This window comes from Bos grunniens, chromosome 17 (assembly GCF_055505025.1).
Source record: "Bos grunniens cultivar Pamir isolate PY7600 chromosome 17, Bosgru_T2T1.0, whole genome shotgun sequence".
NCBI classification, from domain to species: Eukaryota; Metazoa; Chordata; class Mammalia; order Artiodactyla; family Bovidae; genus Bos; species Bos grunniens.
The window spans coordinates 52,545,017-52,688,365 of record NC_141181.1 but is presented as its reverse complement, the minus strand read 5'-3'; the positions used below and the strand labels follow the sequence as shown (position 1 = coordinate 52,688,365).

General features: G+C 44.7%; 4 protein-coding genes, 1 long non-coding RNA gene and 1 other non-coding gene across 19 annotated transcripts; 1 reads left to right on the top strand and 5 right to left on the bottom strand.

Annotated features, from left to right (window-relative positions):
• Positions 1–1,711: 1,711 nt before the first annotated feature.
• On the bottom strand, positions 1,712–12,267 carry CDK2AP1 (cyclin dependent kinase 2 associated protein 1). 2 transcript variants are annotated; one of them, XM_086347456.1, is made up of 4 exons: positions 11,936–12,267; positions 7,050–7,147; positions 5,259–5,385; positions 1,712–2,526 (listed from the first exon to the last, which is right to left on the bottom strand). In XM_086347456.1, exons 1-4 carry the CDS (start codon positions 11,988–11,990, stop codon positions 2,459–2,461), a joined length of 348 nt encoding a protein of 115 aa, XP_086203582.1. In that variant the 5' UTR covers positions 11,991–12,267; the 3' UTR covers positions 1,712–2,458. The 2 variants fall into 2 exon arrangements, with proteins under 2 accessions (XP_086203582.1, XP_086203584.1); XM_086347458.1 differs by lacking the exons at positions 7,050–7,147; positions 11,936–12,267 and adding an exon at positions 6,055–6,351.
• An 11,797-nt stretch (positions 12,268–24,064) lies between these two features.
• On the bottom strand, positions 24,065–81,176 carry SBNO1 (strawberry notch homolog 1). Of its 2 annotated transcripts, none has more exons than XM_086347355.1 (32): positions 81,025–81,176; positions 72,459–72,590; positions 71,794–71,898; positions 69,592–69,904; positions 66,089–66,189; positions 62,425–62,521; positions 60,886–61,046; positions 57,297–57,430; positions 57,019–57,109; positions 55,599–55,760; positions 54,466–54,601; positions 54,277–54,382; positions 53,989–54,142; positions 53,379–53,561; positions 52,465–52,562; positions 50,408–50,559; positions 47,565–47,762; positions 47,019–47,186; positions 46,745–46,920; positions 46,132–46,263; positions 44,367–44,502; positions 43,554–43,666; positions 43,393–43,464; positions 42,827–42,926; positions 40,772–40,846; positions 39,968–40,114; positions 39,789–39,883; positions 39,595–39,687; positions 33,680–33,817; positions 32,934–33,010; positions 31,710–31,903; positions 24,065–30,524 (listed from the first exon to the last, which is right to left on the bottom strand). In XM_086347355.1, the coding sequence occupies exons 2-32, from the start codon at positions 72,588–72,590 to the stop codon at positions 30,382–30,384; spliced, it is 4,182 nt and encodes a 1,393-aa protein (XP_086203481.1). In that variant the 5' UTR covers positions 81,025–81,176; the 3' UTR covers positions 24,065–30,381. The 2 variants fall into 2 exon arrangements, with proteins under 2 accessions (XP_086203481.1, XP_086203482.1); XM_086347356.1 differs by having other exon boundaries at positions 69,592–69,901.
• A 9,388-nt stretch (positions 81,177–90,564) lies between these two features.
• Positions 90,565–91,648, bottom strand: LOC147355354 (uncharacterized). The gene is made up of 2 exons (XR_015144441.1): positions 91,113–91,648; positions 90,565–90,684 (listed from the first exon to the last, which is right to left on the bottom strand). It is a non-coding gene; the product is annotated as an uncharacterized LOC147355354 (long non-coding RNA).
• A 59-nt stretch (positions 91,649–91,707) lies between these two features.
• KMT5A (lysine methyltransferase 5A) lies at positions 91,708–110,352 on the top strand. 5 transcript variants are annotated; one of them, XM_086347359.1, is made up of 8 exons: positions 91,708–91,842; positions 97,178–97,299; positions 98,393–98,549; positions 101,641–101,860; positions 102,241–102,328; positions 105,179–105,238; positions 107,479–107,669; positions 108,437–110,352. In XM_086347359.1, the coding sequence occupies exons 1-8, from the start codon at positions 91,833–91,835 to the stop codon at positions 108,645–108,647; spliced, it is 1,059 nt and encodes a 352-aa protein (XP_086203485.1). In that variant the 5' UTR covers positions 91,708–91,832; the 3' UTR covers positions 108,648–110,352. The 5 variants fall into 5 exon arrangements, with proteins under 5 accessions (XP_086203485.1, XP_086203484.1, XP_086203483.1 ...); XM_086347360.1 differs by lacking the exon at positions 91,708–91,842 and adding an exon at positions 96,797–96,930; XM_086347358.1 differs by lacking the exons at positions 91,708–91,842; positions 97,178–97,299 and adding an exon at positions 96,605–96,930 and having other exon boundaries at positions 98,474–98,549.
• Positions 110,353–114,713: 4,361 nt separating this feature from the next.
• RILPL2 (Rab interacting lysosomal protein like 2) lies at positions 114,714–141,120 on the bottom strand. Of its 8 annotated transcripts, XM_086347363.1 has the most exons (5): positions 140,725–141,120; positions 131,752–131,903; positions 124,636–124,743; positions 119,415–119,478; positions 114,714–115,238 (listed from the first exon to the last, which is right to left on the bottom strand). In XM_086347363.1, exons 1-4 carry the CDS (start codon positions 141,046–141,048, stop codon positions 119,424–119,426), a joined length of 639 nt encoding a protein of 212 aa, XP_086203489.1. In that variant the 5' UTR covers positions 141,049–141,120; the 3' UTR covers positions 114,714–115,238; positions 119,415–119,423. The 8 variants fall into 8 exon arrangements, with proteins under 8 accessions (XP_086203489.1, XP_086203491.1, XP_086203492.1 ...); XM_086347365.1 differs by lacking the exon at positions 119,415–119,478 and having other exon boundaries at positions 114,714–115,657; XM_086347366.1 differs by lacking the exon at positions 119,415–119,478.
• On the bottom strand, positions 124,862–124,973 carry LOC147355352 (U6 spliceosomal RNA). The gene has a single exon (XR_015144955.1). It is a non-coding gene; the product is annotated as a U6 spliceosomal RNA (small nuclear RNA).
• Positions 141,121–143,349: the final 2,229 nt, after the last annotated feature.

Genomic DNA, 143,349 nt, shown 5'->3' with positions numbered 1-143,349 from the left:
TCTGCTGTGGAAATATACACATCATTCCCTGTACGTGGATCTACGAGTAGTAAGTTTATGAAAGATGAGGTTTCAGAAACCTGGTTTGTGAATTTGCTTAATACCATCCCTCAAGCCAGATTTGACCTTACAGATTGTTGGTGGGGGAGGGGGAGGGTTAGGCGTGGGTATTAGCTTGGTTTATTAGAACCCATCTGGAGTTTAAGCAAAAACTAGGAAGGAAACGAAAACCATAAGGTGAGAAGGCCACGGTCAGACACAGGACCTGCCTCATTTCTTCACTGAAGACCAGACTGCATGGTGGTGGTGGTTTAGTCGCTAAGTCACGTCCAACTCTTGGGAATTCCATGGACTAGCCTGCCAGGCTCCTCTACCCATGGGATTCTCCAGGCAAGAATACTGGAGTGGGTTAGCATTTTCTTCTCCAGAGGATCTTCCCGACCCAGGAATCGAACCTGGATCTCCTGCATTGCAGGCAGATTGTTTACCAACTGAGCCATGAGGGAAGCCAGACTGCACGCATTCCAGTAAAATGACTTGTAAGGAAACCAGGTAAGGCTCTTCTCACCTGGCAGTGGCCTGATTTGGAAGCTTAGCTCCATGCAAGGCTCTGGACCTCTGCCCACAATGTGCAGGACCCTTCCGATCTCCAACCTCCTTTTAGAAGGTAGCCAAGAGAAGCATCTGGAATGGTACATGAGAGACCGTAACAGTGGATGGGAAACTCGGGGGAGCTTCAGACAAGAGGGACAGGCGCTTTAATTTCTGTCTCCCTTCTTGAATTTTTGTGAATTTCTTATGTCCATGAAGGAGATGCAGACAAGCCAGCTCCCTAATACCCACCTACTGGCCTTTAGAGCTATCATGGCTGGGGCCTGGCCTCGTACCTGGAAAACTGACCACATCCCTTCTCTTAGCCTTACCTCTCACCACAGTAAGCCCTCATTACATGGGGATCAGTGCCTAAGGAATATAGGAAGGATGACCTCAAAGTCCCTTTGGAAGGCACTCCTGGGGTTCCCATGAGTTCTCAGGACATCCCAGGCAACCCACTTTTCCCAGCACGAGGACAAATAGTTCTTACCATCTGGTGAGAACAGGGTAAGTAGCCAGATGGAGTTTAGTAGCTGCATTATATGGAAAAAAAAAAAAAATGCTCACAGGATAAGTTCCTAAACACGGAATGGCCTAAGGGAGGTGAGCTCAGGAAGGGCAGAATCAAGGGCTTCCCTGGTGAAGAATCCGCCTGCCGATGCTGGAGACAGGTTCTACCCCTAATCCCACATGCCACGGAGCAACTAAGCCCACGTGCCACAACTACTGAGCCTGTGCTCTAGCGCCCGGGAGCCGCAACTACTGAACCCCTGTGCCCTGGAGCCCGTGCTCCTGAAGTGAAGCCCCCGCAATGAGAAGCCTATGCACCGCAACTAGAGAAAAGTAACACGGCCTCTACTCTTGCTCTCCTTCCTGGCGTTCACTTACACCTGCTGTCGTGAAGATGCATCCACTGTGCAGCTTCGCCCGATCCTTGCCTTTGATTTACCCCACACATCCCATCCCTGGCCCGTTGTCCTACTGACACTGTCACACCAAACCTTCCTGGACCAGGTAGGAAAATGCCCTTTGACAAGTCTCTCCCACCTCTCACTGAGGAGCTGGTTTTTTTTTAAATATCACCAAGAATTCAAGGAACCCACATCTTAATACAAGCTGTTAATGAAAATAAGCTTTATTACATCAAGTAATAAATACAAAGACGCAAACAGTTCCATTTTCTTCCAGATGTTTGGGTCAACCCTCAGAAAAGGCAGAACTGAAATCTACATACAGTCTTAGGAAAAATTTCAGGGGTCCTTGTTAGGTTTGGTTTGGGAGGTTGCTCTTTCTTCTGTATTTATAACTTGTGCATTTTAGAATGGACTTCAAAAGCACTAATCATGCAAATATGCTTAAGCAAAAAAGAAGTTACATTAAGCAGAATCTATACCGTATGGCAACGAGGGGACTGGCTCCTAGGTTAAGTGTGCTGTCAAGTCCGTACTACTAAAAAACTTGAAGTTGTATCAGCTTGTGAAAAGGAACACAGAACAATCTGGGTTAACATAAATGTATTCAAAAGAAAACCAGACACTGGTATCTTAGAGTCAAAACTAGTTTGCTGTGAGATAGGTAACTTCTACGTGCATCTTTTGAATCAACGCTTTTAAAAAAAGAAAACAAAACCACAAACACCTGGGAAGTTCCTAACTATTTCAAATGTAACTCCTAATCAATTTCAAAATCTTTCCTCAATCTTAAAGAGACTGTAGATTCAGAGCCTAAGTGAACCATGGGAGGGGCGGGGGAGGAGAAACTGAACTGGTTAACCATTTTGAAAACAAGAGTTTCATCTGAACAAGGGAGGTGAACCATAACTTCTCCTCTGGGAAGAAGGGGAAAACCTTCCAGGCTCACAAGGCTAGGACCTGGCGTTTCGCTCCGTTTCAGCCAGGCACTCCCGCACCAATCCTCGGGCATGGATGATGCCTGGAAGAGAAGCAGAGACGGGCATCAGAGGGCAGCACCAACTCCAGGAGTGGAGAGCGGTCCTTCCACGACCAGCTGCAGAAATCTAAGATTGGAGAGAACGTGGGACCTGCATTCTACAACCCAAACCCCATCCTATCCCTCAAAGCCAACATTCCTCATCACATCTCCCTTAAAGTATTTCTTCCCATGCTCAAGATGACAAACCAGCAAGCTCTTTTCCTGACATTACTCGCTACACAAACCATGTTACCATCCAGATGCCAGGAATAAGTGTCTCCACCCAAGTTCTTTAAGTGAGGACCCGTGACAGAGATTGCAGGCCAAGTCGCTTCAGTTGTGTCCGACTCTTTGCAACCCTATGGACTGTAGTCCTCTAAGGCTCCTGTCCATGGGTTTCTCCAGGCAAGAATACTGGAGGGTTGCCATACCCTCCAGGGGATCGTCCAGGGGATTGTCCCAACCCAGGAATCGAACCCACATTATTTGTCTCCTGCATTGGCAGACAGGTTTTTGACCACTAGTGCCACCTAGGAAGCCCACCATGGAGCTTTCAAACCATTATTTTTCCTAAATTCTAAAAAGGACTTGGGAGTGTCAGGTAGCCTGCCCAGATCTGGGCACAAGACAAAGGCTCAATCAGTCCACCCTGGTCCACTGCTTCATCCTTTCTGCTAGGGACTGGTGCCATCTACGATGTGATTTTCCCCTCATCTTTTATCACTATGGTTTGGGAGTTATCGTTTGTTTCGGTTTTGTTTTTGTTTTGGCTTTACTAAACTTCATGAAACACTTACCTCATTTTAATCGACACCAAGAATCTATTCCTTCTAAGAGCTGACCCTGAGAGGGCCCTAGGAATGACACCCCAAGTCACTCAGGTATCCCCACCTCACAAATCTTATTTGCCAGAGCTTCTGAAGACTTTCAGCGAAGGGCGTACGTACAGCCAACTATCACAGCTACTCCACTCTGCCATTATACCATGACAGGGCCCAGACGTTACACAAGCGATGGGTGTGACCACGTTCCAACAAGTCTCTACTTACACCCTAAAGTTTGAATTTCGCAGAATTTTGACATGTCACAGAGTTTTTTTCCATCGTTAAAAACCACAAATGTTCACTCTCAGGTTTTGGCACCAAAAAACAAAACAAACAAAAAACACAAATAAGAACTTCCCTGGTGGTCCAGTGGTTAGGACGCCACGATTCCACTGCAGGGGAGGTGGGTTCCATCTCTGCTTGGGGAACCAAGATCCTGCATGCTGCGTGGTGCAGCCAAAAAATGGAATAATAAAAATGCAAATAGCATTCTTGGTGCCTGATTCCCCATGCCCTAGGACCCTCCTTCCTTGCTATGATGTAAACTTGGCAAGCTCCCTCAGCTACTGGTCAGGGCAACTGTGGGACTAGGTGCTCACCCAGGATGCGCCCTGCACCAGTCGCTAGGTGTATCCACGTGTTGACCTGAACCGCCAGCTTCGCTGGGTGGCTGCAGATAGCCCGTCAGACAAACTCTGGGGCTCAGCATTTCCACAGGCATGCCCAGTTAGGTAACCAGCACTCCAGTTTACCCGGACTCTGGGCCGAGTGACACCCCCCTGACCCCTGTGGTTGGACTGGGGTTAAGCTCATTCTCTCCCCCAAGGCCTCTTCCAGCCCCTACTGCCAGCCTCCCCTTCCCACACCAATGCCTGTTATTCTCTGATCTGGTTTTGCAATCAGTCTCTTTACAGAGGTAGTCACCACCTGTCCTCAGCCAGCCTTGCCCATCACTAGAGCCATGGCTTGACTACCGCCGTGCCCCCCTGCTGTCACGCCCCAGATTTACAGCCACAGAATGTTCCCCTCTTTCGTTTTTCTCCAAAGTTGCTTCTCTAACCTTAAAAGAAAGAAAAAACCCTCCTAAAATTAAATTCGCACATAAGCCACCATGCTCTGAACTGCCACCTTCTAAAATAGAAATCCTTTTCTCCTCTCCACTCCCTTTTCACTTCGTGAAGCAGCAACCAACCTATTTCACTGCCTTCTGAAGTCAGCTGGCCAGTCACATCTTCACGTGAGTCCCTTTCTCCTGGTGACACCAGCCTCCCGCCCTCCCTCCCTCTTCAGTCACGAAAGAACTTCAAAGCTCTCTCACCCTCCGCCCCACACCCCTCCTTGGGGCCCCGTTCCAAAGAGGACAGCACCGGGCAATGCGGGCCCCTGTGGCCCCAAGGTCTCCCCCAGAGGGGGGGCCCGATGTACTGGGCTGCCTGGGGCTCCCAGGACCAGAGTCGGCCAGCGGGAGTGAGGCAGGCATGAGGCAGAGCTGCAGGATCTGGGTACAAAGGCTTTTTTTTGGTCTCGAAGCCTATGGGATGTTGGTTCCCCAACAGAAATCAAACCTGCACCCCCCTTCAGTGAAAGCACAGCGTTCTGACCACTGGACCCCCACCCAGGGAAGCCCCAGTCAAAGGGTTTAACAGTCACAACGGCCCCTTCTCAGATGCCTCATCTGACAATTGGCCGCCAAACCTCTTCCCTTCAGATCCCCAGGACAGTCTAGCTCATGCTGCCTCAACAATCACTCTGAAACAAAATGAGCGCCCCTGTGCCATAGGAGATGCTTCTGTCTTGCCACCCTCCGTTTTCCCCAAAAGATCTTTCAAGACTGGTAGAGAGCCAGTGCCAGGGGTCAGCCAGCAGAAGGGCATCACCCACCAGGGGAGTCCAGGGTCCATGACTTACCTCGTTTTAGTCTCTCCATCGCACTCTTGCTGCCCGCGTAGGTGGGTCTGATCTCCTTCCCCAGCTCTTCGATGATGGCCAGCAGCTCGGCATATTTGCTCTGGGGCACCTGGCTGTTCCCAGTGCCCTGGATTCAGAAAGGAAAGCGTTCAGAAGGATTCCACCCAACCTGACACCAACGCCACAGTCAGGACCCCACTGCACCCCAGTGGCAAGGGGCCAGGGCAGGGGAGTGGCCCGAGCCCAGGGGCAGTGGGGCGGAGGGAGGGCGGCCCGGCCCAGAGTCCCAGGGCAGATGCCTCCGCTGCAGGCAGGCACGTCCCCTCTGGGCAACAACTACAGACCAGGGAGCCGGCTCTCTCTACTGTCCTCGTACACTCAAGGCCACCACCCAGCAGTCTCCAGACAGTCCTCTGATCATCTCAAATAAGAAAGAAAGAGTCGACAGAAAGGTGATCACTGAGAATTTCCTGGAAGGAGCCATGGCTAGGCAACTGAACCCAGGACGGCTGGGGATCCAGAGTGAGTGGCCGAGATGGACGACACACCTGGGGGTCAGCAGGACTAGAAAAACTGCCAAGGCCACCCAGACAGAAAACAGAATGTATTTAGAGTCTTCCCTCCTCCCCACACCAGCAGGGTCCACCACACAGAAACCCTTTCCTTCCAGACCCCCCTCCAACTGCCCCCAGCAAGCACACTGATCAGTGGGGCCGAGTTCCCACCAGCCTGCTCGGGCCTCCCCGCCCCCACCAGCTGCATCAGGCCAGCCACCTCCCCCGGGGGAGGCCCTCGCCTGCTCCCCCCGCCTCTGTCGCCTCTGCTTCCTGGCCTCCCAGTCCTTCCTCCTCTCCTTGTCCGGCTCCTCGGCATCCTCTGGGCGCCTCCCCTGGGCCCCTCGATCCTGCCTCCTCTGCTCTGGCCGCTGCCTCAAGGCCGGGGCGCTTCGGGGTCTGTTCAGGCCACGCCTGGCCCCGTCCTCCAGCCACCACCTCTTCAGGGGGGCCCTCGACCCCACCCGCTTCCCCTCCAGGGGCAGGAGGGCCTGGCGGGGCATGGCAGCGGGCCGCCACCTCATCCCCAAGGGCAGGGCCGAACTCCGTGGCGACCTCGGAACACGAGTTGCAGCCACGGGAGAGAATCTCTCGGCTGGTGGCCCAGGCTCCCCCCCGCCCCCCTCAAGGCAGCACTTCCTAAGGAGGGGAAGCTGCCTCCACTGATGGCCCCCCCAACCCGAAGGGGAAAGTCAGTCTCGGCTAGTTTTGGGGTGGAGGGGGGCAGGGTCACAGCCCTGTGACCGGTGGAACCAGGTGTAAAATTCAGGGGCCACCAGCTCTTGATGGAACCCACCTGGGCTCCACTAGGGTTCGGGCCCCGTCCTCCCTGCTGGGGCCATAATCTTGTGGCGAGTGAGTGGGAACAGGGTCCCCTCCCCTCCGTCCAAGCTCAGATCCAGAGTCCAGGCCGGACCTCACTTGCCCAGGCAGCAGGCACGAGGAGACCGGCCAGGGACACACACGGGGCAGCGGCCCAATGGGGACGGTGGCTCCCCGGGCCGCCAGCGCCCCTGGGCTCTCCCACCCCTTCCTGTCACTCAGCGTCCCCCATGAACCTCTCGCCACTTCTCCATTCCAAGGCCCTGAGCCCCGAACACGAGCCCAGCAGCGCCCTGGGTTGGGGAAGCTGGGGTAACCACGCCATTCCATCATTTCTACTCCTTCTACTGCCTCCCCTCCGTGCCCAGGCCGCCCCCTGGGTCCCCCACACCTCACATCACCCCCGCTGCCATACCTGGGTGTAGCCGAGAGATGGCGGCCCGTAGTCACTCAGCAGCTGGCGGTACTGTGAGGACGTTGCCATGCTGGTGGAGGGCGGGTGGACACTCCCAGCTGTGGGGGATGAGACAGAAGTCAGTAATCCAGTAGCCTTGGCTAACTAGCCATTGCCAAGGTAAGGACTCTGAGTCCCCCTGCCCAGGACTCGTGCCGTCAACAATGGTCTTTTGTCTCCGAGGACAGAGAACCCTCCTCCCATCCTCCAGTTTGGTGGTGGCTGACACTTGGCCTAAAGGACTGACAGTAAAAAGGAGCTAACAGACCGCTGCCCTTCACACCCCCGACCCCAGCAGACATTGCTAATCAATCACAGAGCTCCTTCCCATTCATGCCATCAAGGACTCGGAACAAAGAAGAAATCTGCTGCAATATCAGCCTAATCCTTTCAAGTCTCCTTTCCTGGGTCCTGCGCCTCAGAGGTTGACACCCTAGGGACCCATGGATGCCTCAAGAGCCCACCTACTACTAAGGCTGGTCCACACTCCGGCTAATACATCTCCTGTGTGCCCAGACTTCTGCTAGACTCTACAGTGAGGAAGACAGGGGAAGGTTTTAGAGTTCTGAGGCCCAACCCTGGCTGGGGACTGGTGTGTGTGTGTGCTCAGTCGTGTCTGAATCTTGGTGACCCCATGGACTGTAGCCCGCCAGACTCCTCTGTCCATAGGATTCTCCAGGCAAGAACACTGGAGTGGGTTGCCATGCTCTCCTCCAGGGGATCTTCCCGACCCAGGGACCAAACCCACATCTCCTGCATTGGTGGGGCTGAAGGTGGGGGGGGGGGTGGTTCTTTTCCCACTAGTGCCACCTGAGAAGCTCACTGGACACCAAGTCAGGAATCAGGAGCACATCACAGCCTGTGTATCCCTGGGCAAGTCCCTCAACCTCTCTGAGCTCCCGTCACTCCTCTCCAAAGAGGGAACCAGACTCTCGCCAGTCTGAATCTATGCTTGGATGGCTTATGCCCCCAGAGGGGAGGAGTAAGACCCGACTTATGGACTGTCACACTAGAAGATGCTGTCCCTCGGCGGAGGGACCACGTGGGGCCAGGGCCTGGCTCAGAATGAAGTCTCCTGGATGGGGGATGGGGAGGTCCGCAGCAAGGAATATTCCAGCTCCAGCTCAGGAGCTGGAAGCAAGCAGACCCATAATGGCGTCCAAGTGGCCATTAGCGGGTAAAGGATGTCCTGCGGAATTACAAACAGCGGTAACCATGGAGAATTTACCTAGCCCTCCTCAGCAGCGGCCCGCCTTCCTCCACGCCTGGCCTGGGAGCAGCTTCCCCTCTGCCTCCCGCCCCCAGAGCCAAACGGTCTCTCTCTCTCTCTCTTTCTCCCTCACGCACACAGCGGGCTCTGCAGACTTGGCCCTGGGGATGGACAGCTGGTGCCAGGCCGACCAAACCGACCAGCTGCTCATCTGGTGTGGGTAAGGGGAGGGGCAGGAAAGGAAGGAAGTTCAGGGGCTCAGGCTGCTAGAGCTAAAGGGGCCCTGGAACCCCTCACTGCAGAGAGTGAAACACGGACCAGAGAGGGTGGGCACTGCCCCAAGGCCACACAGCACAGAAGAGGCTAACACCTCACACCTGTCCCTCTGTCCAGGAGCTGGGGACAGTTCTGTACCCAACCTGACTGGCCCTGGATTTCTCCACTGGGGCCCAGATTCATGCCCAAGCATGGGATGCCCAGACAGGAAACACAGATTCTGCCACCTCTAAGTTGGGGACTGAGCACAGCACCCAGCTGCCATACCTCTAAAAAGGGCTGCTCACACACTTGTGCAAAGAGCTACACTCACGTCTCTAACACCATCCGAGGCAACCATGGGTGTGCAATGGCCAGAGCAAGGGAACGTAGCAGGTGCCCCCCCCCAGCTCCCCTCGCCACATCAGCCAAACCCCAATTTCCTGGCCTTCTGATGTGGGTGGTGAGTGTGGTCTGGGTAGCTCAGGCTTCACTGCCCCAGGCCAGGGTTCAAGTCCCAAGACTGCAAGTTCTTACACTTCTCTCTGTAAGGCTGGGATGCTAAAGGCAAGAGTGGGTGGGGGCGGGGGGAGGGGGGGGGGGTCCATGGCACTGCTCAGCTCTTCAAGGCATCTAGAAGATTCCAGCTCCTGGGCAGGAGATGAGTGCATTCTCTGCCCCACCTCCTGCCCTCCTCCTCCTATTACTACATTCTGTATGTCTTGTCTTCCTGACCCATCCTCTCTCCTGCAGGCAAGGGTCTGGACTGGGAAACAGGCCAGCTGCGCCATACTGGGCTGCAGAACCTAAGACATGGCCCTTCTCTCTCTGGCCTCAGTTTCTCCATCTGTTTGAGGTAATAGTTCCCAACAGAATGTCTAAAGGCTCTAGAACCTGCTCCTCCACAGTGCTGGGGTTAGGCCCTGAGAGAGGGAGAAGGAATGGGTTGCGGGCGTGGGAGCGGTGTGGAGGAGAAGTCAGGCAAGAGCCCAGAGCTTGACTTTGCTACCACCTGGGTGATGAGGTAGGCGACCCGACTCTGAGCCAGTCCTTTGCTCAGTGTTCAGAGGGGGGTGTCTGTGGCTCTGGGAAGAGTTGGCAGAGGGGCCCCAAGTTCCACTCATGCCCGCAGCTTCCTGCAGACACAGAGAGGGCCGGCAGTCCGGCTACCCAAGGCCAAGGAGAAAACCAGACAGGGCGTGAGCGCGGTCGTCTCGGAGCATCGCAGACAATGCGCGCAGTGTGCGGGGACCAGGGAGGGCCCTGAGCAGAGGGAGGGATTGGCAAAGGCCAGCAGCTCCTGGGGCCAGGCGCGGCTCCCCGCCCCCACGCCAGACAAAGAGCGGCCCGGGCCTGGGGAGCTGGCGGCCTTCCCGCCACTTGGGGCGCCTGGGGGGGCTCTCTGGCGGGGAGGCGGGGGCTTTGTCTAACTCCGCCACTGCCACCGCCGGCCAGGCCGCGGCTTGGCAACTCGCGAGCAGGAGGCAGGGCTGGAGGGCGTGAGGGATGATGACAAGGAAGCCGGAGGAGCGGCAGCGGAGAGTCCATCTTGGATGCAAATGGCACAGGGAGATGCGGGCTTTCTAAAGGGGTCCACGCGGAGGAGGGGCGGCCCCTCACCCGAACACCAGAGATCTGGAGACCTCAGCGCTCCTCCTGGAGTTCACCACAGGAGAAGGAAGACCATCTGGGCACAGGTGTTAGCCAGCCCAGAGTAGGGCTTCAGGGCGCCTAAGCGGGTGACTTGCTCCCTCTGGGACCCCAGTCCCCAAAGCGCCAGGTTCAGGGTCCCTGCCTCAACTGCACCAGGGCAGCCTGAGACTTCCCCCCGACTTGGGCCAGCAGCAAGACCCTCCACCCATCCCACCCCAGAGTCAGATGAGGGAGGCAGTGAGAAACACTGGCTACAAAGCCTGCTTCTTAAGGTGTGCAGACCCCAGAGATGAGAACATTTCAGCTGAAAATAGGGGCCGTTTTCTCTTGGGGCTCAGACAGAGCCCACACTTGACCAACTCAACTATCTAACCCCACAGCCATCCACACCCTGAATCTTAACCCTTTCCAATCCCCAAATCTCTAAGAAGTTAAACATACACACCCCTATATACACCTATGTATAGGTATATACATACATGCATATACACTTAGAGCTTTTCTGGGGCGCCCTTCAGATTTTGGAGTTACCGAGTCAACATTAGGAGACAAGGCCCAAAACTTTCGGCCAACTGCCAGCGTGGCACTTCTGACCAGCGAGGCCCATTTCCTCCCTGCCAAGCCCCTGCTGCCACCCCCACCTCCATGCACCTCGCTTTTTTGGAAGTTTCCCACCAAGAGTCTAAAGGAGAACCTCTGTGAGAGGGGACCGAGTCAGTCACCTACGAACCCCACAAAATTTTACCACCAACCACACACACCCCGCGTGCCCCCTCCCACACACACACCCCGCCCCCGCCCTGGTCTCTGGGGCAAGACCCCCGGGCTCAGCCTAAAGCTGCCGGACAACTTATGCAGGAGTTTCCTGGGACCGCCCAGCTTCAGCCCCAGCACAGGGAGAGCACGGCTCCTGGAGGAGGCCCCTCTAAACCCAGACTTGGGGGCTCCAAGCCGGGACCCCAGCTGCAATGCCTCCCCCGCCCTCTGCCTGCAGGCAACTCCGAAGCCCCCGGTCTTCCCCAACTTCTCTCACTCCGCGCACGCCTGAGGGGACCTCCCGTGCGCCCCGTTTTGGGCACCTGCTCCCCCACGCCAGGCCGGGCAGGCGTCCAGAGACCACCTCCCCTGCACCGCCGGTGACCCCAGTGGCCCCCCGCCCTCGGGAGCGGCTGCAACCTGGCGCTCTCGCAGCCCCGCAGCGCCGCCTGCGCGTGGCCCGGCCTTGCTCACGTGCACCCCTGCCGCCTGGACCCCCCCGCCCGGGCCTGCCCCTCAGGTCCCCAAGGGCGGACCCGCGCCCCGCTCCCGGCGCCCCGCTCCCGGCGCGACCGGGCCGCTCCCGATTCCCGCCGGCAGGGGCCCTCGCCGAGCCGCCCAAAAGCCGGAGGAAAAAGGAGCCGAGAAAGCCTCCCCCGCCCTCGCTCGCCGCGCTCCCCACGAGCCCTCGGCCGCCGGCGTGGGGGGGACCGCGGCGGCCGCCCGCGACCCGGGCCCCGGCCCCGGCCCGACCCCAGGCCCGGCGTGGCGCGGGGCGCACCCGCGAACTTTGGCAGCGCGCGCGCCGGAATCATGGCGGCGGCGGCCGCGCTGCCCCGGGCCGGGACCCGGTGCCCGCCGACCCCGGCCGCCGCGGGCCCCCGGGAGCCGGGGCCGGGGCCGGGCGCGCGAGCCCCCAACTTGGCTGCACTTGGGGCGCGGCGCGCGCGGCCCGCGGGGCGCACTCACTCACCGGCGTTGAGGGAGGCGGCGGGCATGTGCGTGGTCAAGTTCGGTTTGTAAGACATCCCCCCGAGCGGCGGGGTGCGCCGGGGCGCAGCGGGGCCCGGCCCGCGAGGGCGGCGGCGGCGGCGAGACCCGGCGACGGCGAGGCGGTCCCGGCGTCCGTGCGCCCGTCCGTGCGCCCGCCGAGCTCCCGCGCACTTTTTGTTGTTGACGGCTCGGGCCGCACCGGCAAATATGGCCGTCCCTCACCCTGACACCCGCTGCAGTATATCACCCATACATCGGGCGGGCGCGCGGGCGCAGGGGCGGCCGCAAACTTTGAGCGGAGCCAGCGGGGCCGGCCGGGGCCGGGAGGGGGCGGCCCGGCGCGCCGCGGCCGGGCGTCAGGGGGCGGTGCCGCCCGCGGCCGCGCCCCGCGCCTCCGGGCGCACTAGGCGCCCGCAACTTGGCAAAGTTTGGGGGGCTGGGGTCCTGGCAGCGCCCGAGGCCCACCTGGGTCCCTTTCTTCTGCTGCGCTGGCGGTGCCTGGAGATTTGTTGCTGTAGCGATTAATTTTTTCTTTTTTTCTCTAAAGCTAGGTAGGATTGCGGAATTACTTTTTCCCCCCCCCTTTGACTGTGGGGGCAGGGATGGAAAATTACCTGGAGAAAATGGTGGCGAGTGGTATTTTTAAGCACATAGATCATTCCAGACGCCGAGGTCTGGCTACTCCCCAGAATAAGAACAACCAATTCTTAACATCGATTTCAAATAAATTTCACGTCCCTGTCGGTATTAAGTGATTGTTAACCCCTTGGCGGCCTAGACTCCTTTGACACTGGACAAAAGTCGGAGGCCTCCTCCCGCGAAAAACACACTGTCGCATCCACCTAATTTTGCATCTTAACTCGTTCAAATATTTAAGAAGCGACTGCTGTGTGGCGAGCACTGTTCTAGGCGCTAAGAAGACAAGAATAAACTTGACCAAGTTTCTTCTCTCCTGGAGTTTACGTTGCAATTTTTGACCCTCTTCCCACCCCACCACAGCCCACTCCTCAAATCTGACTGAACTGCAATCATGAAATGTATTTTACATCAGATGATGAAGCTTTTCAAGGTATTATTTCTTGGAGTTCTCCTTAAATAGTAAATCTTGTCAAAAGACACAAGATGCCCGCCCTTTTCTGCCATTTTTAATCGCCCTGCTTTGCAAATATCTTTTATTAGCTACAGACTTTCAGATACATCTGGATCTAGTAAGGATTGTTATTGCCCCAGAGGGATATACCCATTCCCTCCCTCCTTCATTTACTTTAGGAGTGAAGGTACAAGCGACACCCCTCTTCCCAGGACCCCTTGTGATCAGCTTTAGGCTGGTTCCGTCAAGGATGTTCAGCAAAGTGTTAGTTCAGGGGTAAATTAATATCATCCTTTTCCTACCGTGCTCCCAGGGGACCAATACTCTATAGAGTAGCACTGTCCAATAGAAAAGTATTGCAAGCTACTATGTAGTTTAACAGTTTAAATGATCACATTTCAGAAAGTAAAAAGAACTGATGAAATTAATCTTTATTTTTTATTTAACATAATATATGATTTAAATATATAATGTATGAAATCAATATATAATAAATATAAAGCAATTCTTAAAGATACTTTACATTCTTTTTATGATACCATCTTCAAAACCCACAGGGGATTTTACCCTTACAGCTCATCCTGATTGGGACTTCAGGTCCCTGATTGGGGCCACATTCCAACAGCTTGGTAGCCACAATAGCCAATGGTTTACTTATTGGACCAATGCAGGGCAAGAAGCTATAAGCAGAGCATAGGCTGACAGACCCGGGTATTAATTCTGGCTCCATCATCTATTCACTGTGGGACTAAGCCTCCATGTCCTTGGGGCAAAAATCCAGGTCTCAGAGGTCTGCTTCAGTCCTTTCTACAGATGGTGTGGGCTCTTCTCTCCATATTGTATTTTTAGAATGATGTCCATCCTCACTGATCATAATTTTTAGGGGGGGGCAATGCTGCGGGGTATGGGGGATCTTAGTTACCCTGCCAGAGATCAAACTCGTGTCACATGCAGTGGAAGCAGAGTCTTAACCACTGGACCACCAAGGAAGTCCCACCACTGATCATCATGGAAAAGTATTTTTCCTTTTGTTTTTTAGATCTATTCATTTAGTGTAAAATTCACCCTTTAAAAATACACAGTTCAGTGGGATTTAGTATAAGCACAAAGTTGTGCAGTCATCAGCACTATCTAATTCTAGAACATTTCCGCCATCCCAAAAGGAAACCCAACAATAGTCACTCCCCATTCTTCACTACCCATAGCTTTAGGCAGCTGCTAATCTGCTTTCTGTGTCTATGGATGTACCTATTCTGGACATTTCATAGGAATGGATTCAGTTAAAATATGTGTATGGCCTCTTTCGCTTAGTATAATACTTTCAAGGTCCATCCGTTTTGTAAGACGGATCAGGACTACGTTCCTCTTTATGACTGAATAATATTCCATTGTATAGATAGGCCATATTTTATTTATCCATTCATTAGCTGATGGACATTTCATTCATTTTCACTTTTTGACTATTATGAATAAAGCTGCTATGAACATTTGTGTTCAAGTTTTTGTGAAAATGTTTTAGTTCTTTGGGGTACATAACCAGGAGTGGAATTGCTGAGCTACCTAGTAACTCTGTGTTTAACTTTTTGAGGAACTGCTACACTATTTTCCATAGTGACTATCATTTATATTCCTATAAGCAATCTGTAATATTTATAATTTCTCCATATCCTCACCAACACTTTTATCATCTGGCTTTTTTATTTTAGGCATCCTAGTTGGTATGAACTGGAATCTCATGGTTTTGATTTCCTTTTTTGTGTTTTTTCGGCTGTGCTGGGCCTTCTTTCTGGTGGACAGGCTCTTTGTTCCAGCACTCAGGTTTAGTTCCCTGGTGGCACGTGGGATCTTAGTTGCCCACCAGGGACTGAACCTGCATCTGCATCCCCTGTATTAGAAGGCAGAGTCTTAACCACCGGACCACCAGGGAAATCCCTGCATTTTTTCTTTTTGAATTTGGGTGAAGGGGCACTCGGGAGCTTTGATCTTTATTGTGGCGTGTGGTGAACCCGAGTCCCCTGAACTGGGAGCTCAGAGTCTTAGCCCCTGGTCCACCACAGAGGTCCCCCCCTTAACCTATTTTTTAATTTGAGTTTTTATGTTAAGTTGTATGAGATCTTTATTCTGGATACTTGTCCCTTCCCAGATTTATAGCTTGCAAATATTTTTTCCCATTCTGTGGTCTATCTCTTAATTTTGTTTCATTTCATTAATTATTTAGGCTGTGCTGGGTCTTCATTGTTGACCCTGGGCTTTCTCTAGTTGCAGAGAGCAGGGGCTACGCTCTTGTTGCGGTTCCCAGGCTCTAGAGCACAGGCTCAACAGTAGTGGTGTATGGGCTTACTTGCTCCAAGGCATGTGGGGTCGTCTAGACCCAGGGATTGAAACAGGGTCTCCTCCACTGGCAGGTGGATTCTTTTTTTAAAAAATGTTATGTATTTATTTATTTATTTATGGCTGTGCTGGGTCTTCATTGCTGGGCAGGCTTTCCTCTAGTTGCTGCAAGTGGGGCCACTCTAGTCACGGTGCAGGGGCTTCTCACTGCAGTGGCTCCTCTTGTTTCAGAGCATCGGCTCTAGGTGTGTGGGCTTCAGTAGTTGTTGCACATGGGCTTAGCTCTTGTGGCTCCCAGGCTGTAGATCACAGGCTCAGTAATTATGGCTCACAGGCTTAGTTACTTCAAGGCATGTAGGATCGTCCCAGACCAGAAATCGAACTCATGTCTCCTGCATTGGCAGGCAGATTCTTTACCATTGTGCCACCAGAGAAGCCCTCTTTTAATTTTCTTGATAGTTTTGTTACAAAAACTTAAAGTCTCTCAGTCGTGCCCGACTCTTTGCGACCCCATGGCTTATACATGGAATTCTCCAGGCCAGAATAACTGGCCTTTCCCTTCTCCAGGGGATCTTCCCGACCAAGGAATTGATCCAGGGTCTCCTGCTTTGCAGGTGGATTCTTTACCAACTGAGCTATGAGGGAAGCCCACAGTTTTGGTATAGAAAAGGTTTTAATTCTACCCGCACTCCCCTCCAGCACCATGTGGTTTGTGGGATTTCAGGTCCCAAAGCAGGGATTGAACCGAGGCCCTTGACAATGAGAGCAAGAAGTCCTAACCACTGGACACCCAGGGAATGCTCCAGAAGTTTCTGATTTTGATGAAGTCCAACCTATTTTTAAATGTCTATTTGCTTGTGGTTTGGGTATCATATTTTGTCAAAGGTCATGAAAAATTTCACCTAAGTTTTCTTCAAATAGTTTTTCTACTTTTTGTTCTTATGTTTAGGCCTTTGACGGAGAAGGCGATGGCACCCCACTCCAGTACTCTTGCCTGGAAAATCCCATGGACGGAGGAGCCTGGAAGGCTGCAGTCCATGGGGTCGCTGAGGGTCGGACACGACTGAGCGACTTCACTTTCACTTTTCACTTTCCTGCATTGGAGAAGGAAATGGCAACCCACTCCAGTGTTCTTGCCTGGAGAATCCCAGGGACAGGGGAGCCTGGTGGGCTGCCGTCTGTGGGGTCGCACAAAGTCGGACACTGAAGCAACTTAGCAGTAGCAGCAGCAGCAGTTAGGCCTTTGATCCATTTTTAGGTAATGTTTGTGTTATGGATTTATACACAAAATTCATTCTCTGCATGTGAATACCCAGTCAGTTGTCTCAGTACCATTTGTTGGGAAGTCTATTCTTTCCCCACTACACGGTCTTGACACCCTTGTTGAAAATTAGTTGACGATAAGTGTGAGTTTACTTCCAAACTCTCAGTTCTATTCCCCGGATCTATGGAAGCTATCCTTGTGTCCCTACTACACTGTAGCTTTGGAGTAGGCTTTGAATTCAGGAAGTCTGAGTGCTCCAACTTTTTCAAGATTATTTTGGCTATTCTGGGTCTTTTGCATGTCCCTATGAATTTTAGGATCAGCTTGTCTTTTTTTTTTTTTTTACAAAAAAATTTGGAATTTTGATACAGCTTGTATTAAGTTCATCAAGTTAGGGAGTATTGCAATTTTAATTTCAATGTTAACTCTTCCAATCCATGACTACAAGATGTCTTTCCAATCATTTAGTTCTTTTTCTTTAATTTCAACAATTTTTTAATAGTTTTTAGTCTACAAGCCTCGTACTTCTTTGGTTAAATGTATTCCTAAGTATTTCATTATTTTTGATACATTTGTGGGGTTTTCTTAATTTTAGGGTTATCTTTAGTGTGTAGAAACACAACTTATTTTTCTACATTGTCTTCTATCCTGACACTTTCCTGAATTCACTTTTTAGCTATAATAGTTGTGTCTGCATGTAGATTCTTTAGGATACTCTCTATATAAGATCATGTTATCTGCAAATACAGAGTTTTCATTCTTCCTTTCCAAATGCAATGCATTTTCTTTTACTTGCCACATAGCTCTGCCTAAAACCTTGAGGACAGAACTGGACAGAAGCAGTAAGAGCAGACATCCTTGCCTTGTTCCTGATCTTAGGGGTAAAGCTTTTAGGTTTTCACCATTAAGTATGATGTTCACTGTGGCCTTTTCATAGATGCCTTTTATCAAGTTGAGAATGTTCCCTTCTCTTCCTAGTTTGTTGAGTGTTTTTATCATAAAAGAGTTGGATTTTGTCAAATGCTTTTTTAGAATCAGACTTCCTTTTTTTAAATTGTATTTTTGGCTGTGCTGGGTCTTTGTTGCTGCGCACGGGCTTTCTCCAGTTGCAGTGAGCAGGAGCTGTTCTCTAGTTGCGGTGCATGGGCTTCTCACTGCGGTGCTTCTCTTGTTGCGGAGCAAGGGCTCTAGGGTGCACTGGCTTTGGTAGTTGCAAAGCAAGGGCTTCCCAGCCCCAAGGCATGTGGGATCTTCCTGGACCAGGGATCAGACTGGTATCCTCTGCACTGCAAGGTGGATTCTGAACCACCGGACCACCAGGGAAACCCAAATGCTGTTTAAGTGATGTTTTATTTTTTTTGTTAGCATATAATTGCTTTACAATACTGTGTGAATTTCTGCTATACAACAAAGTGAATCAGCTATATATATATATATATATATATATATATATATATACACACACACACACACACGTGCGTGCTAAGTCGCTTCAGTCATATCCAACTCTAAGCGACCCCACGGACTGTAGCCCAACAGGCTCCTCTCTCTGTGGGATTCTCCAGGCAAGAATACTGGAGTGGGTTGCCGTGCCCTCCTCCAGGGGATCTTCCCAACCCAGGGATCGAACCTGCATCTCTTTCATCTCCTGCCCTGGCAGGCAGGTCCTTTACCACTAGCACCACCTGGGAAGCCCCAAATATACATATATCCCCTCTCATTTGAGCCTCTCTCCCACCTCATCCCAAATGCTTTTCCTACATCCATTGAGATCATGGTGGGAGGGGAGGATCTCCTTTATTCAACAAATATTAATAGTTATGAAGTGTTTACTACATCTCAGGCACTATTGCAGCAGCAGCAGCAGACCATCCCCATGTTGTGATGAAGCTTATCATTACAGGCATGGCTGCCCTGTTTAGCTGTCCTCTCTCACCCCACTACACTGGAGCCATTTCCTTACCCCTTGTTTCCCATGAGTTCTTCAGACCAGACTAGATTACGACCCTGGTGCTTGTTCATTCCCACATCAGAGCCTTCATCACACCAACTTGCCCTTGTGTTTCACTTGGCGAACTCCTCAAAGCCCAGCTCAATTATCCCACCTCTGAAAAGACTTCCCTGCTATTGCCCACTATTGCATTTGGCTGGTCTCCTTGAGTTTGAGCCACATATAGGAAAGACCTGCATCCTTGAATGTCTAGTCAAGGCATATAGAACATTCCATAAAGGGCCTCAGTGTGTTCCTAGAAATGAGGCAAAGCAAGATCAATTCTCATTTGCAGGTGGTTAACTCCTGTTCACAACCTTCTTCCTGCTCACAACTCACTTTCCATAACGGATGTGTTAGCTTCCTGGGGCTGCCATTATCTAGTCACCACTAACTGGTGGCTTAAAACAACAGACTTACTTGCTCTCAGTTCTGGGGGCCAGAAGTCTGAAACCAAGGTGTGGGCAGGGACAGGCTCCCTCTAAAGGCCCGAGGGAGGATCCTTTCCCTCTTCCAGCTTCCAGAATGGCTACACGCATTCTTTGGCTTGTGGTCACATCACTCCAGCCCTGCCTTCAGATGGCCTTCTTCTCTATGTGTCTTCTCCCTAGCTCTTCTAAGAACATGTTACTGAAGACCCACTTTAATTAATGCAGGATGATCTTATGTCAAGAACTTCAATTACACCTACAGAGACATTTTATCCCCAAAAAAGTCACATTTACAGATGCCAGTGGGTAAGACTCTGCACTCCCAATGTAGGGGACCCAGGTTCAATCCCTGCTTAGGGAACCAGATCCCACATGCCACAACTAAGACCTAGCACAGCCAAAAAAAAATCTGTATGAAACTCTCAAATAAGTCCCTTTAGCTTTATTATTATTATTTTAGCAAAGAAAGGTTTATTGCAGGGCCAAGCGAAGAGAACAGGTGGATGCTCAAACACCCTGAACTCAAGATGCTGCTGCTGCTAAGTCACTTCAGTCGTGTCCGACTCTGTGCGACCCCATAGACGGCAGCCCACCAGGCTCCCCCGTCCCTGGGATTCTCCAGGCAAGAATACTGGAGTGGGTTGCCATTTCTTCTCCAATGCATGAAAGTGAAAAGTGAAAGTGAAGTTGCTCAGTCGTGTCCAACTCTTAGTGACCCCATGGACTGCAGCCTACCAGGCTCCTCCATCCATGGGGTTTTTCCAGGCAAGAGTACTGGAGTGGGGTGCCATTGCCTTCTCAAGATAGGTCCTTTTAAATGAGTGGTTTTAGAATGATCTAGAATGGACCCTTATTAGCTTAATGGGTATGTCACAGAGTGATTTGCCAGGGAACACAACAGATGGAGAAAACAGAGTCCAGTGGAAAAGCCTCAGGGGATAAGCTTTAGCTCTGGATCCACTGTAAGCCAACTCTTTAGGCCTCAAATAACTTGTTTAACCTATCTGGGCCTTAGTTCATCTATAAGATTAGGGAGGTTTGATGGGATGAAGCTCCAAGAATTCTCAAAACTCTTAACATCCTAAGAAAGCAGTCAGACAACATATGTACCATTTTTTTGCCTAAGGGAAAAGCATCAGAAAAGTCTTGAAATTGTTAGGAAACTTGATACCATTCTGGGGCCATCAGCTCCAAAGTGGAGTGAACCTGCCTCAGGTGGTAAGAAGGGGACTTGTAGGAGTTGAGGGTATATTTAACCTCCTACGTATGTGGGATTTACTGCATACATACTAGCACAGATGCACACACAGGACTTATAATTTAATAAATTAACAGTGGAAGTATACTCAGAAATGCTTACTAGAATACAGACAGGCTGTGGGTAAAGTATCATGATTAACTTCGCAGTGACTCCAGTGTGGTTTCTATCCTCTGGACAGTAAAACCATATCTGACATCAAGTTGGGTTTTGATCAGAAGTCTACACCCAAATTTACTAATTTTCAGTTACGTTTCTGCCATTATTTCTGTTTTATTGACCAGGAGTTGGCAAGCTTTCCCGAAAAGGGTCACATAGTCAATATTTTAAGCTTTGCAGGCCACATTCTCTCTCACTGTGCAAGTCTGCCATTATAGCATAGCCTTAGATGATACATCAGATGATGGGCATGTCTGGATTCCAATAAGACTTTGTAAACACCGATATTTGAATATCAGGTATTTTTCACATGGTACAAAATATTCTGGGACTTCCCTGGTAATCCAGTAGTTAAGAACCCACCTGCCAATGTGGGGAACATGGGTTTGATCCCTGGTTGGGAAGATTCCACATGCCAAGGGGCAATTAAGCCCACAAGCCTAGATAGAGCCCATGTTCCACAACAAGAGAAGCCACCACAGTGAAAAGCCTGCACACCACAATGAAAAGCAACCACCACTCGCCACAACTGAAGCCCACATGCAGCAACGAAGATCCGATGCAGCCATAAGTAAATATAAAACAAATAAAAAACCAAAAAAAATGTAGTTTTTCAAACATTTAAGAAAATAAAAACTATTCTTAGCTTCCAGGGTCATTCAAAAATAGGTGACAGTGCACTGGACAGACCCATGGACCGTGGTTTGCCAATCCCTGTGTCAGACCTCAGAAGTTTAAGTCTGGTCTGCAAACAGAAGAATCCTATTTGCATAGCAATACCTCTGAACAGGAAACACACATGTAAAAACATACACTGTGGAAATAGCTAAAGGGAAATCCAGTGTTAATGCAGACATTTAGAGGATTTTATAACTTATCTTGATCTAGAACTAGAGATGAAAAAGTACATTTTAGGGAACTCTTATGTCTCTAAACAGTGGGCATCTTCACACAACACTTGACTTTCTACCGAAGGTTCATGAATGTCTCTATTTTCTACAAGTAATAATTTATTCGTTTGCCTTTCTCCAGTAATTGCACATCCATCTTTGTGAGAATGAATCTTGCCTACCACCACAGATAAATAACAGAAGCTAGAGCATTTTTTGTGATACTCAAAAATTTACCCTCTCAAGTTGCCCAAGAAAGGATAGTGAAGAAACTGGCAAGAATGACTGCCGTGGAAAGGAGAACGAGGGCCAAGCGGGAGGAGCAGAGAGAATACTCAGCGTGCGTTCTCAGCCGCCTGTTGACTTGTCAGGTGCTGGTGTTAACGTATTCAAGTCAACAACCAATCACAAACATAAAAATTAAGTATTCCAGACTAATTTGGCGTTCACCTAGCTGTCTTACCTTTGCACGCTACTGGTGGTGATTGCTAATGGGATGGTAGCTTGGAACCGGCAGCGTGGCACTCGCCTCTCCTAACCCAAAGATGCACTTGACGCCCAGAGTGGGCAGCTTTCGGAGGACAGAGCCAACTTGCTGAGAGTTGGGCTCTAAAAATAAACATTTTGCACATTTCTTTTAGCCTCCTTTCTCTCCATAAAGGCCTTCACAGATGGCTTCTTTACATCATGCTCTCAAATGACTAGCTGATAAATATTCATACTTATGGAAATTGTATTGTACATACTCCAAACCCCCTAGCCAGTTAACATTTGTATTTTCCATTCTCTCAAGGGTGTTGCCCCCTCGTTCACGGGCCTTGTCCTCTATAACACACCAATGTGCGTGCAGACACAGATCAGACACCAGCCTTGGCCTCTGTGTGACCGACTCGCTTAGAGGCAGTTTTTCCCGTCAAGAGGCCATGTCTGGAGACATTCTGGGTTTTCACTATCGGCAGGGTGCAGGGTACGCAGTGTGTACAACTGGTGCTGCTCAACAACTGGTACAGCAAGGGTGCCGCTCACCACCACACAAGGCACAGGACAGCCCCCACCTCTCCCCACCCTCCACAAAGAACGGACGGGGCCCAAGGTGAATGGTGCGGAGGCCCCGGGGAGCACCATGTGAGGAGAACGCAGACCTGGATCACAGATGAGTCCCCGAAGGGAATAAAGTCAAAGCAAGCTGGAACATTAACAGGAAAACTCGGTGAGGACGGTGGAGGCTCTCCATGAAGTCAGGCTTCTTATTTCTTCTTATTCAGATTAATACTCCATGTATTAAGGTTATACATTTAGGAACAAGTTTGCTTTAAATCTTGAAGCTCAATTTATAAATATTTTTGTGAGATTTCAGTTAAAATGTAAAACACTCCCTGTCACTTGTTCTTCAATTAATGCTCGGTTATCTCATGTGTTCGGCAGGCTAAATTCCCCTAAACATGAACACCATTTACAAATTGGATTAAATTCCCTTAAGCATTTCAAGCTACAAATTGAACATGATGCTCTCAAGCATTTCAAAGCCCACAAAGAGGACTCGCAAACAAGCCAGATTCTAAATTTTTTTAAATGTTTTTTAAAAAATACCTTTGTCCACATCTAGAGAACAAGTTGGTCCAGACCACCCCTGCAGTTCCCCAACCTCTGTGCCCATCTCATCTGTGAAGTGAGTGCCAGCTCTCAGATGGCATGGAGGTGAAGAGAGGCAGGGAGGCTTACACACACACACACACACACACACGACACAGGGATCTACTTACCACTCTGGGTGTCCTGCAGTATCTTCTCTCCTGTTCACTCCCAAATTCTCTGGTTTCCCGAGCCCAGTGCAAGGATCTGACTGGATCTCTCGGCCAACCATTACTTCGCCATCCAAGAGCCCCAGAGCTCACCACCCTCCCTCTCTCTGTCCACCGCAGGCCCCACGAAGCAGTCTGGTGCCAGTGGACAGTGGCTCACCTCCTCCCCACTTTACCACAACCCCCGTACCCGGCATTCCTGATGTTTCCTTCCTAGCTCCCATGACCACCAGAACCTTAACCTAATCGCTTATTTGCTGTCTCTGACATGAGAATAACTACCCATGAAGAATCCCTACCAAAGAGAGCCATGCGACCCGATGCTAGACACACAGCAGTGGCTTATCAAATACTTAGTGAAGAAATATGAAATACAGGCACCAATTCCACAAGCCTTAGAAAAGCTTTTCATCTGAGAACCAGCAGAGGACTGAGGACTATGGGAAGCACCCACAGTGACTGGCACACGCTAAGCTGCCTGCAGTAGTTTCCGTTTTGCTTTTCATCAGCAGAGCTCCAATCTCAGACTCACGGATTGGATGGCTGTGCAGCAGCAGGAATGAATTTTCAATAGCAAGCCTCATAGTCCCAAGTCCTCCAACACTGCGGCACCTTGCAGAGGACACCTGTGATCTGAGTCCCCCGGCCCAGGCACCCAGTGCCAACTCACTGAAGCTCTACAGCGGTGCAGCCATTTTTTTGCTCTAACAAGCACTGGGCTGCTTTTTATCCTCATCGTAAGAAGTCTTCTAGAATTCTTTTTAAATATAAAGCCAATAAAAAGTCCAAGCCCCCAATGGAAAGAAGCGCTCTAGGTCAGCGTGGTGAGCCCTGACACAGCTGAAACAGGTACTCAAGAGCCCAGTCAAAGAAAACACACAGATAAAAGCAGCATATTAGCCAGTTTAATTTATTTAAGAATCTTACAAAAAAAGAAAAAAAAAAAAAGAGAGAGAGAAACAAAAATCAGAAAACACAACAACAACAAACTAAATACAGAATTTTGTTACGCTTCATGGTTGATCGTTTTTACTTGCAAGGGCATAAACCTCGCTAAATGCAGCCAATACATTTTTTTATTGCATGAGAGCCAATTTTTTAAGTTACAAATCAAAATGGTTAGAACAATTGTTTCTGGACACTTGGTTCTGTATCACCACAGAAGGCTGAAGAAGCAGTGCAGTATCATCAGAACAGTGCGTACCCTTCATACACTGACGGACATTCAAAACAGAGTAGCAATATAAAAAGAGAGATTGTAAAAAAGAACACAACAGAAACAACTGAAGGAGTTTTACATCCACCTTTGTTTCAAATTGTCTTTGGATTCCATCACATGTTGTCTCAAGGTGCACCATGTCAGATTAGTAAAGGAGGAAGATCTATGCCTAAGTACAAAAGTATCCTTTGCTCAGCGGGAGGTAGAACCTGGCAAAAGTTTTATTGCAGAGATACAGCGTACCTCTTCCCACCTCTCATGGTTGATGGTAGATACAAGTGGTTATTGAAAAATAATATCAGTAGTTTGCAAATTCAGTATAAACCATGAACAGGATGATTTTTTTTTTTTTCTGATGGCAGCAAGACTGCAATGTGCTACGTAGAAAATACAAGCTATCTGCCCCGCAAAGTGGAAGTCAGAAAGAAGGCTCAAGCTTCTTTACCCTCTTCAGTGCCACAAATACTGTCATAGCAAGAAAGGCCCTCAGGACAGGGGGATGGGTGGAAAAGCCAGGGAGTTCTCACTAAGGAGCCTGCGGACTGACCCTCAGCCCCAAGGAGGCCTGACCTGCAAGTACGGAAGACAGCCTACGTCCCAGGCGGCACCCCTTGCTCGACTCTGCACTACAAGAGTGTGGCCTCAGCCTGACCGCTGCTGCTGCAAACCGTGTGGTTCAACTGCTTCCTGGGAGTCAGAGAAGGAAAGCCTCTGACAGAGGAGCTCACCTCTGACAGGCCCTCTTTCAAGACACACTAGGTTCCTAAGACTCACCTAAATACAGACAACCTCTAAAAGTCTACCAAGCTCAGAGCAACGAATGAAACGTGTACATGAATGAAACGCCCCAGAAATGCTCATGGTGTCTTTGCTGAAAGTTACGGAGGAATATTTTCTTAAAAGTGCAAAACCTGCAGACAGAAACACAGTGTTTGCCTGTTACCACAGTGGTGGCAATGACTCCCACCACGTCTGTGAGCCACTCCTGGGTGGGCCCTCCAGGCAACACTAATCCAATCGTTAAGAGTGCCTCCAGCCCTCTCAGCTCCTAGGTTTACAGCCCATCTAGTCAAGATCAACTCAACAGCTCGCTGGTGGTGGGACAGCTCAAGGGATCCCACCAGCCTGTCCCCTCCACAGGTAACACACAGCATTGGCCCTTGAGCCAGAGGCTCACGGGAGCCTGCACGAGCAGTTGTGCTGCTCTACTCAGGAGGACAACTGTCCCTGGAAGTACGTTCTCTAACCTGCCAGTACGGACACCAGCACGTACCGGGCCTGTCTCTGCCCCTTAACTGGTGGGACAGAAGCAGATCACCCATGCTCACTGGAAAGTAAGTTTTTGATTATTATTTGAAGGCTGAAAGGACAGATCAACTTCTTTAACAAACAGAAAATTTGCAGCAGCAGCAGCCCATACATCGCTGTTCAGATCTACAAGATTTTCCTCTCGGCTGGAAAGCCACAAGGATGAAGGATGTGGTGCAGGCCTGAAAAACTGCAAGGGTAGAAACAAGTCAGGTTTACTGAAGAGTTGAGGTTAATCCCAAATGCACTGAAGAAGTTAGAGGAGCTTAAAGGAAGTCTTGGGAAGAAATTTTTTCAGGTGAAAACAGGCTCACTATAGCTTCCAAAGAGCAACATAAATGAGCATAACTAGTCATATAATGACAGTATCAGAAATTGCACTCAAGTACATTCCCCCAATACAATGCATTGCACACAGTAAAAAATTTGTAATAAAAATGCAAAACATAAATCAGGCATGTTGAAAAATATTAACACGAAACAGACACAGGAATTCTATAGTAAAGATGCAAAGCCGAATTCTAAAATACGTGACAAATTCAACTAAAGTTTTTCATGTTTCTAGAGCAAAAAAGAAAAAAAAAATATTATAAGAAGCCCCCTATGGGAAACCAAGAAAAGAATAAATAGAATTGGAGGAGGGAAAAGAGACAAACAAGTGGGTGGGGTCCCAATTTACAAGAAATATTTACATTCAGAATTCGAAAGAACTCAACATTTCTATATATACACATTATGTACATATATATAAGTACAGCGTAAGATTAGAAGGTGGGTTTTGGATTTCACCTCAAGTACTCAGAAAAAAATTACTAGCTAGCTAGAGCTGCAGGTATCTAAATGTGTTTCCTTCACTTATATGCCCTTAAAACGCACTGCCTCGTATTAGACAATTGGTATCCAACAAGGACTTTTTACAAATGGTTTTTGCTCGCAGCTGTAGCCACAACATGGACTGCCTACTGCATATTCCAGAGCAAGGCATGCACAGTGCACGCACCTGGGTGCGGTGTTAGCCAAGGAGACCTCAGATATAGGAAGGATAGTCAACCAATGCCACTACCACTGGGATGCCTGCATTCACCAAACGTCTGTTAGCTGGGTACCAGTTTCACAGGGACTCTATGTAACACCATTCGTAGAAACTGTCGAATGTCATTCAGGTACGTTTTTTTTAATAGAGTAATTGGGTAGGGACTTTCCTCTTAACATCTTTTCAAGAAAAGGACCCAAGGGAAAAATACTTTTCCTCTGTTCCTACTTTCATCAATTGAGATCCATCAACCATTTCTAATCTATCGCCTTTCTTCCCCCTCCTTGGAAAGTGGAGGGGAATGAGGGAAAGGGTCCCATTATACAACTCTAAGTGCTGTCCTGGTACCCTTGCTTGTCATCCCTGTTAGAAGTTGTTCTGATAGCATCACATGGAGATTAGCAAATGAATGTCCCGGGGGTACAGCCAGAAAATTATGCCTCTAAAATACTAGTATTTCCCTGGAGTTTGATAATCTAGAACTTTTACCTTTACAGATGAAGCAAGATAAAACTAAAAGGTTTTACTGTTGCAACTCAAAAAGGTTTCTGAAGTGCTAACTGGATTGGAATAAATATATATACATACACACACTCCTACAATGCTTTGGATGCAGGTTCTTGCTAACTTATATACAGATGTGAAGAAAAGATACTGAAGAGTTTTATCGGCAATTTAGCAGCAGAAAGGGAAAATTGCTTAAGATATTTACTTTTTCATCAAGTTGTGTTTAAAAATACCTTATTAATACTTTTAGGAATTTGTATCATTGATACATATCTGGATAATCCCACTAAACTGCAGCTAGAGACCTTGTGGTATGGAGGATGCTAGATCAGGGGAACACTAACCTCTCCCAATACCATCTGAGCAGCTCTGGACTGGGAAAGTGGTTTTCAGCACAATCGGTACTGTAAACTCTGAAAACACGAACATGATTCATAACCAGATCTTTGTGCTCAGAGCCATATTGCTAAAAAGGGAGAAAAGGCATTAGAGGCCAAATGGACTCACATACGGTTCAACAAGGTCCTTGGGTTCAGACATGGCATTCAGATCCTGAAATACAAGACCTGTTTTACAGAAGTTAGCTCTCGTTTGAGACTTGATTTTTTTTTTGACAGAGGAGGACGTTGAATGCTGGGTTTCCCCATGTTGACCAACCTAAAACTTGCTGACTTGGATAAGGGCACAGTGTAAAGGTCGTATGTTCACCTCCAGAGAGGAGCATGGGCAGAGGCTCCGAGGGCTCACGTGCACACCCCACCACCGTGAGCGTGGGCAGCCGGCACCTCAGCTCCCCATCCGTTTACACGGCTGCCTTTCCGAGGTCTACTCTCAGAGTTTTCACAGGACTTATTTCTGGACCTTTTTTAAAAATGCAAAACAAAGCTGTTCTACAAAGAACAGGACATACACATCCCCCTCTGTAATTAAGATAGCTATTCCAAGAGCAAACATTACATCGTGAATTGTGAGGGTCAACTAATTTCATGTTAAAGAATCCTCATACTGAAGCTGCTTGGAAAAAACCATAACCTGCTTTAAAAAAAAAAGATGCCCGCACACACAAAAAAAGCAAAGTTGGGCCAAGCCTATGAGAGTCTCTCTTCCACAACCCTGCCATTCTGTCTCACTGGAGGCAACAGGCTGGTTAGGCTTCCTCTCCACAGCTCTATCTCCCTTGGGGTGCTGATGGAAGCAGACTAGGCTCCTGATTTAAAAACAGAACTAAGTGGGAAGTTTTGGTGCAGGTGGACAACTCTGCTCTTGGCTGCCAGCTGGGTCTAGTGGCCCTAACAAGGGACACTGGTTGATATTCACATGGATCACTGCCTGAGATATAAGGATAGACTGAGGATAAAAGTTGCATCCACTGGGCAAAATATGCCAAAGAACCGAAATTATTGTCAATTTGTTCTTTTAGGCATCAAGAATAAATACATCCAAAGAAAGAAAACTTATGGTGAACGTGACCTAACTAAACTCAGGCTTGTAAAAACACGAGAGGATGACAGCGCTAGCTTACCCATCACTGAACACATATCTCACCAGATCCTGCAAGAAGAAGGCAAACGGTTCAACTTGCAAAACATTTGAAAGCACTATTATTTCACCCCTTCCTCAACACCACTCTGATTCTGTGGGGTGGGTTTGAAGCCAAAATCTAAGGCTACCTGGAATGTTGAGCAACACGCCGAGCTCTGCAGCGTTTCCATCACAGGCTACTTCTGCAGGTGGTGAGGGCCTAAACAAGAGTCCACTTCGGGTTAGTATAATAACTTTTTATTTGACATCTACAAGACTGTGGTATCTTGCAGCTTTTGACCAGGTTTATACAATCTCAGTTTCTTAATAGTGCAACCTGTGCAAGCAAAAAAAGTAAAGGGGAAAAAAAAAGGAAACAAAAAGACCAATTGTCCCCTCACTTGTTTTTATAAACATCTATTATAGGCAAAACAAAACTTACCCATATTATAGATAAGTGTCTATTCACATTTGTACATTACCATTTTTAACAGCTTGAGATAAACTCTACAATGTCTTACAACACGTTAAACAATATTCAAGTTACTGGGTAACAACAATAACAACAAGAAATAAACATACAGCAGAAGCCTCAAGTGTTTCCTCATTGTCTAGTTTACAACTCAAGTACAAAGTTTTCATTTTTAAGAGTGACAAAGCAAATTAAGATAATGAAGTTAAAAAAAAAAGATTGCTTGCAAGACAGAAGCCAATCCGTACTCCTTTCTACAACTATCTTTAAGTTAAGAAAGATGTAATTTTAAGAAAAAACAGGCTTGTAGCCTTTTTTGCAGCACACGTTAGGAATGCTATTAATACATTAAAATTAACTTTTAAGAGTTTTATCACCAAAAAAATGTGTGTACTCATTACCTTGACAAGAAACCTGGGGCAGGAAGAATGGGAGGAGGAGATTTTGCAGGGTTTGAAGCAATACCCAGGTATAAACACTATAAAAATGCAATAACCAATGCTGTACATCTACAAATGTTTCGCTCTGTTACTTGACTTCTGTGTTAATCTTGTTTACGCATGCTTTCAGAGACATGCACTGTCAGAACAAAAACTAGAAAAGAACCTGAATGCATGATATGCAACCTTTCATTTCATGCCTTAATAAACCTATTGTTTTAATAAGTTGGGAAAAGAAACCAATATATATTTTCTCTATTTATAGACTCAAAACACATGCATCTGGGGATAAGTCCCACAGCAATGGCATGGATGTACTGCATTAACCCTGAGCACTGTATAACATAAAAGTAAAGCCAGTTTGGGAAGTTCCAAGCATTTTTAAACCAATTATGGTTCGCAGCTTTTAACAAACTCACAAACAAACAAACAGACTGACACATACACACACATACCCCTCTGCTCACCCAAAGTAAAAGCATACGGTAAGTACCATGGGAAAAGCACAAGGAAAGACAGATGTACCAGTCGGCACTGCTGATTTTCAGTTTTGCTATCTATTCCAGGTTTGTCCTTATTCCCAAGAAAATTAACTAGAGAGAGCACAACTGAAAAAAAAATTATAATTCTTTGGAAACTGTCCCTGATTTTTATGCAAATGATATGCTTCAACAGCATTTCAGATACATCCATGTTGAAACCTGTCTGTTCTTATGTGCTGCTCAAGCTGGCAATGCTCTGGGGGTGACGCTGCTGCCAGAGCTGTTTCTGCTGGACTGCAAGCTGTTGAGACTGGTCTGAAGTTGAAAGGAGATTTATAAGAGGAGACACACAATTTGCAGGAATGATCAAACCTGCAAGGAGAAAACAATTTATAAAGGTTGCATCCAGGAGAATTCATACTGTAGTTTACAGCTTCACAGAAAATTCCAAATGATGTTATATTTTTTTTTTTGTTATAATACTAAGTTAATAAATAAACAAGATTCCATACACAAACTAAATGAATACTAAGTAACTGAACTGGCCCCTTCAGAAGCAGCCTGATCCCTCAGCAGTATTACCCACAAATGCCTGAGCACATTCACGTGTCTAGGGCAATACCACCTACCTGTTAAAGCAGGAGAAAGCCAGATACAGGATCTTCCTAGCCACTATCTTTGCAGTCTAGAAATGCAGGCAAGCACCACCTTCTTTGATATGTACTAATGTACCAAAGAGACTCCAGATAGTGGCTACAAATTCAAATGCACACTGAAACACTAACTTCTAAGTGGAAGAGTGTGGAAGTCAGCAAACTGGACAGTGTATACATCCTGTATAAGGGAACCTGAACTTCGCTCATGTGGGAACAGGGGCTCAATGCTCCAGGCTTCTCTGTAGTGTAATCTTTTTTTAAAAAAATAAAAGAAGATAGAAATCCATTCCCTTGACTTTTAAAAAGTAGCAACTAATTCAACTGAAATCTGCAACCAAAAATACCTGAGGATCAAAAAAATGCTCATGGACTGACTCTGGCCCGCAGGCAACCCATGATATAGAGAAAGGTTGTTGCACAAGAAACAGAGCACGTGACAAGGCAAGTACAGTAACTGGGTGGACTGCTGCGAAGTGAAGCCTGTCAAGGAGGGACTGTGGGGGCGGCCAGCCTGGTCTCCCTTGCTCCCTGCATAACTTCAGTCCAGCCTCTGTGCACAGTGGCTTTGAGTTCCATAGTTTCACGTGGCCCGAACACAAAGAGACAGACGTCAGAGAATCCCTCGTCTTCATACCAGAGAGCCCGCACAGAGGTCAAGAGGGAGGGAAGGAGGGAGCAGAGCGCTGCGGGCAGCGCAGAAGCACATCAGAACCTCAGCCACAACCAACTACAGACATCCAAAAGCTCAACTTCCGTTCATCCTTTTAAGAACATCACAGAAAGGAAACTTTACCCCACCACTGGAAAAGACAGATTCTAAGATGTTATGAAGCAAATTAAGAAAAACAAGGATCTGATTTTATTCTCACAGCTCGAATCAAAAGAAAAAAAAAAGACTCACCTACAATCCGCTGTCCATCCTCTGTTCTTAGGCGAACTATCTGCATTTTCACATTTGTGCCACTGACAGACGCAAGAACACCCTCAACTTTTGTCCAGACACTCAGTACTGAGCCACATAATACATAGTATGTGCGGCAACGAAGACCTATTTCACAAACTAATCCCAAGCTTGCTTTTTTGCAGTTGCCACGCCTAGGACAGATCAAAAAAACAAACAAAAACATATATATGTGTATGAATATGCACACATACCAGGCTCACACCTACTGAATTTCAAATGGAAACTGCCCTATCATTTACCTTAAGTGACAGTTTCAGAGTCTGCAATTCTTTTCACATATTGGATTATCCTGTCCAATTTAAGGTATCATTACTGATTTTAAAATTACAGTTATTTCTGGGGTCTGGCTCCCTATAAAAGGGCTGATATATTGGTTTTGATAGCCATTCTGCATGTGTCATTTTAATATGTTTGTTTACTGGACTAATGCCAGTTTATAAGATAATTCTGTCATTTCTACAGTATTAAAGGACAAATATATGGTTCTAGATCAGGTAAGTGAAAAAGGCCCCAGCAAAACAAAACAAAAACTTGCTTATATCACAGCAAAGCTATCTACTTACACGTGTCTAAATAAAAACCTGGCTAAAATTCATCTATATCCTGAGTCCCTTTTCATAAAGTGGGCCAAGATATTCCATTTTCAATGCCATGAAATGAACATAATGACTTGACAACACCTCTGGCTAGCCTAGCAGCACAGCAGGATCAGTTCCAGAGCTCAACAGTCAAGTTTTCTACTGCTGTTAGGTACTTGAGGCATCTTTGTGGTTTCCTAGATGTTACTTAGCCTTAAAAATAAAACTGACTTGAGACTCCAATAAAATTTTGGCAGGGAGGGGGGAATTTAAGAACAAAAGGAAGGAAGGAAACGAAGAGAGAAGTAGAAAGAAAAAGCTAAGTCTCAACCCCAAGCATGATAATTAAGTCCCTGCAGGCAGACGACAGTCAGTCGGAAGTAAGGAAGCATCCTTGAACAGCAAAGGGGAGAAGTAAACAGTGTGTGGTCAGAGACTTCCACTGTGTACCCCTGCCTGAAGAAACAACGAGCAACTGGTAACTGCCGATGTACTTACAGGGACAGACTGCCAAAGAGTAAAGAAGTATTTAAATTAAACCTTGACAAACAGAATAAATGGTGAGAAAAACAAAAATACTAACCAATAAGCATGAGTACAAGTATCTGCAGATGAATTATACTGATCTAACCAGTGGACCACGGCATCGTCTGAGACTACCTGTGAAAAGAAGATGAAAATTCCACTGAAACACACACACACTGGTTGCCTAATTTGATCTCTGAAGTCAATTTAAAATAATCTCTGCATAGAGAACCTGGCCCTTGCTACTGCTTGCATCTGAATGCTAAAGCTCTCCCATGAGGGCTTCCCTATGTAATGAATATTTCAAATAGCTAACAATTACAAACTGTTTTCAAGTGGAAAATGGCTAGGAATAACAGTAATATAAGGTAATGCTAACAACAAAATAATTACATAGTAAAGTTAGAAACAACAGGCATTCACTATTTTTCTCGAAATCACTGCAAAATGTAAACATAGCAGTTCACAATAAAAGCAAGAGTTGGTGGGAAGGTATTTTAGTCTTGTACATCTTCCTTTCACTTAAAAAATTCTAATTTTTGTAGTCAGCATTGTTAAAGCTTCCTTTTTTGACAACATAAGCTGCTTCAAATAATCATAATTTTCCTAATAGTTGATAACATTAAGACTGAAATATTAATTTAACAAGACTTTTTTAAAAGTTAAAACTTTTCCTGAAAGCCATATTCCAGCAACCAATAATAGGAAAACTGACAAAAAAATTTCACATATAAACATAAACATACTTTAAATACATTATGAGAAAGTATTCATATATAACATCATGTACAAATGGAAAAATACCTTCTTATATTTCTTTTTTAGATCAGCATAAATTTCTAATTTGAGTTGTTTCCCGGTATTTGGTCTATAAACTAAGAAAAGCTTCTTTTTAGGGTTTACTTCTTTAACTAAGATGGCAGTTTTCTTGTTGTTTCTTATCTATTAAAAAAAAAATGGTGAGAAAATATATAGTCAACATCGTACGTTTTAAGACAGGCTTGCTTTTTGTACCATCACATCAGTAAATCTTATCCTTTGAAAGATTATAATGCCAAAGTGAAAGAAAGTGAAAGTGAAGTCGCTCAGTTGTGTCCGACTCTTTGTGATCCCATTGACTGTAGCCTACCAGGCTCCTCCGTCGATGGGATTTTCCAGGTGAGAGTACTGGAGTGGGCTGTCGTTTCCTTCTCCAGGGGATCTTCCCAACCCAGGGATCAAACCCACATCTCCTGCATTGCAGACAGATGCCTTATCCTCTGAGCCACCAGATAAGCCTATAGTGCCAAATGTGTAGGTAAATACAGAACTGTGAAGAAAAGATAAGACTGCTGTGTAATCGAGTTAAACAAGGTGAAGGCCTTAACTCTGAGGCAGGCTGAAGGTCAAGATATTTTTTAGAAAATTGTGTCAAGTAAGACTTAAAGCACAATATCCAATGGAGAAAATTTTGCTTCTTTTAGTCCATGACACTGGACTCACAGCCTGGACAGGCTCAGAGATGTGACAGAGGAATCTAAGTAGTGGGTAGGAAGAGTCTTCATGGGAAATTCTAAGGTATGTTACTCTCCTTCAAGTTACAATGAAATATAATCTTCAAGAAAACAATTTTGATCATTCACAGTCCTCTGAATTCATCTAATCCACCAGTGCTACAATTTTAAGCCTACAGTTTGTGAGGGTGAAATACCACATGAAATATCACGAATTGATCTGTAGACAGTAATGCTGTAATAGGAGAAAGCCAAATGTTGAACAAATAATACACAATATGAGGCAGAAGTGGAAGAAAAGGATACATCAGACAAACAATGGAACTTGGTGTTTCTGTTTTATTTTTTTAATTTTTAAAAGTTCGACTTTATGAGAGAAATCCTAAGACAAAGGAGTTGTAAAAACCACCATTTCACTCAAGGAAATATAAGGTTTGGAAATTAGTATCTGTTCTAAATAATGGTTAACAATTTCAAAGCAAGAGTCTCTGGAGCCAAATTGAAGGAAACGGAAAAGTCTGAAAGGTATCTTCCCAGCTCCTCTACAAAAAAGCCCTCCTCTACAGGGCTTCCCTGGTGGCTCAGACTATAAAGACTCTACCTGCAATGCAGGAAACCCATGTTCGATCCCTGGGTAGGGAAGATCCTCTGAAAAAGGGAATGTCAGCCCACTCCGGTGTTCTTGCCTGGAGAATTTCATAGACAGAGGAGCCTGGCAGGTTATAGTCCACTGGGTCACAAAGAGTCGGACACAGTTGAGAAACTAATACTTTCTTTTCTACAAAATAAATTGTTTGCTAAGCTACTAACTTTTTATATTAAGATAATTCTTAAATGGATAAAACAACTCAGTATTTTACCTTTTGTGGATATTAAAGATCCTTTGTTTTTTACTTGTTCACATGATTTGAAACACTGTTTATATAATTACTGTGAAGTCTATGAAACACTAGTTGAGTGAAAAATACATTTAAAAATCTTTTACCAGCTGATGTGAAATACTCTAATTATACTTTAAGGCGATGTTTAAAGCATTTAACAATGTGATCTACCTTGACAGTGTTAATTATTATAGTTATAAAATAAGCATCACACTACAGAGGAAGTGATTTTGTGGACTTTTCTGGTGGTACAGTAGATAGGAATCTGCCTGCAAATGCAGGGGATGTGGGTTCTATCCTTGGTCCAGGAAGATCCCATATGCTGAGGAACAACTAGGTCCTTCCACCAAATCCACTGCCTCAATGCCTAGAGCCTCTGCTCCTCAACGAAGAGTATCCCCTGCTCGCTACAACCAGAGAAAGCCCACAAGCAGCAATGAAGACCCAGCACAGCCAAAAATAAATAAATAAACATTATTTTTAAAATTGTGTCAATGATTCTGACATGGCTTTCCTAATGTCAACACACATTAAACAAATTCTAAGTCATATGTGCTTAATGCTGAGGAGGTTCAAAGAAATAGGCTATGCCTTCCCGGAAGAACGCCTCCTCTTCAACTTTCTGGCTGCGCCCCAGTGTGCATGATCTTAGGTACCCTGACTAGGGATGGAATCCACGCCCCCTGCATTCAAAGTGTGGAATCTCAACCACTGACCACCAGGGAAATCTCAGATGTCTCTTTGGAGGTCCTCACTCCTCACATCCAGCTGTCTGAGCCCATGCAGACAGTAACAAAGGGCAACGTTACCACATCCTTTTTCACTCCAGGGAAACTGATAAGGATCAGCATTTTCAACAAAATCTACCAGTGCTTCAATTCTGGCAATAATTTCAAATGAAAGACAATAACCAATATCCTATATGGACCAATCAAAATCCTATCCAAGGCCTTAAGAGAAATTTGAATAAAATCCGGTGAACTGTATCAATATCTTCACTGTGATATTGTACTATAGTTGTATAAAATGCTACCACTGGGAAAACTCATGTACAAGAAATTCCTATGTATTACTCTGTATAACCTCACGAGGATCATAAGATTTACACACACACCCCTCCCTCCCCACCCCCCAGAACCAGATCCAGTTTGAGAGCTTTGCTACTGAGTTAGGGACCATAAACTAGGCTTATGGACAAAATCTGGCCTGATCTTATGCTTAACAACAGTTTAAGGAAGGGAGGGAGAAAGGATCTTAGAAAGGAAGGGGAAAAAATTCACAAAGAAGAGTCAGCAGAGATGATACACGCCCTGGCAAGATCTACGATACTGACTACCTGACCCCTCTCATAAAAAGTTCAGGATTCATGCTCTAGACAGCTTATTTACGGTTTTACCCTGCCTGCAGCATCATCATAATTGGTCTCATTTACACAGTTACTTCTTGAACCAGGTCTTCATTTACAGTTTGTCACTCCATAAATGTCTGCAAATAAGCAAAAAGTGCTATATACATACAATGGAGTTCAGTTCAGTTCAGTCGCTCAGTCGTGTCCGACTCTTTGCGACCCCATGAACCGCAGCACACCAGGCCTCCCTGTCCATCATCAACTTTCGGAGTCCACCCAAACCCATGTCCATTGAGTCAGTGATGCCATCCAACCATCTCATCCTCTGTCATCCCCTTCTCCTCCTGCCCTCAATCTTTCCCAGCATCAGGGTCTTTTCAAATGAGTCAGCTCTTCAAATCAGGTGGCCAAAGTAATGGAGTCTCAGCTTCAACATCAGTCCTTCCAATGAACACCCAGGACTGATCTCCTTTAGGCTGGACTGGCTGGATCTCCTTACAGTCCAAGGGACTCTCAAGAGTCTTCTCCAACACCACAGTTCAAAAGCATCAATTCTTCTGCACACAGCTTTCTTTAGAGTCTAACCCTACTTATTTAACTTATATGCAGAGTACATCATGAGAAATGCTGGGCTGGAGGAAGTCCAAGCTGGAATCAAGACTGCTAGGAGAAATATCAATAACCTTAGATATGCAGATGACACCACCCTTATGGCAGAAAGTGAAGAAGAACTAAAGAGCCCCTTGATGAAAGTGAAAGAGAAGAGTGAAAAAGTTGGCTTAAAGCTCAACATTCAGAAAACTAAGATCATGGCATCCGGTCCCATCACTTCATGGCAAGTAGATGGGGAAACAGTGGAAACAGTGGCTGACTTTGTTTTTCTGGACTCCACGATCACTGCAGATGGTGATCGCAGCCATGAAATTTAAAGATGCTTACTCCTGGAAAGAAAGTTATGACCAACCTAAATAGCATATTCAAAAGCAGAGACATTACTTTGCCAACAAAGGTCCGTCTAGTCAAGGCTATGGTTTTTCCAGTGGTCATGTGTGGATGTGAGAGTTGGACTATTAGGAAAGCTGAGCGCAGAAGAATGGATGCTTTTGAACTATGGTGCTAGAGAAGACTCACAAAAAGGAATAAAGAACTGACACAGGTCACAACATGGATGAACCTTGAAAACAATATGCTGAGTGAAAGAAGCCACACACAAATGTCATATGTTGCATGAGTCCATTTATATGAGGTACCAAGATATGCAAATTTATAGACAGAAAAGAGATGAGAGGTTATCAGAGGCTGGGGGAGTTGTGTAATGGTGATGGCTGGACAGTACTGTGAATATAATCAATGCCACTAAATCGTACACTTTAAAATGGATAAAACGGCAAGTTTGTTATGTATTTTACCCTAACTTTAAAAAATTCTGTAATATGCCAGAAATCATTAAATTATACACTTAAGTGAGTGGATTGTACAGTATGTGAATTATATCTCAATAAAGCTGTTAAAGAAAAAGAAATAAAGATTAAAAAGAATTCAAGAGAAAATAAATATAAAAGGCAAAGTAAAGATCTAAAGTGTGGTAAGAGGAGTCCTAGTAATGGAGAAATTCAAGAAAATACTAAAAATTTTACAAATACAAATAATTCAGAAACTTTCTAAAATAAAGATCTGAAACTACATATTAAAAGAGCATACCACCTGCCTGAGAATACTGACCAAGAATGACTAACAGAAGATAAACTCTAATAAAATTACCAAACTTTAAAGAATCCTTTATACATATAGGCACCAAAGAACAATTAAATACAAACAGGGAAAGGAAATTAGAACACTATCAAACTCTGACAGCAACTCTATCTCAGAAGAGTACATAGTAGCATCTTTTAAGATATTCAAGAAAAGAAAATGTGAAATAATAGACTTCATGTCTGGTAAAACTGTCATTATCTATAGAACTAAGATTAATTAAGGGTTAAAAGAAGAGTATACTATATCATTGTCAGATGCCAACATGCAGAAATAGTATAACTATTTTTAAAATAGAATGGGGGAAGGTATATGCAAACAAGTTATTTTTAAAAAGTATTTTCACGCCAGTCCAGGTTCGATGCACGATACTGGATGCTTGGGGCTGGTGCACTGGGACGACCCAGAGGGATGGTATGGGGAGGGAGGAGGGAGGAGGGTTCAGGATGGGGAACACGTGTATGCCTGTGGCAGATTCATTTCGATGTATGGCAGAACCAATACAATATTGTAAAGTTTAAAAATAAAATAAAATAAATAAAATAAAAAGTATTTTCAGGAATATTGGGGTAGAGTGCCCATAAGATTTTATCATCCTATGTGCCCTGAAGCACAAGGATTATTGGTGTGGAAGAAAGAAGACCAAAGTATCAGAGAAAAGGTGAAACTAAAATTCCACAGTTTTAATCAGGACAAATAAATATGCACTCGTTTGTGTGTGTACGTGTGTACGTCTGAATGTAAATTATGTACACCATATTCTCTCTCCCCTGAGCTTTGTCCACATGCAAGTACTAAACTAATGACAGTAGTTATTACATTAGCAACTGAAAACTGAATCCTGAAGACATAAAGCATTAGTATGACTAGAGAAGGTCACACTATATTACGGGGGGGGGGGGGGGGTTCAATTTACTAAGAATATGCAATTTTGGGGGGCCATGCTGAGTGGTAAGGAGAATCTGTTTCTTGACCAAGGACAGAACCCATGCCCCCTGCAGTGGAAACATGGAGTCTTAACCACTGGACTGCCAGGGAAGTCCTCAAATATGTAATAATTTAAAACTTGCATTTAATAATACTCCTCAAAAACTATTAAAAATGTATCACGCTTACAATGATAAATTATCATAATAGAAAAAGCTAAATACAGGTGGAAAATCAGTACAAAGCAAACATAATTACAATGATGGCAATGAAAACACATTATCTTAACAATTAAGATTTAAAGGAAACAAGTCTTACTTGCAATGACAAATAAAAGCCATCATCTGGTCCTGTCAGCTCAGCCCAAATCTTGGTAGCTTCCTCCCAGGACATTCCCCTCTCCACACTTATCTGTAAAAAAAAATAGTAATGAAATTTAAATTAAACTCACTTCTTAGGATGTCTATCAGAAAAGCACACTATACTTGAATGTGCACATTTTACAGACGTACTGTGTATAATTCTACATGGCCAGATGTTGAATATCCTGGAGTCAGAAACTTCTTAACATCACTTTTCCTCACTTTTTCATCCCCAGAACCAAGATCTTGAATAAGAAAAAGCAACATATAAGTATAAAGTAATTTTTCATCAGGAATACACATGACATTTTAAAAATTTCCCAACTTACCTAAGATTCCCATATCGTATCTTCCATTTTTTTTGGCATTTTGAACGACTGCAGTAAGTGTGTCTGCGAAATACTGAAATAGTGCATTCTGTTGATGCACTTCCATGCCCAAAATTCTGTTTAAGAATTTTCCTATGTTGTTATAATCTGCAATGACAAAATTTTATGAACGATTTAAGGCATTCAAATGGCAGTTTAACAAGTTTATTCATCTCAGCCTAGTTCAAGTCTCACTTTCGTCTCCAAAGTCTTCCCTCACAATTCTTGTACTGTTTCCAGAACAGGCCTATACTTTGACCGCTTCTATCTCTAGCTATTAGTACAGCTATACTGTGTGGTCAAAAGATGTTTGCCAAATTAGATTTTTGCATCTTCAACTTCACTTACTGAAAATATGAATACAATTTAGCACATAAGAATGCTTTCCAACATTAAGTCATAACTTGTAAAGTTATTAAGTGCCACAAGTCAGTGAAGCTCAACTTTTGCTGCACAAGTAGAATGCCCTAGAGCTCTGGAAAATTACCACTGCCTGAGCTCCTGGCCTGGCTTAAGTACTTTCAAAAAGCTCAACAGTTGCTCATACCTGCAACCTAGTTTGAGAACTGCTGATACAAGAGAGAGGAGAATAGAGGTCTAATTTTTTGAATAAACACAGTAGCAGGAATGCTTTGTGAACACTAAGTACTGAGAGACAGACCAACAGACTTGAAACTTCCCCTTCAAATTGACAAAAACAAACAACAAAATGGGCTGTAATGATACAGCAACAGTTATGTACATATATGAAACTCATATTATTACCTTTATCTAGAGTAAGAATTCCTGAACGATCTTCTACATTTATTAGACCAACTCCTATCAGTCCTTGTCGAACATCTAAAATAAAACAAATTTATAAAAAATGTTACAGCTCAAATGACTCAATGAGCTGTTACCTAACTAATTAAACCAGATCAAGTTTTAGCATACGTATCTTCCATAATTCCTATTAGCTGAATTAAAAGGAACGCACAGACCCTAAAGATCTTTAGGCACTTCAAAATCCTAGAACTCTAACTTCACATTATACATACTGTTTTCACTAAGATGTCTTATCTTTCCAACAACAATCTTTGGCAGTGGAGATTCTAGGCTACAAAGCTGCTCTGCTCACAGAATCAATTTTGAATTTTGAATACACAGCAGGATAGTGATTAAATAACTGTGTAAATAAGGAAATAATGTTTCCTTTCCAAACATTACCTATCAGTATTGACAAGGAGATGCAAAAGATAAGCAACAAGTGTAACGGTCAACATGTTCTGAATTATGTTACTAAGAGGATGATTTATAAAATTTAAAAAAAAAAAAAAAAAAGGTCTCCAGGCTCCAACCCAGACTTACTGAATACGGGTTTAAGAAAGAGAAAAGGGAAATAAGAAACATAATTATATCCTATTTACATGTTTATTTAGTTAGCTAGACTGCTACATGCTTAAAATGTTTAGATTCTGCAAGTGACATGACAACTCTGTAGCCAAAGAGCTCCAATGCAAAAAGTCCTCATTTTAGGAACCCATTCTATGAAGAAATTACATGAATAGAAGGAATTCTTCTGAATAGAAGAATAGCCGTTATGATTCCAGCACTTTGTGATGCAAAAAAAATTAAAACTACTTGAATATCAATAAAGGAATAACTGAAGAACTGTTACCTAAGCTAGATGGAGAATATTACACAACTGTTAAAAACGTGTTCATGCTATAGCTAATGACTTATGAGAGATGTATGTCTGTGATATACTGAGAAAAGTACGTTGCAAGTAGTATGTTTTTAAAAAGCTCTGTGTTTAGACAAACACGGACAAGGATTTGTTAGTCTGCTCCTGTTCAAACTGTCAACATTTGTAACCTTACCAGATGAGAGTGGAAGTGGGCAGGTAGTTAAAGAGAGTATTGGCTCCTCATTATTTACTTTCGGAATAGTTTTCATTACTGACAATGAATAAATAACATGCACTATTTCAGAACTAGAACTAAATCGGTGAGTCGTTTTGACAATCCCTCCAATGACCAGACAAAAAGAAAAGAAGGAAAGGGAGAGGGAGAAAAAGAACAGGGCTAAGGTTTTATAGGTTTTTGTTTTGTTAAATGCCATCAATGGTTATAAACAGCCCTGCCAGCTGTGTCAATATGGACTACTACCAACAGTAAATACCAGTTCAACTGGAAAGGACTTCCTAGTAAAAAACGCTAACTTAATAATGACAATGTTTCAAGTATCTTACATCTATTTATTCTCCAAAATACTTTCAGTTTCCTGAACTACTGAAATCTCTCAGCCTACTAATATTAATGGGGTAAAATCTACACATCTAAGAATTTCTGTAGCACTATTTAGGACTTCTTTAATATAAAAATTTCCAAATATACACAAATGTAAAGAGAGAATATTCTATGAACCCACATGTACCCATTATCCAGTTTTAACAACTATTAATATATGGCCAATTTTATCAATATTTACATTCCCCACTAACCTTCACAGATTTACCCAGATACTTAAAATTAAATGCAAAAAGTTATTTGACATAGTCATCTTCAATTAATCTAACAAAACTATTTTTCCTCTAGTAATCTAAAGTTATACAACATGCAATAAACTCAAGAGTAAAGTCACTTTACCTGAATGAAATTTAGTAAATCTACTGCTTATTGTAAGAGGTCAATTTAGGTGTCTGATAACCATCAATTTCTAAATTTCATACATTTTATGTATGAAAGCAACAGCACCTCTTAGAATGGGTTTTAGTACCTTCTAAAAGGTGAGGCTTGTCAGTACTCATTTTCCTTTTTTATTATTATTTTTAAGAGTTACCTTTAAAGAATTCTCCAGGATAGTCTGGAGGTGGTGATACCATAGGAGAATCTAGGTTTACAATGGATTTCATGACAATTTCTAAAGCATTTCTTCCATACTGCAATAAAAAAGCAAAGACATTTAACCAGTTTCAGCATTTGGATACTCTTCAATTACATGACCAAATGAATGCTATAAAAACTACTATTGTATCAAACAGTAAAAAATAGCAGGACTCAATTACCTTTATGTAAACTTTACATAGCCTAGTGCCTCATTCACACCTTTGCACACAGCAGGCATTCAATAAATAAACAACTTTCTTTACTACTGGGAACTCCTACTTGATTCATCCACAAGTATTTCTTATAATCCTCTTTTCCCACAGCAAGAGATCATTATACAGCACATTTGATCACCGAAGACCTAATTGCTTTCCATCTTGCAGGAAGCCATGATTTTACAGCAAAATCGTAAGAGGAGGCAACTTAAAAGTTTTAAACAGTAACCACTTGACCTTTCTGTTCCTCATAGACACCATACACTGCCACAATTTCTCAGGGATACTGACAGCTGAAATGTACCTTATTATCGAAGTTGAACCGGCTCAGATCTCTAGATTCTGTTGCTCTTCTGTCTCCATGTGTAAGTGCGCCCTATCCAAACATAAAATTTCCAATCAAAGCAGAGAAGACAAGTAACATACACCATTTTTTACACACATCTATGTAACTAAAAAACTTACCAAACTCTCAAGTCTTTTAGCAACAATAGATGCAAATCTTTGTTCTCCTGCCAATTCAGAAATCAGAAAGACATATTCAGGAGCGGTAACTTGATTTGATCTATGAGTTCGTCCTGTAACGACATTAAAAAAAAAAATCACTGATTGTGTTTGCTCAGTACTAGTGTTATGAGATCTATTCCTAGCACTTAAGAGTAAGCTGGTGTCCTGAAAAAGTAAAGAATGTAATCACCCCAATTCCCCAAAAAGGAAAAAATTGCAAACAATGACTTGAACAACATTTGTATTCAGAGTAACACTCCTCATTGCAAGAGAACAAAAACTCCCATAAAACTGGTAAGTGATAATCGCTTAAGTGCTACCCCAGTTTGGATGACCACAATGTTGCTGATGCACAGCTGCTCTGGATTCTCAAAGAAAAATTTTTTTTAATTTTTCTTTTCTTTTTTTTTTTAATTGCCAGGTCATGGGACATGAAGATGGAGGGGAAGGGAGGAGCAATGTGCCCTCACTCAAGCCACTGGGGGGTGAAAAGGACATCAAGTGGCAGCTGCTGACACAGGTAATATACATCCCCAGAGGTCTGCAAGAAGGATATTCCTAAGGAGCCCCATTCTTGAATATAAAGCCAGAAAGCCCTACTTCAGGTCTTTTACAGCTTTTATGACTAAGAAAATACATTCATGATGTACTCTATTCTTTAAGGTACATGCAATACCTAAGTATCTCCAAAACCGACACACGCGTCAAGTTTTACTATGTCCAATATTAAAGTATTTTCCCCAATGAAATGAAATTCAGTGCAGGATTTACCAAATTGCTGAATTGCTCTATCAGCACTCCATGGTAACTCCAGAGTCATATGAACTCTTCGCCTTTGATTTTTAGCCCTTCTATCCGCTTGTAATGAAATACCTGAGCTGGCAGCTTCTGAGATGATAGCAATATTCTGTATCAAGAGTAAGGAGAAAAAATAAAAGATCACTTTTGCACAAAGACAAGCAGGAAAACATCCACCACTACGTATTCTCCATAAATTATAGAACCCTTCATTTTAGCTGTGCATGGTTACAAGAACACTCAAAATCAAGACTACATTTCCAGTCTCCCTTACAGCTAAGTGTGGGCACACTCAACCCAGCAGGTCACATGGACAATGTCCAGGAAATGTCCCTAATTGAAGATATGTCTTCCTCTTTTTTCCTCTCTGCTGGCTGAAACACATTCAGTAATGACTGAATGTGAAATAGCTGTCATGGAATATGGAGGTTAACCTGGAAATCCAAGTCTGCATATAAAGTATCAAGACAGAAGAGACCTAGTCTTCAAGGGGTCATGTCAGTGCTGACCTAACAAAATTTCTACATGTGAAAAATGAACTTCCACTTTAAGTCATTGTGATAGTGGGTTTTCTGTCACTTAACAGCCAAACGTGATCCCAACTAATACATAATTCCTAATGGACATGGGCCTAAATTACTAGTGAAACAAATAAATAAAATAATTGATACCTCTACCTACAATCTTTAAAATACGTAACAAGAGCTTTGCTGCTGCTGCTGCTAAGTCGTGTCAGACGCTGTGCGACCCCAAAGACGGCAACCCAACAGGCTCCTCTGTCCCTGGGATTTCCCTAGGCAAGAACACTAGAGTGGGTTGCCATTTCCGTCTCCAGTGTATGAAAGCGAAAAGTGAAAATGAAGTCGCTCAGTCCTGTCAGACTCTTAGCGACCCCATGGACTGTAGCCTAACAGGCTCCTCCGTCCATGGGATTCTCCAGGCAAGAGTACTGGAGTGGGTTGCCATTGCCTTCTCCGGAACAAGAGCTTTAAATACACTTAAAAGATAACTTTGATAACGGTAATAACTATCATCTGTTTTCCACTTGCAGAAGAATTTTTTAAATACAGAGCAAAATGTGGATAAAGATATAAGATTTTATTCTACCCCTTTCAGATTAAAGAATGAGGCTGAAGTGTTACACCTACCTATTTTTTAGCAAACTCATCAGCAAACACTTAATGAGCAATTCCAACTAGATGGAGGAAGAACTCATCTGAGACTCTTACAATTCATGAAGTTTACTTAACAATAAGAGCATACAGAAAGGGCCTCTGAAGGCAACCACAACCTCTGCAGTCATTAAATAAGCAAGTGTACATTCATTCAGAGTAAATCATCCTAATAGAACACAGCAGAGCAGGATAAGAAACAGCAAAACTAAAGAATCCTAGTAATCTAGGCATGCTTAAATATATCTCTAGATTCAAGATTATACTGACACTCAAGTAAGCATTAGATATATGACCACTAATATGACCTGAAAGAACATATTAATATTCTGATTAAAGACTTTTAAAGGCCCCAAAAGAGCGGCATCTTATTCTGTGCATGACCCTTACTGCATTCAACTTACAAGAAAATAATGAAAACATGTAAAATGTTCAGTAATTACTATTAGTTTAAAAAAAAAGAACATTCAACATACATGATTTTTATTAAAAGAAAAAAACCTAAAGATTAACTGAAATGTACGGGCATAATTCTTTTCACCAAAACACATCCTAGAAAAACATACCTTATCTCCATCCATAAATCTTTGTTTTTCTGTAATATTTAGTATTTCCACAGGAACATCAAGTTCAGATCTTGACTCATAAGATATGCTTCCATCATCATTGCTTACGACCCTCCCCTTGCGGCCAGTCATCTGCAAAGTCAAACAATGTTGCTTACAATTAAGGTATCTGAGTATGGTGCAGGAAGTTTAGGACTCCCACTAGAGAAACATGGTGGAGGTGAAAGGGAGAAGGAAGCCAACGTGCACTGTGCATCCTCTCCCGCACCAGGAGCCGGGCGGGGGAGATGAAACACTGCGACATAAAGCCTGGTTCTGAAAAGTCCAAATTCAGTGGAGAAAACCGACATGTGGCAATGACAACAAAGGCTGTGTGTGACAGGGGCAATAACACAGATCTGAGTCTTGGGGCAGATACTCAAGACACTAGGGGAAGGAACTCACTTGCTCTAGGATGACAACTAGAGTAGAACAGGGTTCTCAGATCTCAGAGAGGATGTTAGATAATTTTATGAGGAAACAATATATTATTCATTCTAAAGGGTTTGTAAGTGGCAAAAAAAAAAAAAAAAATTACCTAGGACAGAATCAACGGTGTTCAAGTCATATTTACCTCAGCAACATTTTCAGGGCCACCAAGTTCATCAATAAGTTCATCCAGGGTATTAGGAGGGAGGTCTTCAGCTAATTTTTCTAGTTTATCAAGTAGGTCTTTCTTCATCTGTTGGGCCCTTTCCACGGCATCTTGACTTGTTATAAGGCTACTGTTGCTGTTGGTGTTACTGTTAGCTAGATAAAGTACATGTGTTAAAAATCAGTACACAGTTTAAATATTTGTTTTGTTTGAAAGTACATTTCACAGACAAAGCAAACATCCACGTGGTTACCTGGTGCACTGTTAGGAGCAGGTGAAATAACTGGTGTAGAAGAAAAACTAGGTCGTTTTGATCCAAGACCTGACGCTAATAAGGCACTTTGAATAGAATCTGGATCTATACTTTTCCTTTTTTTTTTATCTTTGTTTTTCTTATGATCTTTTCTGATTAACCAGGGATCTGAAAGTTAAGGAAAGACATAAATCATCTGTTAACGCAGGTACGGAATTTTCAAAGGAAACCACCATTGAGTTTTTTTGTACTGTTGACCGACAACTTGTAAACCACCACCAACTATAGCAGTCCAGTACATCCATACACCATGAGGTAAATGCCATGGTTTGAGGTTAAACATAATTGAACAAAATTGACGTCGTGACCTTTCATAAATGAGCTCAACTGCCAGAAGACAGACAAGCTTGGAGCTCCCACAAAGCAAAGATTAGAATCTGTCTGATAATTTTTACAGGAAAAGAAAAGGTTTTAGTACAATATCCCATTTCAAATACACAGAATTAAGGACCCTTTAGTTTATATTTAAAATATTAAAGAACTTACCATCTTCATCATCCTCACTAGACTCATCTCTGAATGGGTTGAAATCATCATCATCTCCAGAACTCATGTTTTTAGAGCTCTCATAGTCACTTTCTTCATTATCAGAGGCATCAGATTCACTTCCACTATCATCAGAACTGCTACCAGTAAGGCCACCTATTTTTCGTGCTTTTTTGGCTTCTCGAGTTATTTCTTCACCTGCCCACAAAACCCAAACAAGAGAGTCAAAATGCACTGTGGTAAAAGTTAGGAAATTATATTTAGTTCATAAGCACAGTTAACTAATTCAAAAGAAAACTACAGAAGAAAAGTATTTGCATAAGTATATAAGAACAAGGAAGAGGGGAAGGCACACCATTCTACTACTCTTGCCTAGAGAATGCCATGGACAGAAGCCTGGCAGGCTGCAGTCCACAGGGTTGCACAGAGTCAAACATGACTGAATCAACCAAGCAGCAGCAGCAGCATACAAAAACAATGAACAAGTATAGCCTTTTGGACTCCTGTAAAAAATCAGGTTATATATAATTATTTTTAGGAGAAATTATGTACATAAGTATTAACTCAAGACAGCCTTCAAACGCACAAGTTTTAAAATTCAGGACAACAAAGATGAAACAATCTCTGGCATTGTCAGAATGTGTGTATCAGGTTGAGAGACAAGGCCTAATAATTACAGGTTTTTAAACTACTTAAATACTTTATGGAATACTACCCCAAAAATCTACAAAACTGCATTTTTAAAAGTTAAACAAGGTGCTAATCTGAATTATCTTACTGGAAATTCATAGAAGATACCTAGAGTAAACTAATCAAAACTGAGAAGAACATTAAAAAGGTTCACATACCAACGAAATGGTGAGAAGATAATTTAGAAAAGGGAAACATGGCCATCCACTGACCACTCTAACAGGTCACTGACTCTAGGTCACAGCATTACTTTTTGTGTCACCAAAATAAAAAATAATGCCAGTTATAATACCCAACCTGCTTTCAGGCATATTAAAAATATAAGGGAAAAAGCATTTCTTGCAACAGATGAAAATTTAAAGTTAAAGTGTCAGGCACTGTATTTAGAACACACAGCATCATGTATGTTCTTATCAGCATTTTGGAGAGAGCCTGAGATGTTAACTTCTAAAAGGCAAAGAGCTTGCTAAGTCGCTTCAGTCATGTCCGACTCTGTGCAACCCCATAGACAGCAGCCCACCAGGCTCCCCCGTCCCTGGGATTCTCCAGGTAAGAACACTGGAGAGGGTTGCCATTTCCTTCTCCAATGCATGAAAAGTGAAAGTGAAGTTGCTCAGTCGTGTCCAACTCTTAGCAACCCCATGGACTGCAGCCTACCAGGCTCTTCCATCCATGGGATTTTCCAGGCAACAGTACTGGAGTGGGGTGCCACTGCCTTATCCAGGTAAAGAGTTTAGTAAGCACCTAAACACAAACCCAACTTTGCAATTTTTATAAAATGTCTAACAAACATAAGTAAGTGTATGCCTAATAATTCAATAATAAACTAACAAAAGTCTCTTTAAAGAAGACTATATAAACACACAGGCTTCCCAGGTGGCTCAGTGGGTAAAGAATCTGCCTGCAATGCAGGAGACGTGGGTTTGATTCCTGGGTCAGGAAGATGCCCTGGAGGAAGGCATGGCAACCCACTCCAGTATTCCTGCCGGGAGAATCCCCATGGAAAGGGGAGCCTGGCAGGTTACAGTCCATAGCGTTGCAAAGAATCGGACACGACTGAAGAGACTGAGCACGCATGCATGCACACACATACTCTCACACACCCACACACACAGCATCAACAACAGAAAGGTCCAGATTTTGGTTCCCCATTTATCAACCAGTAGTGGTGTGAACCTAAGGATATCGCCTGACCTCTTTCTGTGCCTTAATTTCCTGTCTATTAAAACTGAAAAAATAAAGCCTTTCATATGGATCCCTTGCAGTTAAACAAGACTATGTGTGGGCAGTGCTCAACACAGTGCCTAGCACCAAACTATTAAAGCCCCAATATAAAATGGGGATTACTTGTGCATTCAAAATGACATGGGCCATGGGAATTCCCTGGTGGTCCACTGGTTAGGACTCCGTGCTTTTTGACCCCAGATTCAATCCCTGGTCAGGGAACTCAGATCCCACAAGACTCGCAGTCAAATAAATAAAAGACACTTCCTTTAAAAACAAACCAAACACTACATGATCCAATTTAAGGAAGGCAGTTCAGTTCAGTCGCTCAGTCATGTCTGAGTCTTTGGGACCCCATGAACCACAGCATGCCAGGCCTCCCTGTCCATCACCATGACTCAAAGTCATGTCCATTGCATCGGTGATGTCATCCAACCATCTCATTCTCTGTTGTCCCCTTCTCCTCCAGCCTTCAATCTTTCCCAGCATCAGGGTCTTTTCAAATGAGTCAGCTCTTCGCATCAGGTGGTCAAAGTATTGGAGTTTCAGCTTCAGCATCAGTCCTTCCAATGAACACCTAGGACTGATCTCCTTTAGGATGGACTGGTTGGATCTCCTTGCAATCCAAGGGACTCTCAAGAGTCTTTTCCAACACCACAGTTCAAAAGCATCAATTCTTTAGCGCTCAGCTTTCTTTATAGTCCAACTCTCACATCCATACATGACCACTGGAAAAACCATAGCCTTGACTAGACGGAACTTTGCTGACAAAGTAATGTGTCTGCTTTTTAATATGCTGTCTAGGTTGGTCATAACTTTCCTTCCAAGGAGTAAGCGTCTTTTGAAGGCAGTACACACCCAAAATACAGCTTGCATCAAAATGCTCAAGTTTATATTACTTCTAGCACCATTTAAAGGAAAGTACTCACCTTTCCGCTTCTTTGTTTTATTTTCCTTACAAGGACTATCTCTTGGTGAACTGCTGTTACTTGGAGCTGTCAAATCAATTCCCAGCAAACTATAAAGCTTTTTTCTATCCGGAGCAGGGAAGTGTTTTTCAATGAGTGACTGTAACACTCCTCTGTTCGTACGAGAGATAAAAAAGTGACAGTCAGTGGCTCAGTATGCAAAATTATTATATATAAAATATTACTGAAAGTATTTGCTTAAAATAAGTACACTTTATTAGCAGCATCTCCAAATTGGATACCACAAGTTGGTTAGCTTCACATAATAATAAAGCCAGCTTAGGAACTCAGCACCAATGGTTTCTTTTTCAGAAATGCTGCAGAGGACTCCATGTGGAAAAACGGAACATAAGGGACTGAGTCAAAAGGTGACTCAGAACAGCTGGACTCTGAATATAAAGGACTTTTAACAATCCTTTAACCAATTTATTTCACATGTATTTCCATTTTCAGGTATGTGAAAGAGTTAAAATAATTAAATCTATGTCTTACTGAAAAACAAAAACAAAAAAATAGTTTATTCAATCTTATAAGATCCTGATAATCCAGGTCAGAAGAATTTCAGTATTCTAGGCAAGACTATCCAACTGAAATGTAATGCAAACCAAGCACAACTTTTACACTTTCTAGAAGCTGCATTAGGAGAAGGCAATGGCACCCCACTCCAGTACTCTTGCCTGGAAAATCCCATGGACAGAGGAGCCCGGTAGGCTGCAGTCCATGGGGTTGCTAAGAGTCCGGCACGACTGAGCGACTTCACTTTTCACTTTTATGCACTGGAGAAGGAAATGGCAACCCATTCCAGTATTCTTGCCTGGAGGATCCCAGGGACAGAGGAGCCTAGTGGGCTGCCGTCTATGGGGTCGCACAGAGTCGGACACGACTGAAGCGACTTAGCAAAGAAGCTGCATTAGGGCTTCCCTGATACCTCAGTTGGTAAAAAATCCGCCTGCAATGCAGGAGACCCCAGTTCGATTACTGGGTCAGGAAGATCCGCTGGAGAAGGGATAGGCTATCCACTCCAGTATTCGTGGGTTCCCTTCTTGGCTCAGCTGGCAAAGAATGTGCCTGCATGCCTGTACTGCAGGAGATCTGGGTTCGTTCCCTGGGTTGGGAAGATCCCCTGGAGAACAGAAAGGCTACCCACTCCAGTATTCCGGTCTAGAGAATTCCATGGACTGTACAGTCCATGGGGTCACAAAGAGTCGAACAGGACTGAGCGACTTTCACTTTCAGGAGCTACATTAAAAAGTTACAGAAAACAACCTGTCACTATAAAATGTCACAATGAAATGTTTTACATTCTATTTCCTTAAGTCTTTGAAACTTGGTGCATATTTCATACTTGACGGTCATCTCATACTGGAATAGCCATGTCAACTGCTGCACTAGCCATGTAGTACCTATCATCTCCGAGGCAGTACTAGGCAAGATACAGATTAGCAGGTGCATGCTCTGAATTTAAAGGAGTTTTAAATTATGTCTTAAAAGGAGCCACTTGCATGTATCCCCTAAGGCAAAAGATATCATGGTGGCAAAAGTTATTTTACTAGTTTTACTCCAAGAGTTGGAATTGTTTGGTTACACAAAGCAAAAAGTAACGTCTAAAGCCTTTCTTAAAATTCTTTTGACTTTTCAAGAATTATCTGCAATGCTGACATGAAAGCATAATAAACTGGGACAAACGAAACCATTATTATACAGCTTTGTGTATTTGTGCTTTCAAATACACAGAGCAAAGACAAAACTGAAACTTAAACCAAGCTGTCAGAATTCCAAGACGTACAAAACAGAAATCAAGCCCTTCCATTAGTCCAAACACTGGACATACAATGTTAAAATACTTAACATTTCAGTATTTCTATGTTACTGTTTTTCAATAGATATATTGCTATGGATACACAGGATTATGAAAACTCAGATCAGAAAAACTTAAATTTAAAAGGCAAAAATTGTGTCTCCAGGAAATGCTAACATTTAAACTAATCTTAGTAAAGACTCAAAACTATAAACATTACTTGGCAGTTGAAACAAAATCATTCAATTCTCCCCCGCCCTCTTCCAAGGCTTCTAATGTTCTAGCTTCTCCCGTAGACTGCAGACCAATTACAACACACTGGAGGAAAAAAAAGAATGTTATTAATTATAAATAAAAATATGTATGTGGTTTCTTACAACATATTTTACACATTTAGTTTTAAAAAAAGATTTCAAGGCTTCCCTGGTAGCTCAGTGGTAAAGAATCCACTTGACAATGTAGCAGACATGGGTTCTATCCCTGATCCGGGAGGATTCCACATGCCACAGAGCAACTAAGCCCTTGAGCCAGAACTACTGAAACCCACATGCCCTAGAGTCCATGCTCCATAACAAGAGAAGTCAGGGCAATGAGAAGCCCAAGTACTGCAATCAGAGAAAAGCCCATGCAGCAACAAATACACAGCATGGTCAAAAATAAATAAATTAAAAAAGATTTCAAACAAGAATTACCCATTTTGTACATGTGTACCAATGTCTTTATTTTGCATATTTGAAATGCGCTATATGTAAAACACTTAGCCAGGTGATAGTATTACAGCAGTGAACACTACTGAAGCCCCTGCTCCAGTTTTTTGTGCTTTAAGTAGATATATATTCGCCAAAAACGAAAAACCTTTGCAGTATTACATATCCATGATATCAGTGGTTACATCTATGGACAGCCAAGTTATAGTGATGTTTATTTGTTTATACCACCTTTTTGAGCTATCCAAATTCTTTATAAATACATATTGCTTTTATTGTCGTAAAAATGTATTTTTTAAAGTCTCACTGTTAATACTCTTACAACTATCCTTTAGAAACAAAGGCTTTTTTAAGTAGAAAACCTCAACACCCAAAAGACTAAAACACAAAACCAAAGACACATCTGTTAATGCATTCTCCAACTTACTTTTCCATTCTTGATTTCTTCTCGAGCTAGTTGCACAACTCTTTTAACTTTGGACGCTATGCACAAGTATTTGAAAAATCTCTGGTGAGCAGACCAGAACTGACCCCACATGGATTTCTTCATTCTCTGCTCAGCATCAATCAGATCTGCAGCTTGTTGAAACCGCTCTCGAGCAATGACCCACTGAAGGCACACAATCAACAGATATTTCAATCTTCAAGTGTGAATTACTTCAATATGACTAATTCAATCAAAAGAATGTGTAAGACACCATTTAACATTAATTCAATGAAGCATTTTCAGTAACTTGGGAACCTCTAAACAAATGTTTTTTAGGACACTCACACAGAGCTGTCTCAAAATTCCTATTAACTAATACAGTAATTTTAGGAAACAGTTATGTTGATTTTTAAAGCTACGCATGCTCTGCTATAAAGGGTTATTTAAGTTACTGTAACAGAGAAAACTGGGAAAATAAGGATCCAGTAATTTATCTTGTTATTTTACGGCAGAAATATACTGTGAGCTGACAGACATTACACTGGACAAAACTAACAAAAACATCATCGGGTACATTAAAAATACTAGGAGTTAAGGAAAAAAGGCTTACCAGTTTGACTGCTTTGTTATACATTTTAACATAGCTCTGAGAAAGAAGAACTTCCTCAATTTTGAAGGTCACTCCAGTAAAGCTCAGCTGTCGAGCAATGTACATTCCTCTAAGCTTCATATCCATAGCAACTATTTCCATGGCACCAACACCTCTGAATAAAATTAAAACACACAGTAACTATCATTAAATATAGTAGAGCTTTAACATACATGGAAGAGATTTTAGCAAAATACCTCTTTTAGATTGCTACTGAGAACAAATAATGTACACTGTAAATTCCATTACCTCCGTTCTACTGCCTGAATAAAGTCACTGAATTCTCTAAATGGAGTTCCCTCACCCCATATTCCAAGACGGTTCATATAGGCCATATTTCGTGGTTCAGAAGCACCTGAAAAACCCCCCAAAAAAACATATTACAGCTGAAAAACTAACATGTAAAAAGATACCTGTATCTTTTAAATAAATACTCACCAGTGGCACTAGCATAGACAACTCTAGCTTTTGGCAATTTGTTCTGAAGTTCTAAAACTGCTAAGCCTGTCTTGGTTGGCTTTGAAGAACCAACAGGACATAAGTTTTTTGCTTTATGACATTCATCAAAAACTATCTGTAAAGAATAAATTAAGGAACATGTCACTTTAGTACCAAGTGTCTCTAATCTCAGAAAGACTTAACTTTTATTTCCCTGAGGCCTGGGGAAACATGCAAGAGTCCTAAAGAGTAAACAAACAAACAAAAAACAGAAAAACAATTCTGGAGTAAAAATAAATCAGGATTATCATGGGGAGGGATGCTGTTGGTAACAAGCCCCTGCACATGAACTTTTTGTTTTTTTTACTAACACCCATACACCTATCATCTGGTTTCATCAAACCTTAACATTTTACTGTTATCTGCTGCAGCCTGTTTCCTTTTTTAAAGTTACAAACATAAACAAAGCCCTCTATGTGATTCTTCTCCTTGATTTCTGCCCCTGTGCTAGCCACAGAGGCATTCACTGAATTTGGCACTAATCTTAACTACATATTTAAATCTTTTTCTAGATACAAAAAAAAAGTTACTACTGTGGAAAATGAAGACTGCTTAAATCAAATGGGGGGTTGGAGAGGGCCTGTGGTTTTTCTTTTTGATTAACTGCTGTTATACTGTCCTTCAGGTGGCTGAAAGGAGTTTCGTAACTTCTTCAGACATCACTAGGTGCCAAAGCTCTCATAGGACAACTTTGATGCTGTATGAATTCTGCCATTTTGCTAGCACTGATACAGTTCTTGGGTCCACCACTCCATTAGAACCATTGGCTCCAATCATATTAATCTGTTAAAAATCTTACAAAGCTGGGTACTTCTGGGTATTTAGGTCCACATTCTATTTTAAGGCTGCATATTCAGCATGTCCCATACCTATTAACATTTTCCTAAAGCAGGAACTAAACAGTGGCCTCATATATGACAGCTACAAAACAGAATCAACTATCTGACTCCCTTGCAAGCTATGTAATCATTAAAGCTCTCATTCCAGCAATCTTTTTACTTAACTTCAGAATTCCCATATATTACATTAACTTTCATGTCATTAAAAAATATAAAATTTGTTGGAAAGGATACCACTCCATCGAAGTCATCACCGCACCAATGCAGAAGTTGTTTTAACCTCGTTTTATATTTACCACCAGACTGACTTTCACCAATAAGGGAAGAATAGGTAGCAAAAATAACACCCTTCTTCACACTCCCATTATGTTTGGAAGAAATTTTTCCATATTTAAACTGAAAAAGAAAAGGGAAGAACTTAATACACTTCTGTCTCTGAAATATTTATCCCACCCAAATTTATACAGCAGGGAAATGATGGTACCAATACACTTTTGTCTCTGAAGTATTTATCCCACCCAAATCTATACAGCAGGGAAATGATGGTACCATGATGGGCTTTAGGAAAGTCAAAGGACCTCTTAATCATACACAAAATTTCTCACACACAAGTACATACACACATACACACACATGTGTGTATGTATATAAAATTATAAGGATCCAGTTTTCAAAGTCTATCCTCAAAAAACATTACAAACCAAACTCTCCCCAAGAAAAAGGCACAATATTCATTCTACCAATATTTACTATGTATTTTCTATATGCAAAACACTGTAATTAAGATCTGAGGGATATATAAGAATTATGATCAATAGTCACTGCAGCCCTCCTCAATTATACTGACTCAGAAATTAAAAATATTGCTAGATGCCCATTACATGTTTTAGTTTTGAACTGTTGGTAATTATCTAAGACATAATACTTTTACCTACCAACCCATTCAGTAAATCTCATCCCCAAAAAAGTCACTGATGGGCAGAGCAACACTGAAGCAACTTAGGACTAGTCTGTACATTTACTCACTTAGAACTAGATGTACATTTACTCACTGTCAAAGGCCTGCAGAGAAGTGCCTACAGGAATTAGGTTTGTTAGCCTAGGCAAACTAGGCTCCAGGAATTGGTGCCTAGTAGGAGGCCAATAAAAACTTGCTAAATGAACATTAAACTGTGCTTCTGGAAAGTGAAACTTTTCTTCCAAATGACAGAACTGTTTTAACATTAACACAGGTACAGGTATACAAGTTCATTGAATATACAAATATCTAAACCAGTCTCCAAACCACAATTCATGATGCAACGGACATACTATACTACTTGTCCATACAGCTCTATTACACTGCACTCTTATACTCAGTGTATTAGTTTCATCCATAAATAGTAGTTTTATAAGCAGAAACAATAAATGAAAAAAAACCCTGAAGGTTGAGAGAATAAACTCCATAAAAAGAGAAAATGCCTATTTTACTTGCCACTACATAACCCTACCTGGCACATTATCTAAACCAAAAATCAACAGTTGTGGCTAGCACTCACTATACTTTTTGTGAAATAACTCATTTAATCCTCTTAACAACCCTACAAAGTGGAAACTATCATTCTTGTCTCACAGATATTTACTGAATGACCAACTGAATAGAAGACTTTCATACCTTATTCAATGAATGGACCAAAATGTTTTTTGCTCCAATATCCCTCAAATCTCTTTCAGCATCATACTTTAAATCATTTGAAACACTGAACCTATAAAAAAGAAAGGGAAAAGAAAAATACACAAATTAAATGCAAATCCTATCATTCTAGCAGTATTCAGGAATAAATAAAATCAGGCCTTGACACTTCTAAAAAAATACATCTACTCATTAAGACCCATCCCCATATGCTGGTCATTTGCAAATGAAAGTTCCCACAGACAGTCTTTAGCACTTACCACAAAGCCCTTTTTCTACTCAACAAATAATTTTCATAGATGATTCCTGCTATTGTCCTTCCTTTTCCTACACCAGCACCATCGCCTATTAAGAAGCCAGCACGATCTCCATTAGGTAGGAACGTTTCATGTTGCTGAAAATGAAAATGCTGATAATTAATCTATTCCTTTAGATATTTTGGTGATCGGTTTCTCATATTATTTTAGCAATATATTAACATTGTCTATTTTTATACAAATGACATACAGTTAGCTTAGTGTGGAAACTATATTTACTATACAGGAATACTTTGTTTCATTTTGCTGCATGCACTGTTAACTGCACTTCTGGGAAACAGCATTTTTTTTTTTTTTTAAACGAATTGACAGAAATGCTGTATCAAGCAATTTTATTGGTGCCATTTTTCCAAAAGCATTTGTTCACTTCATGTCTGTATCACATTTTGGTAATTCTCATAATACTTCAAACTTTATTATTATTATGTTTGTTACTATGATCTGTGATGAGTGATCTTTGATGTTACTATTGTAATTGTTTCAGGGTGCCATGAACTTTGTCCATACTTAATAAACATTGTGTGTACTGTGACTGCTTCACTCACTGACCATTTCCCCCATCTCTTTCTCTTTTGGCCTATTTCCTGAGACACAACAGTATTGAAATTAGACCAATTAATAACTCTACTTAATGGATTCTTTAAGCATTCAAGTAGAAGGAAGGGCTACCATGTCTCTCACTTTAAATCAACAGCTAGAAATGATTATTTTAAGGCCAGGCTGCAGGGCATGTGGAATCTTCGTTCTTTGATCAGGGATGGAACCCACACCCTGTGTATTGGAAGTACAGAGATTTAACCACTGGGCAGCCAGGGATCTTCCCTAGAAATGATTATAATATAAGGAAGGCGTGTTGAAAGCCACAATAGGCTGAACACTAGGACTCTTGCTCCAAACAGCCAAGTTGTGAAAAGAAAAAGGTCTTAAAGCAAACTAAAAGTGCTACTTCAGTGAACAAACAATAAGAAAGAAAACCAGCCTTATTACTGATATTAAACTTTTAGTGGTTGAGATAGAAAACCGAACCAGCCATAACATTCCCTTCAGCCAAAGCCTCATCCAGAGCAGGGTCTGGATTCTCTAATTCTATGAAGACAGCCAGGTGAGAGCTGCAGAAGAAGCTAATAGAGGCTGGATCATGAGGTTTAAGGAGTCTTCTCCATATTATAAGCACAAGGAGAAACAGCAAGTGCTGATGTAGAAGCTAAACCAAGTTATCCAGAAGATAATAGGGTAAAAGTGTCAACATTAAACAACAGATTTCCAATGCAGATGAAATAGCCTTCTATTTGAAGAAGATGCCATCTAGGGTATTCACAGCTTAAGAGAAGTCAATGCCTGGCTTCAAAGCTTCAGAGGACAGGCTGACTTATGAGGGGTTAATGTAGCTGGTGACCTAAAGCTGAAGCCAATGCTCATTTACCATTCTAAAAATCCTAGGGCCCTTAAGAATCATGCTCAATCTATGTTGCCTGTGGTCTACAAATGGAACAACAGAGCAGTACATCTGTTTACAACATGGTTTACTGAATATACGAAAGCCACTGTTGAGACCTACTATTGCTCAGAATAAAAGATTCCTTTCAAATACTGCTCACTGATGATGTACCCAAGAGCTCCGATGGAGACACACAATGATATCAATGTCACTTTCATGCCCACTTTATAACACAACAGCCATTCTATAATCCATGAACCCAAGAGTAATTTCAACTTTCAAGTCTTACTAGTTAAGAAACACATTTTGTAAGGCTGTAACTGCCAGAAATAGTGACTCTTCTAATGGATCTGGACAAAATCAATTGAAAACTTCCTGAAAAAGGAATCACCATTCTAGATGCCAGGAAGAACATTCGTGATTCATGGGAAGAGGTCAAACTATCAACATTAACAGGAGTTTGGAAGATGACCCCAATCCTCATGAATGACTTTGAGGAGTTCAAGACTTCAGTGGAGAAAGATTCTTGACATGGAATCTACTCCTGATGAAAACGCTGTGAAGATTGTTGAAATGACAACAAAGGATCTAGACTATCACGTAAACTTAGTTGATAAAGCAGTGGCACAGTTTGAGGACTGACTCCAATTCTGAAAGAAGTTCCAGTGTGGGTAAAATGTCATCAAACGGCACTGCGTGCTACAGAGAAATGATTAGTGAAAAGAAGAGGGAATCAATGAGGCAAATTTCATTGCAATCTCATTTTAAAAACCTGCCATAGCCACTCCAACCTTCAGCAGCGACCATTCTGATCAGTCAGCAGCCATTAACACCAACACTAAGACCTTGCACTACCAAAAAGATTACAATTTGCTGAAGGCCCAAGTGATGATTAGCATTTTTTAGCATTATTTCTAAATTAAGGTATATATATTTTTGGGGGGGGACATAATGCTATTGTTATCTTCTCCACTGCCTATTGGAGAAGGCAATGGCACCCCACTCCAGTACTCTTGCCTGGAAAATCCCATGGACAGAGGAGCCTGGTAGGCTTCAGTCCATGGGGTCGGGAAGAGTCAGACATGACTGAGCGACTTCACTTTTACTTTTCACTCTCATGCACTGGAACTTTTCACTTTCATGCACTGGAGAAGGAAATGGCAACCCACTCCAGTGTTCTTGCCTGGAGAATCCCAGGGACAGTGGGGCCTGGTGAGCTGCCGTCTATGGGGTCGCACAGAGTCGGACGCGACTGAAGCGACTTAGCAGCAGTGCTACTGTACACTTAGCAGACATCATAGTGTAAACACTAAGTTTTGCATGCACTGGGAGACAAAAAAGTTCATGTGGCTCATTTTATACAATGTTTGCTGTACTGTGGTGGTCGGGAACCAAATCTGCCCTATCTTCAAGGTCTGACTTTGTTTTTTTCCCTTGCTACCCTCGCGTGCAGCAGGTAACTAAAGCTAACAAACTGGTGAGCATTCTTCCATAATTTTTCATTGACTATACAATCAAATACAAACCTTTTTATAACACATAAATATAGTGGATGGTTGCATATTTATTTTACAAAAATGGAGTATATCAGAAATCCTCTCAAAGACAACTGGCATAAGATAAAAGCTAGTACAACACCCATATGGTAATACCAAAGTTTATTCAATCACTCCCCAAGGGTGTGAGCTTTCAAATCTAGTCTAGCTTTCAGTCTCTAGGGGAAAAAAGCTGCAACAAATAGCCTGATACATATGTTCTTATCTAATAGTTCCATGAAACAGACTCCCAGTTCCAGTAACCGAACTGTTAGGTCAAAGGATATACACATTTTTAATTTTAATACATGTTCCCAGTGAGCCCCAGAAAGGCTATGACAATTTATCATTTCCACTATAAATGCAGTCACCAAATCCATGCTATTCTTTTCATTTCATAAAACTATCTATTTCATAAATCCTATCCATTTCATAAAACTAAAAAAAATCACATTCACAAGATTTTCATTCAAGGAAAACTTTGAATTAAAACTAGTATATATTGTGAACTAAGATTAAAGATAAAAACTGTACCTAGTTAAAAAATATTATGGCTTACCTGGGCTGCATAAGTAATTGCTTCAAGCTGTAATGCTGATAACCAGCCATTATCAATGGTTTCTTCAGAAATAGATGTCTTGTACCAAACATCAGGAGGAGTAACACTGGATAAAGAACTAGTCTCAACTACGGCATCTGGGTGACGTAGGCCAATTTTTACTAAACAAAGGTTTAAAAATACTTCATTTTAATTATTCTGAGTAATAACACTTCCACTCTTATCATAAAATATTATAGCATTTCTCCTCTGACAGAGAAATGTAAGTAACCCTGGGATCCTATATAAAGTCACCGAATGATGTAAAGTACTGTTAAACTTAACTAACGTGATCTAATTACCAACTACCTATGGTTTAAACAGAGACTTGTGAGGGTTGGGGGAGGCTCAACAGGGAGGGGATTCATAGAGACATGGCTGATTCGGGCTTCCCTGGTGGCTCACACAGTAAAGCAACCACCTGCGATGCAGGAGACCTGGGTTCGATCCCTGAGTTGGGAAGACCCCCTGGAGGAGGGGATGGCAACCCACTCCAGTATTCTTGCCTGGAGAATCCCCATGAACAGAAGGGCCTGGTGGGCTACAGTCCATACGGTTGCAAAGAATCGGAGATGACTGAGTGATTAAGCATAGCATGGCTGATTCATGTTATACGGCAGAAACCAACACAACATTGTAAAGTAATTATCCTCCAGTTAAAATGAGAGTAAAATAAATAAATTTATAGAAAGAGACTTGCTGATTAAAAAGATCTAGGAAAATACAATCTCAATTCATACCACGAGGTTCTCCACAGTAGCAGAGCACACTCCTAGGTTACGTTCATTTGAAATGATCTACAAAGTAGGGAACTAGAATCTATATACAGTTGGTAAACAGATTTTTAGTTTAAGTGGTCTTATTAGTGACGTTTTATAGAAACCCAGAGTGTATGAGAAACAAATTCTAGCCATACATTTTCCCATTTTATTACCCTCAGAAAATGAAAACGTGAAAAAATTTATATATAAACTAAAAATTACTAATTTTCAACTTAATATACTGGCCACTTCAAAAAAAAACAAAACAAAAACTGAATCACGGTCCTTGTGGGGAAAAGAGGAAGAAATGGTGTTAATTTAAGCCACTGAATTCAAATAGCACATTTTATTTTAAGATTCCCATGCTTTTATAGCTTGTTTTAGATAAGCTGTATAAACTATAACGCTAAGATATATGTTTACATCTCTGTAATTTACTCTGATTTTATAATCACCGCTGATATGAGCAAAATTAACTTGAAAGGAAAAAGCTTTTTTACTCTTGGTTTTAAGACTTCATTCCAAAACAAAGTTCTAAATTTGTGTAGGAAAATTAAAACTGACAGTAGAATTTTCATGTAGCTATTTTAAAACATATTCATACACAGCTCATACTTATCAAATCCTGAGGTACCCAACATGGACAGATCCTAATAGGTAACAATGTGTGGGGAAAAGTTTTTAAGTTTAAAAGGAACCCAGAGGTTTTTCATTATTTTAACAAATCTCAAAGACATACATTTTATTGGCATATACTCTGCATAGGTTTCCGCATGACCCATTTCTTCTTCGTCTTCTTCTTCTGGTTCATCTTCCTCTTTCACAACAGGGACCTTCTGTAACACAGACAGAGCAAAATCAAGTAAGTCAACAGAATGGAGGCCCAACCAACACACAGAAATCCTCTTCTGCAGGAATACCCACTATCTTCATCTTGGAAGCAGGACATGCCATTCTATAGTTCCTAAAATCTAGGTCATACTCTATGGCTTCCCTGCTTCTCTAATGATGAGCACAATCTGTGATGTGATATCATCACAAACACACACATGGGATCACCACAGGGCTCCACCACCTTCTCAAACCAGTTTCCCTTTCAACACTGCCCACCAGCCTCCCTGATGCCCAGATGTCTAACCTTCAGTCCTCACTCTCCATTCCAAGAACAGAAAGAACAAGAGGTTTGGAGAAAAATGGTGGCTGAGCCCCAGCAGCACATTCTACAACCTCATTGGCAGGGACTCTCTGTAAGTCTCACTCCCAGTCTCTTTTCACTTCAACCTCCATCTGTTTTCTTTCCCTCGGGTCCTAAAACCAAAACCCCAGAAAACTCGGGAGTTTAAATGTTCTTCTGAAACACAGAATTTATTTCAGACGTCTGTGTCTCCACAGACACAAAAACAATACCACATCATCTACTCTCCAAACACTGGCACATCTCAGAGTAAAATGATGAGTTATTAGTAACTACACCAGGAGAACAGCAGACCAGGAGAAGCCCAGACAGTCCCAGGCAAAGTGAGTGAATGGCCACTATAGCCATACCTTGTATTCCTCTACAGAATCTTAAAGGGGTAGAGACAGGGAGAAATAGGGGAGAGGAAGCCCCAAAAAAGCTTCTTTTCACTACCAGCAAACTATAAAGGGAAGCTCTTTATGAATGAGGGCTTAATCAAGGAAGAATGTAGGGAGAAGCTGTGAGACCAGAGAAATAGAAAGAGAAAACCCAGTTAGGATCTACATGTAATGCCAAGGATAAAATAGTATTAAAAGGTAATATCAGGCTTCTGTTTCATTTTTACTTATTTTTACTTAATCTAGAGCAGAATATGATGACACACAGATACTCAACAAATGTGGGAAGGAATAGGGAGATGACAGATAAACATTCAGCCAACATCAATCCATGAAGTCCTTTAGGGAAAAAAAAAAACTCTGAATATTCTCAGGAAGTATACTAAAATGAAACCCAGTTTCAGAAATGAGACCAAATGCGGCTGGCCAAAGAAACAGACACAAACCCCAATTCTGTTGAATTTGTGTAGCCTTGGGCAAATCACTACATCCTCAGTCCTCCCTACCCCCTTTGGACCTCTTCTTCATCTATAAAACAGGAATATATACTATACTAAATGACCAGCCTCCCTTCTCCCTCTACCTTAAAAAATTTTTTTTTACCACAGATATAATAGGAGGATTAGCTGGTCACAAAATTCAGGGACCAGACAAGTAATATTTCTAAGAAGCTGAATAGAAAAGTGGCAACTGACACCAAGCTTAGGGTGAAGGAGCAAAATGAAGGGGAGGGAAACTGTGGCACATGGGGAACATGTGACTAACACACAGTAGATGCTCACTACAACTCTAGGTATTTTTATGTGTTAGCGACACAGTCAAGATTTTTCAAAATAATGTGGAGGCCAAACAAAACACATGTCAAGTGGTTCTGGTCCACAAGCTACCAGTTTGCACTGTTAGATGTCACTTAACTACTAGGACAATATAGAACTTTTGACATGTTATGGGCAACATGGGCTGGACTAGAAACTTGAACACTAAAATCTTTAAGAAAAATATATTCTTATTTTCAAAAAATCAACTTTCAAGTAAGCTGTTGGCACACAATCACTAAGTAAACTGATACTGCCAGGACTTATTCTCCTGGTCCCCGTTCAAAACCTCAGGCACAAGTTGCTCTGCTGTCCCTCCAAGTCCAAATTCCATTCCCAGTCTTACCAATCCTCTGGTATCGTTATATACAGTCACCTCTTATTTTCTTATTTTTTTTCTTTCCCCTTACCGTTTCCAATCACCTCTGAAATTCCCAAGTTTAGTCCCTTGTTACTTCCTTTCTGGATTACCTGACAACCACCTAACCTGTTTCTTCCTCCCAATCCATCCTGAGTCACTAACCAGTCCCTCTACTTCCATCCAGTCGCCCTCACTGGGGCTGCTCCAAGTCCCAAGTCTAACAAACTCAAGACCTTCCACAGAGCCCCCAATCAACCATTCCAATTTCTTCCTGCAAGCCAAGTATCCTAAGCACATAGCTACCACCTTCTTTATGCCTATTGATGCTGTAGCTCCCTTCCTAATATGCCCTCTCAGATTCTCCATACTCAACACCCCAACTCCATGACACCTCCTCCATAAACTGAACTCCTACCAGGCCACCTGAGTCTCATTTTCCTCCAGACTCATAATCCTTATTGCGAGCATCACAACACACCTCTTGCTGTACCTTCTATTACTACTTAAACCACGTGGTGTTAAATTATGTTTATTAAAAGGGGGAACCAGAAACCACCTCACAGAGGCAGGGTTAAACACTGTGCAATTATTAAATACAGGTATAGAATCAATTTTTTGCCTTTTCATACAAAGGTCTGTCTAGACAAGGCTATAGTTTTTCCAGTAGTCATGTATGGACGTGAGAGTTGGACTATAAAGAAAGCTGAGTGCCGAAGAATTGATGCTTTTGAACTGTAGTGTTGGAGAAGACTCCTGAGAGTCCCTTGGACTGCAAGGAGATCCAACCAGTCCATCCTAAAGGAAATCAGTCATCAATATTCATTGGAATGACTGATGTTGAAGCTGAAACTCCAATACTTTGGCCACCTGATGCGAAGAGCTGACTCATCTGAAAAGACCCTGATGCTGGGAAAGATTGAAGGCGGGAGAAGGGGACAACAGAGGATGAGATGGTTGGATGGCATCACCGACTCAATGGGCATGAGTTTGAGTAAACTCTGGGAGTTGGTGATGGACAAGGGAGGCCTGGCGTGCTGCAGTCCACGGGGTCGCAAAGAGTCGCACACGACTGAGGACTGAGCTGATAGTATCAATTTACCTGAAGCATATAGCACTTTCAAAATGTAATTAAAAAAAAAAAGTTATTATATAGGGTGGGAGGTTGAGGGAGGTTCAAGAGAGAGGGGAGATAGATGTACCTATGGCTGAGTCATGTTGATGTACGGCAGAAACCAACACAACATTGTAAAGCAATTATCCTACAATTAAAAATAAATTTTAAAAAAGTTATCATGTAATTGCTTACAATTAAACCATTATATATCTGACAGTTCATAACTAGCTATATAATAAGGCTCAATCCTAAAATGACTATAACTATGAAATACTTTTGGTTAGCCCCACACTGTCTTTTTTACTTATCAGACAAGATTTACAATAAAAAAGGTGTTAGTATTTTATGTAATACTCTATCAAATATGCAAGTTACAATCACCTTGTTTAGAACACATTAGTTTATTCCAGTGAGGTTTAATGCTTAGTTTATGTGGCTAAGACACTCTCCTTCACCTAAAAAAATACACTTAGCCAAGGGTAGAGCCAAGTATATTTTCATACCACACAAAAACAGAGATACAGTTTTTGAAACTCACCATGGTTGGGGAAAAACTCCTCATTTTCATGTCATTTATCCATATTCTTGCTACTTCTTTATTAGAAGACTCTTTCTTTACTGTGCCATTGCTTACATCAGCTGATGAGGAGAGACAACTTACATTTTAGAACAAGACATTGTTCAAACAAACGTTTTTCCTACAGTTTAAAAAAAAATTCAGTAAAGTTTACCCACTTCACAAACCAAAGAATACAAATCTGCTTATTTCCAATTAAGCGTTAGGATAAAAATATTCAAAGCTACATGTCATTATGCAGATAAGAATTGAAAACAAAAAGAAATGTGTGTACAGGAAATTTGAAAACTATTTATTAAAAAGACACCTCAACCAGAACACTATTTGGCAGTTTATTTCAAAACAATTACCAAAGGCTAGCATTATTCTGAGACACTTCACTTAGTTCATTAAAAAAAAAAAAAAACAAAAACCCAACACCTGGTGTTATCACAGAGACAGTCAATCTCACTTGATCTGGAGGTAATTATTAACTTTCAGACAAAATAATTATTTCTTTTAATTAGGGAGAAAAAAATTTTAAAAAATCAAGGAACTCTGGTCTTCCTTCCCTCAGAATAAAGATCCAAACAAAGAACCTGGGCTTCTTAGTGGTTTACACACTTTTTTTAAACATTAAAAACAGAACCTCTCAATCAAAGCAGAACTGCTTGACTGAGAAACCCAGAACCCCTGTAACCAGCCTCCAGCCATCCCTGAAGCATTCCCAGTACTGGTATTCTTGAGATCAGTGTGGAAATCGCATCAGGAGAATGCGTCAGCATCTTGTTTATGTACTCTATCAAAAGATGGGAAGTACTTTGGTGGCCTGTCACTTTGGACTACACAATGACTAGGATTAAAGCGTTAGAAAGATAAAGAAGCTGGTACAGAAATAATAAATTTAAGCTTGGGGACACAGATTTGTTTCACATCAAAGAGCCAGTGAACAGTTTCATAGAAAGGACTGGAGCTCAACTGAGAGACCAGAATCCAAAGAGAAACCCAAAGGGCTAAGGACTGCAAAAGGGGCAATATCCACACAGATAGAAGAGAACAGGCACGGAATTCCCTGGTGGTCCTGTGGTTAGGACTCCATGCTTTCACTGCTTAGGGCCTGGGTTCAGTCCCTGGCCATGGAACTAGGATCCCACAAGCCAGACAGGGCAGCCAAAAACAAAAGACAAGAGAGACAGAGAACATGCAAAACCTTGCTCTTTGTTATTTCATTATCTTTCTTCCCTTTCAATAAAAAAATGACCCTCTCCTACAACACAGAAGTTAGTTTATCTTCAGCATTCATTTATCATGTTTCTTTTTCGTCCCTCCTCCAGTATGACAATTTCTCAGGCTTCCACACAAGGATGGCCTTGACTTGCAGTCATCTGTCTTTTAAAAACTGTTACATTGGATGTAGATGTTATTGTACTAGATATTACTTGGTCAACTTCAAATCTACCCTGTTTTGCTCTCTAAACTCTTTCCTCACAATGACACAGCAGTAGTCTTTCTCCTCATTAAACCCAGACTTTAATGAAAACCAGCTTCCACTAACTGCTGACCAGCCCTAAGTCTCCCAAGAGCCATTTCAGATCAGATGCTGCCCTGCACCTCGGCTAGGTCAGGGTCATGGTCCTGCTCTCCATGACAAAGGTTGGAAATCAGTCCTAAGATAGTTAAAACGATTTCTCAATGAGCATCAAGTTGCCAGGCTCCAGTTAGTTCAAGACAGTAACCTTGAGAGTAAAACTACAGCCATAAAGCACAACAGTATGGACTCAAACGGAAAGATTAGATTATCTGATATTTTTTTTTATTACATTTGTCACTGGAGACAATGTTAGTTCTGCATCACTCTACAAACACTCCTTGCCCATTCCTTCAGAATGCCCCAGCCCTCTACTTCATAAATGCAAGGACATTAGAACTTCCAAGCAATCAATTCTGCTGCAAAATTACATACAGTCTGCATCAGATGTTAAAACGTATCTCCCACAGCTGGAAATAAAGCAGTTGTGTGGAAGGAGGAACTCTCTACTCAGTATCTATAACCTCATTCCAAGGGCCAAATGGAATGTTACATATTAGTATACATCACCAGGCAGGCAGGCAAATACTATTTAACTCAATAGAAAAAGGAAAGACAGACTATCCTTCTCAAGAGTTCACATTTTGAGAATTCCTTAGCAGTCCAGTGGTAGAACTCCACGCTTTCACTGCCAAGGGCACAGGTTTGATCCCTGGTCAGGGAGTTAAGATCCAGCAAGCCACCCAATTCAGCCAAAAATAAACAAACAAATTATCTCTTAAATAACTGAGGAATAAATAAGCCACTCTATAAAGAAAAACTAACTGTAAAATTTACATTCTTTACACACAAATGAATTTCTAAAAAAAGTGATCAAACCACTGTTGAGCTTTTTCTCTTTAGATCTAAACCTACACTTAAAATATTAGATTACCTAGTGGTAATTGAACAATTCTTGTGAATATACTAAAATCCACTGACTTGTACCCCTTTAGAAGGTACAATGGTATGTGAATTACCTCAATAAAGCTATTATTTAAAAAGCATTATGAGTGCTCACTTAGAAGAAAATATAGTGAATTAGTTTACAATAAAAGTTTATTTAAAAAAAAATTCACTAAAAACACAACTACCAACAAGCAATGAAGCTAATGACAGGTAAGATCATAAAACTGTAGGAATTAGAGCAAAGCATCAGCCCGTTACCTTAAGCATGGTCCAAAGACCACCAGTAACAGCAACTCTAAAAAGTTCATTAGAAACGCAGAATCTTGGGCCCCACCCCAGACCTATTGAATCTGATTCTGTTTTTTAACAAGACTCCCATGTAAAGACTTCCCTGGTAGTCCAGTGGTTAAGAATCAGGCTGCCAATGCAGGGGACATGGGTTAGATTCCTGGTCTGGGCAGATTCCACATGCCATGGGCAACCAAGCCCATGCACCACAGCTACTGAGCCCATACCCTAGAGTCTGAGAGCCACACTACTGAAGCCCAAGCACCCTAGAGTGTGTGCTCCACAACAAGAGAAGTGACTCCAATGAGAAGCCTAAGCACAGCAGCTAGAGAGGAGTCCCTGCTCGTCACTACCAGAGAAAGCCAATAAGTAACAAAGACGACTCAGAGCAGCCAAAATAAATAATTTTTTTTAAATAAAAAGATCCCCAGGTGACTCACAGGTATAAAGTTTGAGAAGCAATGATTTAAAGGACTGAGAAATATGTCAGCCAGCTATTCACAATATACAAAACTTGAGATCTCATAGTGTTAATGTAGCTTCTCAATTCCACACATTATCTCAAAGCTTAAAGCTTTTAAATGTTTGCTCCCTTGAAGGAGAGTCATGCAGACGTCATCTTTCATGCTCAGTTCTTTCAAGACCTAAGTACACCCCTGAAAACACACTGACATATCTTAACAAAGGCAGCAAGTTGACACTACTGAAAACAAAGACTTACTAGCTGCTGTTGCAACTGGCTGAGCAATATTAGCAGGTGGCTTCAGTTTCATGAGTTCATTCAGACTATTATTTTTTAGCAGGTCCTTCAGTTGAACTTGGTCTTTTGAAGGTGCGGAAGTCATGGCATTTCGTACTGCTGGTGCTGAGACTGAAGGGCGTGTGTTTGCAGTTGTCTGAATGAACTTCGTTAAAGTGATGGTTTGCCTATTCGTGGTTACAGGTGGTGTCTTAGTCATTACAATTGTAGATCCCAAGGTTGGAAGCTGATTTATTTGATTCAGCACAAATGTTGTAGTAGATGGAGGCTGCTGCTAGAAAAGAAAACCATATACATCACACCTGTGAAAAATTCTTTACTCTCTATTGCTATTGCTAAGTCACTTCAGTCGTGTCCGACTCTGTGTGACCCCATAGACGGCAGCCCACCAGGCTCCCCCGTCCCTGGGATTCTCCAGGCAGGAACACTGGAGTGGGTTGCCATTTCCTTCTCCAATGCATGAAAGCGAAAAGTGAAAGGGAAATCGCTCAGTCATGTCCAACCCTCAGCGACCCCATGGACTGCAGCCTTCCAGGCTCCTCCATCCATCCATCTTACCAGGCAAGAGTACTGGAGTGGGGTGCCATTGCCTTCTCCGCTTTACTCTCTAGTGCAACTCATATCCATAAACAGAGGAGGCCATTTAAAAATCTAAAACTGACTTAAGAATCTTAGCTAACCACTGGCACTTCATTTCTAATAATCATTAGCTATAAACTACCTAGTTAAAGGGCTTCCCTGGTGGCTCAGTGGTAAAGAATCCACCAGCCAATACAGGAGGTGCTGGTTTCATCTCTGGGTTGGGAAGATCCCCTGAAGAATGAAATGGCAACCCACTCCAGTATTCCTGCTTGGGAAATCCCATGGAGAGGAGTCTGAAGGGCTACAGTCCACGCGGTGGCAAAGAGTCGGACATGACCTAGCAACTAAACTACAGCCAAGTTAAAATACACCACTTTAAGGTAAAGAAGGTATAGCAGTAATGCTGAGGGCAGCAAGCATAAAATGAGAGTATCCTAAGTAAGCTGTGATGTACAGCAACCCTACATAACACAAGGACTAGGAACATAATTTCTAATCCCAGCACCGCTTCAACTAATAAGATAACCCTAGGCAAATCACTGAGGATCATTTTTCATGTCTAACATTCTATGATTCCTATAGAGTGTTTTTTGTCTACTGTACAGACTATACTGATGTTTAATTTACTAAGATAAAGCCACCAAGCAGAGTTTTAAGTTCCTATGACATATGAAAAATCCACCCAGGTAAATTACAAAGGTTAGTGATAATATGGATTCTTCCTTTGAGTCTAAGACAAAGCTATATAGCATTTTATCTTTTTTAGTTGGGAATGGGAGTTAGGAACTGGACAAAAATTTTTTAAAAAGTCAAGATCTGAGGATAACAGTATGTCTATGACTTCTACAACTAAAGTACAACTAAGATATTTTTATAAATTTAAATCTATTTCTACTTTCTGCCCTCTTCAAAGTATCTGTTATTTCTCCATGGCTTTTCTAACAAGAATCTTCTAGATTACAATTTATCAATTTTAAATGTAACTTTCAATAATACTTTATCACAAAGTCATCAAATTTTAACCTAACAGTTTATCTAATAATTTATACCACTAGGGCTCTTAAATAAGTAATTTCTATGTTTAGGGAGTTCCCTGATGCCCTGGTGGTTAGGATTCCAGGCTTTCATTGCCAGGGCCAGGGTTCAATTCTTGATAGGGGAAGCTGAGACCCCATAAGGCATAGCTGCCAACAACAAAACTGCTATGTTTAAAGCAAGATGAGGAACTCTACATTTAAAGCATAGTAATTATTATATGTGCCAATGGACCAAACTGATTAAAATGAAAAATGTAATGGGATAATGTGTAGTTCATCTTTACTTCATGAATTCTTGATCATTTTCAATAAATAAACTAAAAAAATGTTTTTTTCCTATCTTTTGATCAACATAACAGAAGAGTGAAAGAAATGTTTTATAAAATTCAGTTCAGTCCTCAGTCGTGAAAGTAGGTGAGAGTAAAATATTGGGAAAGCAGCAAAAAGCAGAACTAGTAAAATAAACTATTTTATAATAAAGGTTATTTTATGACTATAATCCTAAACTATTTTCATAGCAATGCCAAATCTAAATAATTCTTACCCTAACATTTAGAAGTGCTGGAGTAGGTACCGTCTCTGGTTCTTGTTTAACAGGAACTGCTGCTTCAGTCTCCAAACCTAGTTCTAATGCACTAAGTGGCACTGACTGGAGAGAAAACATCAGAGAAAGAAACAAAGAATGATGGCAGTGAATTCTGTTTCAAGAACAAGAGATGTATTTATTTCATTAAAATTAAACAAAAAAAAATCCAAGCTTTACATTCAAATGGAATGTAAAACCACTGATACCAGGTACAAAATAACAATATTTATAAGCATAATATCTTCATTAAACTACACTAACACCAGAATCTTATTTTTGCTTTCAGAGAGTGTGTATCGTAAAACCTACACAAAAAATGAAAAATGTGTGAAATCTCAGAAAAATGTTCCTATAAAGTACAAAGACAAGTATTGAGATTAGTGGTCCTCCCATAATAACTCTAAGCAATTCATCTCCTGCTTTTATATCACCATATATCAAAGCAGAAAACATCTTGATCTGCACAACAAGTTATTTTCCACCTTGTGAATGAACACTAACACTCAACATAAAAATAATGTTCACATGCATATTTAAAATTAACTTATTAATACCTATTTCTATAACAGAAAATAAAACTAAGAAAAAATTCACTTTTTACAGATGCTTTGGAAAACTCTTACCTGCTGTATGGGAGGGGTAGGTGTTGGAGTTGCAAGCCCCGCATCTCCACCATCAATATCAAAGAGGTCATTTGGACTAATTCCACTCTCGCTCAAAGCAGCAAGCAGTAAATCTTGCCCTGGTTCCACCATCTTTAGAACAAAATATTAAATATTAACATAAAAAACTTAGGACGACAACTAACGCTCTTCTAAATATAAACCAGTATTTTCTACCAAATCCATTTATTCAATATTTATGAAGAATCTTCTACATAGCAGGCAAAAACAGATGAAAATAGTCTCTTATCCAAAGAAATTCACATTAAGATGGAAAGGACAAGGGACTTCCCTGGTGGTCCAGTGGCTAAGACTCTGCGCTCCCAGTGCAAGGGGCCCAGGTTCAATCCCTAGTCAGGGAACTAGATCCCACATACCACAATGAAGAGTTCACAACCAAATAAAATATTTTTTAAAAAGAAAGAAAAGCCACACTACGTAATTCAAAAATAAAGTGGATGATTAAAAAAGGTGGAATGGACAAAGAAGTATGTAAATCACAGCAAGAGTCTATGTCTACAAAATGCTGTGGGAACAGAGAAGGAAATGGTGAATTAACCTGGAGAGAGAGGTTACAAAGATGACAATGCAAGCAAGTCCCAGGTAAGAAATTGCCAGGCAGACGAGGATCTTCTGGATAGTGCATTCAAACTCATGGCAGCACAAAGATACTGGCACTCCAGAAAAGATGGCTACAGTAATTCACCATGTTCACCGTGGGTATGGAAGCTCAGAACAGAAATATGAGGTTCGCAAAGGTGATGGAGAGAGACAGGAGATTATCACTGCAGCCTGTTCACTATGCGCTGGAGCACATTTAATCTTAAGGGCAACAGCAGTTACTAAAGGGTTTTCAGATAGAGAATCGCATGATGTAGTCAGATCTGTGGCTTAGAAAAATTACTCCATAGCGGTGTGGAAGCAAACTGAGAATGGGTAGAGTAAGACCAAAGCAGGGAGACATCTTAGGAAACTGCTACAGCAGACCAGGAAAAAGATAATACGGTGTTAAGAGCAGAGTACAGAGATAAAGAAGGGGGAATGGATTCCAGGATATTTACGAAGGAGAATCCGTAAGTTTAAATAAAAGCTCAAAATGAAAGAGGGAACATGAAATACACATAGAGTATAAAAGTTGGTAAAGGATTAGAATTAAGCCATGAGAAAATGGGCTGGGGGGGAGGTTGAGCCCAGGAGACCTAAAGATACATGGAGTTCGGTGGAGGGGGGGTGGGGGGATGCCTATTTCGAGTAGGCAGACACATTTTCAGTTGAAGTTTCCCAAGCCAGATCAAAGTATTCTACCACTAAGATGGATTTTTATCTATTTTGTAAGGAAAAATAAAGTTTAACAGAGCTTTCTCAATTTTAACTTTTCTCATTAATTTATCTAAAATAACCAATTTATACATACAAACATACTTATGGGCAATCTGACCGCTTGGTTTTTCTCAGAGAACTAATTTCATGCTACATAAATAATATTCTAATTTCAGTTAGTCCACTTGTTTTCAGACTGTGCAATAGAATTAAATGTTTCATTATGTCCTACCAAACAAAAAAAAAACGTTGTTAGCCAAGAATATCACGACTTCCCAACATACAAGAACTACTCTTCTAGATGAAATCAGGACATTTTAACAGAGAAATTCTCTACTAGATAAATCTATGTCATCTGTACATCATTTAGAAAGATGTTCTAAAGGAAGTATGAATGAGTTTCAGGTGGAAACCACAGACACTGAGAAACAAACTAAGGGGAGACCTGCTGTTTAAAAAAGAAAAGAGCCCAAAGAAGATCTCCCCAAAATTTTTCAGAGAAATGAAGTCTAAGGAAGAAAGCATTTTGAGCAGACAGGAGGAAGGGAACTGACAGTGATTAAGTGTCTTTTGAGCTTCCCTGAAAGTTCAGTTGGTAAAGAATCAGACTGCAATGCAGGAGGCCCCGGTTCAATTCCTGGGTTGGGAAGATCTGCTGGAGAAGAATACTGAAGCCCACTCCAGTATTCTTGGGCTTCCCTGGTGGCTCAGCTGGTAAAGAATCAACCTGCAATGTGGGAGATCTGGGTTTGATCCCTGGGTTGGGAAGCTACCTTGGATAAAGTAAATGCTACCCCTCCAGTATTGTGGCCTGGAAAATTCTATGGACTGTATAGTCCATGGGGTTGCAGAGAGTAGGACACAACTGAGCGACTTTCACTATTTTTCACAAGCCTTGCGGCGTACTTAGCTCTTCATGTACATCACTAGTCCATGACAACCCTTAGCAAGATAGGTACTACAATCCTAGACACGAAACTAGGGCTCAAAAAGTTTAAATTACCCACCCAAGGCCACACCTAGATCTAGACTTCTCTAACTCCCAAAGTCATGCCATCTCTTTCCAATCAGTAGATAAAGAAGTCAATGTTGGTGTGGAGTTTTAATACTTAACTTCAGAATAAATGCCTGTCTGAACTGTAATGGGGAGTGTTGATATTACACAGCAAGATGGAAATAGTATGAAAGAACCAGATGCCAGAGGAGACAAGGAGAAATATCCCAACATGGATTTAATATAAAATTGACAAACTACTCTAATAAGGAAGTAATAAATAATAGTTGACCATACTTTACAAATTACTATTCTAGTACATAGTACATATGTACCAAGAGTGCTAAATTGATGCTTAAAAAAATACATTTTCAATTATAAAATACTTCACTAGGACCAATGACCTAATTATACTCAAAAGTACACAAATATCATTAATTTATTTCAACAAAAAATCATTTAAGTGTTACTGAATTCATGAGCTTTTTGAAATATATTTTCCGAACAACTACAATTAAAAGTACAAAAATATTACAGAAGAGAGGAATCTGGGGAAGAAACTTGTTGGCATTCATACAAGAGATAACAGCAACACTTGTAAGTAACATTATCAGTGATCTCTTCAAAGTTCATAGGAATCACAACTTGAGACCCTCTGATCTGAGGAGTGACCAAGCGGTGACAATACTGTAAGAGACATTGTCTTTCACAAACTATTAGTGAAAAAGATTTTAATTTTATACACATCTTATATACAAATAAAACCTAGAGCCTTTCTCTCAAGCCAATTGGGCAAAGATTTCCTATTTATACTTTTTTTTTGCAATGAGAAGCAGGGAAGGGGATATAGAGAAAACATCTATGCCAGTGTGTAACTTTATTAAGCAAAAACCCTTAATATTTAATCATATTCCTATTCTGAAACTATTACAGACTTATAGAATTTCAGTGCTCAAGCTAACAGAGCCCCTAAAAGGTTATATTATGCAACCTTCTCCACATTTTACAAACAAGTAAGATATATTCCTGAGAGGGAAAACAACATTCTCATTTTGAAAGTATATAATGTAAACGCAAATACCATTATGTGCAAAAGAACTGTCACAGTGTCTACAAAGATTTCACAGACCTCCGGTGACATTTAATATGTAGTAGCAACCTAACAACCGAGAAGGCAATGGCACCCCACTCCAGTACTCTTGCCTGGAAAATCCCATGGACGGAGGAGCCTGGTAGGCTGTAGTCCCTGGGGTTGCTAAGAGTCGGACATGACTGAGCGACTTCACTTTCACTTTTCACTTTCACGCATTGGAGGAGGAAATGGCAACCCACTCCAGTGTTCTTGCCTGGAGAATCCCAGGGATGGGGGAGCCTGGTGGGCTTCCATCTATGGGGTCGCACAGAGTCGGACATGACTGTAGTGACTTAGCAGCAGCAACCTAACAAATACTTTGGCCACCTGATGCGAAGAACTGACTCATTTAAAAAGACCCTGACGCTGGGAAAGATTGAAGGCGGGAGGAGGAGATGACAGAGGATGAGATGGCTGGATGGCATCACAGACTCAATGGACATGAGTCTGAGTAAACTCTGGGAGTTGGTGATGGACAAGGAGGCCTGGCGTGCTGCAGTCCATGGGGTCGCAGAGAGTCGGACATGACTGAGCGACTGAACTGAACCTAACAAACCTAAAAGTTACTAACCATAGAGTGATTCTATTTCAAACAATGAACAACAAAAAGGTTCTATTTTATCATAAATACTTTCAAAAATATCACCTGTTCAAACAGTACATCTATCAAAATATCAATGATAAATAACAAATAATAAATAAAACAGTAGTAAAGAGAAACTAAGAAATATCCTTGGCAGGAAAAGAATCCGGAGAAACAACAGCCAATCAGAAGAATGAAAGGATACAGTTCCCACCGAGAATACCAACACTGAAACCTATCAACAAAGACAAGGTTCCTCTTGTTGAGACCAAAGCAGATCCTTCACAGCTCTGGAAAGACACGAGGGATGTATCTGCAGTGGCAGCAGCACACCACAGAGGTTGAAGTGGGAGTCAAACAGAACACATGGCTTAGCATACTGCCAGTAGTATGAGAAAGTCAAGTAACAACGACTCAGTTTCCTCATCTTCACATGGGAATAAAATGAGAACCTATTTTATAGGATTGCTGTGTTGATTAAATGTTATGCTGCTGCTGCTGCTAAGTCGCTTCAGTTGTGTCCGACTCTGTGCGACCCCAGAGACAGCAGCCCACCAGGCCCAGCAGTCCCTGGGATTCTCCAGGCAAGAACACTGGAGTGGGTTGCCATTTTCTCCTCCAATAATTAAATGTTATACTACTTGGGATAAATATTAGCTGCTGCTAAGTCGCTTCAGTGGTGTCCGACTCTGTGCGACCCCACAGACAGCAGCCCACCAGGCTCCCCCATCCCTGACATTCTCTAGGCAAGAACACTGGAGTGGGTTGCAATTCTAGCTATTAACTATCATACTGATAAACATTACTTCAAAGTTCAAAAAATGTTTTTCTTCAAATTGCTGATGCAACACCTTATTTCCAGAATATAAACTTTACCTGTTCGCATTTTAATTCAATAATTAACTTCCATATTAGCTCTATAAAATACCAGCTCTTTTTTACTCAGGTCATACTTTCAATTTGTCCAGTTAACCAGCATATCTAGAGGAAAGTGGCAGACATCTTCAGATGTGTACACATAGTATCATTTTTAAGAAGTATCTTTAAAAAAAATTATCTTAGGGAGGGGCCATACGTATACTTGTGGCTGATTCATGTTGCTATATGGCAGTGTGTTTGTCGCTCAGTTGTGTCTCTTATGACTCCACGGATATATGGCAAAGGCCAACATAATACTGTAAAGCAACTATCCTCAAAAAAAAAAAAAAAAATCTTTGCCTGAAAAGGATTTTTCTCATTATTTAGTAGTGCTAAACACATCTGATTTTTGACCCAACTTTTGTTTTTACCCAGCCCGGATATCTGATGACTGACATTTAGCTTAAGAATCTGAAGGATAATGATCCACTTTGAATTTAACTGGTAAGTCCATCAACAAGTATTCATTAAGTGTCTACCGGGCACTGGTTCCTTAAGACTATTAGGTAGAAGGGAACGTAGATATAAACAAGTTTGCTAAAGAAAATTTTCTTTACCTAAAAAGGTATAATCTGTGTTTTTTAACACCTACTTCCCCAAGCAGCAATTGCTCATTGACATGCCCCTCCCCTCACTGTGACTGCAAAATCTATAGAAAGAATGGAATCACAAAGGAATGTGCAGATTATATACAAGTTCCAAAAATGTTTTGAAAAAGCACCATGAGAAAGAACGGGGGAGGAGGGTGAAACTACGTTCTTAATCACAACATTAAAATCAGATGGCTAGTCTTCCCAACATTCACTGGATGGTTGGACTTTTTTTCTCTTAACTCTCAAAATAATCCATAAGTAAAAATTACCTGTTATCCCCTTGTTGGAGATGAGATACTGAGGCTTAGAGAGATGAACTGTAACAAGTTAACAACAAAGCAAGCTTGGAGCAGAGTTACAAACCTAGGAGGGCTGATACCACACCTCCCAGATCCTGTGCTTTGAATCCCATACCAGTATGTTTCAAACTGCTAGTCACAACACAACGAGTTGTCAAATAATTTACGTTATGACCGGTATTTTTCAAATGTTTCAAATACAGACTATTCAAATATGTTAAATACAGAATATAGTGCAGCACACAGTAAAAGGTAAACATTGTTATATAAAACTCAGTTCTACACATGTATTAATGTGCTAGAGTTCACAATATAAAACACATTTCTTACTATGGAATACAGTAAAAAGGTTTGAAAATCACTGCTCTGTGCTACATACTGTCTGCTAAGAAGTAAATAACCAAATTAATTTGATGGGTTTTATACCATATATATATTTTTTGTTCATAAGAGAGTTCCTGCTCTTCAAGAGCCTATCCTTTCCATCTACAGAAAATTTCAGTGGTATCCCAAGGCTGTCCTTAATACTCAGTTCAGCCACATCAAAGTGGATCTGTCAATTAGCATAAAAAAAGACAAGAGCAAAAACTTAAGGATTACATCATTTTGGCTACTAATTGGGTATTTAACAGAAAACAATTCCTCTCAGAAAGTATCTTTCTTTACTCCAATGTTCAAAAACCCACAGGGCCTCAAGTTACCTGAAAAGTCAGGTAACTTGTGAAGACCAGCCCTCAGACCTGCCTGCTTTCTTACTTCACAGGCAGGTCAGCAAATCTCAAATCAAAGCTCAGTTTAGAGACTAAGAAAGGCCAAAATGTTATCTGTACCTAAAGTCTTCGCGGGTTGGGGGGTGGGGGGGGAGCGGCACGAGGACGACTTTAAAAATCTCCATACTGCACATTTTAAATGGTAATCTCAGTAACGCCCTTAAAACCTGTAAAACTGCCTGAAACATAAAAGCACTCAATGGACGAATGACTGGATGAATGAATTTATCAACTATAAGTCACTCACTAAACCTCCCTTTTTAACACTTATCCAGCAACTGAAGTAAAATTTACTTAAATTTCTGAAGAACTGTAAGGAATAAATTTAGACTGGAAATAGACTGGGAGATAAAAAGCAGAAGCCAGAGGAAAACAGTAAAGATGTCTTCTCTGGTAAGGTAAACACTGGAAACAACTTCTTTAAACATGAAAATAAAATGTCCCCTTGCTTGCAAAACTAATGTCCTACCAGCAGTAAATTCTACATTTTACCCTAGAAATTCTGTACAGACTATCTTTTGTGCAGTGATGAAGGCTTTCCCCATTGCTTACAAAAATCAGTTCTGACTGCCGTAAATAACCGGGAAAATATGGGATCCCTTCGCACTGTTAGCTGGTTTAAGTGACTGCAACTGTTAGGAGGAATAGCGATAGAGAGCAACTAAGGATTTGACAGGTTTCTGGGCCCTCCTTGGCCGACACTTTAGAACCCCATTCCGTCTCTAATTCTGGTTACATTGAGAATATGAAATATTTAACTCAACATAAATTGCTAATAATCAACTTCAAAGGTCAAAGGGGACCCAGCTTTTAACCTTCTCTCATCAACACGTGTTCAGTACAAACTTCCGGGTGCAGTTACAATTGGCTGCGCAATTCAATGGATAAAAACGTTGCTTTCTTTGACTCTCATTTTCTCTCCCGTTCTTTTCCCACGTTTCTCAACCAGCGACTCCCCAAAACAAAAGCCTCCCACAGTAAACCGAGCACGCACATAAAAAAGAGCTTCTCCGTGCGAGGATCAAGTTAGTGGTCCGCAAACATTAACCAAACAGAAGCACAAAGCCGGGGTGGAAAGGGGAGGAGCTGGATGCCAGGGTCAGGAAAGAAACAATCACAAGGGTTCAGGAACATCCAAATCTCCTCAGCGGTTAAACCGACTTCAAACCACTACTGGGAAACCACCAGCATACACTGGTTTGGGGAACTTTAGATGCTCGTTACGCCAAACACTCTAAAAGTAAGCAAATCCCCAACCGACTTGCCCCTCCACAGATGCCTGCTTAGCGTCTAGGAGGCGGGCGAGCCAGCTTGGGGCAAAATTAACCTCATCACTGGGTGAAGCGTGAAGGTGGCCCCACGTGTCCCACGTACCGTCCCCACCACCCCGACAGCGAGGTGACCAGCAAATTGTAGGTGCGGTGTCCCGTCGCTCCCCGCACTCTCGCCCTGAACCGGAGCAATGCCTGGGTACGAGGACTTTTGAAGGACTGCGGAGCTCACTTTTCTGCGGGTCCCGGGACCTCACAGACCCTGGTCTAGCCGCGGAACCAAAGGGGGCGACCCAAGCAGAGCCGGAGCCGGCGTCCGCAGACGCTGACTCCTCGCTTAAACGAGGTGTCTCCAACCCCGGACAGCGCGCCCTCGGGGCCCGAGAGCCCCACGCGCGGCGACCGCAGGGCCCGGCGCTGACGGGCGGAGGAAGCGAGCGCGGCGGGGCCGCCGCCGGGACCGTGCCCCCGAAGACCCCGGGGCGCGCAGCGGAGGGGGCGGCGAGGAGGGCCCCAAGCCAGGGTGAGGTGGCGGCCTCCCCCCGCCCCCGAGCCCGGCCCCGCACGGCCCCCCGAAGAGGGTGGGAGTGGGAGGCTGTCCGGGAGAAGGAGTGTGGAGGCAGAAAACGGATAAGGGGTGGACTTACTTTCCCCGCCGGATCCGACACCGGAACAGATTCTCTCAGGTGACGACAGCTTGAAGAACCAGAGGCGACGGGAGCGGAGGCGGCGGTGGCGGCGGCAGCAGCGGCGTCCGGCTCTGCCTACCTCCCCGCCGCCATCTTGACGCCCCTCCCCCAACCCCCCCGCCCCACGGGGAGGGGGTGGGGCGACGGATGAGGCGCCGCGCGCACGCAGCGCGCGCCGCGCGACCCACGTGACTTCCTCCCTCCCCCCAACACCCTACTCCCTAGCACTCCTCTCCGCCCCGCCTCCGTCCTAGGTGAAGGAAGATGATTTCCACCCCCCCATGACTGCCCCCTGCCTTCGCCGCCAAGCACGAACTCCGTCGCTCCCGCCGACCGGGTACCAGTGGTTGGATCCAAGGGAATTCCGGAACCCAAACGGTCCATTACCGCGGCTCCCGGGTGGGCGAGGGGTGAGGGGGCCGGGTTTCCGAGAAGGGGGAGGGGGGGAAGGCGAAGGCCGCCTAGGAGAGTCACGTGTCTACTGCTTCCGCCGGGGCTCGAAAGACGTCGCGAGAGTTCCGTTCCTCCGCCCTTTCGCCCCCGCGGGCTGTCGGGAAGAAGGTCGGTGCTTTGACTTGCCACGAGGAGGTCAGCTGGTGGGCCGGGCGCATGCGTGCCACACCTGCTTTCAAAGTCGCTAGGAGGGGCCTGAAGCTGTTTTCAAACGTTTTTGGTGTGTGGCTTTGGCCCAGTAGGTTATCTAATAGTGTCTCTGTCACTTTGAAACGCTTGTTACCTTAATGAATTCTAGAAAAAAATATTCGCCTACTTATTGCTTCCTAGGCTTGCTCAAAGCACTTTATTTAATGTGAAACCGCAAGTAACTGGAGCCCCTCGGCTGTTCTATTACCATAATCAAATCCTAAGGAGTGAGAGCGCGGTTAGCCCCTCTTTCTCTTTTTCTCGCGCACACCCACTAACCGGAACAAACTGTTGCTCTCAATTAATGATTGCTGCAGGTCTGTTGCTACCTCCTCTCTCTTCCTTATTTTTGTATTCTCCGTTATGATTATTGTTACTGGTACTACTACTAAATGACCTGACCCAGAATAAACAAATTAACTTGGTAACCCTTTTGTAAAGTCATCCTGAGAATGCTGTTTGAACCCGTTGCTTAGGTAATGGGCACGCTGGGTGATTCTTGCCCCCTACCGGTGGCGCGTCGAACTCGCCTTGTGCTCCAAGCAAATTTAGTGGTTTGGTTAACTTCGAGGTAAAAGCGTGAGCTCTTCTAGAGACAGTATGGGGCTAGGGGAGAGGGGGAAAAAATTACGGCAAGAATAGAGTCTTCCAACGTAGTGTCTATATACATAAATATGTATTGTTCAGTTCAGTCGCTCAGTCGTGTCCCACTCTTTGCAACCCCGTGGACACAGACCAGGCTTCCCTGTCCATCACCAACTCCCGGAGCTTGCTCAAACTCATGTCCATCCCATCAGTGATGCCATCCAACCATCTCGTCCTCTGTCGTCCCCTTCTCCTCCTTCCTTCAATCTTTCCCAGCATCAGGGTCTTTTCTAATGAGTCAGTTTGTCACATCAGGTGCCCAAAGTATTGGAGTATTGCAGCTTGAGCATCAGTCCTTCAATGAATAGTCAGGACTGATTTCCTTTAGAATGGACTAGTTTGATCTCCTTGCAGTCCAAGGGATGCTCAAGAGTCTTCTCAAACACCACAGTTCAAAAGCATCAATTCCTTTGTATTATATATGTGTACATATAAATATTTTAAAGTATGTTAGTGGCTCAGTCGTGTCAGACTCTTTGCGACCCCCACGGACTGTAGCCTGCGAGGCTCCTCTGTTCATGAAATTCTCCAGGCAAGAATACTGGAGTGGGTAGTCGGTCCCTTCTTCAGGAGACCTTCCCCACCCAGGGATTGAACCCAGGTCTCCTGCATTGCAGGCAGATTCTTTACTGTCTGAGCCACCAGGGAAGTCCAGGCATTTTAAATTGAAGGTTAATTACTTTGCTGATCACTTCTGTTATTTCATTTACTGCATACACACACCTATAAAGATAACAATAATAAAAACAGTTCCATAAGAACAATGCCTTGGAGGAACTTCCCTGGCAGTCCAGTGGTTAAGACTGTGCCCTTCCAATGCAGGGCTCAGGTTAGACCCCTCATGGGGGGAACTAAGATCCCACTTGCCCCAGAGCAAGAGGCCGAAAAAAAAAAAACCATTGGAAAGCAAAGTCATTCATCTGTCTTGTTCACTACTTTCCAGTAGACTAGTTTATGATCTAGTACAGTTGACAGCAAACAAGCAATTGTCATATTATGAAAGAATGCAGTAAAGAAATCTAAGAGAATGTAGTTAATGCATCACTGTCTTTGAAGCTTGGTTGGAGCAATTCAGTTTCCAAGTGGCCCCCAAACTCTAGCTGTACACTGGGACTAGACGCACCTTTTTGGTACTTTCTGAGCATCTAAGCCAGATTCTAGGGACTTCCCTAGCAGTCCAGCAGTTAAGACGCAGTGCTTCCAGTGCATGGGGCGAGGGTTCAATCACTGATTGGGGAACTAAGATATCTCATGTTGTGTGGCTCGGGCAAAAAACAACACCCAGATCCTTGCTGCCATCTCTGCACCATCTCTTTATCCTGAACCAAAGTAAAAGATGGAGTTTCGGGGCATATTTATACAACTGCACATATGCACAGAAATGTTATGCACAAAGTTATTCATGGCAGTAGCAATTTGCAGAAGCAAAAGATGGGAAACAACCTTAATGTCTTTGAAGAAAAGATGAACTGACTATACTGTGGTACTTTCCTACAGTGAAACAGTTGTTAACAAGAAGGAAGCACTTTTGTCTATGAGAATACATAATATATTTTGATTGAATGTACACTCGGGGCATCTCAGAATGACAACACAAGTAGTGGTTGTATCAGGGGATAGAAACTGAGATACTGAGGGTCAGAGGCAGAAGGAAAACTTACTGGAAACATCCAGAATAGAGATACTGCTGGAAGCAGATAATTCAGAAAAATTCCCTATTTAGTCATGGTGTCAACTCCGACTCCCCTGTGGCTATTTATATTTACACTGTACTTCTCATTTCATTCAAAAAATATTTATTGAGTCATATGTTAGAGGTATTGTGTTAGGGACACAAGTTTAAGAAAAACAAATCAAGGGGAGGGAGAGTCGGGGATGGTCCCCTTACAGAGTAGTAGGCATTAATCCACAAAGCAAAAAATGTTAACTTGTAACTGTGACAATGCAACATAAAAGCTAACAGAACCTATTAGAGTAATTTGATCTCATCAGGGAAATCAAAGAAGGCTTCCTTGAGAGAGTGATAACCTCCATAAGATTTGAAAAGTAGGTGTTAACTCCTGGAAGTGAACAGGGAACTTCAAGAAGAGGAAACATGTTTCTGTAACAAATGTTCTGTGTAACAGACAGGAGCAAAGCTGAGACAACAGACAGTAACAAAGCAAGTGAACCAGTTATTAAGACATGGCTTTTCTGAACGTTCCTGGTGGTCCAGCGGCTAAGACTCCATATTCCCAATGCAGGGGGCCTGGGTTCAATCTTTGGCCAGGGAACTAAATCCCACATGCCACAACTAAGAGTTTTCATGCCATAAGTAAAGGTCCTGCATGCTGCCAACGAAGATCCTGAGTGTCTCAACTAAGACCTGGTGCAGTCAAATTCATTAAAAAAAAAAAAAACTGTTTCTCAGCTCCAAACTCAAGCATCTGTGCTCTCCTTTGTGATTCACTGCAAAACTACACTGCTGCTTTGCCAGCTGTTTCAGCGTTACACTCTGTAAGCCTAGAGGGAGGCTGCTAGGCTGGAGGAGGAAAAAGTTTCCTGTGAACTTCATCCCAGCAACACCTCTTCACCCTGGCACATGCCTTTCCTTCCTACAGCAAGAGCTGTATCCATTTTGCAGTTTTTTCCCACACTTTACTGGTAGAGCTGGCCTCATCACACCAAACTCTCCTTCCAGACAGGAGGACCAGTGAGAGCATCCACAAGGTCACTCTCTAAGCTCAGAGACACCAGCTGAGCAGAACCCCCTCCTGGGAGTTTGGGTATCAGCAACATGGGGCCCCTCCTTTATTTTTTAACTTTCTTTCAACCTTTACTTTTTTATTTTTTACAATTTTTTGACAATTTTGAAATTACCAGGAAGACCACTTGGTTTTTATTTTATATTTATTTTTATTTATTTGGCCATACTGGGTCTTAGTTGCGGCATGTGGGATCTAGTTACCAGACCAGGGATCTGACCTGGGCCCTTGGCAGTGAGAATCCTAACCACTGGATCACCAGGGAATTCTAGGGAGAATTTCTGCTTGCATTTTCACCCTATGCATTTAATGTATTTATAATGAATGCCCTGCTATTCATTTTTATAAACTTTCCCTTAAAAACACCATATTTAAATTATTAACTTAAAAGGATAACTATGGGATACAAAAGGTTATGGGTTGAACTGTGTCCTCCCCGAATTCATATGTTGGAGACCTGACATAAACCTCAGAATGTGACCTTATTTGGAGATAGGGTCTTTACAGATCTAATCAAGTTAAAATGAGATCCTTGAGGTGGGCACTACTCTGACATGACTGTGTCCTTATAAAGGGAATTTGGAGATAGACATGCAGAAGAGGAGAACAGCATGTGAAAATGAAGCCAGAGGTCGGGGTGATGCTTCAACAAGTCAAGAAAGCCAGCCTGCCGCCAGGAGTTAGGAGAAAAACATGGAAGAGAATCTTCCAAACAGTTCCTCAGCAGGAACCAACCCTGCCAGGACCTTGGTTTTGGACTTCCAGCCTCTAGAACCATGAGGTGATACATTTTTGTTACTCAAGTTGCTTAGCTTGTAGGGCTTTGTTAACAACAGTCCAAGCAAACTAATGCAACTATTAAGAACAAGTCTCACAGGAATTCCTTGGGTCTAGAGGAGAAGGCAATGGCACCCCACTCCAGTACTCTTGCCTGGAAAATCCCAAGGACAGAGGAGCCTGGTAGGCTGCAGTCCATGGGGTCGCTAAGAGTCGGACACGACTGAGCGACTTCACTTTCACTTTTCACTTTCAAGCATCGGAGAAGGAAAAGGCAACCCACTCCAGTGTTCTGGCCTGGAGAATCCCAGGGACGGGGGAGACTGGTGGGCTACCGTCTATGGGGTCGCACAGAGTCAGACACGACTAAAGCGACTTAGCAGCAGTGGTTAAGAATTTGCCTTCCAATGTAAGGGGTAGGGGTTCGATCCCTGGTCAGTGTGGGAACTGAGATTCCCACATGCCAAGGAGCTACTAGAGAAAACCTGGGTTCTGCAAATAAGACCCAATGTGGCCAAATATATATATATTTTTTTAAAGATTAATATGTTTACTGAAAAAAAAAGCCCACACAAAAAAATGTGAGAAAAATCCCATTCTAAATTGAACAGCCTGAGCTGTGCTGCTAAACCATCTCTAAACTGACTTTCAAAACAAACAAAAAACTACCCTTGCTCATCAATGCATATATTTTCCATGTGCTTTTTCAATAAAATTATGATTTTTAAAACTGTAATGAATTCCCAATCAATTGAACAACTAGCTTGTAATACCTTTTCTTAAAGACAGAAGTGGCAGTGGGGAAGGGGGGACCAGGAGAAGGGGAGGGCAGTGGGCAGGGGGGCAGACTTTCCTGGCTGTCCAGTGGTTAAGACTCTGCACTTCCACTTTAGGAGGTGCTGGTTCAATCCCTGGTTGAAGAACTAAGATTGCACATGGCATGCAGCAGTGGCAAAAAAGTTTTTAAAATAATTTAAAAAGAGATACAGGGAGAAAAAATAGACCTGTTTATTTACAACAGATTAAAAAAAAAAGGCTCATCAAACATAAAAGTCATTCGCTATTTTTCATCCTATGCCAAATTTTTCACAGCATTGGCTATTTCTTATCCTATGCCAGATTTTGGGCTTCCCAGGTGGCCTAGTGGTAAAGAATCAGCCTGCCAATGCAGGAGACACAGGGGACTCAGGTTCAATCCCTGGGTGGGGAAGATCCCCTGGAGGAGGAAATGGCAACCCACTCCAGTATTCTTGCCTGGAGAATCCCATGGCCTGTAGCCTGCCTGGCTCCTCACAGAGGGGTTGGACATGACTGAGCACTGAGCACACACTTGCCACATTCTATACTCTTGATACCATTTTTGTGTTCATTCAAGTTTGGTCTCCCTTCTAGAGAACCAAAGAAAAGAAAGAGAAGAAAGTGTTAATAACTCCAAATTACAACAACTCATTAAGATGCAATTTTGCAACTTTATTTAGAAGTTAATTGCTAAATTTCTACATCCCCATACATTTTATTTTTGTCATTTAATTCTTTATTTTTGGCTGCACTGTAGCTTGCAGGATCTTAATTCCCCAACCAGGGACTGAACCTGCACTCTTCGCAGTGAAAGTGTGGAGTCCTAACCATTGGACCTCCAAGAAATTCCCCTCTCATTGAATTCTATCAATAAACCTATGAGGTAGGGAGAGTATTGTTTTACTCTTATTTGCTTGAGTTCCAAGTATATATGTACTAAATATATATAGTACATATTAACATATATGTGTATATTTACATATGGGAAATTTTATACATCTGTGCACATCCATCCATATTACACATATATACACACACATATAATGGGAAAATGTATGTATATTATATATTTTGTTGTTCAGTTGCTAAGTCATGTCCAACTGTTTGCAACCCCATGAACTGCAGCATGCCAGGCTTCCCTGTCCTTCACTATCTCCTGGAGTTGGCTCAAATTCACGTCCATTGATTCAGTTATCCTATCCAACCATCTCATTCTCTGTCACTGCCATCTCCTACTGCCCTTGATCTTTCCCAGCACTCACAGATGAAGGGAGTTAGTAGATTACAGTAGCCATGATTGTGGAACACATAACCCTATTTGGTAGAACCTTATAAGAACTCATGCCAATGAAAAAGTGTTCAGGACTTCTCTGGTGGTCCAGTGGTTGAGAATCTGCCCACCAATGCAGGGGACACGGGTTGGATCCCTGATCTGGGAAGATTCTATGTGCCGAGGGGCAACTAAGCCTGAGTCACAACTACTGAGCCTGGGAGTCTAGAGCCAGTGCTCTGCAAGAAGAGAAGCCCCCACAATGAGAAGCCTCTGCTCACTGCAATTAGAGAAAGTACACAGCAACAAAGACCCAGTGCAACCAAAAAATAAATAAATGAATAAATAAATTTTTTAAAGTATTTAACAACAGCAAAAGCCTGGAGCAAATATTCATGTAAAATAACAGTAGAGTAAGGAAAATCATCTCTGCTGCTGCTGCGTCACTTCAGTCGTGTCCGACTCTGTGTGACCCCATAGACGGCAGCCCACCAGGCTCCCCCATCCCTGGGATTCTCCAGGCAAGAACACTGGAGTGGGTTGCCATTTCCTTCTCCAATGCGTGAAAGTGAAAAGTGAAAGTAAAGTCGCTCAGTCGTGTCCTACTCTTCGAGACCCCATGGACTGCAGCCTACCAGGCTCCTCCATCCCTGGGATTCTCCAGGCAAGAGTACTGGAGTGGGGTGCCGTTGCCTTCTCCGAAAATCATCTCAGCACTGGAGTGATTACACCCACATGGTATGGCCCTCTTAGGAAAATGGAGATCATTAAATAGACATTCCTAAAGCATGTCACGTTACTTCAAGATTCCAGGTCTCAGTGCAGATTACTGTCACTTAAGTAGCTATCTGCAGTCCTTCTGTTTGCGTAACTGTTTGCAAAATTACTCTTTAGATTCACAAATCTATCCATCTACCCTTGGCTTAAAATCATGTAGTGGAGACTTCCCTGGTGGTCCAGTAGCTAAGAATCTGCCTTGCAATGCAGAGGACGAAGGTTCACATCCCCGACAGGGAACTAAGATCCCACGTGCTGCAGAGCAACTAAGCCCAAGAGCCACAACTTGAGAGTCAGTTCATAGCAACAAAAGATCCCTCATGATGCAACGAAAATCCTGTGTGCAGAAACTAAGCCTCAGCATAGCCAAATAAATACTAAACAAACAGAAAATCATGCAGTAGTTTCTTATCAGACTTGCAATAAAAATCTCAGTCCTTATTAATGGCTTTTGGGTCCATCAGGGTCTGGTCAGGAAAACAGAATTTAAAATAGGCAATTCATTAAACAGGTGGCAGAGGATTGAACAAGCAAAAAGGGAACATTGAAGTAATTTAATCATAACAGCAGGAAGCAGTTCCTACTTCTAGGGCCGGAGAACAAAGAGAGCAGTTGGGGTTAGCAGAGCAAGAAGAATCAGAAGAGGATTCCTGGAGGGCTGGTTCTTATGCCTCTGGGAAAGGGGCACCATGATGTTGGTGCTGGTCCTTCAAGAGCCTCCCCTTGGCAGGGGAGGGGCCCTGCCAAGCTGGGGCTCAGAACTCTGAAAAGGGGCTGTTGCTGGCACTTCTGAGGTAGCGCACTGAGGCTATTTCTGGAACGAACCTGGAGAGTGAACCAAATGCCCTGTCAGAAGCAAAATGTCATTACTTACCATGATAGGAATAGCAAGTAAAAGGGCATGCACGAGTGAGTCCCTCCCTCTGCCTTCCAGTCTCCTCTCCTATCGACAGAACCTAAAACTAGCTGACAAAGGTGCAATACAGTTTGCAGGATGGATACTGCTGGGCAGGGTAGAGAAGAGTGCATCTGCAGCTGAGAGACCAGCACAGCCTTCAGTGGCCTATTCGATCTAGCCCCTACCTACTTTCCCAGCCTGATCCCCTCCATTCTCCCCAAAAGTGAAAGTCGCTCAGTTGTGTCTGGCTCTTTGCAACCTCAAGGACTACAGTCCATGGAATTCTCCAGGCCAGAATACTAGAGTGGGTAGCCTTTCCCTTCTCCAGAGGATCTTCCTGATCCAGCAATTGAACCGGGGTCTCCTATACTGCAGGTGGATTCTTCACCAACTGAGCTATCAGGGAAGCCCCATCCATTCTCCCCATGATATACTCAATTCCAACCACATTGGGTTTCTTTTTCTTTCCTAAAACAACCAAAGCTAATCCCCAATTCTGGGGATTTGCTTTCACTATTTCTTCTACCTGCGAGTATCTTCTCCCTTGGGGTTTACTTATTCAGGGTACAACCTAAAGTCACGAACTCAAAGAGGATTTCTCAACTTCACCAATCTATAGAAGCAGCCATCTCCCCACACACGCTCTGTAAAATTCCCTATTTTCATTTTACCCACAGCATTAATCACTATTATTATCTTTAAATTTGTTTAAATTTTTTTTGGCTGCTCCCCATGGCATTTGGGATCTTAGTTCCCTGACCATGGATCAAACCTGTGCCCCCTGCATTGGAAGTGAAAATCTAAACCACTGGATTGCCAGAGAAGCCCCTTAATACTACCTTTAAAAAGTGGTTTCTTATTTCTTTCCTAAAAAATTTAGGCATCTGTCTTATTTGCCACTGCGTCCTTGGGGAATCGGACAGAGCCAATAAACAGCTCAATAAATGTTGAATTAATGCATTTTAGTGAAAGTAAAAACCTCTGTATATCTATGGAAGCTGGAAGGAATCTGGCAGATCACAGATGACTCCATCATTTGACAGCTGGATAAGCTGAGGACCAGAGAGCTGAAATGATATACCAAAAAGCACAGTGAGTGACAAGTGTTGCTTCCTACTTTCCCCAGTGCTTTCACATATATCACCTTGTTTTGCTCTTCTACTTTCCTGGTGCAAATGATAGGGTCCTTGGGCAATGGTGGGGATTCCAAAATCATCTCGGGAACCAAAGAGAGAGAATGGACCTCTGCTCCTATCTCCAGGAAGGATCCCCAGCGAAGAGCTGTAACTGAACACCTCATCTGTGTTCAAAGCAAAGAATACCTAGGATACCTGTGCTTCTCAGGGACTTAACCGACCGAGGCTCCTCTGGGTGGGGAAAGGCGCAGGCTTGTTTCCCTGGGGTGAGGGAAGCCCTCTAGTGGACTAGGACTCAAAAGACTGATCCAGGACCCAGAAATAAACTGTTCCGTGACGTTGGGCAGCAAGTGAGTTACCTGTTCCTTCTGATCCTCTGTTTCCCCATCTGTAAAACAGTTGGGGTATGTTGGGCTAGGATCGCCCTGGTTCGGGGAGGCTGATTCAAGTCAGTTTAAGAACTCTGCCCGCGGGTTTTGTATACTGGAAGAACAGACTCCATAAACCTTGCAACGTAGGAATGAATGGATTAAACTGCTGAAAAGGTAAAGGTGGTTCGGATGTTAAACTGCTGGGGGCTAAGCTTCCCATAAGGGGGGGTCGAGGGGTCAAAGGTCGGGTTCCGGTCAAACCCGAGAAAAACCGGAAGTCCCCTGTGGTTCTACACCGAGCCGGGGCCGCCAGCCGCGTGACTAAATCTCCCCGGGGCGGAGCTTCAGCACCGCCAGAGGGAGGAGTTTGGAGCCCCCCAATGGCAGGGCAGCTCCCCTTCCAGCACAGCCAATCAACGCGGAGAGACGGTAAAATTTAAACCCCCTCCCTCCTCCTCCGCTGAGACCTGTCCCGAAAGCGTTTGTAGAAAGTGCGGACGCTCGCCCCGCCCCCGCTGAGGAGGCGGGGAAAAGGGCGGGCTTTCCCTCCAGAGTTTGCCTATCACGGCGGGCAGCCTGAGAAGAGACGGGCAGCGGCGCCAATCAGGGCAGCAGCCGGGACCCGGCGGAGCAGTTGGCTACAGTTGTTGCAACTTTTTTCGAAAGCTGCGTTTCCCGGGAGATCCTAGGCGGTGACAGAGCAGGGTCATGGCTAGAGGTATTGGCCCCGGTGGCCAGCGCCGGGGCTGCTGGGTTGGGGGGTCGCGCTGCAGGCGACACCGAAGTGACGGGAGCGGCGGGAAGGCGCAGTCCCGCCGGCTGCTCGGAAGGCGCGCGGGGACTAGTAGGGTTGCGGGGGGAGGGGCTGCGGAACCTTTATCACCTCTTCCCCACCCTCGCTCCAGAAGCCCCCAGAAACCCCTCCCACTCCCATGCTTCGGTTTCCCCTTTTTAAAGAGTGGACACTTGGTGACCTGCCTCTCGAGAGGCAGCGGGGCCATATGTCAAAGATGTTTGGAAACTAAAGCGACTAGCGCCTCAAGGGAATGGTTGTCATTGATACAAATGAGGGGGAGGGCGAGGCTTCGCTTGCTTTGCGGCTCTCTCTGGTTTGGAAAGGACGTGATCCCGAGGCGAGGGCATAGATCGGTACCCTACTTGGTGGGGAGCGCGACCGAGTGGACACCGCGGCAGGCGCTTTCCTTTCCCTCTCCACTCTCTGAGTCAGCTCTGCGCCGCCGGGGCGGGGACGGGCCCCGCTGGCCCACTTTGGGGTGAAACAGGTCCCCTGGCACCTCCCGGCGCGGCCCTTCGCGCCGCAGCTGATCAGGGCTCCTGCCCACGGGAGATGGCTTGGGTGGGGTTATGCTGCCGCGAGGGAGTCGATGTCTCTGCCTGAAGTTCTTCGCACAGTTAGTTTGCTGTCAGGACAGACCCACGTTATGCGGCAAAGTGATCGCTAACCGCTTGGTCGTTTCCAGCCGCTGTGTCTCCATGCAAAAACTTGAGCGTGACAGTTCACTTGAATTATTATGTAAAAGAAATAAGTCGAGGTTTTATATTTTTCTCAAAATTCCTGGGGTATTACACGTTAGTAGGAATTTGCCTTAATGCAGTATGCAGACAGGTCTTTACTGTATTAGCCACTACGGAAGCCCAGGCTCCCCATGGCGATCATAATGAACAAAATAAGGATTCATTCAGCAGATATTTATTGGGCTTCTTTGTTTTCAGCCCCTGCACCCAGTTGCATCATTTATTCTCGTAGCATCCCTTTAGGGTCTTTGGGAACAAGACTTAGCTAGATTTTGATTAAGAAATAAGGCATAGTGAACTTCAAGTTAAAGAGCTTCATAATCTAGTCCACAGAGAAAAGTAAGATGCCTCAAATATTCTTCTTCAGGAAAGTGTTAAGCATCTAAAAGTATATTTAATAATATCTGGCTAATTTATCTGACAACTCTGAATAAAATTATGAAAGTGAAAGTAACTCAGTCATGTCTGACTCTTTGTGGCCCCTTGGACTGTAGCCCACCAGGCTCCTCTGTCCATGGAATTCTCCAGGCAAGAATACTGGAATGGGTTGCCATTCTCTTCTCCAGGGGATCTTCCCAAACCAGGGATTGAACCTTCGTCTCCGGCATTGCATGAATTCTTTACCCGCTGAGTCACCAGGGAAGCGAGCTACTGAATGTTTCCAGGCTGTAACCCTCCTAACCCTTTATGAGAAGATACTATTCCATTTCACAGATGTAGAAACTGAGGCTTGGGGAAGATAAATCATTTGCCTAAGAGTTATGTGACTAAGATACTGATAAATATGAAGATGCTTTAGCATAAAAAATGTATACTGCTGTCCTCAAACTCAAGACACTAAAATACTAATTCATTCATTTGACAAGCATTTATTCATTACCTACTGTGTTCCAGGCCCTTTGCTAAAGACACAACAATGAACACAGACAGAGAGCACAGTGAGGCCAGAGGGGTGGGAAGGCTGCTATAGGCCACAGTGAGGACTGTGGATTTCATCCTAAAAGCAAAAGGGTATGGTTAGGGATGGGAGGAGTGGTAAGAAGCACATGATGAAAATCTGTGTTCTTGGGGACCACTCTAGCGCCAATAAACTGGAGACGGTCACAATAGAAAGAGGGAGACCAAGTAGGAGGCCGACTGATAGAAGGACAGATCCTACCCAAATGAATACTCTTGAGGCTGTAAATATTTACATGATTGTAAAATTTCTAAACCAGAGAGGAGTTGCCAGATATCTGAACATTATGTTCATGTGACTTAGCAGGGCTCTCAAAGTGAGCTACAAGCTGTGAACAAAGACTGCTTTTCTAGAAGAAAAAGACTGACCCGTCATTTGAAATACTGTAAATAATTCAATATCTGATTACACTAAATGCCCAATTTAATGATTTGCAAGAATAATGAAGCCTAAGAAATAAATAACTACAAATGGGGTGGTGGGGGGGAGGTCAAGTGACTCAGTGAGAATTACTGACCATACATTACAAAGGTGATTCCTAAGCCTGTTATGCTAGAAGCTGGGAACTCTCCTCTTCACTTTGGCTAAATAAGAGAGGTAGAGGGACTTGCCTGGTGGCCCAGTGCAGGGGGTGAGAGTTCCATTCCTGGCCAGGGGAGCTAAGATCCCATATGCCTCCAGGCCAAAAAAAATCAAACCATAAAACAGAAGCAACACTGTAACAAATTCAACAAAAACTAAAAATGGTCCACATCAAAAAAAATAATAAAAAAAAATGAGGTAAAGTGGAACAAGCAGAGAGACAGAATGGCTAGAGTATGTCCAGTGACTTTGGCCTTCAGCTTCCACCTCTGAAAAAGGAAAATAACAGTTTGTAAAGATTAACTGACATAATAAAGTACCTGGCTCTCGGTGATAATTATTATTAACCCTTATTAAGTATTTATTTCAATGGCCAAAAGGTTCACTTTGTTTCCCCCTACAGATTAATTTAAGCAAACTATTTTTTAAATGCACTACTACTAAAATAGTAATTTAAATGATTTTGGTGTGATGGGAAAAATGAAAGGGGCTTCCCTGGTGGCTCAGCGGGTAGAGTCTGCTTGCAATGTGGGAAACCATGGGGTCTCAAAGAGTAAGACACGACTGAGTGACTAACACTTTCAAATATTCAGTAAATGTTAGAGATTAGTATCATTGGTGATGAATTCTATTTCTGTGAGATCCTGGGCACCATTATGAGTTTTTATTTCTGTGACTGGGTATATGTATTTGTTATGCCCATAGGAACCTCATGACAGAGACAAGAAACTGTTCTACAACTTTACTGAATGATTGGTACTACATTTTCTAGCTACTAGAGCTGCAGAGTTGAGAGGAATGGGTGCTAGACTTGTATTTTAGTGTATCCTCTGCATCTGTGCACTAAAATAGAGGAAGATGTAGCCATGGGTATGTGTATGGGGTGGGGGAGTGAAAATTCGTGTGAGAAATGGACAAGATAACTTGAGCAACTGTTTCCTGCCTCCAAACCAAGATGCCCCTGATTGTTTGGCAACAAACTACAAACCCTCTCTGCCAGGCAGAGGTAACAGACACTGTTTCAAATGGCTCAACCTGAATGTCCCTTTGGAATCCTAAGTCTCTGCATAGTCTCTTGGATATTCAAGTGGGCAGAGTACCCTACCCTGCTGGAATTAGTGGTTGGGTGGGGATGGAGGGACTTCCCCAGCCCTGTGAAGGATTCTAAAGCATGAGCTGATTTGGGAGGCTGTGTCCTGAGCAGTGTCTTACCATTTAATCCACAGTCTAATCCCTTCTAAGAGGAGGAGGAGGCAGCTACTTACAGTGATAGCCATTTGTTTATGTGGGTGTTGGAAGGTGCCCTCGGTAAGTTGTGGAATTCATTGATCTTGGTTTTTTATCCATGAGGATGCTGCAGCCCAGGCTGGGGAAGAGACTTGGCCTTTGTCACAAAGCACCTCTGGAGCAGATGCAGGGAGAGATACCCAATCTTTGCCTCCCAGGCCATAACCGAAGGCTGGATGCCCTGAGGTGTCTGTTTGCATCTATGACTTTGCACAAATGCAGGGACTCTTTGTTGGCTGTGAGCCCTCAAACCCTAATGGCTACAGCACAGTGGTTCAGGGCAGTAATCTATGCCGAGATACCACAGTGCCTGGAACCACTGCCTCCTAGGACATTTCTCATGGGGGGACAGGACACTTGGGTGACCTGCTAATAAGCCTTCTGCAACACCATTAGCTCCTCCCTACCTGTTTCTATAACTGGTAAGTTAGTGGCTGCGGGTGTAGGCTCTGGGGTCTGTTGGCCTGGAAATCTAGTTCTAGTTCTGAGAACTTGGCCAAGCTCCTCACTTCTCTGAGGTGGTTTTCCCTGTCTGTGGAAGAGAAAATAATAAGGTTTCTACCTTCAAAGGGCTGCTGAGAGGTTTGAATGACAAGGTATGCAAGAGAAGCGCCCAGCAAACATGTTATTATAATTCCCGGCTCCATCTCCCCAGGGACCTCACGGATCTGGTGCAGCCCGCCTGGGTTTGACATCTGACCTGATCACTTTCTAGTTCTGTGGCTCTGGGCAAGCCCCTGCATCTCCCTGAAGCCTCAGCATCCCCATCATAAACGGGTTACCCGCAGGACCTGGCTCCTAGGGGCTTGCCGGGAAGGTTAAATGCCCATGAAAACGCTCCGTGGGCACAGACTCAGGCACACAGGAGGGCTTTCGTTCACCGCTGCCCGCTGCGCCTGGCACGGACGGGTCTCCCGAAATATCCGTGGAGCCAGCGAGAGTGGGAGCCCGGCCGGCCGAGAGCCCGGGCTGTCATTATCATGTTTCCCACCCCTTCCTACCCGAGTGGCTGAGGACGCGCGAGAGGGGGCGCGCCCGAGTTGGGATTCGTCGCGGCCGCGGGCCCGCCCTCCTTCGCTCCCTCCCTCCCTCCGGGGGAGCTTCTCAACTCCGCCCCTGCCAGCCCCCTCCCCGGCTGGGAGCGGACGGTGGGCGGCGGCGGCGGCGAGCGGGCGGGCCGCGGAGGACGCGCCGCCAGCGCCTCCCTCCCTGCGTCCTCGGTCCCGGGCCGGCCGGGGCTGCCGCGGCGCGTGGGTGCCGGGCCCTGCCTCGCAGGCCATGGGGGAAGGGGGCGCCGTGGGGCGCCGCCGGCCCTTCCCCGGGGCGCCGCGGCGGCGCTGGTGGCGGCGGCAGCAGCAGCAGCAGCGGCAGCGACAGCGCTGGTGGCCGGGCCGCGGCGGCGAGGGCGAGGGGCGCGCCGCCATGGGCCTGGCCGGGCTGCAGGTGGGTGTGGCGGGCCCGGCCGCGCGGGGGGCGGGCGGCGCGCGGGGCCCGGCCGGGCCGGGAGGCGGGAGGGCGACGCGGGCCCCGGCCCGGCCCGGCCCGGCCGGCCGGCCCACCGCCGCCGGGCCCTCGGAACATGGCTGCGGCGGGAGGCGCCGCCGCGGCGCCCGGCCCGGGCGGCCCCGCTCCCCGCCCCGCCGCGCCCTGAGCGCCCCCTCCCCCGCTTCCCCCGGGTCCCCCTCTCCAGGCAGGAAGATGTCCAAGCCCCGCGCGGTGGAGGCGGCGGCGGCGGCGGCGGCGGTGGCAGCGACGGCCCCGGGCCCGGAGATGGTGGAGCGGAGGGGCCCGGGGAGGCCCCGCACCAACGGGGTAAGCAGGCACCCTTCCCGCACTCGCTCGGCGCGCTCCCAGGGGCCGTGCGGCCGGGCGCCCCCGCGGGCCCAGCTCCGAGAGCACGTGGGCGCGCCCGCGGCCCTGGGGCGGGGGTGCGGGCGGGGCGCCCGGCCGGGCAGCTTCCTTTTCTGCTGCCTGCCTGGGAGTGGCGTCCCCACTCGCTCCGCCATGACCCTGGCAAGCTCCGACCTCGGAAAAGTTTGTGTCTTTATGGCATTTCCACACCCCGAGACCCGGCCATCCCGGTGGCGGCTGCGCCTTCCCAGAGTGTGCGGGGCCTGCCCGGGGCCCTCGAGGAGGTCACAGGTCTTCGCTGACTTGGTGAATGGCTCACCAGGCAGAAAGGCCCAGCAGTGTTTCTGGGAAAGCCCTCCTCCCGTCTGTGCTTACTCAGAGGAGAGGCCCCACACCCAGAGACACCAGCGGTGACCCGTACCGCCCCACCGGCCTGCCCACCGCAGTAGAGTAACCGCCCTAAATGCCTTGGTCTGCTGAGCTCCGCACCCGCCTAGTTAGCCTGAGAGAATTCCCCAGCCGCAGCCCAGTCCCGCAGTCCTAGGACTGCACGATTTGAGACGGGCCGGGCTTGGGCTCATAGAAGGCTCAGACAGTCTTGGCAAGTCCTACCAGCTAGCTGACCTCAGGTCCAAGAAGTGGTTATTCAGGTTCCCTGAGGCCTGTCTGTGCTGGAGTTCCTGCAGCTCCTGCCAGGGCAGTCAGCTGCTGCTCAGAGGCCAGCCCTTCCAATTCTGGCCTCGTTTGCCCTGGTCACTCTAACCTTCTTATTACTGGTAGGTTGCCTCCTTCTTCTATGGATCTTTGTGGACAGCTGGTTCTCTTCGCTGGCCAGATGTTCCCCCTGCCCTCCTTAACAGACTGGAATTAGAGACCAACTTGGACCTGGGGGATTCTAAACCTTCCACTACTAGGCTTCCCCTAGTAACCCAGTTTTTGAACCATGTTTTTTTCCTTTTTTTTGTCTTTTGGATTCCGGTTGCCCCTTCTCCGTCTAAATGTTGTAAGATCTTCTTCTTCAAGCCTCTTTCAGAATATGCATTTGTCGTTTTAGGAGAATGTATTTACCGGGCAATCAAAGATCTATACCTACATGAGCCCGAACAAATGCTCTGGAATGCGTTCCCCCCTTCAGGAAGAGAACTCAGTTGCACAATACGAAGTCAAATGCCAGGGGAAGCCATTAGCCGGAATCTACAGGAAACGCGACGGTAAGCCTCTGAAATGGCCCTGCTCTATTCACCGCTGACCGGGTTGCATCCTCAGTAATAATGTCTGTATGCTAGGTTTCCTTATCCAATCTTTTCAAGCCAAAGCTTGCAAAGTTTGAATCATGTCCTGTCTAAGAAACATAGACATGGGGGGAATAGAGCCGCGTGTTCCAGGGCGTGTGCCCTATTGGTCTAACAGGTTTTCCCTGTTTTTACAAGAGTTAGCATGTCCTTCAAGCTTGGTTTTCTTGCCAAGCTGCCAAAATAAGGCAGCTGGCATGTCGTTAGAGAGGTTTACAGGCGCTAAAAGTACAGAAATGATGAGTCTGGGTTGTCCAGACCAGGCACTTGTACTGCAGCTGAGTCATGTGAACCTAAGGAACTGACTTCCTTCTCTTTTCTGAGCTGGCCTTGATCTCAGTTCTAAAGGTTCTTTCCACTCAAGTGTTCAGTGCTACTCTGAAGCCGCGTACGCCAGAATGAGATTTAGAGTTAAAATGCTGAGCAAGAAAATACTTATTGAAAGTTCTGTCTGGCCTTGCAAAACATGCCGAAACCTGTTGGAAATTTTGCTGTAACCCAAATATTCCCTTTTAAAGTGGCGGTGGTAGGGGTGAGGGTGGGGATGGGGGCTAGTGGTGAACTTTCCCCAGTTACTGTGCTCTAAAACTTGCCTTAAAGAAACAGCAGCTACCAGCTGCTCCAGCAGCTCTGTACAAGGAAGCTTTGTATTTGTTAACAGAAAGTGCCATAAAGGGATGGGGTAGCCCAACCTCTGGTCCAGATCTGAGAACCAGGGGCAGGAGCCAACCCTTGGCCTGATTCCCCCTGGTGATGTTATTTCAAATGGACTTAGGTTCTAATCCTAGCTCTGCCGTTTATGAAAGGAAGGGTCACAGGCAGGTTGCTACGTTTTTTTGAGCCTCAGTTTTTCATCAGTGGGAGAGAGGAGTCCTGCCTGAAGACCAGTTAAAGCATGGGTGCAAAAGGCCTTTGTGAGCAAGTTCTCTGGTGGTCCATTGGTTAGGATTCTGTGCTTTTACTGTCAGGGGAGAAGGTTCAATCCCTGGTCTGGGAACTAGGATCCTACAAGCCTCATGGCACAGCCAAAAGAAAAGGGAGGGGGACTTTGTGAGCGCTCCATACTGTCAGCCCATTTTCCACTGGACCGGAAGCATCACAGCCTGCCCCTCCCTGCATCCCTGCTTCCGCAGCACTTAGGCCAGCACTAACCACACTGAGACTTGGGAAGGGCCTCTCTCTAGATGCCGTAAGCCAGCCTCACAGCCCTTCTGGGATGGGGCGGGATGTGGATTGTCCTGAATGGTGACATGGGGCACAAGTTAGCTTATTTGACTCGAAGTGTTACTACATGGTGCCAATTTAAATGGGGGGCTGGATGAACACTGGAGGAGACCCCCATAGACTGGGCGTCTATCCATGATTCTCATCCTTTTTCCTGCCTTGACACAGGCTCACGTGACAGCTAATGTTCATGAATACCACCCACTCCTAAGCTTATGCCTGACGTCTTGGCCTTAACCCCCTCTTATTCCACTCAAGACAGTGTGTCAGGGAGCACTGTCTGTCTGTGTCAGGGAGACAGTGTATCTGGACCACCTGGAGAACGGTCCGGATGGCTGCTGATGTGTTTATTTTTTTCTTTTGTTTGTTGAACTATTATTCAGATATCCTGACATTCACCATTTTAAAGGGTACAGTTCACTGGTTTTAGGTATACGCACAGATTTGTGCAGCCATCACCTCTGTCAAACTCCAGTACATTTCCATCACCCCAAAAAGAAACCCTGTACCTACTCACAATCATTCCCCATTCCTACTTTCTCTCAGCCCTAGGCAACCACTGATCTGTTTTCCATCTCTGGATTTGCCCGACCTCGACATTTCGTATACATGAAGTTGTAAAATATGTGACCTTTTGTGTCTGGTCTCATGTACATTATAATGTTTTCAAGGTTCATACATGTTGTAGGCTGTGTCAGTACTTCATTCCTTTCTGTGGTTGAATAATATTCCATCGTGTGGATAGACCACATTTTGTCAGTTGATGGACATTAGAGTTGTTTTTACTTTTTAGCTCTTCTGAATAAGCTTCTGCGGGCATTCGTGTATAGGTTTTTATGTAGACATATGTTTTTAATTCTCTTGATAGATGCCTAGAACTAGAACTGCTGAGTCAGGTGATAACTCTCTAACATTTTGAAGACTGCCAGATTTTTTTTGCAAAGTGACTGCACCATTTTGCATTCCCACCAGCAATGTAATATTTATTTTTAAAAAGTAAAAAAATTTTATGGAAAAAAAAAAAAAACAGTCCAATACTGGTGCTCCATGAGTATTTTTAGTAACAAGTCATTGGCGACGTCCCACACGACACACTGAACCGGTATTGGGGCACCATGCTGAGAACCACTGTGAATGCCACGCTTCGACCCTGTTAGAAGAGGGATTTAAAAAAAGAATCTGAAATGAATCATGCCAGGGAGCTAGCCTTTGGGGAAGAGGTCTTTGTTGGGGAGAGGTTCTGCTTTATCACCTTACTTCTGTCTACCAATGCTGCCCCACCCTGTGGGAATTGTGCTTCCCCCCGCCCCGGAGCCCATTTCCTCAAAAGCCATCGATGGAGCCCTCATGCCAGTGTTGCTGGCTGTGACACTTCTGCTTCAAAGGCTCTTCCCTCAAGCTGCAGACGACCTGATGGGTTGATTAATCACAAGAACGGAATCCAATCACAATATATATATATCAACTTACCGTGGTCTAACACTTCAAATATGTTATAATTGTATTGATCAATCATACCTCAGCAAAGCTGGAAAAGAGGGGGCGGAAAAAATGATGCAGAGACCAAAAGCTCTGCCTAGTGTCTGGGTCAAAAAGTAAAGCCAGATCTTTTCCCCAAGATGCTGGTTAGTGGACACCAGGCTTAACAGCCCAAGGGCACTACTGCCCAACACGCCCCCACCCCCCCATCTCCTCCCCGAGCCTGCCTTAGCAAGCAGCCGAGGGCTGGAAAGTGGGAGGTGTCAGGTCCAGAGTCAGCCTGTCTCTCCCCACCCTCTGCCCACAGAGAAAAGAAACTCTGGGAATGCAATACGAAGTTCCATGAAGGCCGAGGAACAGAAGATCAAAGACGCCAGGAGAGGTCCCCTGGCACCTTTCCCAAACCAAAAATCTGAAGCTGCAGAACCTCCCAAAACCCCGACCTCGTCTTATGATACTCCCAATGCAGCCGCTGCCAAGCAGGGCCTGAAAAAGCCTGTGAGGGGCAAACAGGCCCCCAGGAAAAAGTAAGTGCTCCCTGGAGCCACTTCTCACGCAGGGCGACCTGTTGGGTACCAGCTGGGGGGAGGCCGTCCACCCTCTCAGGCCCTTGAGCTATTAAGGCTCAGATTCCCGAGACAGCACCAGGGATACCATTACTTGCCGCGTCCTGGTCTGCCTAGGGTCCAGAGCCCCCACCCTGCTGAGAGTAGGCAGCCTGCCTTTGGCGCTCTTTCTGAGGCTGCTGTGGGCAGGCGAGCTGAAGTGACCCCGGGCCACAGTGGACAAAGGTGTTTTACGTGACCCGATTTCCAAGGAGCCTGCTCCTAAAGGCTCGCGTGCCTCCTGGCTGTGAACATGGTTTCAGAGCTAACGCTTGGTTCCTCCTCTTCCTTTCCCACCCCAGAGCTCAAGGAAAAACACAGCAGAATCGCAAGCTCACAGATTTCTACCCTGTGCGAAGGAGCTCCAGGAAGAGCAAGGCTGAGCTGCAGGTAGGGTCACGTGTTTCAAATCGGCTCTCAAAGGGGCGGGGTGGTCCAGTGGGCAGTGCTCACTGCGCACCACCTGAGCTCTCTTTGCATTGTCACGGGAAAAGTCTCTTGGCCTCCGCGGCACTGATGTTCTCCTGGGTCTAGTGGGGGTCGTCATAACTCCCTTGGGTCACTGTGGTGCTTAGTTAAGATGCTTCTGTGAAGGAGCCTTTTCGCCTGTAGTGTGGGGCATGGAAAGTCAGGACCTCCAAGGAAAGTGGCTTTGGCAGGGCCATCGGAGCCTGAGACTGGGGTGGGCTGCGTGGTTTATTAGAGGTGTGTTTGTCTGCTGTCCAGAGGTTTTATGTTTCGAGATGATGAAGAGCACTGGCTTGGAAACTACTTTCTGGTTGTGTGACCTCAGGGCTTAACCGCTCTCTGCCGTGTCATCTATGAAATGGGATGATGTAGTCGAGCCCTGTCTGGTGGTTGGGAGGGTCACGCACGTTAGTGGACGCACATGGAACACTTAGAACCGTGCCTGGGATGCAGTGAGGACCTATTAACCCTTGTCACCGTTGCTTCCCCCGTGTTGTCCTTTCCCGGGGCTCCTCTCTGGCCTTCCCCATGCAGCCACAGAACCTGTGAAAACCAGGCAGGAAGGCCAACTGGGCTGTAAGGCCCCCGCCCGCCGTATTTGCAGAGTGCTGAGCTGTGCACAGTCGATCAATATTTGATGCAGTGAGGTGTGGTTATTGCCTTTCTGTTAGGGAAACTCAGGGTGTGGCCTGGCCCTGCAGCCCCCAGCTGCTTCCATCCCCCCCTCCCACCCAAGGGCAGCAGAGCAACCTCTAGGCTTGGGAGGAGCTCTCAGGACTGCCGCCCCCACCAGGGAGGTGGGGGACCCCGGCCTCTCAACCCGCAGACTCTTCTGCATTTGGACGTTGAATCTGTAGCTGTACAGACGGTGAGGCAGCATCTCTGTGTCTCCTTTGAATTGACAAGACTTCATTTTTTAAAAAGGGGGGGAGGGTGTCATTTTTCTCCCCTCAGAGAGAAGCTCTGGCTGTATTTCCTTAGAAAGGCAGTGTCTTTCAGCCAAGAACAAGCTGTTACAAGCTGTTTGCCTGCAGTGGGAGGCTGTGCGAGGTCAGCCTAGAGACAGCACTGCAGAGGGCAAGGCGGTGCCAGCCCCCAGCACCCGGGACACCTCCCAGCCGCGGTCGGGAGCTACAGAGCCCACTCAGGGAACCTGGGGGTCCACCCAGCGCCGCTGTGGGCTGCAGGGTCGGGGAAGCCTGAGTTGGCCTTTTTTAATTAAAAAAGAAAACAAAAACCAGGGGCTTTTCTTTCTGGAGGAGTGGAAGCTGCAGTGGGTGTGTGGCCAGAGTGCTGAATTCTACCGCAGGCGAGCGGAAGGCAGCTGGCAGTGGCTCCCCAAAGCTTGGTCTGCAGGCGATCAGGCCCACTGTGTGGCTGGATGGAGAGCCAGAGGCCAGGGAGAACCACACTCTGCCCACCACCGTTTGTGTTGGCTTTGTCGAGTGGGCACCCCGGCCAGGTGGTGGCTGGCCAGGCTGGTGGGGCTGCGGCTGGCAGAGGTGAGGCCCGAAGGCAGGGCAGCCGGGTCTCCTCTCGGGTGAGGCTGGTCCAGACCTGACTGCCCTTCTGGGCCAACCAAAGCCGAAGTGGACACAGCATTAGGGAAGGGTGTGGGTAGGTGGGCGAAACAAACAAAGAGCCCCGAAGACTCCTCGTTGTGGCTGAAGACAGAGCAGGCGGGGCTCAGTCCAAGGTCCAAGTCCAGGGCAAGAGGGTGGAAACAGGGCCCTGGAGAGATGCCCTGAACCCCTCGTTGCTTTGCTGTGGGAGCCCCTTCTCTGGTTGGCCCAGCGTTGGGTGGATGACAGCCTGCACTGGGCAGGGACTGCAGTGTTGGCAGTGCCCTGGCCGCGTCATCACCAGCCCAGCCCAGCCCAGCCCCGGGCCTGGCATGCAGAGCAGCCTGCTGACTCCGGCTGGGCACGTCTCGAGTCCTTCCTGCCTTCACCCTGGTTCACACCTTGCTCCCTTTCCAGGCCCTCAGTCCCCCAAGGACCAACTACTGCTGCCTTCCTCTTTAGGACGCTTGGAGCTAGTTGTTCGCGTGTCCCCAAACCACCAACCCCCCCGAGTAAAATGGACTCCTTGGCTGCACATTCAGGGTGTCTCACCTGGCCCCAGCTCGTCTCCTCTGTCTCATTCTGTCCCAGTAGGATAGTCCCTGTCCCCACTGCCCACCACGTCTCCCAGTTTTCCCACGATGACTCCCATCTACTTCTGCACACTTGTAACTAATTATTTAACAAGGTGGTTGCGCCTGTGCATGTGGGGGCAGGGCATTGTTGCCTTGAGGGCTCACTACGTCCAGGTGCTGTTCTCGGCCAGGAAATGCCACGGCGAACAGAGGGTGGACATGGTCAATGGGTGGGTACACACCTCCTGTTCAAGCGGTGCAGCCTCTGATCAATTTAGCCCTGGCTAATTTTATATGCAGTTGGAGTCCTGATTTTTACATGTCCACAATTTAGATATTTTGTAAAAGTCTGTGTGGGCTAAATAGAGCATAGCCCCAGGCCACATTCTGCCACAAGCCCTATTCTGCCCTCGAGCCGCCCCGTCCCCCTCCTGGCCCACCTGAACGCCAGGTGGTGAACAGCCCACCTTAGACGGGCAATGAGGAAAGGATGGGGGCTTGGTGGCCTGGACATGCCGGGAGACCGATGCCATGGAGGCTGACTATGAACGGACCCTGTGGCGGCTGGGACTCCCGGAGTGGCCTTGGTGAGAATGCTGATGCACTTCTTGTTTTTTCTTTCCCTCCCCACCCAGTCTGAAGAAAGGAAAAGAATAGATGAGTTGATTGAAAGCGGGAAGGAAGAAGGAATGAAGGTAAGGGGCCGCAGGGCCCACTGCGTGGAGGCTGAGGCTGTGAGGTCTGGCCCTCCCTGGTCCAGAGGCCCATGCAGGAGTCATGCTGCCTTAACCTTCTGATATCACTGTGACCAGGCAGACTGTTGCAAGCTGTCAAGGGACTGAACACTAAAAGTATCCTTAAGGGAATACCTCCTGAAGGAAATGTAATGAGATACTGTCCTGTGGAAACTTTTTATTTATTTATGGCTGTGCTGGGTCTTCATTGCTGTGTGGACTTTTCTCTAGCTGCCGTGTGTGGGGCCTTCCCTCTAGTTGATGTGCTCAGGCTTCTCTGCGGAGCACGGGCTCTGGGGCGTGCAGGCTTCAGTAGCTAAGGCTTCTGGGCTCTAGAGCACAGGCTCGGGAGTTGGCAGCGCATGGACTTAGTTTGCTGCTCCGCCTTTGTGAGATCTTCCCAGACCAGGGATCAAACCTGTGTCTCCTGTACTGGCAGGTGGATTCCTACCCACTGTGCCACCAGGGATGCCCCTGAGGAAAATTTTCACAACGAAGGACTTCCCTCACAGTCCAGGTTAAGAATCCGCCTGCCAGTGCAGGGGATTCAGGTTCAACCCTTGGTCAGGGAACTAAGATCCCACATTGCCACAGGGCAGCTAAGCCCAAGTGCCACGACTTCTGAGCCCATGCACTGCAACTAAGATTTGACACAGCCAGTAAATATTTCTTTTTAATCACGATGACATTTATACACATATATGTAACTTACCATCGTAACCGTTCTTTATGTGTAAAATTCACTGGCATTAAGTACATTCTTCATTCACAGTTGTGCAACTCTCCCCTCTGTCTAGTTCCGGAACCCTTTTGTCCTCCCGACGGGAAACCCCGGACCCACCAGTAGTCACTCCCATTCCTTGCCCTCAGCCCCTGACAACCAGTCTGCTTTCTGTCTCTGTGGATTAGCCTCTTCTGGACATTTCATACAAATGGAGTCATAGAATGTGTAGCCTGTTGTATCTGGCTTCTTTCATTTAGCATGACACGTGGGGAAACTTTTAAAAGGACAGGCTAGTTTTTTCTATACTGTTTTCCTGGGAAATGGCAATGCCCAGGAAGATTTGCTTTTCTCTCACGTGCTCAGTTGCTTCAGCTGTCTCCTACTCTTCGCGACCCTATGGACTGTGGCCCGCCATGTTCCTCTGTCCATGGCATTCTCCAGGAAAAAATACTGGAGTGGGTTGCCATTTCCTCCTTTATGGGATCTTCCTGAACAAGAGATCAAACCCAGTGTCATGTCTTCTGCATTGGCAGATGGGTTCTTTACCACTAGCGCCGCCCCCTATTCTTATAGTATATTTCAGACATAGTGGGAGCATGAGAGGGGAGGAAGTCTCAGAGGTAGTGGCCAGATGGGTCTGGGCTAGGACCCAGGGGATGGGAAGCTTCAGTTTCCACCTGCCACTGAGGGGAATCTGAATTTCATTCTGGGCTTCTCAGCCAGTCACCCTCCATCTCCATTTAAAATGGAGTGCAGGAGGAGGTCAAAATAAATAAATAAAATGGAGGAGAAACCCAGGCATGTACGTTATGGACTAAAGGAGAGACTCAGAATGTTGGGTCCTACTTTTCCCCTAAAGAGTGGGCCAGGATGTGGCTTTGAGTCTGTGCTACATCACTTCCTAGCTTGGTGGCTGGAGACACATGACTCTGCCTGTCTAATCCCTAATTTTGCAGGTTTTCTCACCTGCAAAATGGGGCAGCACCCACCTAGCAGACTTCTCAGGATCCCACATAACAGTGCTTTGCAAACAAACACAAGGGAGCTCTTTGGGGTGATGGATTCTGGCGATGGTTGCACAACTGTGTATGCTGCATGGGCTTCCCTAGTGGCCCAGTAGCAAAGAATCTGCCTGCCAATGCAGGAAGCACAGGTTCGATCCCTGGGTCGGGAGGACGCCAGGGATCCGGAGAAGGAAATGGCTACCCACTCCAGTATTCTTGCCTGGGAAGTCCCATGGACAGAAGAGCCTGGCGGGCTACAGTCCATGGGGTCGCAAAAGAGTTGGACACGACTTAGCAACTAAACAACAATAATGTGCTGAATGATACCCTTCAAACCATGTGTGTGAAATGAGTGGATTTTATGACCACCTGCAGTAAGGCTGTTCAAAGAATGTACTACAAGCTGCTGGCCACGCACGGTGGCATTTGTTGCTGTTTATGAACCAACCCTCCCTCTTGGCACCTCCCAACAGATCGACCTCATCGACGGCAAAGGCAGGGGCGTCATCGCCACCAAGCAGTTCTCCCGGGGTGAGTTTGTGGTGGAATACCACGGGGACCTCATCGAGATCACCGACGCCAAGAAGCGGGAGGCTCTGTACGCACAAGACCCCTCCACGGGCTGCTACATGTACTATTTTCAGTATCTGAGCAAAACCTACTGGTAAGTCCCCTGGGGCTTCAAGTGGCTCTTCCCACCCTGGCAGTGGTGCAACCAGAGGGCCACCGAGGGCATCCTGACTCTTCTTTTGGCTCCAGCTTCTTGCTTGGTTCTTGCTGCCATTTTTCAAAGCTGCAGTGCAACTCTTCCTACCACACACACCACTTCCATTTTTAATTCTGGTGATTGAAGCGGTTCTGGAGGCAATCTCAGCCACCAAGCGGTGGACTAGTCACGTGAAAGCCCGCAGAGGGGCTCACCTGGCCTTCTGCCTGGGGCATGTGACCAGAGCAGCCCTGGGAATCGCTATTTCTCTGTCCCCTATGCGACGATATCACTGATTGTTTTTTATTTATTTTTTAATAGACTGTACTATAACGTTCCCAGCAAAACTGAGTGGAAAGCAGAGCGAGTTCCCATATATCCCGCCTGCCCCCACCATCCTGCATAGCCTCTCCCCTACCCTCACCAACAGAGTTGACTTTTATTCATTTATTTATTATGCTGAACTCCACAGTCATCTCTGGTGCTTCCACAGAGTCTTTTGCGTTCCCATCTACACTCCCCCATCTCCCGCCCAAATACCCCACACCCAACGCCCCTCTGGGCTCTTAAAGTTACATATATATATTTTTTGAGTTGAGTTGCTTTCCCAAAAACACGGCCATAAATCACCATCATCCCACCAGAGCTGAGAGCAAGCCTGACTCAGACTGGGTTCAAAAGCCTCTTTATCAATTTAATCCTCTGTCGCCCTCCCTCCCCGCCAGCGTGGATGCAACCAGAGAGACAAATCGCCTGGGAAGACTGATCAATCACAGTAAATGTGGGAACTGCCAAACCAAACTGCACGACATCGACGGCGTGCCTCACCTCATCCTCATCGCCTCCCGTGACATCGAGGCCGGGGAGGAGCTTCTGTATGACTATGGGGACCGCAGCCGGGCTTCCATTGAAGCCTACCCCTGGCTGAAGCATTAACCCAACGGTCCCGCCCCCTCCCCATTCTAAGGACAAAGTGCCCTCAAAGGGAATTGATTTTTTTTTTTTTTTTTACACACTTAATCTTAGCAGATTACTTCAGATGTTTTTAAGAAAAAAGTATATTAAGATGCCTTTTCACTGTAGTATTTAAATATCTGTTACAGGTTTCCAAGGTGGACTTGAACAGATGGCCTTATATTACCAAATCTTTTATATTCTAGTTGTTTTTGTACCTTTTTTGCATACAAGTCGAACGTTTGTGCTTCCCGTGCATGCAGTCCAAGACTCGGCACAGGTTTTAGAGGAAAGAGTCGAACATGAACTAGGAAGCTGGGCAACGCACCTGCCTCCAAACGAAGAGCCAGGACTCTCTCCCCCGCTCCCCACATACCTGCCCCCCCCAACATCCCAGTGCCAGGTGGGCGCGAGGAAGACACTGCCTTCCCCGCGGCCCGGATGGGATGTTCCCAAGCTCTTGTTTTTCCTGACATCTCGACAGGCGCACATTGAAGTGTATGAATATTTTTTAAAAAAAGGTTTCACAGTAAGATAGTCTTCCCCTCTGCTTTCTCGAAAGCTTACTGACCCGGTGGCTCACGGGCCAGGCCTTGATTTACTCTTCCACGGGCTGCCACTTTTCCGGGCACCTTCACACATCAGGGCGGGGAATCAAAGGAGACGTGGGCAGGGACAAGCATTGCTTACCTAGCCCTTGCAGGGGCAGGGTTTCCCGAAACTGGGTTAGTTTCTTTATAGAAATGTGAACACTGAATTTATTTTAAAAAATAATGATAAAAAAAAAAAAAAAGACAAAAAAAAAAAAAAACCACAGAAGACAACTTACATGTATATAGGTCTTGAAGTGAGTGAAGTGGCTGCGTTTTTGTTTTGGGTTGTTTTTAGTTCGGCTTTTTCTTTTTCCACCCTTGGTTTTGCTTCTGTAGAAGAGATATGAGATGGTACACTATTCTAATCAGAAATCTAAAGTTCTGTAGTGGGACCAGAAATTACTTACCCAATTCCCCACCCCCTCAACCCCAACCTGATTCTGCTTGGGTTGAAAGCTCCAGACCGGCTGTCAAGGCTTCCGTGTGTCAGACCGCCTGGTGTCCTTCCTGTAAAGCTGCAGCCATGAACCAAAGAGCGAGCCTACAAAGCCCTGAGAGGCAGGGCCCCTGCCCTAGCTGCGAGGGGGCAGGGGAGCTGGCAGGCCCAGGGATCATGGCTGAGGGTCAAGTTTTCACCTCGACTGTGACAGCAGGAGTAGTGGGTAGCTTCTTCCTGAAGGGGGGACCGACTCCCACCTTCTGTCAACTTGTAATTCAGGGGCCTGGGGCTCCAGAGCTGCGATCTGGGGTCTGGTGCAACCCCACCCCACCGCCCACTCCCAGGTAAATGTGAATGGAGACAGGTATGAGAACCTGTCCTCGACTTCAATGCCCCCCAGCCCCGGCCTCACGACGGTGCTACCTGAGGAAGTCTTCCCCCTCCCACACCCACCCCCACCCACCAATCCCACACTTGCCTGGTCAGTGGTCAGCAAATTGGAGGAGGATCCGATGGGAGTGTGTAAATGTGAGATAAAATGTCTTGGTTGTACCTGTTTGTGGTTTAGCTTTGTATTTAAGAAAAGGAAATAAACTTGAAAATTATTTGTCATCATAAAAATGAAACAAAAATTAAAATATTTATTGCCAGGCGAGGCTACCTGTGTCATTCTGTTGTTTTTTGCAAAGCAGGGGTAGAAAAAGGTAATGTACTTTCTGTTTCTCTTTTGGGCTGTACCATGTGGCTTATGGGATCTTAGTTCCCCAAACGGGTTGAACCTGGGCCCTCAGCTGTCAAAGCATGGAGTCCTAGCCACTGGACCACCAGGGAATCCCCATTGTTGTTTTTTTTGGTTCCATTGGGTCTTTGTTGCTGTACTCAGGCTTTCTCTAGTTGGGATGAGGCAGGGCTACTCTGGTTGTGGTGCGCAGGCTTCTCATTGGAGTGACTTCTCTGTTGCGGAGAACGGGCTCTAGGGCATTTGGGCTCAGTAGTTGTGGCGCGTGGGTTTAATTGCTCCTCAGTATGTGGAATCTTCCCAGACTGGGATTGAACCTGTCTGTGTCCCCTGCATTGACTGGTAGATAACTATGCGACCACCAGGGAAGTCCCCCCTGTTTATTTTACAAAAGGGCCACTTAACCAGTTTGAGTCAGTTTTGGTGACTGTCCTAGGGGACAGTCTCTTCACTTTTATCATGAGGAATCAGAGGTTGCTTGTGGAGATTAAAAATGAAGCACATGGCCCCCTGAGAAGAGGGCCCAGCATGTAGCATATATTTTAGCTATTGTCATTGTCATTGTTTCTAATGTGCTAGATTCTCAGGTAGGCGTCTCAAGAGTCATCAACCTTCCCTGTCTGGTGCTGGAAGTATCCCAGATCCTGATCCCTAACCCCCACACCACAGTCCACCCCCAAGAAGCTGCCTTCCTTCAGCCCCAAGGCACTGGAGGCAGGTTGGAACTGAGGGCAAGGTCCTTGGTTTACAGGTGAAAGATCCATTCCTGGCATAGGGTTTCAGCATCTGTCAGCCGTTGCCCTGAACAAATCACTTACCCTCTGAAATCTGTCCATCAAGTTGGGAATGGCCTCTACCTACCCGCCTTGCAGGGGTTTCTCGAGGATTCAGTCATCATATACTACTACCTTACCATGGAGGGGACAGTGTGGCCTGGTAGCCAAGTGCTCAGCCCTGGAACCGAACCTCAGGTTTCACCCACTTTGCCGCTGTGTAACCTCGGGCAGGTTACCTAACCTCTCTGGGCACCACTTCCCTCTCCTGTGACATAGAGACAATACTGGTGCTTGCATCGGGGTGATTGTGAGGATTGACTGAGTTTAAGACATAAAAGTACTTGCACAAAGATAATCTTCAGGAATCAGCTATTATTAAGATGAAAATTTGGGGTGTTTTTAAAAATTTATTTGGCTGCACAGAGTCTTACTTGTGGCGTGCAGGATCTAGTTCCCTGACCAGGGCTCGAACCTGGGACCCCTGCACAGGGAACGTGGAGTCCCAGTCTCTGGGCCACCAGGGAAGTCCCTTGGGTGGTTTCTATCATTCAGTATTTACAAGTGCCCCGGACTGACAGATAACTGCTTCTAAGCCTGCTCTCCTGGCTCAGGGTTTGGAGATGGAAGCCTGCAGTGTGGGAGCAACTGTCTGTCTTGAATGTGGTCACACTGGGCCCAGCTCCAAGAACTTACCTTCTGGCATTCGAACACCCACATCCCAGCATCTGTCATTCTGAAGTCAGGATGCTCAGATTTGTTTCCCAAGTCAGTTCTCACCTTCAAGGGGCAGAAATCTTCCTCCTCCCTACCCACTATTAAGAGGGGAGAACCTAGTCAGGGATGCACCATTATACAGGGTTCCAGGAGTCAGAAGCCCCTGTGCTGTGGCAATCTCATTCTGGACTGACACTTAAAGGTTGCCAACTTCTTTTGGGAGGCAGAGTGGTTTTGACCTTTGCACCTGAGTTCAAGTCCTACTTCTGTCACTTCCAGCTGGGGCTTTGGACAAGCCCCTTAGCCCCACCATACTAGCAGCTGCTTGGGTGAATAATAATAGTAACGCCCACCTCATAGGGATAAGGTGAGGCAACATATGTAGGTGTGGTAAATTGCATTCGTTATTAATATCAGCACTTTTTGGAGAATCAGGGTACATAGAGCTTCACAGATAAGAACCTGGGCTTGAGGGGACTTCCCTGGTGATCCAGTGGCTAAGACTTCATACACCCAATGCAGGGGGCCAGTGTTGAGCCCTGGTCAGGAACTAGATCCCATGTGCTGCAACTGTGAGTTTGCACACTGCAACTAAATATCTCATGTGCCACGGCTAAGACCCGGTGCAGCCATATAATTAAAAAAAAAAAATCTAGAATCAGGCTTGCATTAGCACCCTGGGCAGTAACTTCATAGCTACGTGACCTCGTGCACGGTGCTTCAACCTCTCAGAGCCTTCATTTCCAAATCCGTAAACTAGGCAACTCATAGTAGTTAGTCTCCATCTCCTCAGGTTGTTAGAGGAATAAATGAGATAATCAGGCAGGAACCGAGACGTGATCACTAAGCCAGGGTTATTCACTGAGAAGACAGGCTCACAGGATGTGTTCAGCAGGCTCGTTAGTTTCTTTGAGAAGTGTAGTCTCCTGCTCTCTATGGACTGTATTTCATTGATGCCTAAATTTACTTCTTTTTCCCATTTTAAACATTGCTGAAATCATTGGTGAGCCTTAAAGTCAATAGCATCTTGATGTTATTATTTGTAGCATTTTTTTTTTCTGTCACAGCAACACACAAAATAAAGGTGTATCACTTAGATACAATGAAATACATGTCCACCATATATATGCATGTATGTATCAGTTCAGTTCAGTCGCTCAGTCGTGTCTGACTCTTTGCGACCCCATGAATCCCGGCATGCCAGGCCTCCCTGTCCATCACCAACTCCCGGAGTTCACTCAAACTCATGTCCATCAAGTCAGTGATGCCATCCAGCCATCTCATCCTCTGTCGTCCCCTTCTCCTCCTGCCCCCAATCCCTCCCAGCATCAGAGTCATTTCCAATGAGTCAACTCTTCGCATCAGGTGGCCAAAGTACTGGAGTTTCAGTTTCAGCATCAGTCCTTCCAATTAACACCCAGGACTGATTTCCTTTAGAAGGGACTGGTTGGATCTCCTTGCAGTTCAAGGGACTCTCAAGGGTCTTCTCCAACACCACAGTTCAAAAGCATCAATTCTTCGGCGCTCAGCTTTCTTCACAGTCCAACTCTCACATCCACACATGACCACTGGAAAACCATAACCTTGACCAGACGGACCTTTGTTGGCAAAGTAATGTCTCTGCTTTTGAATATGCTATCTAGGTTGGTCATAACTTTCCTTCCAAGGAGTAAGCGTCTTTTAATTTCATGGCTGCAATCACCATCTGCAGTGATTTGGGAGCCCCCAAAAATAAAGTCTGACACTATTTCCACTGTTTCCCTATCTATTTCCCATGTATGTATACATGTGTTATATATGTATAATATATACGTGTGTGTGTATTTGGCCCTTGAACAGTGCAGGGAGTTACGGGCCCTCACTCTCCCCACATTGAAAAAATCCAAGTATAGGGACTTCCTGGTGGTCTAGTGGTTAAAACTTCAAGTTTCCAATGCAGGGGTGTGGGTTTGATCCCTGGTCAGAGCACTAAGATTCCTGTGCCACGTGGTATGGCCAAAAAATAAATAAAATCCACCTGTAGTGATGGACAGGGAGGCCTGGCGTGCTGCGATTCATGGGGTCGCAAAGAGTCGGACACGAATGAGTGACTGATCTGATCTGATAGCTTATAGTCAGCCCTTTGGATTCAAGGTTCCTCCTCCATATATGCAGATCCAACTAGATTCAACCATCTCATGTGTGGAGATATGTATATATATCATACATATGATACATACATTCATATATATATACGTATGATATATATACATATCTCCACATGTGCAGATTGTGCAGTACTATGGTGTTTACTGGGCTTCCCTGATAGCTCAGTTGCTAAAGAATCTGCCTGCAATGCAGGAGACCCCAGTTTGATTCCTGGGTCGGGAAGATCCACTGGAGAAGGGATAGACCACTCACTCCAGTATTCTTGGGCTTCCCTGGGGGCTCAGCTGGTAAAGAATCTGCCTGCAATGTGGGAGACCTGGGTTCGATCCCTGGGTTAGGAAGATCCCCTGGAGAAGGGAAAGGCTACCCATTCCAAGTATTCTGGCCTGGAGAATTCCATGGGCTGCATAGTCCATGGAGTTGCAAAGAGTCGGACACGACTGAGAGATTTTCACTTTCAATTTCATGGTGTTTACTATAGAAAAACATTCATGTGTCATTGGACCTTCGCAGTTGACCAAACTGAATTGGTCAAGAGTCAACTGTATACAGTTCACAAATTTGGAAACCAAGACTCCAAAAGGCTGAAGTACCTTACACCAGGTCACATAACTCTAAGAGGCCACTCTGAAACACAGAAAGTGTAAAAGTCATTTTACTTTAATACAAAATCATATATAGAAAGTCATATGAGCAAAATCAAATATTCACTAATATCAGTGAAGTCTTCATTGCAATGTCCATACCAGGTTTTCCTGCATCCTCTCCCCGTCCCCACTTGTGCTGGTGTATTTCGCTGCTGTGTGGCAAAGACGTGGGCCCGGGGACGCAGAGCTGGTGTCCACATCTGCGTGCTTGGGGTCCCTGGGTGGTTGAAGTGGGGCTGTAGGTGGCCCCACTGTTTTTTTCTTCTGCTTTCTCAATTTCTTTTGCCACTTCTCCTGCCGTGGCCCAGCGTTCAGGGGTGTTCAGTTCTGCAGCCGGGGAGAAAGCTTCACCCCTTCCTCCTTGGACGGCTTTGAGGGGAAGTAAAGAAGCAAGTGCAGTGGGTACAGGTGGCACTGACAGATGACTGTGGAAGTCGTCTTTGTGGGTGGTCCTCCGTGTCTGAGAACGCAGTCATGGCCTCCGGTCTAGGTCTGCTTCCCTGATCGGAAAGAGAACCTGGGTCGGGGCGGGAGACGGGAGGTCAGAGCAAACAGAGCGCTGAAGCAGGGGGTGCACAACCCCCTGCAAATTCTGTAAGCAGCTCCTGCAGGCCATTCACCCAAAAGTTTATTTCTTAAGAGCTCATTATGCAACAGGCACTGTTCCAGGGCTTTCCATCTACTAGCTCATTTCACACTAATAACAGCATGAGGATGTTGAGTATAGTCAATATCCCTATTTTACAGATGAGCAAACTGAGGTTCTGGGAGGTTAAGTAACAGGCCCAAGGTCACACAATTTTGTCTTGGAACTGGGAGTTGGGCCCAGAAGCCCACTTAACCACTGTGCTAGACTGACAAATGGAGTCTGGAATGTTTTTGTTTTCATTTTAAGTGGTTTTTATTGTAGAGGAAACGGTAACTTCTCGGTGTTCCCTACAATGATAAAATGAATAATGACTAATATGTAAATTCTTGGATATAACAGATAACACATATAAAGATATCCCTGAAGCATGAATGCCAAACTTTCAGTCCTCCTGACGCACTAGACACGTGGGGGTGATCACAAAGTACAGTGTCAATGCTAGCTCAGGTTGTCGGAAAGACGCAAAGATGGCTAGTGAGCTGAAAAGTCGGTGATGGGGATACAGGCTCTTGCTTCTAGTCAAAGACAAGCCCCAGTCCCAGCCCCGCTAGCAGCTCTGCCGGCAACGGCAGGGGTGAGCCCTTGACTCGTGTGGATACAGGCGATAAGGCACATCCACCCTCCCCCTGAACCTAAGTATACCATCTCCCAACCCCCACTTCCCTGCCTCAGGAAATGACATCACCCCCAACCCAGTCATTCAAGCCAGGAACTGGGAGTTGTTCTCAATTCCTCTCCTGTCATCCCATCTGTTGTATTTTAGTCACCATGCCCCAAATATGTTCCTAATCCCACCACTTATCTCTTCCACTGCCACCCCCAGGCTGAGCCACCCTGATGAGCAGCACAGCCTTCCTGTCCGCCCCCTCCCCCGCCACCCCCACAATCCACTCACACAGCAGTCAGCATGACTGCATCACTGTGCAGAGATAAGTCATTCCTCAGCTTAAACCCTTCCAGGGCTCCCCATTGTCCTCAGGACAAAGATAAAACCCTTCTTAGCGTGACCTAATTCTTCGGAAAGTCATTCATTCATTCACTCCGTAGCTTGTCTGATCACCAAGTCGCGGCCTCACTATCTTCAAACCTGTGTCTTCAGTGTTTGCTCAGTCGCTCAGTCGTGTCTGACTCTTGGCCCCGTGGACTGTAGCCTGCCAGGCTGCTGTGTCCATGGGATTCTCCAGGCCAGAATACAGGAGCAGGTTGCCATGCCCTCCTTCTGGGGATCTTCCCAGCTCAGGGATCAAACCCAAGTCTTGCAACTCCTGAATTGGCAGGGGGGATTCTTAACTACTAGTGCCACCTGGGAAGCCCATGTCCTTAGGCTGGCTTACGTACATTTCATTTTTGCCATATCAGGCTCAAACTCCAATTATGTGACCCAAAGAACTCCCCAAGAAGAGAAAGAAAGAAACCAGTAGCTTATGGGTCTGGAAGCCTTGTTTCCAGTGCAATCCTCAGCCAGTGAATATCCCACATAAACACTTTCAGATCTGATACCCTCTGTAGGGTGGAGATGCTCTCTCATACATTATCTTACCATAGGAGACCCTTTCTAGGGAGAAGAAACAATTTGACTCTGTCCTATCAACGCTTCTCCACAAAGCGGTCAGAGTAAACTTTTGTTTTTTCAAAAAGATTTTATTTTTTATTCTCGGCTGCATCGTGCGGCATGTGAGATCTTAGTTCTGGACCAGGGATTGAATCCATGCCTACTGCATTGGGAGCACGGAACTTTAACCCCTGGATCACCAGGGAGGTCCTTAAAGCTTTTTATAGGTGAATACGGACATGTCACTCCCCAGCTTAAAACCTCCCAAGGTCTTTCCGAAGCACTTAGAATGAAATCCAAAGTCATCACTGAGATCCATGTGGCCCAGAAGGACCCAATCGCTCCCCACTCCAACCTCACCTCCCTTCTCTTTGCTGCTCCAGCCACTGTCATCTCTGCTGCACAAGCTGTCTCCAGCCTCTGGCCTTCATACCCGCTGTTCTTTCTGCCAGGAAGGCAGGGAAAACTCAGATCCTCATAGTCTTTCAGAACTTAGCTTGAATGCTGCCTTTTCACAGGCGCCTTCCAGGACTCCCCAAATCTAAAGTAGCTCTTTATCGGGACTTCCCTGGCGGCCTAGAGTTAAGATTCAGTGCTTCCATGGCAGGGAGGATGGGTTCAATCCCTGGTCAGGGAACTAAGGTCCCCCATGCCTTGAGGTGAGGCCAAAAAAATTAAAAAGTAGCTCCCAATCAACCTCTCTCTTAGCACCCTATTTAATGGTCTTCAGTGCATATAGGGCCATCTGAAATGTCCTGACCAGTTCACTCTCTACCTCTCCCGCTAGAATGTAAGCACCATGAGGGCAGGGACTCTGGCTTGTTCACTCTACCCCAGCACCTAGAACAGTGCCTGCTGCATGGTAGACCCTCAATAAATATTTGTTGGAGGAATAAATAAATGCGGTTTCAGGTGGTCTTGTCTGACAAAGCTGTTTTCATGCAGTCATTCAAGAAAGCTTGGACTTCCCTGTGGTACAGTGGATAGGAATCTGCCTGCCAACGCAGGGAACACAGATTCGATCCCTGGTCCAGGAAGATTCCACATGCTTTCGAACAACTAAGCCCGTGTGCCACAACTACTGCGCCCACATGCTGCAACTACTGAAGCCTGTGTGCCTAGAGCCTGTGCTCCACAGCAAGAGAAGTCATCGCAATGAGAAGCCCATGCGCCACAGTGAGGGAGTAGCCGTGCCGGCCGCACTGAGAGAAAGCCCGAATGCAGCAATGAAGACCCAGTGCGAGCAAAAAATAAGGAAAGAAAAGAAAGGAGAAAAGAGAGCCTGGCAGAGACATCCTTGGTGGTCCAGTGGTTAGGACTCCACACTTCCACTGTAGGGGGCCTGGGTTTGATCCCGGGTGAGGGAACTAAGATCCCACAAGCCTGGTAATACTTAACTAAGAAGATGCATACTCTGTGGGCTATCTGCCCCCACAGAATCATGTCCTCCCTTCTCTGGCCTGTTCTCCGCTCCAGGAGGCTGACATCTCTGGATGATCTCAACAAGCTCCCTTGTCCTTTAGCTTCTGGCTGTGCTCAGCCAATGGGAAGCACCAGCAGGAGCTGGGAGGGTGGGAGGAGAGAAGTGTAGGGGTATTCACTCCCAGCTCTGTCCCTGCCGGCCTTGTCTCACTAGCCACTGTGTTTTCCTCTTCTGAAGGCCACACTTCAGTCTGACTCCCCCAGGGCCCCTCACAGCTCCCTTTCCTCGCTCCTCTGTTGCCCGCCCCAGGGTGCTTCTCCATCCCTTATCTCTGTTCCCACATCTGTAAAATGTCCCTTCTTGAAATCTTTTCAGCCACTCCTTTTGAGTGAGGCTTGGTTTCTTGATAAACAAGAACCCGGGCTGATAGGCTCCGTGGCCTTGCAATTTTCCTCCTGGATGTCTCTCCCTGGGAAATTCACACACAAGTCCATGAGAGGACATGAATAAGCATGCAGATATTCACTGCAGCACTGTCCACACTAGGGAGAAGGCAATCTGGGATCCCATCACTGGGGTTAGAAACAAGACGTGTGTCTACACTGCTAGGTGGATAGATCTTAAAAAATGCTTAGGGACTTCCCTGGTGGTCCAGTGGCTAAGACTTTGAGCTCCCAATGCAGGGGGCCTGGTTTGATTCTCGGTCAGGGAACTAGATACCACAAGGTCACAATTAAGACCCAGTATATTCAAATAAGGCCCTCCCTTGTAGCTCAGGTGGTAAAGAATCCACCTGCAACGCAGGAGACCCTGTTTCGATCGCTGAGTCCGGAAGATCCCCTTGAGGAAGCCATAGCAAACCACTGCAGTTTCTTGCCTGGAGAATCCCAGGGACAGAGAAGCCTGGCAGGCTATAGTCCATAGTGTTGCAAAGTGTTGGACAGGGTTGAAGTGACTGAGCACGCATGCAAGCATAGTCAAATAAAGAAAAAAAATTAAAACAAAACAAAAAAATTGCTTTATGTCCATCAAGAGATGAAGAGACAAATCAAAAGTGGTCTACACATACCATGGAATATCACCAGGCCTTAAAAATGAAAGAAATTCTGACACGTGGCACAACATGGATGAACCTGAGAACAATGTGCTAATCATATAAGCCTGTCACGGAAGGACAAATACTGTATGTCTCCTCTTATATGAGGTCTCCAGAGCAGTCAGATTCATAAAGACAGAGAGGGGAGTGGTGGTTGCCAGGGGCTGGGGGAGGGGAACTGAGCAGTTAGTGTTTAATGGGGACAGAGTTTCGGGATGGGATGATGAAAAAGTTCTGGAAATGGATTGTGGTGATAGCTGCATAAGATCATAAATTTCCTTTTTTCTTTTTTTGGCCACACCACACAGTATGTGGGATCTTAGTTCCCCGACCAGGGATCAAACCCACGCCTCCCGTAGTGAAAGTTCAGAGTCTTAACCACTGGACCGCCAAGGGAAGTCCCTGTAGACATATTGATATTTAATGCCCCTGAAAAATGGGGACTTCTCTGTTGGTCCAGTGGCTAGGACTCCACACTCCCAATTCACGGGCCTGGGTTCAATGCCTGGTTGGGGAATTAGATCCCACACGCCGAAACTAGGAGTTCGAATTCTGAGACTAAAGACTCCAAGTGCTGTGGCTGGGGATCCGGAGTACCTCAACTAAGGATCCTGTGTCCCACAAGAAGACCTGGTGCAGCCAAATAAAAAAGAATTTTTAAAAAATGATTAAAATGGTCTCACAGACATAGAAAACAATCTATTATGGTTACCAAAGGGGAAGTACGGGGGAGGAATAAATTAGGAGTTTAGTATTAACAGATACACACTACATATAGAATAGATAAACAACAAAGACCTACTGCACCACACATGGAGTAATATTCAGTAACATATTATAACCTACATGAGAAAAGAATATTAAAAAGATATATATTATATATGAATAACTGAATCACTTTGCTATACACCTGAAACTAACACAGCACTGTAAATCAACTATACTTCAATTTTTAAAAAACGATTAAAATGGTAAATTTTATGTTAGGCATACCTTTTTAAAAACACTGAAGAAAAGGCTTGTTCACACTCAGTTCTCAAAATCCAAAGCATTTGACCACATATTGCTTAAAGCTGTGCCGCCCAAAACAGTGGCCACTACGAGTCTTAATTGAAATATGCTGTCAGTGTGAAATATACATAAGATTTCAAGGGCTTATTATTTTTAAAAAAAGACTGTAAAATATGTCATTAATAATATTTTATAGTGATTACACGTTGAAAATGACAGTATTTTGGAAGCATTGGATTAGTAAAACATATTACTAAAGTTTTTGTAAAAAAGTGCCTGAAGAATTATTCCCTGGTGGTCCAGAGCTTAGGACTCTGAGTTTCCACTGCAGGGGGCAGGGGTTCGATCCCTAGTTGGGAACTAAGATCCCGCAGCCATGGCGCAGCAAAAAAAAAAAAAGCCTAAAAAAGAAGAGTGCCTGGTAAAAAAGAAAACAGTGACAGTGCTTAGTGAAGGGGGAAAAAAGCACTAGGAAACAGAATGAAGATGACGTGTGAAACAAAATACCAGTTACCATTGAAAACACATCCACATAAGACAATATATACTTTTTAGAACACATTAAATACATATGAGATGGGCTGACGGGGAGGGGAGCCGGGAAGCAGATTGCAAATGGGCGATGGAGATAAAGAGGGAATAAATAAAAGCAAGAAAAAAGAAAGCTTGTGCTGACAGCGAAGCTCATCGTGCCATGAGCTGAGAATCACTAATGGAACACTCTGTTCCTGAGGATCCAGAAAAAGAAAAAATCTCTCTTCTCTCTTGAAACAAAGGCATCTTAATTAAATCTGCCCTGGGAGGTAACCCAGAATCTCTGACCCCTCAAAATTACTTCCCTGTAAAACCAGAGTCAACAGAGTCCTTACAGAATCGCTCATGGCAGTGCCCCCAGGGTGAACATCCCGCCTGGCGCACAACATAGACTCAGTGAGGGTCTGCTGACTGACTAACGACCAAATAATGTGAATGGAAGTTGAGGCCCCCTCAGCCCTCCCTGGGAGGCAAGACTAATGAAGCAAGAGCTGGATGGAGGCTGAGGACCTGATGCAACCCACAGTGATGGTTCATTCGGATCACACGATTTTTATTTTTAAGCTTAAATGATTTGCCAGCATTTGGAAAACAGATTCCATGAACAAATCCGACGTCTTGGCATTGCTCAAGAATCAGAAGGTCTGTTAACAAGTTGTTCACTGGCCAGACAGAACTGAAAGGCAAATGTCCCCACCCCACCCTACACCCCCCTCACACATCCACATGAAGTGCTTGGCCCCCGCAGGCTTTCGAGTTTGACATCCTTGACCAAAGCCGTTTCTCACTTTCGATCCAAAAGTCCAGGAGCTGGTAAACTGTCACCAGGTCATTTTCAAAGCAACCAAGACCAACAGGCTGCTTGCTTCAGCCTGGAGTTGAGGAAAGGTGTGCCTCAGTTCAGCTCAGTTCAGTCGCTCAGTCACGTCCAGCTCTTTGCGACCCCATGGACTGAAGCATGCAAGGCTTCCCTGTCCATCACCAACTCCAAGAGCCTGCTCAAACTCATGTCCATCTAGTCGGTAATGCCATCCCACCATCTCATCCTCTGTCATCCCCTTCTCCTCTTATCTTCCATCTTTCCCCGCATCAGGGTCTTTTCCAATGAGTCAGTTCTTCACATCACATGGCCAAAGTAGTGGAGTTTCAGCTTCAGTACTAGTCCTTCCAATGAATATTCAGGACTGATTTCCTTTAGGATGGACTGGTTGGATCTCCTTGCGGTTCAAGGGACTCTCAAGAGTCTTCTCCAACACCACAATTCAAAAGCATCAATTCTTTGGTGCTCAGCCTTCTTTATGGTCCAGCTCTCACATCCATACATGACTACTGGAAAAACCATAGCTTTGACTAGATGGACCTTTGTCAGCAAAGTAATGTCTCTGCTTTTGAATATGCTATCTAGGTTGGTCACAGTTTTTCTTCCAAGGAGCAAGCGTCTTTTAATTTCATGGCAGCAGTCACCATCTGCAGTGATTTTGGAGCCTAAGAAAATAAAGTCTGTCACTGTTTCCATTGTTTCCCCGTCTATTTGCCATGAAGTGATGGGACCAGATGCCATGATCTTAGTCTCTTGAATGTTGAGTTTTAAGCCAGCTTTTTACTCTCCTCTTTCACTTTCATCAAGAGGCTTTTTAGTTCCTCTTTGCTTTCCATGTTGTCACCCTGCTTATCTGAGGTTATTGATATTTCTTCTGGCAATCTTGATTCCAGCTTGTGCTTCATCCAGTCTGGCATTCTGCATGATGTACACTGCATATAAGTTAAATAAGCAGGGTGACAACATACAGCCTTGATGTACTATTTTCCAAATTTGGAACCAGTCTGTTGTTCCATGTCCAGTTCTAACTGATGCTTCTTGACCTGCATACAGGTTTCTTAGGAGGTAGGTAAGGTAGGTATTCCCATCTCTTAAAGAGTTTTCAACATTTTGTTGTGATCCACACAGTCAAAGGCTTTAGCATAGTCAATAAAGCAGAAGTAGATATTTTTCTGGAATTGTCTTGCTTTTTCTATGATCCAACAGATGTAGGCAATTTGATCTTTGGTTCCTCTGTCTTTTCTAAATCCAGCTTGAACATCTGGAAGTTCTCGGTTCAAGTTCTCTGTTGAAGCCTAGCTTGGAGAATTTTGAGTATTACTTTGCTAGCATGTGAGATGAGTACAATTGTGCAGTAATTTAAACATTTTTTGGCATTGCCTTTCTTTGGAATTGGAATGAAAACTGACCTTTTCCAGTCCTGTGGCCACTGCTGAGTTTTCCAAATTTGCTGGCATATTGAGTGCAGCACTTTCACAGCATCATCTTTTAGGATTTTAAATAGCTCAGCTGGAATTCTATCACCTCCACTGGCTTTGTTCATAGTGATGCTTCCTAAGGCCCACTTGACTGCACTTCACACAGGATGTCTGGCTCTAGGTGACTGATCTCATCATCATGGTTATCTGGGTCATGAAGATCTTTTTTGATAGTTCTTCTGTGTATTCTTACCACCTCTTCTTAATATCTTCTGTTTCTGTTAGGTCCATACCATTTCTGTCCTTTATTGTGTCCATCTTTACAAGAAATGCTCCCTTGGTATCTCTAATTTTCTTGAAAAGATCTCTACTCTTTCCAATTCTGTTGTCTTCCTTTGTTTAAGAAATGGAAGAAACTAAGGTGTGCCTAGTTGTATTCATACCTGGAGTCAGAAAAGGCACATCTAGGGACTTCCCTGGTGGTTCAGTGGCTAAGACTCTGTGCTCCCAATGCCGGGGGTCTGGGTTCAATCCCTGGTTGGGGAACTAGATCCCACCTGCCACAAGTAAGAGTTCACATGACATAACTAAGGGATCCCACATGTCATATCGAAGATTGAGGATCCTATGTGCTGCAACTGAGACCCGGCACGGCCAAATAAATAAATAAATACTTTTTTAAAAAAGAAGAAAAGGCATATCTCAGGTTGTTGTCCAAAGGTTCCCCACATTCAATTGTCTGGGCATTCATTAAAAATCCAGATTTCTGGGCCTCCTCCTAGAACCAGCGATTTGATTTCTGAGAATCTGAACTTTAACTATCATCTCACAGTCTATGGTTTGAGGTGCTGCAACCAAAGAAACCAGGAATGAACAAAGGGGCATGAAAACAAGGGGAGTGTTCGAAGGAAACTGTCTTATGTGTCCTAATGTTGGGAGACAGGGGGCCCTCCAGAGTTGGAAGTAGAAGAGGTGATGATTTAGCCCCCGTAACCTCCAATAATTATTGCTATTGTTTTTCTTGTTTAATATTATTAGTATTATTATCTGGTTATTGTTATTATATCACAGGGAGGCAGTAGAGTGTCGAACCTGGACTTCCCTGGGTTCCTGACTTCACCACTTACAATGTGTGTGACCTTGGGTACAGAACTTTACCCCCTGGAATTTATTTCCCCATCTGTGAGTCAAGGATAACAACAGTGTCTACCTCATAGGGTCACTGTGATGAGTCCATGAATTAATAATGTTAGGTGCTTATGCTACTGCCTAGAAGATAGCATAATACACCAGCATAGCATTTGCATATCAGCTGCAGGACCACCATCAGAAGAACAGGGCCTCCCCTCTCACCCCCACTCCTTCCTTTAGCGACTGTTTAGTGGCAACATGGGGCAGCAAGTCAACTTACAGTTTCCTTATGATTGTCTTCTCCTTGCTGTTGGCATTGCTGCCCCTGGGAAAAAGAGCCTCTTTCTCTCTTCTTCCTCCTGGGCCTTCTCTTGGTGGAATCAGACCACTGGGAAAAATGAGATAAATAAGTGGGTTGTTTTATTGTAGATCTCTTATCTGTGCATCTTTGAAAGTGAAGGTTTTTTACAGTTTATTTATTTACATATTCATTATTATTATTATTAAAACACATGGAATGCTTTATGAAATTGCATGTCATCCTTATGCAGGATGACATCTTGCATAATCTTCTCTGTTTTGTTCCAATTGCAGTAAATGTGCTGCTGAAGCGGGCACTGAAAGTGAAGTTTCTTCGTAATTATTATTATATTAATAATGCTATCATTGAAAGCTCTAGAGTTAGATCTCCTGACCCAGATCTCTGGAATCTTCCTTCCTCTTTTCCAGTGTTGATACCTCTTCTTTCCTTCTCTTATCTAATTACCATGGCTGGTACTTCAAGCTTCTCTAATTTCTAGAAATATGATCATGTATAAATTGTCTAACTCAGGGCTCCCCAACCTTCAGGCTACCGACTGGTACCTCCTGTCAGATCAGCGGTGGAATTAGATTAGAAACAAAGTGGACAAAAGTGTAAAGCTCTTGAATCATACTGAAACCATCCCCCACTCCACCCTGGTCTGTGGAAAAACTGTCTTCCATGAAACTGGTCCCTGATGCCAAAACGGTTGGCGACAGCTGCTTTAACTTAAGCCTTGATTTCCTAATTGGAAATAAAAGGATCATAAAAGTACCTGCCTTCTAGGATTGATGGATTAAGTGAGCTAATACATGGAATTCATTCATTTAACAAATATTACTAAGCTACATAGTCTACCAAGGTATATAGACATAGCAATGAACAAAACAGATGAAATATCTTCTCTCATGTAATTTATATTTCATTGAGAAGAAAACAGTCAACGAACAAATAAGTAGAAATGTAAAAATATACAGTAAGTCAGGTGGTGCTAAGAGCTAGATTGATATTAATCAATAAGATACTGAGGTCAGGTGACCCAAAGAGATTCAGAGTATTTCCCTGGACTTGATGTACAGAACTTGGAAGAAGGCTGTTCTCTCTCACTTGCTCAACTGGGACTGCCAGCAGTCATGCTCCCTAAGATTCAGAAAAGGATTGTCTTTAATACAAGATAAGGAGGCCAACAAAGAAACAGAATCAAAGAAAGAATCATCATGACTGGGGTCTCTGATTCCAACCCTGAGGTCTTAGATGCAGTCTTTTTCTTTATTTCTGAGAGCAATTCTAGGATCCTTCCCAGCTATGTGAACCAACAAAATCTCCTTTTGTACTTTAGCTGATTTGAAATAAGATCTCTGTCACTTGCAACCAAAAGAAGCCTGACTGTGATGAAACATTTCAATATCTGACCCAGTAAGCTCATTAGATCCACTTAGGTATTTTGTTGTGTGTACCAACTGGTAAATTTATGCCTATGCTACAGGCATAAATTTCCCCCTTACCACAGACTGAATTATGTTCTTCCAGAATTCACATGTTGGGACTTCCCTGGTAGTCCAGTAGCTAAGACTCTGAGCTCCCAGTACAGGGGGCCTGGGTTCAATTCCTGGTCAGGGAACTAGATCTCACATGCTGCAACTGAGAGCTTGCATGCCACAACTAAAGGAATCCACATGCTGAAACTAAGACCCAACACAGTCAAATAAAAACAATCAAAAATTTTTAAAAAAGTTTTTAAATAATTTGTATGTTGAAGCCCTAACCTCCGGTATTACTGTATTTGGAGATAGGGCCTTTGGAAGACAATTAGGTTTACATGAGGTTATGAGGGTGGGCCCTCATGATGGATTGCTGCTGCTGCTGCTGAGTCGATTCAGTCATATCCGACTCTGTGCGACCCCATAGACGGCAGCCCACCAGTCTCCCCCGTCCCTGAGATTCTCCAGGCAAGAACACTGGAGTGGGTTGCCATTTCCTTCTCCAGTGCATGGAAGTGAAAGTGAAGTCACTCAGTCATGTCCTACTCTTCGCATGGACTGCAACCAACCAGGCTCTCTGTCCATGGGATTTTCCAGGCAAGAATTAGTGCCCCTTTAAAAGGAGATACAGCTTTCTCTCTTTCTCATTCTCCCCACCAGCTGAGGACACAGCAATATGGCAGCTGTCTACAAGCCAGAAAGAGCCAAAACCAACCATACTGGCAGCTTGATCTAAAAATTACCTTTCCCCACTACCCACAGCTGTCAGTTCAGTTCAGTCGCTCAGTCGTGTCCAACTCTTTTCGACCCCATGAATCGCAGCACGCCAGGCCTCCCTGTCCAACACCAACTCCCTACAGCTATAAAACACCCTTAAACTTGTTGATTTACAATAATGATGGGGGACTGCCTTGGCAGTCCAGTGGTTAAGATTCTGCCTTCCCATGCAGGAGGTGTGGGTTCAATCCCTGACTGGGGAACTAGGATCCCACACATGGCACAGGGTGTAGCCAGAAGTTAAAAAAAAAAAAAAAAAGTGAAAACAAACAAATAAAAAACAATGATTTATGACTTCTCATGATGGCTCTATTTTTTTTTTTTTTTCTGGCTGCTCTGCACAGCTTGTAGGATATCAGTTCCCTAACCAGGGATTAAATCCAGGCCTTTGGCAGTGAGATTGTGAAATTCAAACCACTGAAACCGCCAAGGAATTCCCAGATGGCTCTATCTCTTATGGTTGATTTGGTGGTTCTCCTAATGGTCCACTTTGGGGTTCTCAAGTGGCTGTGTTCAGTTGGTGGATCAGCTGGGGCTGTCATATGGGACCCCTCGATTCTTCTTCATGTGACCTCTCCACGTGACTGCCTTGAGCTTCCTCATAGCATGGCAGTCTCAAGGCAGCAGTCTGAGAGCACAAACATGGAAGCTGTTAGGCCTTCGAGAATCTTAACCTTGGAAGCCAAACAGCATCACTTCCACCACATTCAACTGGTCCAAGAAAGTTATAGGGCCATCTAGATTCAAGAAAAGGGAAAATAGACTCTACTTGTACTCTGATGAGAGGAGTGGCAAAGTCTCACTGCAAAAAGAGTGCAGGATGGGAAAAACTGTTGCATCCATCTTTGGAAACAGCCTACCATAGCTGCCCTCAGTTAAAAACTATCCTTCGTATGAGCCTGGGCTTCCAAATTGATGCAGTTGCTAAGAGAACACCTCAGTTGACATGCTAGTTTCTCCAGAATATGTAACACTAGAGACTAAACAGAATCCTGCTATCTGTCTGTCAGCCTGCACCAGATGGGAAGTGCCCATCTGTCGTTCTCTGGGAATTCAAAACTGGAACCAACATGTGTTGCTTTATTCACTTGCAAGCTGCTTACGGCATTGGCAGTCTAGCAGTTCCTCTTTTTAATTAACTGTGTCTGAAGCACTTATTAAATGAGATGAAGGCAGGTCTTTCCATTAACGTGGTTCCAACCTCAGCGGAAGGAAGACAATTAAATTCCTGTTGGCAGAATTCAGTCCTTTCAGATAGGACTTTCTAAGGACATTTTTACTTTGCTGCTCTCTTAATGATATCACATTGAATGAATGTAATGAATAATATCATTGGGGGACTTCCCTGGTAGGCCATTAGCTAAGACTCTGTGTTCCCAATGCAAGGGGCCTGGGATGGATCCCTGGTCAGGGAATTAGATCCCACAAACTGCAATTAAGAGTTTTCATGTTTCAATTAAAGATCCCTCGTGCTGCAAACTCAGCACAGTCAAATTAAAAAAAAAAATTTTTGTTTGGTTTTGTTTCAGAGTACATCCCATATTTCCAAACTTTCCAAGTTTCAATGTGGTGTGATAATTAAAAGCTCAGGCTCCGATGTCAGTCTGTCTGATATCACATCTCAAGGTTGCCACCACCAACCAGCCCAGGGACTTTGAGCAGCTACTTGACCTCTCTGACCCTTAGATCATCTTGGGGATAATATTACCCTAACTCACAGGCTTGCTGTGAACACTAATTGAAATTATGCTTGGGATACACTAAGCAGAGTTCCTGGTAAATCTGTACACAGGTCAAGAAGCCACAGTTAGAATTGGACATGGAACAACAGACTGGTTCCAAATTGGGAGAGGAGTACATTAAGGCTGTATATTGTCATCCTGCTTTTTTAACTTATATGCAGAGTACATCATATGAAATGCCAGGCTGGATGAAGCACAAGCTGAAATAAAGATTGCCAGGAGGAATATCAATAACCTCAGATATGCAGATGACACCACCCTTATAGCAGAAAGTGAAGAGGAACTAAAAAGCCTGTTGATGAAAGGGAAAGAGTAGAATAAAAAGCTGGCTTAAAATTCAACATTCAAAAAACTAAGATCATGGCATCCGGTCCCATCACTTCATGGCAAACAGATGGTGAAACAACGGAAACTTTATTTTATTTTCTTGGGCTCCAAAATCACTGCAGATGGTGACTTCAGCCATGAAATTAAAAGATGCTTGCTCCTTGGAAGAAAAGCTATAACCAACCTAGACAGTATATTAAAAAGCAGAGACATTACTTTGCCGACAAAGGTCTGTATAGTCAAAGCTATGGTTTTTCCAGTAGTCATATATGGATGTGAGAATTGGACTATAAAGAAAGCTTAGCACCAAAGAACTGATGCTTTTAAACTGTGGTGTTAGAGAAGACTCTTCAAAGTCCCTTGGACTGTAAGGAGATCAAACCAGTCAATCCTAAAGGAAATCAGTCCTGAATATCCATTGGAAGGACTAGTGCTAAGCTGAAAACTCCAGTACTTTGGCCACCTGATGCAAAGAACTGACTCATTGGAAAAGAGCCTGATGCTGGGAAAGATGGAAGGTAGGAGGAGAAGGGGACGACAGAGGTAGTTCGATGGCACCAGTGACTTGATGGACATTGAGTTTGAGCAAGCTCCAGGAATTGGTGATGGACAGGGAAGTCTGGAGTGCTGCAGTCCATGGGGTCGCAAAGGGCCAGACACGACTGAGCGACTGAACTGAACTGATAAATATTAGTTGGCACGGGACCTCCCTGTGGTCCAGCAGTTAACACTCCACGCTTCCAATGCAGGGGATATGGGTTTGACCCTGTGGAACTAAGATCCCATGTGCTCTGCAGCACCACCAATACACCAAAACGAAACAAATACTAGTTGACTGAGCCTGTGCTCTAGAGCCCTTGAGCTACAACTGCCAAGTCTGTGTGCTGCAATTACTGAGGCCTGTGCACCCAGAACCTGTGCTCTGCGACAAGAGAAGCCACCACCAGGAGAAGCCCTCACGCTGAAACAGAGTAGCCCCAACTCGTCGCAACTGAAGAAAGCCTGGGAAAAGCAACGAAGACTCAGCACTGCCAAAAGTAAATACATAAATAAATAAAAGAAAAACAAATATTAGTAGGCAATACGTTTTCATTCTTTTGGTCTTTCCTTTGCCTGCCTCTAATGAAACTTGCTTTGCTTAACTGCAGGCTTCTCAGAATGATTCAACCACAGAGCTCCTGTATGCCGTGCTATGTGGCTTGTGGGATCTCAGTTCCCCAACCACAGACTGAACCTGGGCCATGGCAGTAAAGGCACCGAATCCTGACCACAGGACCACCAGGGGACTTCCTAGAGCTTCCTTTTCAAGAAATACCTATGTAAACTACAACATTTTGGGAAACTTGGTAGAGAGGGATACAACAAAGGTCAAACCTGCTATATCAACAACTTCCTTATTTCCTGCCTTGCTTATCCTACAATTCCTCCTGTATGCAATATTTATTATGATTTTTTTTAACTTGTAATTTTTATACAATTTCAAATTTAGAGAAAAGGTATAATATTAGTGCAAAAACTTTCCATATACTTTTAACCCCGATCCTTCAAATGCTTATCCATGTATCTATCTACCTACCTAGCCGTGCATCCATCTTTCCATCCACTGACCCATCCACCCCTGCAACTATCTACCTTCTCTCTGAACTCTCTGGAGAGTGAACTGGAGAAATCTTACCCCCTTACTCCTAAATACTTATGTGGCTTTCCAAAGAACAAGGACTTTCTCTTACATAACCAAGTTGTTCAGTTATCAGAATCACCACATTGATCTTTTCAAATACTGAATCAGATCTGGTCATTCCCTTGATTAAGGCATCCCAGAGTCTTCTTGTTACATTTGCTATAAAACTAGAGCTCCTTGATGGCGGTGGGATGAATTGGGAGATTGGGATTGACACATATACATTATTGATACTATGTATACAATAGATAAGTAATGAGAACCTACTGTGCAGCTCTGGGAACTCTACTCAATGCTCTGTGGTGACCTAGATGGGAAGGAAATCCAAAAAAGAGGGGATATATGTATACAAATAGCTGATTCACCTTGCTGCACAGCAGAAATTGATGACACTGTAAAGCAGCTATGTGTGCCAGTCGCTCAGTTGTGTCTGACTCTGCAGTTTCGTGGACTGTAGCCCTCTAGGCTCCTCTGTTCATGGAATTCTCTAGGCAAGAATACTGGAGTGGATTGCCATTACAACTATACGCCAGTAAAACAACAACAAAATAAAAAACCTAAAGCTCCTTTCTGTGGCCAACACGACCAGCTCCTGGTCTCTTCTGAACCATTGTATACCTCACAATCCCAGTTCCACCATGGTGGGTCCCCTAAATTGGCCAAATGGTTCCCACCCCAGGACCTCTGCACTTCCTGTTCTACTTTCGCCCAACCAAACTGTTACTTGGTTGGCTGCTTCTTGTCATTCACCTCAGAGGGGTCTTCCCTGTCACCGAATCTGACACAGGCCCCTCCCAGCACTCCAGTCTCCGTCAAGCCACTTTTCTACATTCTCTCCAGCATCCACCGTGCTCATCCTGCGGGCTCACTGTAGGCTTCCTGGCTGAGTGCCTATCTTCCTGCTAGCCTAGCACGGACTTCCTGTTTTATTTCCCGCTCTACCCTCAGTGCCGAGAATAGATTCCAGCATAGAGTGGGTCTCCAGTAAGTTGACTGGACGAACATCAGAACAGATAGGTAACATATCAAGGAGCTCCAGACAGGATCTGGGTCTGCAGCGTAGGCGCCCCAGGGCAGCAGGGCCCACCTCTTATAGCACTGCAGCTCTTCCTGCACCACCAGCAGCTGTGACTTGAGCTTGTTGCGCTCCTGAAGCACGTCCCTCAGCTCCTGCAGAGTAAAGCGTGGTCGGTTGGGATCTGTCAGGTCAACCACCATTTTGTCTGGTCCCAGGTTCACCTGTAAGAAAGGACGTCACTTGTACATTTTACCCCACGAGGCTGGACTTTCCATCCCAGAAAGGAGAGTCCTCTTGTTCTGTTACTCCCAGGGACCTGATGAGGTGAGGCACCACCTGCTGCAAGTGTTTGGTTGCTGGTAAAGAGTCTGGGAATTCCCTGGCAGTCTGGTGGATAGGACTCTGTGCTTTCGTTAGGACTCTGGGCCCTGGGGTGATCCCTGGTTGGGGAACTAAGATCCTCTTTTAAAAATTTTTAAAGAAGAAGAAGAAGCAAGAGTTCTAAGTACTATTCTCCAAGAAAGGAGCCAGGGCTCCTTGGAGAGAGGCTGAGTCTAGGGCTGGAGCAGGGCAAGTCCAAGTTTAGTCTGGAATATTCCATTGTGTAAGGGATGGAGACAGAGCAAAAGGACATAATTCGAAGGCGCTCCTACTGGCCAAACTGAACAATCTGAGTAACAACATTAATAACAAGAATGGATAATAAGCCATCAAATAATAAGAGGAGGACTCAGGAATCTATACTTTTTTAATTTAATTAACTAATTAATGGGGATCTAATAGCTAACTTTATATGTCACCCTACTGGGCTAAGGAATACCCAGATAGTTGGTTAGCCCATTATTTTGAGGTGTGTGTGAAGGTGTGTTTTGGAAGAGACCAGCATTTGATTTGGTGATCTAAGTATAGCGGAGGGATCCCCCCAGTGTGGGTGGACATCATTAAGGGCCCAAATAGAACAAAAAGGTGGAGAGAGGGTGAATTCACTCCCTGCTTGAGCTGGGACATCCTTCTTCTCCTGCCCTTTAGCACTGCACATCAGTGCTCCTGGTTCTTGGGATTTCGAACTGTCCCAAACCAGGACTTTTACCATCAGCCCCTGAGACAAGCCTTCCAACTTGGACTGAATTACAACACCAGCTTTTTTGGTTCTATAGCTTGCAGACATCAGATTGTGGAACTTCTCAGCCTCCATAACCCCCTGAGCTGATATAACCCATAGGAACCCCCTGATTCCTATAATGAATATTCTCATCTATATCTATAGCTACATCTGTATCTCCTATTGTTCTATTTCTCTGACTAATACACTGGGAAGGAAGGGAATCTGTACTTTACAGCAGAATGCCAATTAATGTTTATTTATTTATTTGACTGCACCAGATCTTAGGTGAGGCACAGGGGATCTTTGATCTCTCCTGTATCATGCAGGATCTTATAATTGTGGCATGTGAACTCTCAGTTGCAGCAAGTGAACTAAGAGTTGCAGCATGTGGGATCAGCATGGGGGATCTACTTCCCTGGCCAGGGATCAAAGCCCAGACACCTGCATTGGGAGCAGAGTCAACCACTGGACCACCAAGGAGATCTCTGGAATGCCAATTAATGTGTAGAAGATGATAAGAGTTAGAAAATCCTTTTGCAACCAATTTAGTAATAATTGATTCAGGCAAGACTAATGAATGGATCTAAAACCACTGGGTGAAAATTTGTCGGAGAACAGGATATTTTACACAGTTTCAAAGTATTTTCCCATAGGCTACTTGCGCATTACAAAGGGCATAAAAGCACCCTTCTGGTGCAGAAATTTTGTAGACAACACCTTAACCAAGGGCTAGAAGTTACCATCACCAAACATCACCAATGACGACAAACTGAATCAGGCACCTTCTAATCCAAGACACTGAGAAGGATATAGCATCACTTGAGTGATAACCCTGCTAAATACGTGTTACTTGTTTAAACATGAATCTAACTGTGAGGAGACACCAGAACAAGCTCAAGTTGAAGAACATTCTACAGACAGTGATACATAATATATTCAAAAATGTCAGTGTCACGAAAGAGAAGGAAAAGCTGAGGAACTGCTCCAGACTAAAGGTGACTAAAGAGAGGTGTCCTACTTCCCTGGTGGGTCCAGTGGTTAAGACTCCGAGCTCCCACTACAGGGGGCAAGGGTTCGATCCCTGGTTGGGGAATTTAAGATTCCACCTGCTTAGAGGTGCAGCCAAAAAAAAAGAAAAATGAGAGAGAGGTATTTCCTAAAGATACTGTACAACTCTATACTAGATTCTGTATCAGAAAAAAAAAATGCTAAAAGGTAATTATTATGAATTTTGAATAGGGATGGCATTTAGATCTTAGTATTCTACCAACTTTTCCCCCTGAACTTGATCATTTATTGTGGTTATCTAACAGTATGTCTAGGAGATACACACGAAAGTCTTTAGTATTTAGGGTGAAAGATCCTAATCTTTTACTAACTCTGCAGCTAACATAATGTCTGCTCAAATAGCTGGGCAGACTTTGAATGAGTAAATAATGTGTATATACATATGTGTATATTGACACTGACATTGAAGTCGCTCAGTCGTGTCCGACTCTTTGCGACCCCATGGACTATTCCTCCGTCCATGCAATTTTCCAGGCAAGAGTACTGAAGTGGGTTGCCATTTCCTTCTCCAGGAGATCTTCCCGACCCAGGGATTGAACCCGGGTCTCCCACATTGTAGGCAGACGCTTTACCGTCTGAGCCACCAGGGAAGTCTCGTGTGTATATGGGTGTCTATACTTCAGTCTGTATATCTTTTTTTTTTTTTTTTTGGCTGGACTATGTGGCATGCAGGATCTTAGTTTCCCTACCAGGGACTGAACCCACACCCCAGGCAGTGGAAGCAGGGAAGTTTCAGTGTCTATTCCTGTTCTCTTAAAAATAATTATATTTATTTTTGGCTGTGCTTGTCTTTGTTGCTCTGCATGGGCCTTCTCTAGTTTTGGCAAGTGGGAGCTACTCCCTAGCTGCAGTGCTCCAGCTTCTCATTGCGGTGGCTTTTCTTGTTGCAGAGCACGGGTTCTAGGCTTCAGTAGTTGTGGTGCATGGGCTTAGCTGCCTCGAAGCATGTCGAATCTTCCCAGACCAGGGATCAAACCCACATCCCCTGCATTACCAGGCAGACTCTTAACCACTGAACCACCAGGGAAGTCCCCAGTGTGTGTTTCTTAAGACATATTATACACACACACAAACACACATATACACACACCTGAATACAACAACTGAATCAGGGTGAAAGGTATACAAGTGTGCATTGCACTTGTCTTGCAACCCTTCCATAGGTTTGACATTGTTTCAAACTGAAGTTAAAATGAAGCAAATATTTGAAGACAACCTAAATGTCCACTAGCAGAAGTCTAGTTAAATAAATGGAGGCACAACCACACTCAGAATATTCTACAGGTGACAAAGAGAATAAGGTACACAACAAAGAGAAAGGCAGTAGTGCCCACATTCCTCCTCTTGGACTGACAAATATCAGTGGTGTGTGAGGAAACACTGTCGTAAAAGCTGTGGGGAAACTGGCTCCTTCACTGACCGCAAAGGGAGCCAATCACTTTATCCCCTTTAGAGTGCAATTTGGCAATAGTTCCTGGTGGCACCAGGCTTCTCTGGTGGCTCAGATGGTAAAGAATCCACCTGCAATGCAGGAGACCCAGGTTCGATCTCTGGGTCGGGAAGATCCCCTGGAGAAGGGAATGGCAACCCACTCCAATATTCTCTTCTGGAGAATCCCATGGACAGAGGAGCCTGGTGGGCCAGAGTCCATGGGGTTGCAAACAGTCAGATACAACTGAAGTGACTTAGCACGAATACACATTAAAATGTCAATGCCTTTCCTTTGACCCAGTGAGTGCACTTCCTCTACATATTCAAGGGCCAACTGGTACAGATCAGACTAACCCACTGAGGCTTGGGCTCAGAGCAAACGAGTGGAAAACAAAGGTCTTTTAATAGGAAACTGGTTTAAGGAGAGACTCTTAACATTTTTGTGTTCTACAAACCTTTTTTGGCAGTCTGGTAAAGCTCATGTGGATTCCATCTCAGAATAATGATCTCAAATGTATAAAACAAAAGGCATAGGATTACAAGGAAACCAACTAAGATAACATACACTCATCAAAATCTAAAAATAAATATGTGATCCCGAGACCTGCTCCTTCATTAAACACAATGTAGCTACAGGTCCAATAAGATACAGAAGAAAAACAAAGTTTTGAGATATGTACTACATTGTAATGGGACATGAAAACACCTGTGATTTCCATTGATGATTGTCACAGGTACTACTGATAATATTACTGTGGTTTGTTTTTTACATTCATGATTTTTTTTAATTTATTTATTTTTAATCAAAGGCTAATTGCTTTACAGTACTGTGTTGATTTCTACCAAACATCAACATGGATGCATTCATGATTGAATAAAGTGGTACTACATTTCATCTGGAGGCTGGTGAAAATAAAAATATAATTTCTTCCCATGCAAGTTCATGGATCTCATGGATTAGACTCATAATCTTGAGGAACAGCGGGGAGCAGGGTTCCAAAAACTCCAAGCTGAGAACCCTCAGGTTGAACAATTGATATTACTGTACAATGGAAGTTTCCAAAAGCCATTAAAAGATGAGGAAGTAGAGATTTTGCTGGAGATCCAGTGGCTAAGACTGAGCTCCCAATGCAGGGGACCCAGGTTTGATCTCTGGTCAGGGAACTAGACCCCACAGGCCACAACTAAAAATCCTGCATTGTAACTAAGACCTGGTACAGCCAATAAATAAATAAATACATTAAAAAAAAAAAAGATGAGGACGCTCTTTATATTCTGATTTAGTACCACTTTCATGCCATATTAAGTGAAAATAAGCAAGGGGCAGAACAGGGCATATATTATCATACTATCTGTGTGGGTAACAGAAAACTATATTCATATCTGCTTGTGTTTGCATGAAGTATCTCTGGATACTTTAAGAAACTGATTGCTTAAATTTTTTCTGAGGGGATATGAGAGCTTTTCCAAGGCAAATACTTTTGTAACTTTTGAATTTTGAACTTAAATTTTAAAAAAAAAAGGGAAAAAAAATCTCACACCTATTGGGATGGCTACTGTAATCAAACAAACAAAATATAAAATAACCAGTGTTGGCAGGACTTCTCTGATGGTCCAGTGGTTAAGACTCTGTGCTTTCACTGCAGGGGACATGGGCTGATCCCCTTGTGGCTCAGATGATAAAGAATCCACCTGCAATGCTGGAGACCTGGGTTCCATACCTGGGTTGGGAAGATCCCCTGGAGAAGGGAAAGGCTACCCACTCCAGTATTCTGGCCTAGAGAATCCCATGGACTATATAGTCCATGGGGTCACAAAGAGTTGTACACAACTCAGTGACTTCCACTTCACTTGACTTCACAAGGAATATCCCACATGACATATGGTGTGGCCAGGAAAAAAAAAAAAAAAGACAAACAAGCTTTGGTAAGGATGTGGGAAAACTGAAATTCTTGGGCACAGTTGATAGAATGTAAAATGGTGAAGTCACTATGAAAAACTGAATGGCTGATCCTTTAGAAATTAACAACAGAATTATCACATGATACAGAAATTCCACTTTTGGGTACATACCCAAAAGTCTTGAAAGCAGGTGCTTGAAGATTGATTTATAGATCCATGTTCAAAGAAACAATATTTACACAGATCACGAGGTGGAAGCAGCCCACGTGTCCATTGACAGACGGATAGACAAACTGGTGAATCCCTACAATGGAATATTATACAGCCTTAAAAAGGAAGGAGATTCTGACACATGCCACAACATGGAGGAACCTTGGGACATGAAGTAAAATAATAAGTCAGTGGCAAAAGAACAAAAATCATCTGATTCTACTTATATGAAGTACCTAGAATAGGTAAATTCACATAGACAGAAAGGAGAACAGAATTACCAGAGGCGTGGGGGAGAAGGGAAATTTGGAGTTAGTGGTTAGTGGGCACCGAATTTCAGTTTCGCAAGATGGGCATTTTGGAGGACGGTGGTGATGTTGCATAATAATGTAAATTGACTTAATGCCACTGAACTCTGTTCTGAAAAATGATTAAGATGGTAAATTTCACCTCTACTTTACCACAGCTAAAAATAGTAATTAAAAAAACAAGAAAAAAAAAAGACAAGGGCATATTTTTATAAACTGTCTAGCAGTATTAAATATTCATTCTCTCTGCCTTTTCCCCCACGCTCGTTCTCAAGACTATGGTTTGGGAGGAAAATGTGCTAGCTCATCTGGGGCTAATGAAGCTTGTCTGCTATGCCCCAGGCAGAAAATGGCCCGGGCCCTGTGCAAACCACACTGTTCACGATCCATCATGGGTCTATCTTTGTGTTGGAGTTGGAGATGACAGGAAACAAGTGCAAAATGTGAGCTGAGGGATCTTGGGCAAGTCATTTAACTGTTCTTGAATCTCAAAAGTCAGGCTTCTAATGATATTCAACCATCTCATATGACAGATCCTAAAGAAGAACCTTCTCTACAAATAGCATTGTCACCGTGACTAATGAGTAGGTGAAGTAAAAGTGTACCAACAAATCTACCAGAAATCTTCACTCTTCCCTGTGAATTTCAGCCACCCTGTTCCTGTTGTCTTTTCATGGCGCACTTCTCAGTCTGTAATCCTGTGGGCTGGTTTTGAAGGTCTGTGTGTCTCGCTTCTCCCACTAGTTATGAGGCTCCATGAAGGAAGGGACCTTGTCTAATTTAGCTCCATAGCTCCAGGGCCCTCACAGTGTAGTCACTCACCAATGTCACTACAAGCAAAGTTACAGGTCTGTACTTCAGCACTGTGTGGTTAAGACTAGCGTCTCTGAGGACTTCCCTGATGGCTCAGTAGACAAGAATCTGCCTGCCAATGCAGGAGACATGAGTTTGATCGATCCCTGGTCTGGGAAGATTCCAGATGCCCTGGGGCAACTAAGCCTGTGCTCCACAATGGGAGAAGCTGCCTCATGGAGAAACCTGTGCACCGCAACTAGAGTAGTCCCTGCTCGCTGCAAATAGAGAAAGCCCTCAAGAAGCAATGAAGACCCAGCACAGCCAAAAAAAAGAAAAACAGACTAGCATCTCTGAACTAAAATCCTGCCTCCACCTCTTACTTGCTCCAAGTCCTTGGCAGATTACTTAATCGTTCTATGTCTCCGCTTCTATAAAACGGGAATAATAATAGTATGAGGATCAAATGAAATAATTCACTTGAGGAAGGTTTTTTTTAAAACTAACTGGAGACCTACTAGAGAGTTGTGATATTAATTTAGTGAGTTACAAAATAATTTAAAAATTCATAAAAATAGAATAGGAAAGTATGACTATATATCATGTTTAGTAAGGGTGAGTTAGGATAAATTGTTTCTTGAAACTTTTTGTTTCATCAGTTCTGAATATTGATGCAAAATGTAATTTTGTAAAATGGGGGTATAACATATATACAGAAATATGCACTAATCTTGAATTTATAGCTTGATGATTTTTACCATATGTGTATACCCAAGTAACCACACCCAGATTAGTTCCCTATATATTTCCTTCCTGTTCTCTCCCACTCTCCCATCCTGGGGTTACCATCAACCTGTCTTCTATAAGTAAAGATGGGACTTCCCTGGTGGTCCAGTGGTTAAGACTCCACACTACTAATATAGGGAGCTTGGGTTTGATCCCTGATTGGTGAACTAAGAATCCACATGCCACCTGGTGCAGTCAAAAAATTTATATAAAGATTACTTTGCCTATTCTTGAATTCTATGTACAGGAGGCTCTCTTTTGTACCTGGCTTCTACCTCTCAGTGCAATATCTGTGAGATTCATCCATATAGTTGAGTGTTTCGGTACCTTCTCATTGTTGTGTAGTATTCCATACCACAAGTTAAAAAATCCATTCCTCTGTTCCATCTGGATTCCCAATTTGACACAATTATGAATAAAACTGCCCTGGATATTCTTGTACATATTTTTCTGTGGTCATAAGCAGTAATTTCTCTATAGTTAAAATGTATGTCTTACTCCAGGTCAAAGATTCTCAAATCATGAAACCTGGACCAAGAGCACCTGTATCATCTTGGAACCTGTGAAAAGTTGTAGATTCTAGGTCCCACTGCAGACCTACTGAGTTGGAAACTCTGGGACTGGGGCCAGCCAATCTGTGTTTTAATCACTCAAGGTGATTTTGATGCCTGATAAAAGCATGAAATACCTGCTTCCCTGGTGGCTCAGATGGCACTGAATCTGCCTGCAATGCAGGAGGCCCGGGTTCTATCCCTGGGTGGGGAAAATCCCCTGGAGAAGGAACTGGCAACCCACTCCAGTATTCTTGCCTGGAGAATCCCATGGACAGAGAAGCCTGGCTGGCTACAGTCCATGGGGTCGCAAAGAGTTGGTCATGACTGAGCGAGTAACACAGTAAAGCTTGAGAACCACTGCTCAAGGTCCCCATCAACCTGTCTTCTGCAAGTAAAGATGGACTTCCTCGGTGGTCCAGTGGTTAAGACTCTGCCCTTCCCTCTTCCGCAGGAAGCCTCTGCTTTAGAACATACTCAGTGCATACCCCAGCACCTAGTAAGTGCTCAGTTAATGTTACCTATCATAAAGCTTCTGGGCTTCCCAGGTGGAGCAGTCGTAAAGAATCCACCTGCCAATGCAGGAGACATAAGAGATTCAAGTTCGATCCCTGGATTCCTTGGAGGAGGGCATGGCAACCCACTCCAGGATTCTTGCCTGGAATATCCCATGGACAGAGGAGCCTGGTGGGCTACAGTCCATGGGGTCGAAAAGAGTCAGACAAGACTGAGCAACTGAGCAGACACAACACTTCTAAACTGAGGACTGGATACTCGTGGGGAGTTGTTTTGAGGGGTTTGGATGTTCAAGAGAGGTGAGCGGCCCCCCTCCCACTGGGAGCTCCCTGCACCCCGCCCCCGGGGCGAGTCCCCGCTCTCCCGCACTCACCTCTGGGCCGGCGGCCGAGCCTTCTCTCCGCAGCCCCTCCACCTCCTTCCTGAGGTTGTCCCGCTCCATTCTTAGCTCCTCCACCGTCAGGTTCCCTTCATTCACCAGCGTCTCCAGCATCTCCAGGACGCGGACAATCTTGAACTGCAGTTGTGTCACCCGGGGGTCACTGCCCAGGGCCATCAGCTCACGGCCCATCACGTAGGAGATGTCATATACGTCCTCAGCGGTCAGCTGCAAGGGGCTCTTGCCCAGAGCCCCCTCGGGTCCCGCCTCGTCCTCCTCCTCTTCCTCTTCTTCCTCTCTCAAAGGGGGCTCCTCCATGGCGGCCCAGACCCCTACAGCCTCCGGAGTTGCTTTCTCGGAGTCTGCGAACGTTCAACTTCCTCCCGGCACAGAAAACTTTCCGCTCGCTGGGCCGAGGACCCTGCCGGGCCCGGGGGCGGGGGAAAGTGGCCCAGAAGCGGCCAATCAGCGCCGCCGAGAGGTGGGCCCGGGAGGTGGGGGCGTCTGTGGAGGCCACGCAGGGCGGCTCGCAGGCCCGCGGTCCGGTGCACCGTCCACCCCGAAGTCCGTACAGGAGTGCGGGCTCCAGGATACGGTTCTGAGCACGAAAGGACAAGAGGAAGGGAGGGCAGGGGAGAAGAGGAACAGAAAGGTTAAAGGGGTGCCTGTGGTCGCTCCCAGCCAGGGAGCAGCTGCAGACCGGGGGAAGGGCAGCGCCCCCCAGCTCCGCCCCTTGGTAACGGCGACCGCGGAAGCCGGGTTTCCACGGAGACGGGGGCGGGGTTTCCACCGCAGCCTGGGAAAGAGGCTAAAAAAGCACACAGCTTTTCCCTTGCTGCACTCGGGCCTTCCAGCCATAGAATTTGCATGGTATGTGGAGGCAGATCCGGTCTCTGAGAGTATTTTCTGCGGCAAAGCGGGAAAACAGCAGTAGGTGGCAGCTCCAGGAAGTCCGGAGATCTGGACTGCGTAGAGCTTTCAGGCCCATTGTCACCTGGACCTGCAGCATCTGACCCTCAGTAAACTGGAGATTTCTCTGCTCTGTGCACCTGGCCCTCTCCTGGGATCCACCACTTGTCCAGCGTGCGGCCTTGGAGAGTTACTTCACTCCTCCGAACCTCACTTTGCTGCTGCTAAGTTGATTCAGTTGTGTCCAACTCTGTGCGACCCCATAAATGGCAGCCCACCAGGCTCCCCCGTCCCTGGGATTCTCCAGGCAAGAATACTGGAGTGGGTTGAACCTCACTTTACTACTGTGTAAAAAACGGTACCAACGGAGTAGGGTTTCTGTGAGGAATATACGAAATCTTGAGATAAAGTATGTGACAAATGTTATTGGGTATCCTGCATTCTTTTCTCCAACAAACGCTAAGCTTGTGGTCAAGAAAACAAACAAAATACATACTATTTTCAGATGGTACAATAGTCTAATTGTAATAGTCTAAAGCAAGCCCTTGGGCAAGAAAGAAAGGGAAGTCGGTCAGTCATGTCCGACTTTGCGACCCCATGGGCTGTAGCTTATCAGGCTCCACTGTCCATGGAATTTTCCAGGCCAGAGTACTGGAGTGGGTTGCCATTTCCTTCTCCAGGGGATCGAATTCCTGACCCAGGGATCGAATCTGGGTCTCCCACATTGCAGGCAGATGCTTTACCAGACCTGACAACACCCTGTGATTAAATAGGTAGATAAACTATTAGGCTTACCATAAGTAAAATAAGTATATCCTTACAATGGAATGTTCAGTCAGTTCAGTTCAGTCGCTCAGTCGTGTCCAACTCTGTGAACCCATGGACTGCAGTACACCAGGCCTCCCTACTGCTGCTGCTGCTAAGTCGCTTCTGCTGCTGCTGCTGCTAAGTCGCTTCAGTTGTGTCCGACTCTGTGCCATCCCATAGACAGCAGCCCACCAGGCTCCCCCGTCCCTGGGATTCTCCAGGCAAGAACACTGGAGTGGGTTGCCATTTCCTTTTCCAATGCAGGAAAGTGAAAGTGAAGTCACTCAATCAAGTCAGACTCCCCGACCCCATGGACTGCAATCCACCAGGTTCCTCCGTCCATGGGATTTTCCAGGCAAGAGTACAGGAGTGGGGTGCCATTGCCTTCTGTCCATCACCAACTCCCCGAGTTTACTCATACTCATGTCCATTGAATTGGTGATGCCATCCAACTATTTCATCCTCTGTTGTCCCCTTCTCCTCCCGTCTTCAATCTTTCCCAGCATCACGGTCTTTTCCAGTGAGTCACCTCTTCAAATTAGGTGGCCAAAGTATTGGAGTTTCAGCTTCAGCATCAGTCCTTCCAATGAATATTCAGGACTGATTTCCTTTAGGATGGACTGGTTGGATATCCTTGCTGTCCAAGGTACACTCAAGAGTCTTCTCCAACACCACCGTTCAAAAGCATCAATTCTTCTGCGCTCAGCTTTCTTTATAGTCCAACTCTCACATCCATACATGACTACTGAAAAAAATATAGCTTTGACTAGATGGACCTTTGTTGGCAAGTACTGTCTCTGCTTTTTAATATGCTGTCTAGGTTGGTCATAGTTTTTCTTCCAAGGAGCAAGCGTCTTTTAATTTCATGGCTGCAGTCACCATCTGCAGTGATTTTGGAGCCCC

Bases quoted from the DNA above. Each gene is read 5' to 3' on its own strand.
- SBNO1 (XM_086347355.1), bottom strand. From the start codon at position 72,590: ATGGTGGAACCAGGGCAAGATTTACTGCTTGCTGCTTTGAGCGAGAGT. The intron at 71,899-72,458 runs GTAAGAGTTTTC...TTTTCTCTCCAG, and splicing joins CTACCCCTCCCATACAGCAG to TCAGTGCCACTTAGTGCATT. The intron at 39,688-39,788 runs GTACGTCTGTAA...TTTTTTTTACAG, and splicing joins GCCATGTAGAATTATACACA to ATAAGTGTGGAGAGGGGAAT.
- RILPL2 (XM_086347362.1), bottom strand. From the start codon at position 141,048: ATGGAGGAGCCCCCTTTGAGAGAGGAAGAAGAGGAAGAGGAGGAGGAC. The intron at 124,744-131,751 runs GTGGGCCCTGCT...CATTTTTCCCAG, and splicing joins GAGCTGCAGTGCTATAAGAG to TGGTCTGATTCCACCAAGAG. The intron at 117,368-124,635 runs GTAAGTTGACTT...CCTTCCTGGCAG, and splicing joins AAGACAATCATAAGGAAACT to AAAGAACAGCGGGTATGAAG.
- KMT5A (XM_086347357.1), top strand. From the start codon at position 96,766: ATGGGGGAAGGGGGCGCCGTGGGGCGCCGCCGGCCCTTCCCCGGGGCG. The intron at 105,239-107,478 runs GTAAGGGGCCGC...ACCTCCCAACAG, and splicing joins GGAAGGAAGAAGGAATGAAG to ATCGACCTCATCGACGGCAA. The intron at 107,670-108,436 runs GTAAGTCCCCTG...CCTCCCCGCCAG, and splicing joins TATCTGAGCAAAACCTACTG to CGTGGATGCAACCAGAGAGA.
- CDK2AP1 (XM_086347458.1), bottom strand. From the start codon at position 6,336: ATGAGGTGGCGGCCCGCTGCCATGCCCCGCCAGGCCCTCCTGCCCCTG. The intron at 5,386-6,054 runs GCGAGGGCCTCC...TTCTGAATCCAG, and splicing joins GACAGAGGCGGGGGGAGCAG to GGCACTGGGAACAGCCAGGT. The intron at 2,527-5,258 runs GTAAGTCATGGA...CTTCTCTTCCAG, and splicing joins GATGGAGAGACTAAAACGAG to GCATCATCCATGCCCGAGGA.